A 122,105-nucleotide genomic window follows, 5' to 3' on the forward strand; every position below is an offset into this window, starting at 1 on the left:
TTTCTAAGAAAAATATAACAGCAGTATTTAATGGTTGTATTGGACTGTCAGAAATGCAACTAAGGCCACAAATGTACTATCTAGCACAAAAAGGGTGCTTTTTCTAAGAAAAATATAACAGCAGTATTTAACAGAAATCCAGTGCAGGCCGTATTGCACCCACACAATCGCAGAGTTAACAACAAGTTCTGATATCAGATAGATTATTTCCTATTCTCTCACTCACAGCAGCAGCATCCTATCCCTATACTAGTAAGAGCTGAGTGACATGCGGCGCTACGTGACTCCGGCTTATATAGAGGTTGGGTCACATGCTGCACTCGCCAATCACAGCCATGCCATTAGTAGGCATGGCTGTGATGGCTTCTAAGGGCACACTAGTTAAACGCTTGTTGATTGGCTGCCCTGCAGCCTTTAAAAAATCGCCAATAAATCACTGAACTTCGAACTCAAACTCGAACTTTTACTGAAATGTTCGGGTTCGGGTTTGGGTCCGGGGTCAAAAAATCCTAAAGTTCGGTACAAACCCGAACTTTACAGTTCGGGTTCGCTCAACCCTACTCATGAGAGGACTTTCATCTGCAGAAAACTATGATGAAGTTAAAGCAAGAAGTAGAATGAATGAGCTTTTTATGAGAGATTATGCTAGGTCCTTAGGTGGAACCACAATCTCAAGTGTGACCTCCTTTGCTAGCAAAAGTGCCACCCATATATCAGAGTCCTCAAATACTTCAGCCAAAAGAAAGGAATTAGCTGAACAACTTGCTGTCAAGAGAGCAGAAATTGAAATGGAAGCTGCCATCAAGGCACAGCGCTGTCAAATGGAAGCACAGCACCATCAAATGGAAACTGAAATGGAGGCACAACGCTATCAAATGGAAGCTGAAATGGAAGCACAGCACCATCAAATGGAAGCTGAATTGAAAAGTCTGGAAAGGCAAAAAGAAGTTAAGATCATAGAAGCCAGACTCAGAGTACAGGAAGAGGATATGAATCAGAGTAGTCATAGGTTCAAATCTGTACCAAGTGAAGAGGCAGACTTCTACTTCCCTACATATTCCCAGGAGAATGGAAAGAAATCTCCAGCACTTAGTGAGGAAATAAGTCATTATCATTCCATCCCTGTTCAGAAAGACAAAGAGAGGCCTAGTCCACTGTTAGGAAAAAGGTATGTAGATTTACCCTCTATCTCTACCGGAAAAGAAGAAGAAAGAGACTCACCTAATTCACTAAGTGAGAAAATAGAAACGGATGATTCTATTCCTAGATGCCACGGCAATGCTCAGGAGAATGTTACAACCATTATCCCAGCAAGACCACAGAGAACAGTCCTAGCTAGACCTCCCGTTCCGGAACCTACTGTATTTTCAGGAGACGTACTGAAGTTCATAGGGTGGAAGGCAAGTTTTGAAATGATCATTGAGCATCATTGCTTCAGTCCAGTCGATAAGTTATTCTACCTTCAGAGATATGTTGGTGGGGAAGCGAAGAAAGTTCTTGAAGGTAACTTCTATAGAAAAGACGAAGAAGCCTACAATCAAGCTTAGGAAAAATTAAATGCAACATATGGTCATCCTTTCTTAGTACAAAGAGCTTTTAGAAAGAAATTGAATAACTGGCCTAAAATAGGCCCTAAAGAACACTTCAGACTCCAAGAGTATGGTGACTTCCTGCAAGCATGCAGCAATGCCATCCCACATGTTCAAGGTCTAGAAGTACTGAACGACTATCTAGAAAACCACAGGATGCTAGCCAAGCTATCTGAAGAAGTGCCTTCTAGATGGAATTGCTATGGAATCGTCCTTCACTCACGGCGACGGCGCAGGCGCAGGATTTGCAGGGCACGGAGGAGACCGAGGATGTCAATCACCTTTACAAGGGCGTGCCAAACGGTGAGAGAACGGAGCCTCTATGTGCTGCAGCAACGCCTTGCTAGCACCTAGAGGCTTATTTGCATATTATAAAAGTCATTATTTAGCGCGAACGGCGGCAGGCAGGGAGATATAAGTCATACAGTTATGTTCTGCTGACATTAGCAAATCACTAATGTCAGCCAGCTACATAACGATTTTTCTGATGACAGAAACCCTTTAAGTAATTTTTATTAAACAAATTATCATCACGGCCTTTAACATCCATATAAATATAATTAATTTAGCTGGACTTTGTCTTATTTATCTGGAACCTTTGCCCATCATGTGCTCTCCCCAGCAGACTGGTGCGATCCAGAGATGTCATTGTGCCTGTTGCACACAGCACATGATGTGCTTTGTTCATTGGGAGAAGGGGACTAGGTGAATAGTGCTTTTTTTATTTTATCTAAACTATAGGGGCAACACTTTTGTAGAGGGAGCTTTAGAGGGGCATCAATGCTGTGAAGGGGCAGGGGGGCAGCTCTTACGTAAGGAGGTAGCATTACTGTGAGCGGGCACTAAGGGGGCAGCATTACTGTGAAGGGGTACTAAGGGGCAGAATTATTGTGAAGATGCAGTAAGGGGACATCACTATTGTGAGGGGGCACTAAGGGGCATAACTACTGTGAAGGGACACTGAAGGGGCAGCACTTATGTAAGGTGGCAGCACTATTGAAGTGCTTATTGTGAAGATGCACTTAGGGGATAGCAGTATTTTGAGGGGGACACTAAGGGGGCTTAACTGTGAAGAGGCACTAAGGGGGCAGCACTATTGTGAGGGGCATTAAAATTATATAACTACTACGAAGGTGCACTATGAGGGCTTTCTACTGTGTGGGGGCACCAAGAGGTAACAACTATTGTGTGAAGGCACTAAGAGGGGCATAAATACTGTGAGTTGGGACAAAAAGGACTGGGCAGAATTGGATGTATATAGATAGTCATTCTGTGGGGTTAGAGGCATGACTTTGCTTATCCGCCACAAAAAACAATCTGAATAAAAAGTGATCAAAGATGATGATTCTCGCTGTAGGATCCATTCTTTCTAAAATCAGCTGCATGTCTGGAGTGAAGCTGACATTTGTACAAAAAGAGGACCAGTTCACAAGGACCAGAACAGACATGATATGTAGGAAGGATGTGATGGATGTGTCACAAACCACGGCTTTACACCTTCACCATCAAAAGAAGGTCACACTTATTATCTGATTGGGCATGTTATACAGTCAGGTCCATAAATATTGGGACACTGACACAATTCTAACATTTATGGCTCTATACACCACCACAATAGATTTGAAATAAAACAAACAAGAAGTGCTCTAACTGCAGACTGTCAACTTTAATTTGAGGTTATTTACATCCAAATCAGGTGAACAGTGTAGGAATCACAACAGTTTGCATATGTGCCTCCCACTTGTTAAGGGACCAAAAGTAATGGGCCAACTGGCTTCTCATCTGTTCCATGGCCAGGTGTGTGTTATTCCCTCATTATCACAATTACAATGAGCAGATAAAAGGTCCAGAGTTTATTTCAAGTGTGCTATTTGCATTTGGAATCTGTTGCTGTCAACTCTCAAGATGAGATCCAAAGAGCTGTCACTATCAGTGAAGCAAGCCATTATTAGGCTGAAAAAAACACAACAAACCCATCAAAAAGATAGCAAAAACATTAGGCGTGGCCAAAACAACTGTTTGGAACATTCTTAAAAAGAAGGAACGCACCGGTGTGCTCAGCAACACCAAAAGACCTGGAAGACCACGGAAAACAACTGTGGTGGATGACCGAAGAATTATTTCCCTGGTGAAGAAGACACCCTTCACAACAGTTGGCCAGATCATGAATAGGGATGAGCGAACCCGAACTGTATAGTTCAGGTTCGTACCGAATTTTGGGGTGTCCGTGACATGGACCCGAACCCGAACATTTTCATAAAAGTCCAGGTTCGGGTTCGGTGTTCGTCGCTTTCTTGGCGCTTTTTGAAAGGCTGCGTCATACTACTTGCCCCAAGAGGCCATCACAGCCATGCCTACTATTGGCATGGCTGTGATTGGCCAGTGCAGCATGTGACCCAGCCTCTATTTAAGCTGGAGTCACGTAGCGCCGCACGTCACTCTGCTCTGATCAGTGTAGGGAGAGGTTGCAGCTGCGACGTTAGGGCGAGATTAGGCAGTGATTAACTCCTCCAAAAGACTTCATTCAGTGATCGATCTGCAGCTGTGGATCATTGCACTGCTGCTATTCAATTGCTCACTGTTTTTAGGCTGCCCAGAGCGTTTTTCATTCACTTTTTTCTGGGGTTATCGGCGGCCACTTTGTGTCTTGTGGTGCACCAGCACAAGCTGCCACCAAGTGCATTTAACCATCAATAGTGTGGTTATTTTTTGGCCATATACTACATCAGGGGCAAGCTGAGCCTGTCACCAAGTGCATTTAACCCTCAATAGTGTGGTTATTTTTTGGCTATATCCTACATCAGGGTGAAGCTGTCACACCAAGTGTATTTAGCCATCAATAGTGTGGTTATTTTTTGGCCATATACTACATCAGGGGCAAGCTGAGCCTGTCACCAAGTGCATTTAACCCTCAATAGTGTGGTTGTTTTTTGGCTATATCCAACATCAGGGTCAAGCTGTCACACCAAGTGCATTTAACCATCAATAGTGTGTTTTTTTTTGGCCATATCCCAGTCTAATTCTGTCCATAAACGTATACCTGTCACCCAGCGCCTACCTAGATAATAGGCCTCAAATTTATATTCATCCAAATCTGTCATTATTGCTGTAGCTGGTCAAGTAATTTAGTGTCCGTCAAAGCACAGTTTTTGTTCTGGGTTGAAATACAATTCCCAATTTTGCAATTTCCTAATTTAGTGGTTTCTGCTGTATCAGACCTACTTTAAATCTATCCCTAAAAGGGTATATAAGATTCAAGGTGCACATAGGGTCAATCTCAATAACTTCACACACACACTACTGTGCATTTCCAAGTCTAATTCTGTCTGTAAACATATACCTTTCACCCAGCGCCTAAATACTAGGCCTCAAATTTACATCCATCTAAATCTGTGGTTATTGCTGTGGCTGGTCAAGTTATTTAGTGTCCGTCAAAGCACAGTTTTTGTTCTGGGTTGAAATACAATTCCCAATTTTGCAATTTCCTAATTTAGTGGTTTCTGCTGTATCAGACCTACTTTAAATCTATCCCTAAAAGGGTATATAAGATTCAAGGTGCACATAGGGTCATTCTCAATAACTTCACAAACACGCTACTGTGCATATCCCAGTCTAATTCTGTCCGTAAACGTATACCTGTCACCCAGCGCCTAAATAATAGGCCTCAAATTTATAGTCAGCTAAATCTGTGGTTATTGCTGTGGCTGGTCAAGTTATTTAGTGTCCGTCAAAGCACAGTTTTTGTTCTGGGTTGAAATACAATTCCCAATTTTGCAATTTCCTAATTTAGTGGTTTCTGCTGTATCAGACCTACTTTAAATCTATCCCTAAAAGGGTATATATGATTCAAGGTGCACATAGGGTCATTCTCAATAACTTCACACACACGCTACTGTGCATTTCCAAGTCTAATTCTGTCTGTAAACATATACCTTTCACCCAGCGCCTAAATACTAGGCCTCAAATTTGTATTTAGCTAAATCTGTCGTTACTGCTGTGCCTTTATTAGTGTAATACGATACCTAAATAGATAGCCAGATAGTGTTAGGTGTCTCTAAAAAAAAGCCTGAATTTGAATTCAATACATTGGGCCAAATAATATTTTTCTTATTGTGGTGAACGGTAACAATGAGGAAAACATCTAGTAAGGGACGCGGACGCGGATATGGTCGTGGTGGTGTTAGTGGACCCTCTGGTGCTGGGAGAGGACGTGGCCGTTCTGCCACAGCCACACGTCCTAGTGTACCAACTACCTCAGGTCCCAGTAGCCGCCATAATTTACAGCGATATTTGGTGGGGCCCAATGCCATTCTAAGGATGGTAAGGCCTGAGCAGGTACAGGCATTAGTCAATTGGGTGGCTGACAGTGGATCCAGCACGTTCACATTATCTCCCACCCAGTCTTCTGCAGAAAGCGCACAGATGGCGCCTGAAAACCAAGCCCATCAATCTGTCACATCACCCCCATGCATACCAGGGAAACTGTCTGAGCCTCAAGTTATGCAGCAGTCTCTTATGCTGTTTGTAGACTCCGCTGGCAGGGTTTCCCAAGGGCATCCACCTAGCCCTTCCCCAGCGGTGGAAGACATAGAATGCACTGACGCACAACCACTTATGTTTCCTGATGATGAGGACATGGGAATACCACCTCAGCACGTCTCTGATGATGATGAAACACAGGTGCCAACTGCTGCGTCTTTCTGCAGTGTGCAGACTGAACAGGAGGTCAGGGATCAAGACTGGGTGGAAGACGATGCAGGGGACGATGAGGTCCTAGACCCCACATGGAATGAAGGTCGTGCCACTGACTTTCACAGTTCGGAGGAAGAGGCAGTGGTGAGACTGAGCCAACAGCGTAGCAAAAGAGGGAGCAGTGGGCAAAAGCAGAACACCCGCCGCCAAGAGACTCCACCTGCTACTGACCGCCGCCATCTGGGACCGAGCACCCCAAAGGCAGCTTCAAGGAGTTCCCTGGCATGGCACTTCTTCAAACAATGTGCTGACGACAAGACCCGAGTGGTTTGCACGCTGTGCCATCAGAGCCTGAAGCGAGGCATTAACGTTCTGAACCTGAGCACAACCTGCATGACCAGGCACCTGCATGCAAAGCATGAACTGCAGTGGAGTAAACACCTTAAAAACAAGGAAGTCACTCAGGCTCCCCCTGCTACCTCTTCTGCTGCTGCCGCCTCGGCCTCTTCTGCTGCTGCCGCCTCGGCCTCTTCCTCCGCCTCTGGAGGAACGTTGGCACCTGCCGCCCAGCAAACAGGGAATGTACCACTAACACCACCGCCACCTCCGTCACCAAGCATCTCAACCATGTCACACGGCAGCGTTCAGCTCTCCATCTCACAAACATTTGAGAGAAAGCGTAAATTCCCACCTAAACTAAACTACTGGCGCACCCTCTTGCTCCGAAAATTCAACAAACAATTAGAAAACAATGGTCTATTCTGTCCCAAGCATACCCAGAGATTCCAGAGTTTCAGTCTCCCCCTCTCACTTGCTACAAAAGATCAAAAAACATTAGGGACCACCTCATCCGCGCAGACATTGGACCTTTAAATAAAATACCCAAACAACGGTTTTTACAGAATCCTAAATACGGCACCTTTCCGTGCCTACATTGTGCTCAATGTTCGAGTGTGATTAAGGGTACCTTTATCACACATCCACACACTGGCAAAAGGTTCCCAATCAAAGGATATTATACTTGTGACTCGACATTTGTCGTATATCTAATTAAATGCCCGTGTGGACTTTGCTATGTGGGCGAAACCACGCAACAAATAAGGAATCGCATTTCTAAACACAAATCCACTATTAGGACCGAACAATTGTTGTTACCAATCCCAGCACATTTGAAGGAACATAACCACCAGATCTCATCCTTGCGCTATCAAGTCTTGGAACAAGTTAATACCCCACGGAGAGGCGGCAACAGGATTAAACTATTGAAACAAAGAGAAAGTTTCTGGATACACCGACTGGACACTTTATCCCCCAGAGGCCTTAACCGTGAATGTGACTTTTACTGTGATCTCTAAATATTCATCTTTGTTTTACAGCATTTTGGATTGATATGGTGTCATAATGTTAATTCATTGATATTGATTTGTATATACTTTTCCTTTATTTCAGGCTCCCTAGTCGGATTATTATCATAGTCAATATACAAGTTGGTGAGATAACATTAACCCCAACCCAACCCTCCCCCCCCCCCCTCCTTTCCCTTCCACTCCTTTTTCCCTCCTCCCTCCCCTCCTTCCCCCCCCCCTTTTTTCCTTCCCCTTTTTCCCTCTCCCCCCTTCCTCCCTACCCTCTCCCTCTCATCATTGATTAGAATATAATATAAGAATATAGTATATTTAGATACTTATATGCACATATACTTATCCACATAATTCAGAACTATTTAAAATGTCATTTTTTCGCCAATTGTTTCTTTACTCCTTATATTCCAGCATGACGAAAATTTATGGGGTTGTCAATTTTTCCATATATATACATATGTGGCCGCCGTTATTGTATTTTGATATATAGTTCTTTCTATTCTCTCTTATCTATCATTAGCATAGAACTATATATACCCCGGGTCTCAAATATTCTTAATATCATTGATATATCCCTTTGTTTCACAAAATCAACCAGTGGACTGATCCCTATTTAGTATTTCCGTTTGAAAGGTATAAACACTGTAGACAAGTGGCAACACATCGCTTCCTTGTCTCAGCTTCTAGTGCGCATGCGCATACTGGGTTCTGCGATCGCACGGCTCACATGACGTCCCTGGCGATCATGTGACCCACCGAACCCAGGCATAGGCCATAGCGCTCATATGACTTCCGGCCTCACGGCTTAAATTGCAGAGAGGCAGACACAAGTACAGCGCCTGCATTACGCCGATTACAGCCTGGCCACGGTAAGCTCATGCACTATATACTCACAATATACCCTTATTTCATTCCGCTGATTGATTCACTTTAATTGATCTTCATTCCTATACTTACCTTACTACTCAAGTTTATCCTTGGTAATGATTTTTGACTCAAATCCATGATTAATTGATGAAGTAATAGAAATAGTTCATGCTATAATCTTGTTCTGACTACTATGTCCCCTTTCTATTATAGATGGTATCTGCTTAACCAGTCTCACATCCTCCTTACTTTACCTACCCTTTACTCTCCTTATACTAAAGTCATCTACCTGAGACTCGTTATATATATATGTAATTCCTTCTCCTTTATTTTCTTCCTTATTATGTGTCAATAACATACTACGGTCGCTGCATTCATAGGCTAGTGACATAAATATTTTACATTTAAACTCTTTCACAGATCCCTTGAGAAAGGTCTTGAGGACCAAAACGTCGGGACACACTATGGCCTACGAATATATGTTATATATGCTTATATTATGATTATGGCGCGACTAGTCATATATTGACAACTTTTTTGAATCTTCTGTACTTACAATAAATTTGCAAAGTAAAAAGAACATTTGGAGTGCGGTGGATTATCTCTATATATCCTGCGACTGAAGTCCTCTGCGAGCACCCTCCACCATAACAGGTGTGCGGACTCCACAATTTCCTCTAATTGAAGTCTCTTCGAAGTGACTCAGAGGGAGTTTTTTTGCAACAGCAGAGGCCAGGTACAAATGTGGCCAGCCAGGACCCACTACTGAAGGACGAGGAGGATGAGGAGGAGGTGGAGGAGGATCAGGATGAAGCATGGTCACAGCGGGGTGGCACCCAACGCAGCTCGGACCCATCACTGGTGCGTGGCAGGGGGGAAACGCAGGACGATGACGATACGCCTCCCACAGAGGACAGCTTGTCCTTACCCCTGGGCAGCCTGGCACACATGAGCGACTACATGCTGCAGTGACTGCGCAACGACAGCAGAGTTGCCCACATTTTAACGTGTGCGGACTACTGGGTTGCCACCCTGCTGGATCCACGGTACAAAGACAATGTGCCCACCTTACTTCCTGCACTGGAGCGTGATGGGAAGATGCGCGAGTACAAGTGCACGTTGGTAGACGCGCTACTGAGAGCATTCCCAAATGTCACAGGGGAACAAGTGGAAGCCCAAGGCCAAGGCAGAGGAGGAGCAAGAGGTCGCCAAGGCAGCTGTGTCACGGCCAGCTCCTCTGAGGGCAGGGTTAGCATGGCAGAGATGTGGAAAAGTTTTGTCAACACGCCACAGCTAACTGCACCACCACCTGATACGCAACGTGTTAGCAGGAGGCAACATTTCACTAACATGGTGGAAAAGTACGTGTGCACACCCCTCCTCGTACTGACTGATGGTTCGGCCCCATTCAACTTCTGGGTCTCTAAATTGTCCACGTGGCCAGAGCTAGCCTTTTATGCCTTAGAGGTGCTGGCCTGCCCGGCGGCAAGCGTTTTGTCTGAACGTGTATTCAGCACGGCAGCCGCCTGTCTACAGCCAATGTGGACAAGCTGACGTTCATAAAAATGAATCAGGCATGGATCCCACAGGACCTGTCCATCCCTTGTGCAGATTAGACATTAACTACCTCCCCTTAACCATATATTATTGTACTCCAGGGCACTTCCTCATTCAATCCTATTTTTATTTTCATTTTACCATTATATTGCGGGGCAACCCAAAGTTGAATGAACCTCTCTTCTGTCTGGGTGCCGGGGCCTAAATATCGGACAATGGACTGTACCAGTGTTGGGTGACGTGAAGCATGATTCTCTGCTATGACATTCAGACTGATTCTCTGCTGACATGAAGCCAGATTCTCTGTTACGGGACCTCTCTCCTCTGCCTGGGTGCCTGGGCCTAAATTTATGACAATGGACTGTTACAGTGGTTGCTGTCGTGAAGCATGATTCTCTGCTATGACATGCAGACTGATTCTCTGCTGACATTAAGCCAGATTGTCTGTTACGGGACCTCTCTCCTCTGCCTGGGTCTAAATATCTGACAATGGACTGTTACAGTGTTGGGTGATGTGAAGCATGATTCTCTACTATGATATGAAGACTGATTCTCTGCTGACATGAAGCCAGATTCTCTGTTACGGGACCTCTCTCCTCTGCCTGGGTGCTGGGGCCTAAATTTATGACAATGGACTGTTACAGTGGTGGGTGACGTGAATCGTGATTCTCTGCTATGATATGAAGACTGATTCTCTGCTGACATGAAGCCAGATTCTCTGTTACAGGACCTCTCTCCTCTGCCTGGGCCTAAATATCTGACAATGGACTGTTCCAGTGGTGGGTGACGTGAAGCCTGATTCTCTGCTATGACATGCAGACTGATTCTCTGCTGACATGAAGCCAGATTCTCTGTCACGTGACCTCTCTCCTCGGCCTGGGTCTAAATATCTGACAATGGACTGTTCCAGTGTTGGGTGACGTGAAGCCTGATTCTCTGCTATGACATTCAGACTGATTCTCTGCTGACATGAAGCCAGATTCTCTGTTACGGGACCTCTCTCCTCTGCCTGGTTGCCGGGGCCTAAATTTATGACAATGGACTGTTACAGTAGTGGGTGACGTGAAGCATGATTCTCTGCTATGATATGAAGACTGATTCTCTGCTGACATGAAGCCAGATTCTCTGTTACGGGACCTCTCTCCTCTGCCTGGGCCTAAATATCTGACAATGGACTGTTACAGTGGTGGGTGACGTGAAGCCTGATTCTCTGCTATGACATGGAGACTGATTCTCTGCTGACATGAAGCCAGATTCTCTGTTATGGGACCTCTCTCCTCTGTCTGGGTGCCGGGGCCTAAATATCTGACAATGGACTGTACCAGTGTTGGGTGACGTGAAGCATGATTCTCTGCTATGATATGAAGACTGATTCTCTGCTGACATGAAGCCAGATTCTCTGTTACGGGACCTCTCTCCTCTGCCTGGGTGCCTGGGCCTAAATATCTGACAATGGACTGTTCCAGTGTTGGGTGACGTGAAGCAAGATTCTCTGCTATGATATGAAGACTGATTCTCTGCTGACATGAAGCCAGATTCTCTGTTACGGGACCTCTCTCCTCTGCCTGGGCCTAAATATCTAACAATGGACTGTTCCAGTGTTGGGTGACGTGAAGCATGATTCTCTGCTATGATATGAAGACTGATTCTCTGCTGACATGAAGCCAGATTCTCTGTTACGGGACCTCTCTCCTCTGCCTGGGTGCCGGGGCCTAAATATATGACAATGGACTGTTACAGTGGTGGGTGACGTGAAGCCAGATTCTCTGCTATGGGACCTCTCTCCAATTGATATTAGTTAATTTTTATTTATTTTATTTTTATTTTTATTCATTCCCCTATCCACATTTGTTTGCAGGGGATTTACCTACATGTTGCTGCCTTTTGCAGCCCTCTAGCCCTTTCCTGGGCTGTTTTACAGCCTTTTTAGTGCCGAAAAGTTCGGGTCCCCATTGACTTCAATAGGGTTCGGGTTCGGGACGAAGTTCGGGTCGGGTCCGAACATCCAGGTGTTCACTCAACTCTAATCATGAACACTCTCTAGGAGGTAGGTGTATGTGTGTCAAAGTCAGCAATCAAGAGAAGACTTTACCAGAGTGAATACAGAGGGTTCACCACAAGATGTAAACCATTGGTGAGCCTCAAAAACAGGAAGGCCAGATTAGAGTTTGCCAAACAACATCTAAAAAAGCCTTCACAGTTCTGGAACAACATCCTATGGACAGATGAGACCAAGATCAACTTGTACCAGAGTGATGGGAAGAGAAGAGTATGGAGAAGGAAAGGAACTTCTCATGATCCTAAGCATACCACCTCATCAGGTGTCATGGCGTGGGCATGTATGGCTGTCAATGGAACTGGTTCTCTTGTATTTATTGATGATGTGACTGCTGACAAAAGCATCAGGATGAATTCTGAAGTGTTTCGGGCAATATTATCTGCTCATATTCAGCCAAATGCTTCAGAACTCATTGGACAGTGCTTCACAGTGCAGATGGACAATGACCCAAAGCATACTGCAAAAGCAACCAAAGAGTTTTTTAAGGGAAAGAAGTGGAATGTTATGCAATGGCCAAGTCAATCACCGGACCTGAATCGGATTGAGCATGCATTTCACTTGCTGAAGACAAAACTGAAAGGAAAATGACCCAAGAACAAGCAGGAACTGAAAACAGTTGCAGTAGAGGCCTGGCAGAGCATCACCAGGGATGAAACCCAGTGTCTAGTGATGTCTATGCATTCCAGACTTCAGGCTGTAATTGACTGCAAAGGATTTGCAACCAAGTATTAAAAATTGAAAGTTTGATTTATGATTATTATTATGTCCCATTACTTTTGGTCCCTTAACAAGTGGGAGGCACATATGCAAACTGTTATAATTCCTACACCGTTCACCTGATTTGGATGTAAATACCCTCAAATTAAAGCTGACAGTCTGCAGTTTAAGCACATCTTGTTTGTTTCATTTCAAATCTATTGTGGTGGTGTATAGAGCCAAAAATGTTAGAATTGTGTCCATGTCCCAATATTTATGGACCTGACTATATATCTAATAAACTTGGTTATATCCTCTGTACAGTTCTAATGTTTTGTACCAGTGAACTTAGTTAGTACACATCACAAGCCAACACCAGATAATAAATTATACCTAAAGTGACATCTGTAGGCACTTTCATTAAACGGGATGTCTGGTCTGGAAATACTCTATTAAAGAACTGTGTTAATAGAGGAGAGCACCCCAATCATCTATTAGTGAGGGAACAACCCCTCTGGTTTTGGAGGACCCATTATGTCCATGTATTACAGCTAATCATCGGTAGTCTTACAGTGGGACACCTGTCATCAGCTCCTTGTTAGGGACAATTTAAATAAAATGCGATTTCCTAAAGTAGGTGGACAGCATATAAACTGCCAAGCATGGGATCAGGCAGCCATTTTCTTGTGATACTCCCAGGGCAGGATGTACTATTAGGGCTCATGCACACGAACATATTTTCTTTCTGTGTCCGTTCCGTTTTTTAGCGAAAGGGTAAGGCCTCTTGCAGACTACCATGTGTCACCCGTGGCCGTATTGCGGCCCGCACACGGCGGTTCCGCAATACACGGGGCACCGGCCATATGCATTCCGCATGACGGATTGAATGGGTCCGCAAATCCAGAGGTGCGGAGCGGAAGCACGGAACGGAACTCCACGGTTCCGCTCCGTGCTTCTGTTCCGCAAAAAATAGAACTTGTTCTATCTTTTTGCGGAACGGACGGGTCACGGACCCATTCAAGTTGAACGGAACCACAACGGCCATGTGAAAGAGGCCTAACTGATGGTAATAACTGATCAAAAAACTGACGTGTGAACAAGGCCTAACTGTGAATTTAAGGTACTAGAGACAGGCTTTCATGTAGAGACAGTCTAGGGTCAGTATTGGCAATACTAATAGATAGATTATGAATAAGTTAGCCTTGAAAACACACATTAAGGCCTTATCCACACAACAGTATATATTTTGCAGATACCATCCATGTGTATCCCCCAATTTCTGCAAACCCCATTGTCAAAATGTCTATTCTTGTCTGCAAACAAGGACAAGAATAGGGCCGTTCTATTTTTTGTTGGACAGACATGTGGATATATGAATGCGGACAGCACCCGGTGTGCTGTCTAAGTTTTTTGTGGTCCCATTGAAATTAAAGGGTCCACACATCCAATCTGCAAAAACTGTGAATCGGATGCTGGAAAAAATGATGGTTGTGTGCATGAAGTCTAAAATGAATAACACATTACAAATTGTGGCCAATGTAGGATACAGAAAATGTCATGGTGATCAAACACCACCACCGCAATCTGCATTGATGGCAACACTCTAGTCTTAACCACTGAGCTATAGAGTAGTGTTGATCGCGAATATTCTAATTGCTAATTTTTATCGCAAATATCGGCACTTCGAGAATTCACGAAGATCTAAAATATAGTGCTATATATTCGTAATCGCGAATATTCAAGTATTTTTTTTTCATCAGTACTACTGCTTCTTGCTTGTGGGCCAATGAGAAGCCTGCAATATATTTGTCTGAGCTTAGCAACATCCCTAGCAACCAATAGGAAAGTTGCCTACTCCTTACTATATAGCAGTGATGGCTAACCGTGGCACTCCAGCTGTGGTGAAACTACGACTCCCAGCATGCTCCATTTATTTCTATAGAGTTCTGAGAGCAGCCAAGCAAAGGGGGCATCTTGGGAGTTGTCGTTTTACCACAGCTGAAGTGCCAAGGTTAGCCATTACTGCTATATAGGAAACTGCCCAGCAGCCATTTTATGCAGTTCTGAGAGAGAGCAGTGTCATTGCTGTGCTCTGTGCTTTGCAGACTCATCTGGATCCTTATTTAATTACATTAGATAGTTACTTAGCTCATATATATAATACAGATAGTTAGTGGGAGATAGTCAGTGTAGGTTAGATAGTGATATAGTGTAGCTCAGGGATGCTCAACCTGTGGCCCTCCAGTTGTTGTAAAACTACAACTCCCACAATGCTCTGCTGTAGGTTGATCGCTATAGGCTGTCTGAGAATGCTGGGAGTTGTAGTTTTGCAACAGCTGGAGGGCCGCAGATTGAGCATGGCTGGTGTAGCTGATAGGTTCCAGTGCAGGGTGTTAGGTAGTGTGATAGGCATTACTGTGCTGTGATATGGATTAGTGTGCTGTGAAAGGAATTACTGTGCTGTGATAGGGATTAGTGTCTTTGTCTTTGAAAAAAATGTAATTTGCTGTCTGTTTTTTTGTGCTGTGGTAGGGATTACTGTGCTGTGATAGGGATTAGTGTGCTGTGATAGGGATTAGTGTCTTTGTCTTTGAAAAAAAAGTAATTTGCTGTCTGTTTTTTTGTGCTGTGGTAGGGATTACTGTGCTGTGATAGGGATTAGTGTGCTGTGATAGGAAATACTGTACTGTGATAGGGAATAGAGCTCAAATCTGCCTTCAATACAGATGGTGGTGGGTTCAAAATGTGGTACAGAGACTTTTAAAATAAGAGGCTAAATAAAACTTAAAAGGTTTGTCCAATTATTTTTATTGATGAACTATCTTTAGGATAGGTAATCAATATCAGATTGGCAGGGGTCCGACTCCCGACACCCTCGTGCCAGTGCTGCCTTCTCTTCATTGTTTACCTGCTCGCCATCGTAACAGAGGTGGTGAGCAGGTGTAATTACAAGAAACCGTCCCATTCACTTCTATGGGATGGCTCGTTCAAGTGTATGGGAAAGAGCTGTCCCATAGAAGTGAGCTATCTCATAGAAGGGGTTATCCTATGATTAATGTAAAAAATTAAAATCAGACATCATATAGTACATGACGACCTCTCTCTAAGGTCTAGAACCAGTCCTGTACCTTACATAGATCCAGAGATCTCATTGCTCTGAAAGATTTATATCAAGCTGACAGGCCAGTGTGTCTTCTCTGCTGGAGCTCTCCCCCTATCACAGCTCAGGAGGCAGCTGAAGCATGAAACTGAGCATGTGCGGCCATCGCAGTGAGCCAGAGAAAGAAATAAGAAGAAAAAAACAGCAAGTGGCGCTGTACAGATACATTTTATTGAATAACTGTGTACCTCAGATACAGGTGCTGGTTTGAAACCTGTAGAATATTTTTTGCAGGACAACCCCTTTAAATACACAGGGGTGTCCCCAAGCATACTGACATTGCTTGGGTATACCTCTTCATAGCACTTACAAAGCCCTATACGGAGTCAGATAAGGGACTACCAGAAGCATTGACTCCATACAGTATATGGACAAAGAACAAGGACTCCTAAGCCAGATATGGAGTCAGAGCAGGGACTCCTAAGCAACTACAGATCCAGGCACTTCAATCCATGCCGGTCCTTTCTCAGTGACCTGCTTCTAAACCTTGAAATACCGGCTTGGCCGGTGGAATACTGCCCAGGTGGCAACTCCAGGCATATTAGTCAATGGGCTCTTGTGGGGAAAGGCAGTGTACGGCTTTGCTGGATACGATGAACTCTGGCTGGCTGTTCCTCTGCTGAAACAGCCTTTTGGACGATTGTAATACCAGTGTGAAACTAGCCCTAGGCTACTTTCACATGAGCGAGTTTTCCGCGCGGTGCAATGTGTGACGTGAACGCATAGCACCCGCACTGAATCCTGACCCATTCATTTCAATGGGTCTGTGTACATGAGTGTTTATTTTCACGCATCAGTTATACATTGTGTGAAAAACACAGCATGTTCTATATTCCGCGTTTTTCACGCAGCCCTGGCCCCATAAAAGTGAAGGGGGCTTCAGTGAAAAACGCATTACATCCGGAAGCAAGTGCGGATGCAATGCGTTTTTCACTGATGGTTGCTAAGAGATGTTGTTTGTAAAACTTCAGTTTTTTATCACTCGCGTGAAAAACGCATTAAAACGCATTGCACTCGAGCGGGAAAAACTGAACGCAATTGCAGACAAAACTGACTGAACTTGCTTGCAAAATGGTGCGAATTTCACTGAATGCATCCTGAACACATCCGGACCTAATCCGTCACGCTCGTGTGATAGAGACCTTAGGCCTCGTTCACACTTCAGTGTTTGGTCAGTGATTTCCATCAGTGATTTGTGAGCCAAAACCAGAAGTGGAGCCTCCACAGACATGAGGTAGAAGGGAAAGATCTGCTCCTGTTCTGTGTTTAGAGTTGCACCTGGTTTTGGCTCACAAATCACTGATGGAAATCACTGACTAAACACTGAAGTGTGAACGAGGCCTTAGACTCTCACCAAAAAAGCAGCCTCTAATGGTCAGTGACAGGAAAACAATAAAATAGCTTGGCAAAACGCAAAAGTCATAAAAATGTAAATTTGCACCAGAGTAATATACTATTCTTATTTACGCACATAAATAAGCAATTACCCATAAACCAGTGCAACAGGGGTCTGATGGCAGCTAACATCCTTTAACCAGGAAGTGGTGAGCACAGGAATCATTTGCACTTGGCTCTCATAGACGTGAATGGGGCATGCTGGGAGTTGTAGTTGCACCAAGGCTGAGTTAGTACATGCTTGGTTTTCCTATTAGGAAGCAGCAGTAGCCTGCTGTATAGCCGTTTACAATTGACATAATTAGGCAATATGGTAAATATTCCAATAGATATTCCGTATCCCTATAATTTATTTGTAACCAGTCTTATCTAATGATCTCTATGTGAGCGCCTCTCAGTGTCAGTGGTCAGGGTGGTTAACAGGGCTGCGCATTGCTAGTAACAGGAAGACTATGGTACAAACCAGAAAGTTTCCACACACAAACTCATCTTCCTGTGAGAGTCTTACATACTCTGCAGCCTCATCAGCTCCTCTGAGAACTACAAGACAACATGGCTGCTCCCTGGAGCCCTGTGATCCTCCTATTCCTAGCAGCCACAGGTTCACCTGGGACCTTCAGCGGTGAGTATACGTCCACAGGGCTTACGATAGTCACCTCTGTAGCACTTTACCACATCCACTCGTATGAGCATTACCGTCAGTAGAAAAAGCTTCATGTTCTTTGTGAAGGTTTATCTTGGTCTCTGTTCTTTTGTTAGTGTAATGTAGCTAGCATTACTTGACGTCATTTTATATTCAATTTTAGTCTGACGATATGTGGTTACAATACAGCTACTTGCAGATGTAGCAGAGCTTAAAATGTTATTTCTCTGCGTTAGTGATCATGCACACTGATATGGAGTCTGTCTAGCAGTGCGAGGACTCCACAGGGCACGTTTACTAAGACCTGCCATCTTGTATACCAGTAAAATGTCCACCAGAGTAAAGCCAGATGCGAACCCATTCATTTTAATTGGGCAGCAAAGACAGCATACCGTGTGCTGTCCGCATCCATACGTCCATTCCGCGACCCCGCATAAAAAGATTGAACGTGTCTTATTCTTTTGCATTTTACGGACAAGGAGAGGACATTGCCGTGATTTGCAGACTGCAAAACCTATACAGTCGTGTGCATGAGGCCTAAGATACGACAACTTTATTGCATCTGTCGCTGTTCGCCCGCCCACTGAAATCCATGGCAGCTATACTTTTCCACCAGTTTTCTGCCATAAATTATTGTCAATGTGTTGGGGCCTCTACTTAGCAGTGAGTGTCCTTGTGCATGCAAGTGGATGAGGTAGACCTTTTTTTTTAACCCTTGAATGACCTTTTTATTTTTTACAGTGTACCCATTTGTAATAGCCATTACAAATGTGCACACCTGTCTAAACGGCCATGAAAAACGGGCAGTTGGGGGTCCATCAATCAGGTCCACCTGGCTGTGAAAACAGCCCAAAAAAATACATCCAGTTTTTTGCGTCCACGGGCCATTATAAAATGCCCATGTGAATAACATCATAGACTTTCATTGGCTCTGAAAAAGGCCGTGTGACAGCTGTTCAAAAATGGGTGTTTTTCACTGTCGTAAAAATGTAGCCTTACAGCTTTGTATGAAATTGTGTGCATGAGTCCTATGTCATACCTCCCAACTTTTGAAAAGAAGGAAAAGGGACTCCACGTATGCCGCGGCAAATTTTTCCCCTTGCTAGGACACACCTTTAACTCTGCCCAAAACATAACTAAACACCTAATCCCAGCCAGTCCCCTAGACCCCCCCCACATAGCAATTATTCCTCCTTTATGCCACTGCACAGTATTTATGCCCACACTGTGCCCCCTTCACAGGTTATGTCCAGATATGTGCCCCCTTCGCAGGTTATGTCCGGGCAACATCTGCATGGAGTTTGTATGTTCTCCCTGTGTTTGCGTGGGTTTCCTCCGGATACTCCGGTTGCCTCCCACACTCCGAAAACATACCGATAGGGACCTTAGATTGTGAGCCCCATTGGAGACAGTTGGATGATACTGTCTGTAAAGCGCTGCGGAATTAGTAGCGCTATATAAGTGTGTATAATAAATATGTGCCCCCTTCGCAGGTTATGTCCGGATATGTGCCCCCTTCACAGGTTATGTCCGGGTATGTGCCCCCTTCGCAGGTTATGCCCGGATATGTGGCCCCTTCGCAGGTTATGTCCGGATATGTGCCCCCTTCGCAGGTTATGTCCGGGTATGTGCCCCCTTCACAGGTTATGCCCAGCTGTGCCCCCTCACAGAATCAAGCCCAGCATTGTGACCCCTTCACAGGAAGGTAAAAAATAGATGGATTTTGTGTCACAGGTCACAAGTCGCACACACATTTTTACTCCACTGACTTTAATGCAGGTCACATGCGAATCGGCAGTGACTTTTCTGCGATCTGACTGTGTTTTTACCTCCAAATCACAGCGTGTGACAGCAAGTCGCCAGCAAGACGCATGTCACTCGTGACTTACATTACAGTCAGTGGAGAAAAAGCCACATGCGATCTGCGATACAACATCCATCTGGATTTGTGTGGCTGTCGGGTCGCAGTATGTCACATGTCGCATTGTGACACTATTGACATTCATTAGGTGCGATGTTGCATGACTTTTATGTCACGCTACACGTGTCCGAGTCTTATAGTCGCATGCAGTTTCACCCATTCAAACAAAATGCTGCCGTTATTCTGCTTAAAAAATTGGTGTGCCGTACCAGGCAAGACCCTATCACAGGAAAGGAAACATGGTGCCGCCCAACAGCTGTGTCATACTTAAAGGGAACCTGTCACGTTGAACATGGTGTCTGAGCTTCAGGCAGCGTGCTGTAGAGCAGAAAGAGCTGAGCAGATATATACAGATATATAGTTTTGTCAGAAAAGATTCAGTAAAACTTGTATTTGATTAATTTAAATTCCTTCTCATTCTGGGTTTTGAAGTCAAGGAGGTGGTCGGTCCGATCAGTGATTGACAGTCTTCCCTCTATGACTGTGTATGGAGAGATGGCTGTCAATCACTGATAGGACCGACCACCTCCTCTTGCACTTCAAAGACCCGAAAGAGCAGGAACTTCAATGAATGAAATGCAAGTTTTACTGAATATTTTCCCACAAAACTATACATCAATCTACTCAGCTCCTCCTGACTACTAAAAAAAGGCTGTAAAAAAGACGCAGCATGCCCTATCTTGGGGCAGAATCAATGCTGATTTTCTCATTATAATAATTAATGGGAAAAAGAAAAATACACATTAAAAAAACACACCTAATTTTGAGTCAGAAAAATCTGCTTGGATTCAGCGCAGATTTTTTTACACGTTTATTCTAGAAATCAGAGGAGTGAACTGACCCTTTGACTAAATCAGCAGACTAAGGCCCCATGCACACGGCCGTTGTTCACAGCCGTGTGCGGGCCGTGGAACCGCGGCCTGGATCCCTCCTGAGAGCAGGAGCGCACGGCGTCACTGGTTGCTATGACGCCGTGCGCCCCCTGCTGCCGGCACAGTACAGTAATACACTGGTATAGATCGTACCAGTGTATTACTGTACTGTGCCGGCAGCAGGGAGCGCACGGCGTCATAGCAACCAGTGACGCCGTGCGCTCCTGCTCTCAGGAGGGATCCAGGCCGCGGTTCCACGGCCCGCACACGGCTGTGAACAACGGCCGTGTGCATGGGGCCTATAGGGGCTATGGCAGTCGAACAAGCACTGCTGACTGTTTATTGTATTCCAAGCACAGTGCTGTACATTGGATAGTCATCGGCTGTGCTTGGTATTGCAGCTCAGCCCCACTCACTTGAGCTGCAGTAACCCAGCACGGCCACTACACCTTGAAACGGCGCTGTGCCTTCAGCTCCACTCTAAGGCCTCTTTCACATGGGCATCCTGGATTTGCTCTCGATGTGTCGCGTGTGCATTGCGGGAAACCCACGCGAGTGCGCACGCAATTTTAGTCAGTTTTGACTGCGATTGCGTGTTCAGTTTTTACTCAAAAAGTCCATGAAGAAAATACATAGCCGGCACTGCTACATGTGTATAGCGTCCAAGATGACCCTCCAACACACAGAACAAATAGCGGTGAAAGGTGGTGCTCTCCAAAACCAATGATATAAGAAAACAAAGTTGCGACACTCATCATTAAATCTTTCAGTTCAGTTTTTATCGCGCGGGTGCAATGTGTTTTGCACGTGCGTGATAAAATACTGAATTTTGTACCCAGACTTCTTCACTGAAGTTCGGGTGTGGATTAGGTGGTCTGTAGATTTTATTATTTTCCCTTTATAACATGTTTTTTTCATGTGGCATCAGTTTTGATGCGTTTTTTACGCATAAAAAAATAAAATAAAAAATTTACAAACAACATCTCCTAGCATTTTTCACTAAGGCCCCATTCACTTCTATGTGGCCAGAGCTGTGTGAAAAACGCAGAATATAGAATAAGCTGTGATTCTCACGCAACGCAGAAATGTTGCGTGAAAAAAAAAACGCTCATGTGCTCAGACCCATTGAAATTAATGGGTCAGGATTCAGTGCGGGTGCTATGCGTTCACTTCACACATTGCACCCACGAGGACAGAAAACTCGCTCCTGTGAAAGGGGCCTAAGGGTCAGGTCTGGGATCAGAGGCTGCAGGGAACAGCAGATCGGATATTGATGACCTATTTTGAAGATAAAATGTTCCTTCTTCCCTTCCAGTTTGTGATCTGTAGATATGAGACTGGATTTCCTGAGTAGAGATGGCCTTGCGGTTCGCCCGGCGGTCGTTTCGCGGCGAACTTTGCGCATTCACGATTCGCCCAACATGCAATATCTGCCGATGCCATATTCTTTTGCATTGCGCCAAACTTTGACCCATGACACATCCATCAGGTGGGACAGGACAGATGATTGAGAAGTTTCAGCACATGGACACACCCCCACCCTATCAAAGAACCCGATCTGGCAGCCATTTTACATTCTGTGTTTTGTCAGTGTAGGGAGACCTTGCTTTGTGGAGCAGGGACGGGCTGTTAGGGACACCAAACGCTAGCTAATAGGGTCACAAAAGTCCTTTTAAGGACTGGTATAGGTGTGCTATCGATAGGTGTGATATACTAAGGGGTCTGATATATCTATAATATACTTTCTAACATAGAAATTATATAGTGCATTTGTATTGTGCAGCAGTTGTGTGCGCTTCTGCTGCGATACCGCAGCTATATAGAGGGACAAGCGCTATTGGAACAACTATTTGCAACGGGTGTGATATACTCGTTGCCCCCAAAAAACTGATTGAGGGATACCTTCTTCCACAAAATACTGATTAAGGGGTTCGATATCCCTGAATCCACAAAATTGTGATTGGGGACCGCGATATACCTGCTTCCACAAAATACTGATTGAGGGCTGCGATATACCTGCTTCCACAAATACTCTAGGGACTTAGGCAAAGGGTAATTTTGAAAATGACAGGCAGAGGAAGAGGCAGGCCGTTTCAAAGGGGTTGTAGGGGTCGAGTAGGTGCACCAAGCCGGAGCCTAAATTGGGGAAGGCGCGTGCGAGTACTTCAAAAGGCGTACCAGAGTTAGTTGAGTGGCTCACTCACCCTTCCGATTCTGCACCCTCCTCATCCTCTGTATCTGCACCCTCCTCACTCTCTGCTGTGTGCAACCCAAATACACCACCACCATAGCCCCTCCACTCGAGTCACTCGAGTCAGAGGAATTATTTCCCCATCCATTCCCAGACCATACCGATGCGCAGCCATTCTTGACATCGGATGAGGAAGAGGCGGTAGTAACGGCTGCCACCCAGCGGTCTGACAACAGTACCCAGATCAGACCAAGGTGGGAGGTCCATGCTTTTGCTGCCTACTCTGAGATCTCTAAAGTCAGTGTTGGTGAAGGTGACAATGATGACGTGTCGATGGACGTCACATGGGTGCCCACAAAAGAGGAGGGGAGTTCAGAGGCAGAGACCGAGCAGCAGAGAGGGAGGAGAAGGAGAAGCAGGCAGAGCTCGCTTTCAGCTCTGCGGTCACAGGCCGATCAGTGGCTAACCCTGCTCAATTTGACAGTTGGTAAAGTGGTGTGCGACAATCTGCTGAGCGTGCTGAAACAGGGCATGGCACGCGTCCTGAACTTAGTTGTGCAGCGTTTCGTTGACAAATACCCTGGGGTCCAGAATGTCTTGTGGCAGGCCAGGAAAATCTCTGGCCATTTTAGAAGATCTTACGCGGCGATGGCTCGCCTTGCTGACATTCACCAGCGACACTACTTGCCCGTCAGACGTCTGATTTGTGACAGCCCGACGCGCTGAAACTCCACCTTGTATATGCTTGAAAGGCTGCTCCAGCAGCAACATGCCGTTAATGACTACCTGTACGAACTCTGCATCAGGACAGGTTCTGAGGAGCTTGGTTTATTTTCACCACGCCATTGGCTGCTCATGCGCGATGCATGCAGACTTCTGCGGCCATTTGATGAGATCACCAAACTGGTCAGTCGCAGCCAGGGCGCCATCAGTGACATTGTACCTTCCACCTTCTTTTTGGAGCATGCATTGTGTCGTGTCATTGATCAGGCCGTCGAGGAGCAGGAAGATGAGGAAGTCGCAATGCTGAATGAATTCCCAGGGGGGGCTACTCCATCTGAGACAAGTCAACAGGCGTGTGAAGAGGAGTCAGAGGAGGATGGTGGCTGGGGGGAGAAGGAGGAGGAGCAAGAAGAGCAGGCTTCAAGGGGGACTTTAAACTTTTCGGGTATCCCTGGTGTTGTCAGTGGAGACCGAGGACGACATTCTCCTGGGCGATGAGCAGGAGCCAGGGCGCTCCACCACTTCCAATTTAGTGAAAATTGGGGCCTTCATGCTCCAGTATTTGAAGAGGGACCCTTGTATTAAAAGCATAAAGGGCAAGGACCAGTACTGGGTGGCAACGTACTTAGACACCCGGTACAAACACAAAATGGCAGACATGTTACCAGCATCACAGAGGGCTGTCAGAATGCAGCATTTCCAGGCCTTGCTGCGAGAGATGCTGCATTCTGCTGTTGCGGGCACTGGCAGAGGAATTTCCACCCACAGCGAAACAGTACCAATCCTACAGCGCCTGCAAGAAGAGGGCGGTTTGAAGATGTATTGGTCACTTTGGATATAAGACCATTCTTGCAGCCTACCCAGTGTCTGACTACATTGGGTTAACGGCCGATGTGGACACTCTGAAAAGCGAGGAACCCCTGGACTACTGGGTGTGCAGGCTTGACCTGTGGCCAGAGCTAACACAATTTGCCATGGAACTCTTGGCTTGCCCCTCGTCGAGTGTCCTGTCCGAAAGGACGTTCAGTGCAGCAGGGGGGATCGTTACCGATAAGCGTACTCGCCTAGCTTACGACAGTGTGGACTACCTCACAGTTCTGAAAATGAATGAGGCATGGATCTCGGAGGAATTCAACACCTGTGACGACCACATGTAATTGAATTTCCTCATGCCAGCCCACACATATCCGCCACCACCCATAACAATTCATGGTCCTTGTCTTAAGTATATAAAGCGGCATAAAAGACCTTTTTTGTCAGGTGAATGCCTAATTTTGGGGGCCTGTACTGGCCGACATTAAAATTTGTATCCAGTGACCGCATAATGTACCTCCAGCCACATAATCACAAGTTCTTTTCTGTCAAATGCATGCCTAATTTTTAGGGCCTGTACTCCCGTGGCCGAAAATAAATTTTCTCTATGCTCCAGCAGGGCACATTTTTGAGAGTTTCCCTTTGACGCATAAAAATGACCCCTGATTAAAATACATTTTTTGGGGGGGAATTTTTGCTAATGATCCCCTCTGGTATGTCACTGTCCATGTTGTGGGACTATTTGTGCTCTTCTAGTAAGTATTTGGTGGCTGCAAATATGACCTGAAGGTTTTTCAGGTTTACCTGCCATTAAAGTCATTGGGGCCCGCCCTGAATGAGTGGTTCGCTAACATTTGATTGCGAACGCGCATTTGCGAACTGACCCGGACGATGTTCGTCCATCAATATTCCTCAGTACTACTGATCATCATTCACCAAGTGGATGTCTAGGGGGTTGTGTTAATCAGATAGTGATGGGATGGGCAGTGTAAGCGTAGAGATGAACATATAAGATAAATCAGCTAAAATATCTCAGAAATGAAAGTAAGCCACAGGATGCAAGATTTTTTTTTTTTTACTTGTTTTTTTGGGCTCTGTTTACGTCATGTTCTCCTTTTACATCTGGTATATATGATGGGTGAAAATTTCTGACATATTCACTGGCCTTAACAGTCAAGTATGGCTTGGGGACCTGTCAGTTCTGAGGCCAGTAAATGGTTGCAGTAGTGCATGTAACTAAGGACAGGACGTCACACTCCTTTCATTTATTTTGAGTTAGGAGTTGGACAACGCCTATAATGGTGCAATTATGTGAGATACAGTGGGTATCAACAACAGACAGTGAGGCTTGATTGGCACACCAAAAGATCCTTCAGTGAGCCTGGACTTACTGAAGAAAGGGATGCAAATGAGCTCTTAGCAAGCTCTGCCTCTAATGCCACCAGATGTAAGGTAGCTATCTTATAAGTCAATGTTCGACCCTTTAAATAGGCCTAGAGAAATGACTCAGATATTAAATAAGCCAGCATCTCATCTGCAGACAGCTGTTTCTGGGTGATTGCCCCTCATCAGTGCAGAGCAGAGAGTACTGGCTTTACTGGGCGAGAGGCCTAAGTCAGGATTTGGGGGGCAAATCTCCTTGGAGGCAGGGAGCACCTTAATCAGCGTGAGGAGACTTATATGAAAAACAGAACTCATGGTGTCCTGCAGAGGATCTCATTTGATGCTGACATTGATAGTCTAATTCAGAACCACAAGAAAACATGTACTTTACAGACCTGTTTTTATTAATGTTTGGTTTTTTTCTTATTATGGCATGGTCATATGGGTATGTATACAGGACGTCTGAATTTATAACACAGTTGGACCCATATGAAATAAAAAAAAGTGTATACTAGTGCTAAATCTGGCCATACACATTAATGTCAGCCAAACCCACTAATTTCCTCTACTGTAGTTCTCCTAACTATCTCCAACAGATGAAGTCTGGGTAGATAAGGATCTGGCAGATGGATTTCAACATGGTCAATCTTAATGTTCTCAGGGAGATAAGCAACTGGCTAAAATGTCTGGCAGCAGCTTACCCCCTCTCCTGCTTCAAAACACATGGATGATTGACTGAGCGTGCACGTGGATGGTGGTCAGCAGACAGAGACGTCAGTCAAATGCTCGCTTAGCTCAAAGCTGTTTTTGGCTAGCATGAGTTACGTCCATCTTTTCATTTAGAAATTGGGGAAATTGTATCTACCAGTCATTTGCAGTTTGGTATGCAATCACATAAGTAGAGAAGCTTACTTTCATGGTGGCGATCAAAACTTACGCACTAGTGGATTCTCTGGGACTCCTGCAAGTAAAATATGCTGCAGCAACAGGAGGTTAGAGCTCTGGACTCCTAAAGAGCTATTTCTAAAATTAAAAGGGCTAACGCTCTGTCCTTGTCTGGAGGATGTGTACATTGTACTATATTTATTTAATACTTTATATTTTTTGCTGTTCTTTGGCTGTATTGTTTGGCCTGTGGTATACAGCATTAGGGCTCATGCACATTTTGGGTCCGCATCCGATCCACATTTTTTGCGGGAATGGATGCAGACCATTTCACTTCGATGGTGCCGCAAAAGATGCGGAAAGCACACTGTGCTGGCCGCATCCATCTGTCCATTCCGCAGCCCCACAAAAAAATAGAACATGTCCTATTCTTGTCTGTTTTACAGACAAGGATAAGACCATTCTATACAGGCCAAGATGTTCCGTTCCGCAAAATGCGGAACACACACTGCCAGTATCCGTGTTTTCCGGCAACGGCCATGTGCATGAGTCCTGATTTGAACATTGTATGATTGTATCTAGGCTTGAGTGAATCGAGCTTCGGATCAGAGATGATTCGTTCAAACTTTGTTTTACCCAAAGCCGTGCAAGACATTGGTGAATTAATTTGATATTAATTTCTTAATCCTTAAAAACATAAAAAAATTTAGGAATCCAAAGTCGGGTTTGGTACCGAGATACCAGCCATTACCAAACCCAACTTCGGATTCCTAATTTTTAAAGTCTTGCGTGACTTCAGGTGAAACAAAGTTTGCCTACACGCAGGCAATACATTTTAAGGCCTCTTTCACACTACCGTATGGCTATTTCAGTTTTTTGCGGTCTGTTTTTCATGGATCCGTTGTTCCGTTTTTTGTTTCCGTTGTGTTTCCGTTCCATTTCCATTCTGTTTTTCCGTATGGCATGTATAGTATACAGTAATTACATATAAAAAATTGGGCTGGGCATAACATTTTCAATAGATGGTTCAGAAAAAAACGGAACGGATACGGAAGACATACGGATGCATTTCCGTATGTGTTCAGTTTTTTTTGCGGACCCATTGACTTGAATGGAGCCACGGAACGTGATTTGCGGGCAATAATAGGACATGTTCTATCTTTCAACGGAAAAAGGAAATACGGAAATGGAATGCATACGGAGTACATTCCGTTTTTTTGCGGAACCATTGAAATGAATGGTTCCGTATACGGAATACAAAAATCGGCCCGCAAAACAGAAAAAAAAAACGGTAGTGTGAAAGAGGCCTAATGCTGTATGGAGATATCAGGTTGATTATGGAGGTGAATATAGAAGTGAATGGGGCTGAGCTGTGATACCAAGAACAACCTCCATGCAATGTATGGTGCTGTGTTTGATTAGCAGGGAGAAGGCAGAGGTGCTACTGTGAGGGCCTGTGCCTTCCCAAACCTGGGTGTTGGATCCCCATCGATCAGATAAAAACTATTATAAAAAAAAACTCTTTCTTATTATTTCCGGTCGGATTCCTTACACATATGGATCTTGCTTCTTCTAAGTTTTTTTCCAGTAGTTTACCCTTTTCTTTGGTGTTTTTTTTAAAAGTAATTCACCTTTTTAAACAGACATCCTCTCAAATATGCCTTCGCCGTGTCCCACACTATAGATCTTTTAGCAGAACCATTATTTAAAAAAAAAAAAATGTATTTAATTCCAGCCCTACACTCTCTACATCTGGGATATACAATAACCAATGTGGATTGAACTTGAACAATGGCAAATTTTTCCTCTTGTCCAAATCCAAATCCATTACAATGGCACTGTGATCGGATAAAGCCATAGGCAAATACTTTTATCTTTATCCCAGTTTGGGTCATTAAAATTTTATTTCCTAGAACCATGTCTATTCTTGACCACGTTTGGTGTGTTTTAGAGTAACAGGAATACATTTTTTCCTCTGGATTTAAGTGACGCCAGACATCAATCCAGTTGAACTCCAAGACCGTTTTGCAAAAATCTACATTTTGTATTCTTCCCCCTCCGCCAGACACTCTTTTTAAATGACTCTAGTCATTAAAAAAAACTCTTTAAATGACTACTACTAAATGACAAAAAGCCTTGTGCTTCCAGCTCCATCTACTGTATAGTTTCCAGTGAGAGACGCTTACCAAACCAGCTAAGGGGTGCTGGGTGTCAGACCCCCACGGATCAGGTATTGATGAACTAAGAATCAAAAAGCCCGTTTAGGCACAGTATAGTAGTATTATTTTGACACTGTATTAGAATGTTATTGGGACATTGTTTAACAGTATTAGGGCTCATGGACACTAACGTATTTTGTTTCCGTGTCCGTTCTATTTTTTTGCGGCCCTTATGTGAAACCAGCACACATCATTTCAATTTTTTGCGGTCCAATTGAAGTGAATTCAATGGGACTCCAGAAAACTCTAATAATGAGTGCATTCCATATTTACGTTCCACAATAAAATAGAACATGTCGCATTATTGTCCGCATTATAGATGAGGATAGGACTTTTCTGTTAGGGGCCAGCTGTTGCGTTCTGCAAAATACGGAATGCACACGGGCGGTATCCGTGTTTTGTGGATCCACAAAACATCCAATGGTCGTGTGCATGAGCCCTTAGCCTTAGGAGATCGCAAATCCCTCAACATGTTCAGCTCAGGGGCATCTCCAACCCTTATGGTTGACTTTTTATACCGTACTTGAGTCTGCAGAGTGTTACACAGACCTGGTGTCATATTCTGACAGTCTTCCAGTTAGTGGTAATGTTTTTTTAACACTGTGTGGTTTCCTCTGTTGCAAGGGGTCTTATATTACAAAGTGTGAATGATAAAATGAGTGGTATTTCCATATATTGCTAGTTTGTTTGTAAAACTGATAGCAGGGAGATTCTTATGGCTATCATTAGAAATGGTCTTTATTAAATGACATGCATGTGTAAAAGTATGGTACAATGATAATAAGTTGTGTGTGTAAAATAAAATGATATATATATATATTCCACCTTTCCAGTTTGATAAATGACCACCATAGTATTTTATTGTTACTAAGCTTGATCTAAACCTTTGTCAAATGTCTTTATTTTGTATACTGGTGCTCCTTATGAGAGAGGCCAGTCTTATCTGTCTGTTAGGAAGCACTCAGGGCTTGGAGTGGCAGGAGATATCTACACAGACAGTTTTTCTGGTGCAGAGATAGGATTAGGACATACTGACTGCCGCTGTGTACACCGCTCTGCCGGAAATGCCCGAACATTATCTCTCTTTTCATAGTTTTGCAAAGAACATGAAGCTTTTGCTTTCGCTTATTGCATGTCATACAACAGATAAACCTCGAACTGAATGTCCTTTTGATATTTTGCATTTTTCCAGCCACTCCCTGATCTGGACAAGGAAATAATCAGCATATGTTGTATGGTGTGAGAGCCCTTCAATTATCAGGAACAAAAGTACTTAAGAACACTCATTCCCGATAATGTGCTGCCGATCACATGACAAACACTCAGACGGCACCAAAAATCCTTGTTTGTTGGCAGCACCCTGTGTAAACAGGAGTGTCTTCATGGGTGGACTGGAAACTTAAAGTGGCCCTGGAAAAAAAACTAAAAGTGGCTTCAATGTTGTAAGTGGATCCAGATTGACAGATGGGACCAATACAAGTTGTCAGGGTCAGCAATACCACAGTGCAGCACAGAATACCTCCCCGGAAGATGTCCCTTTGGGGTGGCCATCAATAGCTGCCACGTTCTGCCAGTTGCCTTTACTATGGATATGGAGCAGGGGGCTTAGGAGGTGAGATGTGGGCCTCAACACCAAGCCAGCCCTACCTTCAGCATGCTGCCTGGACTTCCGCTAATAATGACCCCTATAGTTGCCAACAGTTGTGAGGAGGACTCAGGTGATCCTATGGGCATCGGCCCACCTGGAAAATTCCCTGTAGGGTCTATGGCCAGTCCGCCCCCGATTGTGCTGCTGACAAAAAGTGTATCTGTATTGGCAGCATGGTGGCTCAGTGGTCAGCACTAGTGCCTTGCAGCCCTGGAGTCCTAGGTTTCAACCTGACCAATGAAAACATGGAGTTTATATGTTCTCCCTGTGTTTGCGTCGGTTTCCCCCGGGGTACTCCGGTTTCCTCCCACACGCCAAAGACATACTGATAAGGAACTTAGATTGTGATCTCTGCTGGGGGCAAAGTGATGGCAAAGGGGGTTGATTTATCAAATCTGATGTAAAGGAAAACTGGCTGTCCATAACAACCAATCAGATTCCACCTTTTTATTTTTCAGAGCTCTTATAGAAAATGAAAGGTGGAATCTGATTAGTTGCTATCGAGAACTAAACCAGATTAATGCTGCATTTAAATGGGGCAATGATTGGAATGAACATCCTCATTCCTGACCACTGCGCTTTCTATTGGTCTGTGTAAAGGCCGCTAATGTTCATTACAATACACATGTAAACTGTGTGTTCCACTTGTCCACTACTTGTTACTATGCAGTTTATCAGCAAATTTGGCTTTTTATTGGTACAAATACAAGCCCAAAATATGATACAACATATCCAAAACCTAACACAAATTACATTTAAGAAGAATGTACATATACAGTAGTTGACAACCTTCCCAAACCAATACCTATATCATTCAAAGGCATGTTTTAGCTTCAGAGGCATAGCTATATACGAGATTCAGAAGTAGCTGTTGCACCTAGAGCCTGGTGCATGAGGGGCCCATAGACCGTTTGCATTATAATTGCCACATGGTTGTTGGGTGGCGTTATTACAGATTTTTGCATTGAAGTACAGAACCTTTGAGTTATACCTCTGTTTTGTCTTATGTTGGGCCAAATACACCGTATCAAAACCATAATAATAGTCTGTATTAGTGTTGGACGGGCATGCTTGGCCGAATACCATTTTGACTTGAGCATCGCGATGCTCAGCACATCAGTGTTGGGCCGAACACAGAGTGTGCTCGAGCGCGATGCTTGAGTCCCCTCCCCGAACGATTGTTGGCTGCTACGCAGCTAATAAACCTGCAGAGAAGTACTGGCACTCACTGTAATGCATTACAGTGATTGGCTGGCCAGAACGCGTCATCGGGTGTAGGGACAGGTATTGTGTTTTTTTTTTTGTTTTTTTTTTTCAGGCAGGGTTTACTGTTGAAAGGTGTTAGAGACACAAAAGTCCTTTTAAGGGCTATTGTTTTATCTGGCTGCAATATATTATTATTATTTATTTTCCTTGATTGGTTATATTTTATATCTTATATTATGTACATCACTTGTAAACATTTGGTGGGAGGCGTGGTCTGGGTGTGTTTGTGGCATTGCAGTCATGTGTGAATGTTCGTCACAACCGCTCTGCCCCTGGTGCTTCCTTGTGTGCTGCTGACTGATCGCTTGTTGCCGTTATGTGCGTCTGGTGCTGCGGTCATGTGCTCTGTCACGTGACCGCCGCATCATACTTGTTCCCCCCTTGGTGTTCTTACATGGCCTGTAGTGAGGTGTGGCCTTTTCAGGTTGGGATGCTATGGTCATGTGGTTCGTCATATGACATCTGCATCACTCTGGCTCCTCCCTTGGCATGCCCTTACAGACTGCAGACTGGCTATTCCTCCGTAGCAGGGGCGGTGATAGTGATGCCTCTCTGATGCTGTGGTCATGTGTCGGGTCACGTGACCGCCGCATCATTCCAGGCCCGCCTCCGCCCTGTGCATGTGATGCTGCTGATTGGTCCACAATACTTGAAGCTCCATATCCATTGGTGGAGGTGTTATTTAGGTTTTTAATTATCTCTCTACACACCTGTGTGAGAACTATAATAGGGGAGGGTTGGTCCATTGTTCCATATTCCCGGAAGGAGCCAGTTTACTGGCGAAACGGCGTTGGGTCAGGAGGTGGCTGAGAGATCGACACACCATTCAGGGTATGCTTATTATCTTTTTTAATCACCAAGTCTTTTTATCCTCATATTTGCCTCCATTGTAGCATTGTTTGGGGCTTATTATTCTGAGGTGTCTTGGTGTTTACCATCTTGTATTCTTTTCCCTGCTTGTTGGTGTGCTGACCTTTCGGCCTCCCTTGGGTCCTGTTCCTCATCTTTGTGTTCCACCTTTTGTGCTGCCTTTTACCATCATGTATGTAATTATGTGTTATCAATAAAGCTTATCGATTTTCACTTTGTGAAGATTATGGTTAGATTTTTTTTTTTGGGGCGACATCTCCTGTATAATGTTTACGCATCCTAAATATCAGTGATATACAGTGTAATTTATTTGCGCATACACTTACAAAACCTGCGCTACTGTATGTGTGACCTACTTGCAAGCCTATATATAATTTAATATGCTCAAGGCTAGCAGTAAGGGACAGGGAAGTGGCCATTCTGCTGATTGTGCACGCAGAGGCCGTGGCCCCAGGCGCGGTGAAACTGTTGCTGCTGCCAGAGCACAAGAAACATACTCATCCACGATACCTAGCTTCATGTCCCAGTTTGCAGGGTGGTGAAGGACACCACTCTCGAAGTCACACCAGTGCGACCAGGTGGTCAGTTGGATTGCAGTAGATAATGCTTCGGTTAAGCACCACCCTGTCTTCCCCAAAGTCCAGTCTCAGTAGCCAATAGTCTGGTCAACAGAATCCTCACCCTGATCCTCCTTCCTCCCACCATGGAGAGTCTTGGCAAACAAGTGATTCCACGCTCGGATATTCCGAGGAGCTCTTTTCAGCACCATTCCTTGATTTGGGCCCTCGCCAAGCCTGCTTGAAGAGGGACATGAGAAGATCTTGTGTATTAATTTCCAAACTCTTGAGCCTCCACAGTCATAAGAAGATGACTGTGGGGAACAGCAATTTGTGTTTCACAATGTGGATGATGATGATGAGACACAGTTGCCAATAAGTCAACGGCAATTAGTGTCTCAAGAGGTTGATGATGAGGATGAGACACAGGTGTCAATAAGTGAGGTTTTTTTTAGGTCAAAAAGTCAGGAGTATGACCAGAGTGAGGAAGTGGAAGAGGAGCATGTGGTGGACGATGAAATCACTGACCCCTACCTGGGAAGGTCGCAAGCCGAGCGAGGACAGCAGCATAGAGGAGGGATCCGCAGCACCGCAACAGGCTGGAAGAGGCAGTGGGGTGGCAAAAGAGAGGATGCGGGCCACAGCAGACAGGCCCGCAACTGTTCCCTGAAGAACCCCCTAGCGGCAATCTCCCTTGCCAAGGGGTAGGTGTTCCACAATCTGGCGCTTTTTTGAGAAAAGTGCGGACGATAAAAGAATTTGTCATTTGCAACCTGTGCCGTACCAAAATGAGCAGGGGTGTGAACACTAGCAACCTCACCACCACCAGCATGATCCGCCACATGGCATCAAAGCACCCTAATAGGTGGGCTGAATGCCTGGGTCCACAATCGGTGTCTGCGGGTCACACCACTGCCTTCTCTTCCCCTGTGTTACGTGCTGGCCAATCCCCTGTACAAGACGCAGACGCGGATGCCTCCCGCCCTGCACCTGGACCTTTGCAAGCACCATCGGCTAGCATATCCACTTCTGTGTCCCAGCGCAGCGTACAGATGCCCATACCCCAGGCCTTTGAACGAAAGCGCAAATACCCAGCCACCCACAGGCCATAGCACTAAATGCGCACCTTTCCAAATTGCTGGCCCTGGAAATGTTGCCATTTAGGCTTGTGGACACTGAGGCTTTCCACAGCCTGATGGCGGCGGCCGTCCCTTGTTACTCAGTCCCCAGCCGCCACTATTTTTCCTAGTGTGCCGTCCCCACCTTACACCAGCATGTGTCCCGTAACATCACCTGTGCCCTCACCAACGCAGTTATTGAGAAGGTCCACTTGTCCATGTGCCAGTTGTTAAGTGCTTTTGGCCAGGGATGCTACATTTTCCTGACAGCACATTGGGTGAACGTTGTGGAGGCTGGGAGTGAGTCGTACCCTGGGATGGCACAGGTGCTACCGACGCCAAGGATTGTGGGCACTATTTCTATCAGGATTTCCGCCACCACCTACATTAGTGGCTGCAACCCCCCCCCCACCCTTCTCCTCCTCCACTTCCACCACTGAATTCTCATCTTGCAGCACCAGTCAGTAGCTGGAAGCAGTGTAGCACTGCAGTGGGGAAGCGGCAACAGGCTGTGCTGAAACTAATTTGCTTAGGTGACAAACAGCACACCGCCGCAGAGCTGTGGCAGGGTATAAGGGACCAGATTGAGCTGTGACTCTCGCCAATCAACTTACAAATAGGCATGGTGGTGGCTTTGGAGCTTGGCAGGCTCACACACATACCATGTCTAGCCCACGTGTTCAACTTAGTGGTTCAGTGGTTTCTCAAAATCTACCCCAATTTGACTGAGCTACTGGTGAAGGTGTGCCGCGTGTGTGCCCATTTCTGAAAGTCATCTCCAGCTGCTGCCAGTCTGGCAATGCTGCAGCAGCGCTTGCAATTGCCAGCTCACCAACTGTTGTGCGACGTGAGCACATTCTGAAACTCCATGTTCCACATGTTGGCCAGGCTTTGTGAGCAGCAGAGGGCAGTAGTGGCATACCAGCTACAACATGGTCGTCGCCTTTCCAGTCAACTTACGCTCTTTACAAGCAACGGGTGGGCATGGATGTCTGACCTCCTGTGAGGTTTTACGCAACTTTGAGGAATCAACACCGATGGTGAGCAGCGATGCCACTATCATTAGCGTAACCATTGCACTTCTGTGTCTACTGAAACGCTTGCTGCTCACAATGAAGGCGGACGCTTTGCATGTGGAAGAGGTGGAAATGGGGGAAGACAGTACACAGGGTGATGGCCAGACCACACTCCGTTCGTCTTCTCAGCGCGAACTGGATGATGAGGAGGAGCAGGAGACAGTTGCCACCGCTATAGAGGGTAGTACCCATAGCGGGTTTATTCCATCTGTTCAGCGTGGATGGGCCAAAGAGGATGAGGAGATTGAGAGTCATCCTCCTTATGAGGACAGTAAAGTCTTGTCTGTTGGGACTCTAGCACTAGAGAGGGCCTTGCGGTTTGCCCAGCGGTCGTTTCGTGGCGAACTTTGCGCAGTCGCGATTCGCCGAACATGAGAACATATGGCGATGTCCGCCAGCGCCATGTTCTTTTGCATTGCGCCGAACTTTGACCCATGACATGCATCAGGTGGGACAGGACAGCCAATTGAGACATAACAGAACCCGATCTAGCAGACATTTTACATTCTGTTTTTTGCCAGCATAGGGAGAGGTTGCTTTTTGGAGCAGGGACAGACTGTTAGGGATACCAAATGCTAGCTAATAGTCCTTTCAAGGACTGGTTTATGTGTAATATACTTTCTAACATAGAAAGTATATTATAGTGCATTTGTATTGTGCAGCAGTTGTGTGCGCGGTTCTACTGCGATACCGCAGCTATATAGAGGGACAAGCGCTATTGCAACAACTATTGGCAATGGGTGTGATATACCTGCTGCCTGATATAACAGGGGCACATGTTCACTAGCGGCAGGACGGATCTGACAGGCTGTTCACCCGACGGAACAGCCTCCCGGAGGTCCATGCTGCTAGTGTGCCTTAGCCTTAACCACTTCAGCCCCGCTAGCTGAAACCCCCTTCATGACCAGAGCACTTTTTACACTTCTGCACTACACTACTTTCACCGTTTATCGCTCGGTCATGCAACTTACCACCCAAATGAATTTTACCTCCTTTTCTTCTCACTAATAGAGCTTTCATTTGGTGGTATTTTATTGCTGCTGACATTTTTACTTTTTTTGTTATTAATCAAAATGTAACGATTTTTTTGCAAAAAAATGACATTTTTCACTTTCAGCTGTAAAACTTTGCAAAAAAAAATAATCCATATATACATTTTTCACTAAATTTATAGTTCTACATGTCTTTGATAAAAAAAAAATGTTTGGGCAAAAAAAAATTGTTTGGGTAAAAGTTATAGCGTTTACAAACTATGGTACAAAAATGTGAATTTCCGCTTTTTGAAGCAGCTCTGACTTTCTGAGCACCTGTCATGATTCCTGAGGTTCTACAATGCCCAGACAGTAGAAAAACCCCACAAATGACCCCATTTCGGAAAGTAGACACCCTAAGGTATTCACTGATGGGCATAGTGAGTTCATAGAACTTTTTATTTTTTGTCACAAGTTAGCGGAAAATGATGATTTTTATTTTATTTTATTTTTTTCTTACAAAGTCTCATATTCCACTAACTTGCGACAAAAAATAAAAAATTCTAGGAACTCGCCATGCCCCTCACAGAATACCTTGGGGTGTCTTCTTTCCAAAATGGGGTCACTTGTGGGGTAGTTATACTGCCCTGGCAATTTAGGGGCCCAAATGTGTGAGGAGTAGTTTGCAATCAAAATGTGTAAAAAATGGCCTGCGAAATCCGAAAGGTGCACTTTGAAATATGTGCCCCTTTGCCCACCTTGGCTGCAAAAAAGTGTCACACATCTGGTATCGCCGTACTCAGGAGAAGTTGGGGAATGTGTTTTGTGGTGTCATTTTACATATACCCATGCTGGGTGAGAGAAATATCTTGGCAAAAGACAACTTTTCCCATTTTTTTTATACAAAGTTGACATTTGACCAAGATATTTTTCTCACCCAGCATGGGTATATGTAAAATGACACCCCAAAACACATTCCCCAACTTCTCCCGAGTACGGCGATACCAGATGTGTGACACTTTTTTGCAGCCAAGGTGGGCAAAGGGGCACATATTCCAAAGTGCACCTTTCGGATTTCGCAGGCCATTTTTTACACATTTTGATTGCAAGGTACTTCTCACACATTTGGGCCCCTAAATTGCCAGGGCAGTATAACTACGCCACAAGTGACCCCATTTTGGAAAGAAGACACCCCAAGGTATTCCGTGAGGGGCATGGCGAGTTCCTAGAATTTTTTATTTTTTGTCGCAAGTTAGTGGAATATGAGACTTTGTAAGGAAAAAAAAGAAAAATCATCATTTTCCGCTAACTTGTGACAAAAAATTAAAAATTCTAGGAACTCGCCGTGCCCTCACGGAATACCTTGGGGTGTCTTCTTTCCAAAATGGGGTCACTTGTGGGGTAGTTATACTGCCCTGGCAATTTAGGGGCCCAAATGTGTGAGAAGTACTTTGCAATCAAAATGTGTAAAAAATGGCCTATGAAATCCAAAAGGTGCACTTTGGAATGTGTGCCCCTTTGCCCACCTTGGCAGCAAAAAAGTGTCACACATCTGGTATCGCCGTACTCAGGAGAAGTTGGGGAATGTGTTTTGGGGTGTCATTTTACATATACCCATGCTGGGTGAGAGAAATATCTTGGCAAAAGACAACTTTCCCCATTTTTTTTATACAAAGTTGGCATTTGACCAAGATATTTCTCTCACCCAGCATGGGTATATGTAAAATGACACCCCAAAACACATTCCCCAACTTCTCCTGAGTACGGCGATACCACACGTGTGACACTTTTTTGCAGCCTAGATGCGCAAAGGTGCCCAAATTCCTTTTGGGAGGGCATTTTTAGACATTTGGATCCCAGACTTCTTCTCACACTTTCGGGCCCCTAAAAAGCCAGGGCAGTATAAATACCCCACATGTGACCCCACTTTGGAAAGAAGATACCCCGAGGTATTCAATGAGGGGCATGGCGAGTTCCTAGAATTTTTTTTTTTTGCATAAGTTAGCGGAAATTGATTTTTGTTTTTGTTTTTTTCTCACAAAGTCTCACTTTCCGCTAACTTAGGACAAAAATTTCAATCTTTCATGGACTCAATATGCCCCTCACGGAATACCTTGGGGTGTCTTCTTTCCGAAATGGGGTCACATGTGGGGTATTTATACTGCCCTGGCTTTTTAGGGGCCCGAAAGTGTGAGAAGAAGTCTGGAATATAAATGTCTAAAAATGTTTACGCATTTGGATTCCGTGAGGGGTATGGTGAGTTCATGTGAGATTTTATTTTTTGACACAAGTTAGTGGAATATGAGACTTTGTAAGAAAAAACAAACAAAAAAATATATATATTTCCGCTAACTTGGGCCAAAAAAATGTCTGAATGGAGCCTTACAGGGGGGTTGATCAATGACAGGGGGGTGATCAATGACAGGGGGGTGATCACCCATATAGACTCCCGGATCACCCCCCTGTCATTGATAACCCCCCTGGTAAGGCTCCATTCAGACGTCCGTATGATTTTTATGGATCCATGGATACATGGATCGGATCCGCAAAACACATGCGGACGTCTGAATGGAGCCTTACAGGGGGGTGATCAATGACAGGGGGTGATCAGGGAGTGTATATGGGCGATCACCCTCCTGTAAGGCTCCATTCAGATGTCCGCATGTGTTTTGCGGATCCGATCCATGTATCCATGGATCCGTAAAAATCATACGGACGTCTGAATGGAGCCTGACAGGGGGGTGATCAATGACAGGGGGTGATCAGGGAATCTATATGGGTGATCACCTGCCTGTCATTGATCACCCTCCTGTAAGGCTCCATTCAGACGTCCGCATGTGTTTTGCGGATCCGATCCATGTATCCATGGATCCGTAAAAATCATACGGACGTCTGAATGGAGCCTGACAGGGGGGTGATCAATGACAGGGGGGTGATCAATGACAGGGGGGTGATCAATGACAGGGGGGTGATCAATGACAGGGGGTGATCAGGGAATCTATATGGGTGATCACCTGCCTGTCATTGATCACCCCCCTGTAAGGCTCCATTCAGACGTCCGTATGTGTTTTGCGGATCCGATCCATGTATCTGTGGATCCGTAAAAATCATACGGACGTCTGAACGGAGCCTGACAGGGGGGTGATCAATGACAGGGGGGGTGATCAGGGAGTTTATTTGGGGTGATCAGGGGTTTATAAGGGGTTAATAAGTGACAGGGGGGGTGTAGTGTAGTGTAGTGTGGTGTTTGGTGTGACTTTACTGACCTACCTGTGTCCTCTGGTGGTCGATCCTAACAAAAGGGACCACCAGAGGACCAGGTAGTAGGTATATTAGACGCTGTTATCAAAACAGCGTCTAATATACCTGTTAGGGGTTAAAAAAAATCACATCTCCAGCCTGCCAGCGAGCGATCGCCGCTGGCAGGCTGGAGATCCACTCGCTTACCTTCTGTTCCTGTGTGTTCACAGGAAATCTCGGGTATCGCGAGATGACGCGCCGATGCGTCCAGGAGGAACAAATCAACCACCTCCCGGACGCATCGGCGCGTTAGGCGGTTGGGAGGTGGTTAATATAGAGAAAAAATAAAAGAATCAGCACAAAAGTATCAAATAAAATGGCTGTATCATTATTCTAAAAATTCAAAAAGCACAACTTCTGACATAAATATATAGTATTTAGCAGATTACTATTTTTTTCATTTTATTTTTACAATGTGCAGATAGTACTGTAGTACTAACTCCTCCATCGACTCCTACATACAGGGTAATACAGTGCCACATACCTCTTACATCCAGTGACGTCTCATTGATGTAGATGTTCTCTTTCCTCATCTTCTCCTTTTAGACCTTCAGACCAGACCACAATTCTTTCTCGTCTCTGCAGTTTGACAAAAATCGTTATTTACTACTTTTCCATCATCCTCCCATCTTCTGGACAAATCATCCTGCTACCCCCAATACTGTGCCGCTGTGCTCCCCTCTGTGTACTATACTGCAGAAACAGATAAACCCCCTGATAATAGTAGTACCATGCAGATAGTGCCCTTAAATAATTATTAGCACACAGTGCCCCAAAATAACTGTGCCCAGCAAATAGTGCCATTGCACTAATAGTGTAAACATATTGTCCCCCAAAAATAATTGTGGTAAACTGATACTGTGCCAAGGTGCCCCCACACTAATAGTGCTCCCAAAAGTCCCACCAATAGGAATAATTCTCTGCTAGAGCACACATAGTAGTAATAGTGCTTCTACAGTGCCCCCAACATGTCCCCACTGTGCCCCAGAAGTAATAATGCTCCTATAGTGCCCATAATAGTAATAATGTTCCCCATAGACCCCCAGTAGTAATAAAACCCATCATAATGCCCCCAAGTAGTAATTATTTTCCTTATAATGTGCTAGTGCAAAAAATACCCCATTTTAATGCCCCCAGTTGAGCTAATGTCCCCATAATTTGCCAGTATAAAATACCCCTATATAGTGCCCCAGTAAATGCCCCCATAGTGCTCCTCTCCCCCTTTATTCCTATTGCCCTCCATAATGTACCAGTATAAAATGCCCCATATATAGTGCCCCAGTAGATGCCCTCAATGTCCCCTATAATTTCCCCTTCTTAGTGCCCCCATAGATGAGCCCAAAGTACTTCTCTCACCCCTTCCCCATAGTACCCACTATAATGTCCCACAGTATAAAATACCCACATACAAAGCCCCCCCATATAAAATACCCCTTCTTTGTGGCCTCAGTAGAAGCCCCATAGTGTTCCTCTCCCTCTTTCCCCCATATAAAATACCCTTTCTTTGTGGCCTCTGTAGATGCCCACAATAATGTGCCAGTAAGATGTGCCCCTATAGATTCCCACAATCATGTGCCAGTAACAAGTTCCCCTATAGATGCCCCCAATCATGTGCCAATAACAAGTGTCCCCGTAGATGCCCCCCAATCATGCGCCAGTAAGTAGTACCATATTAAAAATAAAAAATAAAACACGAATACTTGCCTCCATCAGGCTGGCAACAATGCGATGCAGGCCTCTCCCGGCCTGGATCCCGCGCTGTACGACTCAGTCGGCGTGGTGACATCATCGCAACACCAGCACCGGCCTCTGGGGGCACCAGGCCTGCAACCTATCAGAGGAACGGGGAAGGGAGACTCCTCTTGCTCCCCTGCCCCGCCACAGCACATCTATATATCGTGAGGATGGCGATACAGAGGACTATGGAGATAAGCGCTTCTGTAATGGAAGCCACCCCTTTGTTCTCCACTTCACCTTCCACCGTGCCGTTGTCACGTTCATCTGACAGAAGGCAGGCTTCCGTGGCCCAAATGTTCGAGCGTAAAAAGTTGATGACGACGGATAACCCTCTTCCCCAACGGCTGACCGCTGACTTGTCGGTACTGCTAGCCCTCCAACTACTGCCATATAAACTGGTGGACTTGGAGGCCTTTAGAAAATTTGTGGCCATTGGCACACCACAATGGAAGGTACCCGGAATGAAATATTTCTCCAAGAAGGGCATCCCCGAGCTATATGGCCACGTTCAGCGGCAAGTGAATATATCTGTGGCACACAGTGTCGGTGCCAAAATACATCTGACCATAGACACGTGGTCTAGCAAACACTGGCAGGAAGGGAACATAACTTTTACTGCCCACTGGGTGAACCTTCTGACGGCCGTCAAGCATGTAACCCGTGTCTCCCGTGTGGATTTGGTGTTACCGCCAAGGACTGCATGCAGTCCTCCTCCTCCCTCCCTTGTCGAGTGTCCTGTCCAAAAGGACATTCAGCGCAGCAGGGGGATCCATGAATGAGGCATGGATCTCGGAGGAATGCAACACCTGTGACGACCACGTGTAATTGAATTTCCTCATGCCAGCCCACACATATCCGCCACCACCCAGAACAAAGAATGGTCCTTGTCTTATGCATATACAGCGGCATAAAAGGCCTTTTCTGGCATCTGAATACCTAGTGTTTGGGGCCTGTACTGGCCTACAGTAAAATTTGTATCCAGTGACCGCCTAATGTACCTCCAGCCACATAATTACTTGTTCTTTTCTGACAGGTGAATGCCTAATTTTTGGGGCCTGTACTCCTGTGGCCTAAAATAAAAATGTTCTATGCTCCAGTAGGGCACATTTTTGAGCGTTTCCCTTTAAGACGCATAAAAATGGCCCCTGATTAAAATTTTGCCAATGATCCCCCTCTGATATGTCGCTGTCCATGTTGTGGGACTATTTGTGCACTTCTAGTAAGTATTTTGTGGCTGCATATATGACCTGAAAGTTTTTTCAGGTTCACCTGCAATTAAAGTCAATGGGGCCTGCCGCAAAAGCGCAGTTCGCGAACATTTGATCGTGAAATCACTTTCGCGAACCATCCTGGCCGATGTTCATCCATAACTATCTGGCACACATGGCTGACTTAATGTTATGCTCCCTTTTCTGTGACCCTCGCTTTATACACATTTTGGCCAACACCGATTACTGGTTGTTCACTCTTCTAAACCCCTGCTACAAAGAGAACTTCTCATCTCTCATTCCGGTGGTGGAGAGGACTAGCAAAATGGTGCAATACCAGAAGGTCCTTGTGGAAAAATTGCTCCAAAAATTTACAGCTGACAATGCTAGCGGCAGAGTACGTAGTTCCTTGGGCAACCGAGGAGGGGAGACGAGGGGAACACATAGCAGTTCCAACAGAGGCAGGGCAACACTCTCCAAGGCCTGGGACAGTTCCATGACACCCTGCGCTGCCAGCACCCTCACCCTGATGCGCGGCCTAGTGTCACAAGGAGGGAAAAGTTTTGGTAGATGGTGAAGGAGTACGTAGCAGACCGTGTCAGCGTCCTCAGTGATCCCTCTGTGCCTTACAACTATTGGGTCTCCAAGCTGGACATGTGGCACAAACTGGCACTCAACGCCTTGGAGGTGCTGGCCTGCCCTGCTGCCAGCATTTTGTCAGAGTGGGTATTTAGTGCTGCTGAGCGCATAATAACTGATAAGCGCATCCGCCTGTCAACTAAAAATGCTGACAGGTTGACTCTTATTAAAATGAACAAGGCCTGGATTGCCCCTGACGTCTCTACTCCACCAGAAAGTGGCTGAACTTAAAGGCACTTTAAATGTGGCTTTTATCGTGTACTGAATACACTGTATTCCCATGCACCCCTTCCACCACAAAAAAGGGTATATGGTTCAATCTTCCTTTTGTCGCCGTCCTCCTATCAACATGCTTATTAGGCTGCCCTCACCCTAAATGTTTTAGAGGGTCAGCTCAGCAGCAGACCCTCACCCCTAATGTTTTAGATGGTCAGATCAGCAGCAGGCCCTCGCCCCTAATGTTTTTGAGGGTCACCAGCAGGCCATCAATCATAATTTTTCAAGGGTGTGTATAATGCCCTCCTTTATGTGTAATAAAGGGTGTAATGGAGTGCCGGTTCCTTGTAATTTTTGGCAGCCCTTTTACTTAGTGCATAGGCTTTATGAGTGTAGAAGTCCCACTACATGAACAATTGTACCACAATGTGAATAAGGCCCTCCTTTATGTGATATACAGGTTGTATCGGAGTGCCTCTTCCTTGTAATTTTTGGCAGGACTTGCACTTTATATACAAGTAAATATACAGGAAAGAATATTTCCTAACAATTTTTCTTCCTAAAATCGATATTGTCTTCAGTTTTGTGCATATTATTATCAGTCTGTAAAAGTTGAGTACTACTCGGACAACATCGTTCCCAGCAGTGGCCTGGGAGTCCAAGATGCATCCAGACATCCTCCCCATGCTGTTCCTGAACCATTTCAGTTGTGTTTCCATCAATTTCTGACCTTTTCCTGTGAACCAGACCCGCTCCCCTCTTCAGAGAAGGGGGTGCCTGGTTTAATGCTCTGGTTCTCCCATTGACGTCCATTGTGCTCGGGTACTCTGTAGAGAACCCGAGCATTCCAAAGTGTTCTATTCGAGCACCAGAGTACCCGAGCACTTTGGTGCTCGATCAACACTAGTTTGCATCTAAATCTTACAGAGATATGTAACAACTATAAAATCCACCAAACCTAAAGCAGCATAGTGTGCTGAAACACGTCTAGTTCTCTGGTGTCTAGATACTGTTTTCTGGTGCGAGTGGTGATGTCTACTGGAGTTGTGTGATGGGTTAAGCCTCAGTCACATGTCTGTGTTCGATCAGTGATTGTGAGCCAAAACCAGGATTGGAGCCTCCACAGACACAAGGTATAAGGGAAAGATCTGCACCTGCTCTATGTTTAGAGCTGCACCTGATTTTGGCTCACAATCACTGATTGAAATCTATCTTGTACAAGTACCAATTGACGATATAACATGTCAATTGGTACTTGTTTAAAGGGCTTTTTACACGAGTCGATGCAAATGGTACGGGGAATAAATAATTGTTTAGACCCCATACAGTTTGCATTTTGTTGGCAACACATCCCCTGCCAACATCCATGATTTTTAGGCCCATAATCAGCCAAGTATTTTTGTTTGTCAGCTGACTGTTACCATGTTCGCACAAAAGCCAATCGGAAATAGACATTCTTATGAAGTGTATTTAAAGAAAACCCTTCTGCAGCATACAACAGACCAGTGAGACAGAAGATAGTAAAACCCGAAAATAAAACATTTTGAACATATTGATGGCCTATCAGAGGCTAAGCTATAGGGCAATGGTGGCAAACCTATGACTCTCTGTGGGCACCCGCACCCTGGAAAAAGTATATGGTGTACCAATATGCCTTTGACTTTTCCTGCCATTCATCAGCGCAGGGTGCACGATGAACAACACAGGCAGCTCTCTGAATGTAGGCAGGCAATCATAGCTACATGATAAAGTACATGAAAGATATACTATATTGGACTGTAGTATTCAGGGTAAATTGGCGTTTTGCCACTTTTCGATAGATAAGTTGGTTTTGGGATGCAGTTTGGGCACTCTGTCTCTAAAAGGGAAGCAGCTGTTTTAGGGACTGAACTCGGAAGGGTTCCAGCCAGGAGGAGGACTAAAAGATTTCATTGTCAGGGTCCCACTAACAGTATTATACAATGACATGACATACAGTATATTCAGTCAGGTCCATAAATATTGGGACATCAACACAATTCTAACATTTTTGGGCTCTATACACCACCACAATGTATTTGAAATGAAACAAACAAGATGTGCTTTAACTGCAGACTGTCAACTTTAATTTGAGGGTATTTACATCCAAGCAGGTGAACGGTGTAGGAATTACAACAGTTTGCATATGTGCCTCCCACTTGTTAAGGAACCAAAAGTAATGGGACAATTGGCTTATCAGCTGTTCCATGGCCAGGTGTGTGTTATTCCCTCATTATCACAATTACAATGAGCAGATAAAAGGTCCAGAGTTAATTTCAAGTGTGCTATTTGCATTTGGAATCTGTTGTTCTCAACTCTCAAGATGAGATCCAAAGAGCTGTCACTATCAGTGAAGCAAGCCATCATTATGCTGAAAAAACTAAACAAACCCATCAGAGAGTTAGAAAAAACATTAGGCATGGCCAAAACAACTGTTTGGAACATTCTTAAAAAGAAGGAGCGCATCGGTGGGCTCAGCAACACCAAAACACCCGGAAGACCACGGAAAACAACTGTGGTGGATGACCGAATAATTCTTTCCCTGGTGAAGAAAACACCCTTCACAACAGTTGGCCAGATCAAGAACACTCTCCAGGAGGTAGGTGTATGTGTGTCAAAGTCAACAATCAAGAGAAGACTTCACCATAGTGAATACAGAGGGTTCACCACAAGATGTAAACCATTGGTGAGCCTCAAAAACAGGAAGGCCAGATTAGAGTTTGCCAAACGACATCTAAAAAAGCCTTCACAGTTCTGGAACAACATCCTATGGACAGATGAGACCAAGGTCAACTTGTACCAGAGTGATGAGAAGAGAAGAGTAAGGAGAAGGAAAAGAACTGCTCATGATCCTAAGCATACCACCTCATCAGTGAAGGACCCATTTATTTCAGTGGGGCTGCAAAAGATGTTCCATTCCATGGCCCCGCAAGAAAGATAGAGCATCTCCTACTCTCCATAAATTGCGGAACGCACATGTGCCGGTATCTGTGGACAGCAAAACGCTATGGTCATCTGAATGAGCCCTTACTAAAACAAATTATCAGTTTCTATACATTTTTATTTATTTATTTTCAAGCAAGCTAATGGCATGGATTAGCAGTGCTTCTTATGTTTAATAATGTATTTTTTTTGTCTTTCAGACACCCGCTCAACCACTGTAGACCCTGGTTTTCCTAGAAATGCCAGCACTAATGACCCTGAAGTTAAGAAAGCAATGAGGCTAACTGTTTATGCCTTTAATAACATGTCCAATGATGTCTATCTCTCTAAAGAGTTAGAGATACAGAAAGCCATGATACAGGTGAGAACTTTTACACTGCTGGTCATAGCACGTTTTTTTTCTCCACTTTTTGCTCTGACTTTTCAGCACCACAATTTTGCCAAAATCTGCAAAAACTGCAATTTGACCACAATGTGTGTGTATATACTGTATACACTTACATTACTGCTGAACAGATGCATACCCTGTCCATTTTGATCAAGACTTAGACACCTTTATCTAAGGCCTCATGCACACAGCAATGTAACCTCTATATTTTTTTTTATAGGTTGTTAAAGGAATTAAATATATGTTACTGGCAAAATTGGCAAGAACAGTTTGTAAAAAGAACACGGAATATATTTTGGATCAGTGTGAATTTCAAAAAGAGCCTTTGAAAAAAGTAAGATGAGTCTTCAGATAATATTTATTATTATTATTAAATGTTTGTATGTGTGTATGTACAGACATGAGAAAAACAAGTACACCCTCTTTAAATTCTATGATTTATGTATCGGGACACAATAAGAAAAATCTTGTCCTTAGAAGGTCCTGAAATTAGGCTACTACAACCTCAGATGAACAGCACACAATAGATTCCACAGTTTCATTATATTTTCAACAGAAATGAAGCCAAAATGGAAAAAACATTTGTGAAAAACGAAGTCCATCCCATGAATCAGTAGCTTGTAGAACCACCTTTAGCAGCAATAACTAGCAATTAGTAATTATTTTCTTTATAACTATATCAGTCTCTCACATCAGTCTGGAGGAATTTTCGCTTACCCTTTTTTTACAATGTTGCTTCAGTTCATTGAGATTTGTAGACACACATTTATGCACAGCTCTCATGAAGGGCATCTGTCAGTAGCCTTGTACCTATGACACTGGCTGACCTGTTACATGTGCACTTGGCAGCTGAAAGCATCTGTGTTGGTCTCATGTTCATATGTGTCCGCATTGCTGAGAAAAAGAATATTTTAATACATGCAAATGAGCCTCTAGGAGCAATGGGGGCGTTACCGTTACACTTAGAGGCTCTGCTTTCTACAACTTCCACGCTCTCTGCACTTTTGACAGGACCAGGCGTGATCATGTTTACACCACCTGGCCCAGTCAATCAAAGTGGAGAGGGCGTAGCAGTTGCAGAGAGAGCTGAGCTTCTAAGTGTAATAGCAATACCCTCATCGGTCCTACAGGCTCATTTGCATATATTAAAACATAATTTTTCTCAGCAATGTGGGTACACCTGAACATTGGACCAACACAGATCCCTCCAGCTGCTAGGCACACATGTAACAGCTCAGCCAGCTTCATAGGTACAAAGCTGCGAACTAATGCCCTTTTTAAGGTCCTACCACAGCATTTCAATATTTCAGTTGGTTTGAGTTCTGGACTTTGGACAATTGCAACGCCTTGATTCTTCTCTTTTTCAGTCATTCTGTATTAGATTTGCTGATGTGCTTGGGATCATAGTTTCGGCCAAGCTTTACCCGTTAGGATAGGAGCTGCGACCAAACAAAGAAGGGAGGATCAAAGCAGCAGCATAGGAAGCAGTGAGGGAAGGGGGTAAAAAAACTGAGTATATATTAAGGGGGGTTCACATCACATTTTTCACATCCTTTTAACGTATATGTTAAATAGATGCCTCAGTCTGATGCTATACAGTGGCATCAGTTCACCATAGAGTTCTATTGTAAAAAAAAAGGTAAAGGATACAAGAACGTGGTGTGCTGCGTTTTTGTACCCTTTTTTGTAACGTATACATCAAGCAGAGGCAAACATTTCTAGGGAAACTTTTTTTTATTTTTATTTTTTTATTCTTAAAGAAACACTTCTTGGAAATATTTCCAGACCTTTATCGATACAAAACATGTCATGTGATCACATGGCGGGGATGTAACAAGATTGAACATACCTGTGAGCGGGAAGTCGTAGCTTGGTTTTCTTTCACCAGGGGTAAAAGGTCCTGTTTTCTGTCCTAACCCTATATCTAAATAACCTGGCCAAGGTACAGTAGCTTTTAGGCACTTTCCCCTGGCACTCAGCACAAAGTCGATTCCCCAACTGCCCCCCCCCCCCCTCTTCCTAACTGCACCCCTGTATGCGTGTACTATTTACAACAGGCTTTTGAATTTTGTACTGATTTTAATAGGGGGCAGAATATGTATTGTTTTATATAGTCTTCAATTCAAAGTTAGCCTATTTCTCCAAAAACCATTGACTTCCCTTGACTATTACAACATCTAAAATCCTGTTATATTGTGATGACTGTATTTCTTCTGTTTAGGTGTTCACATGCTATTCCGAGGTATGGAAGATCAGCTGGTTGCACTTCGAAAAAGTGTCTGTCCTAGAGTGCAGTCAGGCTCCAGCTAGACCAAGAACTCAAGACCACAGACAGCTGCTTTAGCAACTTCTAGCTGCTGTTTGAAGACCAGCTTGGTTGAAGAAAAAAAACATAAATACTATCTAAAAAATATATGTCTACATATCCACATGAGCTTAGGGTACTTTCACACTTGCGGCAGAGGATTCCGGCAGGCAGTACCATCGCCGTATATGCCTGCCTGCATGCAAACTGATGGCATTTGTCAGACGGATCTGGATCCTGATCCGTATGACAAATGCATTGAAATGCCGGATCCGTCTCTCCGGTGTCATCGGAGTCATAAAGACTGAACTGAAGACATCCTGATGCATCCTGAACGGATTGCCGGCCATTCAGAATGCAAAGGGATATGCCTGATCAGTTATTTTCCGGTATAGAGCCCCTAGTGAGAAAGTCGCTTTAGAAGATATATGCACATGAACCTATACTTTATGCCAACAGCGTTCCAGCTTTCAAGAAAACTCCTCTTGGGATGCGGTGGATTTATACCTGCATTTCTCAGTTGGAGATTTGCTGACAATGATACCTAATATCACAGACTATTCATGTACTTGTCTATAATAAAACAAATACATGTTTTATGGTGATTAAATACTAAATGTGTATTTGAATATAAATGTGTATTTGAATATAAAAATATATATTTTTTAAATGTGAGTTTTCCTATGGCGAACAACTGAAATTGTGTTGGGACTTTGACGTCTTTAGGCATCCTTCACACAACATTTTTGCTTTTTTGTTTTTGAGTTAAAAAAAAGTATTTAGAAATGTTTTTTTTTTGGTTTTTTTTGTGTTTTTATACATGCGTTTGTGGCATTTTTGTTTCTAAAGGGGTTGCACAATCTGGACATTTATGGCAGATCGTGCGAATATGCCATAAATGCCCAGATGGGAATGGGAAAGTATGTCAGTGATGTAAATTTCTCTGTATATGTGTATTAAAAATCTACTGTAAGAGCATGCTGTGATTTAAAAAAAAAAAAAACACCATGAACCAAAAATAAATATACACTAGAAAAAAAAATTGCATGTTTCCTATAAGGGCTGCGCTGGGAACTGATGCCAACACATTGCAAACCCTGCTCTCTTAATCATGTCAATAAGGTTTCATTTTTGATTATCATCAAGGTGTGGATTTTGTGCCTGGAAGACATTTAGATATTTCCTTTGTCATCTGCCACATCTCATATTATTTAGATGTTCATGCAATACTGTATATATTAGGGCTGATTTAGACGACCGTATGAATAAGTCCGCATCCATTCCTCAATTTTGCAGAACAGGTGTGGGCCCATTCATTTCAATGGGACCGCAAAAGATGTGGACAGCACACCGTGTGCTATCCACGTCCGTACTTCCGTTCTGCAGCCCCGCAAAAAAGATGTCCTATTCTTGTCTGCAATTACGGACAAGAATAGGCATTTCTATAATGGCCGGCCCATTCCATTCTGCAACACGTGTAGTCGGCTGAATGCGCTCTTAACCACATCCCCATTTTTGTAAAGGAACCTGGGAAATTTCTCAGTCACAAACTTCACACTTTTCTCTTTTTTAGGGCTCATGTACATGGCCATGTTTTTTGTCTACATCTGATCCAAATTTTTTGCGGGTCGGATGCGGACCCATTCACTTCAATGGTGCCGCAAAAGATGTGGACAGAACACCGCCTGTAGCTGTATGTTCGTTTTGCGGCAACCGCAAATAAATAGAACATGTCCTGTTTTTGTCCGTATTACATTGTAACAGTGCCTGATTTAACCGGAACCTGTCACCAAGAATAAAATCTGCAGGCAGAACGTTATAGAGCAGGAGGAGCTGAGCAGAGTGACATATAGTTTTGTGGGAAAAGATTCAGTTTAACTTATATTTTATACATTTACTGTATATCTCTGCTGCTGCTGGATGATAAGTCTGGTGTACCTTTAGACTGCCTAGTCTAATCTAGTCATCACGAACTCCACCCTCACTTATTGGTTGGTTTAAGTAGTGGACAGAATCTTGGTGCAAAATGGCACGTCTTAAGCCAAGGCCTCTCAGTTGACGAGGCACAGTGCATTATGTCAGTATAATTCAGTAGATGCAAGGTTGGCCAGAGAAACACAGCATTATAAATTATTATTGGGGATGAGCGAAGCGAACTTCGGATCTAAGATCTGCAGTTCCTTCGCACCAAACTTCGTTTTAACGCTGTACGGAGATCCGTCTCAGTACAGCATTAAAATGTATGGGCTCCGACGAGGCAAATTAGTTATCACCAAAGTCTAAGATAAGATGCCTTTATTGTCACTGTACAATACAATGAAATGTTGTTTGGAGCAATCCTAGATGCCATGGATAGAGGAACAAAGAACTGACATTTAAATTAAAGTATTACAATAGAAAAATAAATAAACACATTGCACTAGAAAGCATTACTATTCACAGTTCACAGTATATATACAGTGGATATAAAAAATGTAAAATGTCAGGTTTCTGTGATGTAAAAAAAAAATGAGACAAAGAAAAATCATTTCAGAACTTTTTCCACCTTTTTAATGTGACCTATAAACTGTACAACAACTCAATTGAAAAACAAACTGAAATCTTTTAGGTAGAAGGAACAAAAAAATATAAAAATAAAATAATATGGTTGCATAAGTGTGCACACCCTTAGGCCTCTTTCACACGGGCGTCATGTTTTTTGCCCGGATAAGAGGCAGGTGCGTTGCGGGAAAATGTGTCATGCGTTTTGCACTCGCGTGAGAAAAATTGCGCATGTTTGGTACCCAGACCCGAACTTCTTCACAGAAGTTCGGGCTTGGGATTGATGTTCTGAAGATTGTATTATTTTCCCTTATAACATGGTTATAAGGGAAAATAATAGCATTCTGAATACAGAATGCTTAGTATAATAGTGCTGGAAGGGTTAAAAATAATAAAAAAGTTAACTCACCTTCTCCTCTTGTTCGCGTAGATGCCGGTCTGTTCTTTAGCTGTGGGCTGAATGACCTGAGGTGATGTCATATCACATGCTCCAATCACATGGTCCATCACCATGGTGATGGAGCATGTGATCTGACATCACCACAGGTCCTTTAGCCCACAGATAAAGAACAGACCGGCATCTACGCAAACAAGAGGAGAAGGTGAGTTAACTTTTTTATTATTTTTAACCCTTCCAGCACTATTATACTAAGCATTCTGTATTCAGAATGCTATTATTTTCCCTTATAACCATGTTATAAGGGAAAATAATACAGTGAATAGACTGTCACCTAGAACCCATGCGTGAAAATCGCACCGCATCCGCACTTGCTTGCGGATGCATGCGATTTTCACGCAACCCCATTCATTTCTATAGGGCCTGCGTTACGTGTAAAAAACGCACAAAGAGGAGCATGCTGCGATTTTCACGCAACGCACAAGTGATGCGTAAAAAATCACCGCTCGTGTGCACAGCCCCATAGAAATGAATGGGTCAGGATTCAGTGCGGGTGCAGTGCGTTCACCGCACGCATCGCACCCGCACGGAAAACTCGCCCGTGTGAAAGGGGCCTTAAACTTAGAACCTCAGGAAACATGACAGGTGCTCAGAAAGTCAGAGCTGCTTCAAAATGTGGAAATTCACATTTTTGTACCATAGTTTGTAAACGCTATAACTTTTGCGCAAACCAAGAAATATACACTTATTGCATTTTTTTTAATCAAACATGTAGAACACTAAATTTAGAGAAAAATTGATTTATAGAAATGTAGTTTTATTAGAAAAATGTTACAACTGAAAGTGAAAAATGTCATTTCTTTGCAAAAATGTCGGTCAATTTCGATTAATAACAAGAAAATAAAAAATGTCAGCAGCAATGACATACCACCAAATAAAATCTCTATTAGTGAGAAGAAAAGGAGGTAAAATTCATTTGGGTGGTAAGTTGTATGACCGAGCAAAAAAAAAGTGAAAGTAGTGTAGTGCAGAAGTGTAAAAAGTGGCCTGGTCATTAAGGGGGTTTCAGCTAGGGGGGGTTGAAGTGGTTAAGGATGAAGAGAAGTGCTTGCCCATGCATACGATTTGTGGTCTTTTGGTAAGAAAATCCAGTATCCAGTTGCACAGGTGTGAGCTGAGACCCAAGTTGTTCAGTTTCGTTGCCAACTTGTTTGGAGGGATGGTGTTAAAGGCGGAGCTGTAATCAATGAACAGCATCCGCACATAGCTGTCTCTCTGCTCCAGGTGTGACAGCGCAGTGTGAAGGGCAAGTGAAACGGCATCCTCAGTTGACCTATGTGCTCTGTAAGCAAACTGGTATTGGTCCATTGAGGTGCAGATCTTGCTCTTCATGTGCCTGAGGACAAGTTGTTCTAAGCACTTCGAAACAATAGGCGTGAGAGTGAAAACACCAAGTTGGAGCTCACCTCACCATACACCACTGAGGAGCACGGACACAGACCCGGAACCAAGGCTGGGAAGTAGCAAAAAAAAAGTTGATTGTCCAGCTTCACCTCGTAGTGCGTATTTTATTAGGAAAAGTGCTTAAAACCAAACATCAGGATATTTCATCTACGCGTTTCGGATCAATATAAATTACAGATCCTTCCTCATGACACAGAAGGTAAGACTGACAAATCTTATATTCAGAGTAAAAGCAGTGATTCAGCTGTGGATTATTAATTGGCAATTAAACCGCTTTCACCCCACCCACAGCATATACCACTGAGACACAGTAACAAAACTGCATAAGAAAAAAAAAAATTATGCAAGAACTGTTCCTAAAGGATAAGAGAAGAGGATACATCTAATAATGCAATATTAAATCTTGCCTTTGATTAAGGCCCAAAGGTATACAGGACTGAAATCTAAAAATCCAATAAGCTTCTCTATTAAGAAGAGCTTTCCTATGGTCTCCGCCCCGTTTAGGAAAATTAACTCGTTCAATGCCCTGAAATTGGAGTGAGAGCCACCGGACAATAATCACTTAAGGTCTTCACCCCTGCCTGTTTTGGAATTGGAACAATTGTGGAGGACTTCGTGCAAGTGTGGACAATGGCCTGCTCTAGTGAGCTGTTAAATATACTGGTAAACACTGTATTCAGCTGTTTAGCACAGTTTTTTTAGGACTTTTCCAGGAACTTCATCAGGGCCAGCTGCTTTGTGGGGATTTATGTGGCTTCAGGCCCATTCTACCTCATGTGCTCTCTGCATCAGGGAACATGATAGAGCCACTTGCTGGGCTAATTTGATGATAGACAGCTCATTATTTAGGTCATCAAGAGAAAAAGTATTTCCAGTGTTGATAGAACAGGTGTTGCTCTTATAATTCGTAATCGACTTGATACCCTACCACATGTATCGGGAATCAGAGCTTGTAAAATGACGTTCTATTTTTGTTTTGTAGCAGTGCTTTGCCTCTTTAATGCCCCTCTTCAGATTGGACCTGGCTGTTTTGTACTCCTCTGGGTCTCCCTTACGGAAAGTCTGGCGGGTCTTCGGTGAATAACTTTGGGATTAGATTTTTTTCAACTTGAAAACCATTTTAAAACTTGGCTCCGAAGTCGGCTACGGAACCAAGGTACCTTTTTAAAAATGATTTTCCAGTTGAAAAATCAAATCCGGTAGGTTTTCAACGTAGTCTCGCAATCTAAAAGTAAGTGGTTGCCGAGAACCAGCATCATAATCATTGCAGCCTAGGCCTTCAAAAGAGTCAAATCTACATGAGAAGAGTCAGATATTCATAAGCTCCTGCTCTATGCACCCATCTGCTGATGATTGGCAGTTCTCTACTAGGGAGAAAAGTAAGGAGTCAGTCATCAGCAGATGGGTGAGAGAGCAAGAGATTATGAATAACCATGACTCTTCTCAGGTAGATCTGACTCTTTTCAAGGCCTGGGCTGCAATGATTATGATGCTGGTTCTTGGCAACCACTTAATTTTAGCTCATGAGTGACACACCGCTGAAATCAGTACGTTTGTCAATACTTTATCCTGTCCTAGGTGAGTTCAGTATAAAATTGATGACAGGTGTTGATGACAGGATTAGGACAATGTAGCTTCTTACTTCCAAAAACAGTGCTACATATCTCTACAGGCTGTGTGTGATACTGCAGCTCAGCGCCCCTCACTTTAAGGGCTCTTTCACACGAGGGGATGCGGTGTGGAATCCGCTGCGTGAAAGAGAGCCAAGCCCCGTTCCGGACAGCAGACACACAGAACATTAACCTGACTGATAATGCCCTTTGCCTCTCTGTGATCTTTTTACTACAAAATCACAGTGAGATAAAGTTGTCAACGTGATTTTGTAGCAAAAAGATCAGAGAGGCAAGGAGCATTATCAATCATGTTAATGCTCAGTGTCTCTGCTGTTCGGAGCAGGGTTTGGCATTCTTTCACGCAGTGGATTCCACACACGGGATCTGCTCCTGTGAAAGAGCCCTAATAGAGTCAAGCTGCAATTCCAGACACAACCCATGAAAGCTGTGGTGCCGTTTCTGGAAGGAAACAACTAGAGATGAGCAAGGCTAGTTTCGGATGCTACATCAGAAACCGCTTCGCCAAAAAATGCATTATAATACTGTACAGAGATTCGTCTCCGTACAGGATTAGAATGTATGGGCACCGATGAGCCTCAGTAAGTCGCGTGAGACTTCATTGAATAACTTTGGTAATTGATTATGACAGTTAAAAACCACTTCAAAACTTGGAACCGACCTCGGCTTTGGTCCCGATTTGTTCTGCTTCGGTTCCAAGGTTTTTCACTGTAATAATCAATTACCGAAGTTATTCAACAAAGTCGTGTGCAACTTCGTGAATAACAGAGTTCAGCTCATCTGAGCCCATACATTCTAATACAGTACGGAGATGAATCTCTGTACTGTATTATAACGAATTTTTTAGCGAAGCAACTTCGGATGTAGCATCAGTCGCTTTGTTCATCTCTAGACACAACCATATTTTTCTGATCCTGGACAACTTTAACCCCTTCCCAACACATGACGTGCTATTACGTCATGGAAGCCACTGCGATCCCACAATTTGACGTAATAGTGATCAGGTGGGCACCGTAGAGGTGCGATCACTGCAGGCGCCCGGCAGTCCCTAGTAGCCGGGCCCCTGCTGTGTCCGCCGGCATCACTGTAAAAGCCGATGCCGGCGGATTAAACCCTTCTATGCCGCAGTCCGCGCTGACCGTGACATAGAAGGGGTTTGTGTCGGGTGAGGGAGCGCATCGAATGTCCTCGCTGCTGTGGCGGGGACTCGATGTGTCAGAAGGCAGCCCGATGCCGTGCAGAGGCTGCCCAATGCCTTGCACGGCGTCGGGACCTGCCTTCTACGGGTAACAGTAAATAAGGCCAAAAAAAGACATTTGTCCATCCAGGTCAGCCTGTCATCCTGCAAGTTGGTCCAGAGGAAGGACAAAAAAAATAAAACTGTGAGGTAGAAGCCACAGAGGTTTTTCCCACTTTAGGGAATAAAAAATTCCTTCCCGACCCCAATCAGAATGACTCCCTGGATCAACGACCCCTCTCTAGTAGCTATAGCCTGTAATATTATTACACTCCAGAAATACATCCAGGCCCCTCTTGAATTCCTTTATTGTACTCACCTCCTCAGGCAGAGAGTTCCATAGTCTCACTGCTCTTACCGTAAAGAATCCTCTTCTATGTTTGTGTACAAACCTTCTTTCCTCCAGACGCAGAGGATGTCCCCTCGTCAGTCACAGTCCTGGGGATAAATAGATGATGGGATAGATCTCTGTACTGACCCTTGATATATTTATACATAGTAATTAGATCTCCTCTCAGTCTTTTTTTCTAAAGTGAATAACCCTAATTTGAACCATAATCTTTCAGGGTACTGTAGTTGCCCTCCTCTGGACACTCTCCAGCTCTGCTTTGTCTGCCTTGTTCACAGGAGCCCAGAACTGTACACAGTACTCCATGTGTGGTCTGACTAGCGATTTGTAAAGTGGTAGGACTATGTTCTTATCACAGGCATCTATGCCCCTTTTGATGCAACCCATTATATTATTGGCCTTGGCAGCAGCTGCCTGACACTGGTTTTCGCAGCTTAGTTTGCTGTTTATTAAAATTCCTAGATCCTTTTCTATGTCAGTGTTACCATTTAGTATGTATGGGTGACTTGCATTATTCCTTCCTATGTACATACTTTATATTTGTCAGTGTTAAACCTTATCTGCCCAAGCCTCCAATCTATCCAGATCCCTCTGTAGCAGTATACTATCCTCTTCAGTGTTATTTACTTTACACAGTTTAGTGTCATCTGCAAAAATTTATATTTTACTATGCAAACCTTCTACAAGATCATTAATACATATATTATAGGGCCCAATACTGACCCCTGAGGTACCCCACTAGTGACAGTGACCCAATCTGAGTTTGTACCGTTAATAAACACCCTCTGTTTTCTATCACTCAGCCAGTTATTTACCTACATACAGACATTTTCCCCCAGTCCAAGCATTCTTATTTTATATACTAACCTTTTATGTGGTACAGTGTCAAATGCTTTGGAGAAGTCCAGATCTACGACATCGATTGATACGCCACTGTCAAGTCTAGAACTCACCTCCTCATAGAAACTGATTAAATTAGTTTGGCATGACCGATCCCTCATGAAGCCATGCTGATATGGCGTTATTTCCATTGAGATGCTCTAAGATAGCATCTCTTAGAAAACCTTTAAACAGTTTACCCATAACAGATGTTAAACTTACCGGCCTATAGTTTCCAGGCTCTGTTTTTGGACCCTTTTTGAACACCAGGTGCCAAGGAGATCACTGTAGTACACGAACAGGCAATGCATTACAATACAGATGTATTGTAATGCATTGCAGAGGGGATCAGACCTCCAAAAGTGATCAGAAATGAAGTAAAGAAAAAAAAAATGTATTTTTAATAAAATTATTAAAGTAATAAAATTAATAAAGAAAAAACAACACTCCTTTCCCCGTATTTTATAATAAAAAAAAAAAACTGAAAAAAAAAAACCACATATTAGGTATCACCGCGTCCATAATGACTAGCTCTATAAATATATCACATGATCCACCCTGTCCGATAAACACCATAAAAAAACTGTAAAAATAAAATAAAAAATTTGTCACCTTAAATCACAAAAAGTGCAACATCAAGCGATCAAAAAGGCATATGTCCCACAAAAAGGAATCCATAAAACCATTACCTCATCCTGCAAAAAATGAGCCCCTACCTAAGACAATTGCCCAAAAAATAAAAAACTATAGCTCTCAGAACATGGAGACACTAAAACATAATTTTTTTGCTTCAAAACTGCTATTATTGTGCTAAAGTGAAATACATAAAAAATATATACATATTAGGTATCGCCACGTCCATAACAACCAGCTCTATAAAAATATCACATGACCTAACCACTCAGGTAAACACCGTAATAAAAATAAAATAAAAACAGTGTAAAAAAAAAAAGCAATTTTTGTCACATTACATCACAAAAATTGCAACAGCAAGTGATTGAAAAGGCATATGCCCCCCAAAATAGTGCCAGTCACCTCATCCCGCAAAAAATGAGACCCTACCTAAGAGAATTGGTCAAAAAAATAATAAAGCGCTCACTCTCTGACAATGGAGACACTAAAATATGAATAGTTTTTGCTTCAAAACTGCTATTATTGTGCTAAAGTGAAATAAATTTAAAAAAGTAGACATTTTAGGTATCGCCATGTCCGTAACAATCAGCTCTATAAAAATATCACATGATCTAACCCCTCAGGTGAACACTGGAAAAAAATATATATATAAAAAACAAAAACAAATCATTTGTCACCTTACATCACAAAAATTGCAACACCAAGCGATCAAAAAGGCACATACCCCCCCAAAATAGTACCAGTCACCTCATCCCGCAAAAAACGAGTCCTTACCTAAGACAATTGGTCAAAAATTAAAAAGCTGTGGCTCTATTTATACACTAAAATATCATTATTTCTGTTTCAAAAATGATATTATTGTGTAAAAAATAAATAAGAAAAAGTAGACATATTACGTATTGCCACATCCGTAACGATCTGCTCTATAAAAAAAGTCACATGACCTAATTCCTCAGGTAAACGCTGTAATAATAAATAAAAACTGCGCCAAAACAACCAATTTCTTTTTCTCACCTTGCCCCATAAAGTGTAATAATGATCAAAAAATCATATTTACCAAAAATGGTACCAATAAAAACGTCAACTCTAACTGCAAAAAACGAGCCCCTGCACAAGACGATCGGCAGAAAAATAAAAAAAATAGGGTGTTTAGAAAATGGAGATACAAAAATGCTTTATTATGCAAAATTAAAACAAACATCATAGAAAGTAGACATATTTGATATTGTTGCGTCCGTAACAACCTGCTCTATAAAAATAGCGCATGATCTAACCTGTCAGATGAATGTTGTTAAAAATAAACAGTGCCAAAACATCCACATTTTTTGGTCACCTTGCCTCACAAAAAAAACTTTATAGAGCAATTAAAAATCATATGTACCCCAAAATAGTACCAATAAAAACTGGCACCTTATCCCGTAGTTTGCAAAATGTGGTCCCTTTTATGAGTTTCTACTGTAGGGGTGCATCAGGGGGGCTTCAAATGGGACATGGCATCCTTTCCTACTACGCCCTGCCGTGTGCCTGTACAGCAGAATCAGGGTAATAAATATTGAGTTTTGTTTGGCTGTTAACCCTTGCTTTGCTACTGGAAAAAATTGAATAAAATGTAAAATCTGCCAAAAAAGTGAAATTCAGAAATTTCATCTACATTTTCCATTAATTCTTGTGGAACACCTAAAGGGTTAACAAAGTTTGTAAAATCAGTTTTGTATAACCTGACAGGTGTAGTTTCTAAAATGGGGTAATTTTTGGGTGGTTTCTATTATGCAAGCCTCACAAAGTGACTTCAGACCTGGACTGGTCCTTTAAAAAGTGGGTTTTGGAAATTTTCTGAAAACTTTCAAGATTTGCTTCCAAACTTCTAAGCCTTGTAACGTCTCCAAAAAATAAAATGTAATTTTCAAAATGATCCAAACATGAAGTAGACATATAGGAAATGTAAAGTAATAACTATTATATGAGGTATCACCATCTATTATAAAAAGTTGAGAAATTGAAATGTGAAAATTTGGGAATTTTTCAAAATTTGGGGTAAATTTGTGATTTTTTTCACAATTAAAAGGGGATATATATTGACTAAAATTTATGACTATCATGAAGTACAATGTGTCACGAGAAAACAATCTCAGAATGGCGTGGATAAGTAAAAGTGTTCCAAAGCTATTACATGTCGAATGGCCTGGGCTGGAAGGTGAAAACTGGCTCGGGGTAGAAGGGGTTAAAGGTGTTGTCTGAGACTATAAACAAATGTCCATGGGGCCAGGCATGGTGCAAAATTAAGAAACGCTGCAACGACACATGACAATTGAGGCTCACCTATCGCATGCCATTCCTGATGCATCAACATTAAGGCCAAATAATTGGCCATCATTGGTGACGTGCATGTAGATACACATTACATTTTCAGTCCAGTGAGGACTGGAAGTGGCAGAGACAAGAACTTGGCAATGGACTGGAAGTTTTTGTTGATCATTTTACCCATGGACACTAGTTTCCATTCTTGGACTACCCCTTTAACATATTCCCTGTCACCAGGATAGGGGATAAGTATCTGATTGATGGGCATACGACCACTGAGACGCCCAATAATCAAGAGAAAAGGGGTCTGCTCCACTCACTCTGAGTACAGCACTTGGCTATTCCTGGCTGTCTCAGAGAATGAAGTGGAGCCACACAAGTGCGATCTGCAACTCCATTTAGGTCCCTTTCACACGAGCGAGTTTTCCGCGCGAATGCAGTGCGAGACTTAAATACATAGCACCCGCACTGAATCCTGACCCATTCATTTAAATGGGTCTGTGTACATGAGCGTTGTTTTTCACGCATTGTTCTATTTTCTGCGTTTTTCACGCAGCCCTGGCTCTATAGAAATGAATGGGGCTGCATTAATAACGTATTGTATCTGCAAGAAAGTGCGGCTGCAATGCATTTTTCACTGACGATTGCTAAGAGATGTTGTTTGTGAACCTTAAGTTTTTATCACCCGCGTGAAAAACGCATTGTTCCCACGCAGACAAAACTGACTGAACTTCCTTGCAAAATGGTGCGAGTTTCACTGAAAGTGTCCGGACCTAATCAGTCAAGCTCGTGCAAAAGAGGCCTTATACAGGGGAATGGGACCCCATGCTTACTGGGGGTCCCATGAGTTGGACGTCCACCTATCAGATACCTATCCAGGAGTTTTGCCATAAAAGCTTGGCACAACCACTTTAAGAGAATGCTCACAACTTTCAGTGACGTGTTGTGCACCTTGTACTGATGAACTCTATGTATAGTAACTACTCAAAATGTACACCAGCCTTTGGAATTGAATACAAAAAAAAATAAAAATCTGCCTTCAATAATCTATCATTAGATCCAAAGAATTTTGTGACAAGCACTTAAAAAATAACATTTTATTGGATTAACACAGTAGAGATGCAGCCGTAACAGCAATGCAGTTTTCTTCTTCATTGTTTCAATTTGCCTCTGTAAATAAGGATGATCACAAGAAAATATAATTCTATTAATGACCAAAAATTGCCAGCGAGTACAGTAGGTTAGTTCCAAGTTACGTAATGGTAAATTAACAGTCTTGTGTAGGAATGCATGGCTACATTGATTGAGGAGCATCATGGCAAAGCCCATGACCTCTGTCATATGTATTAATAGTATATGAGAGATGGAAACGATTTTAGCAGCATGACAATAAACGGTATTCATTTAAAGGATCTATCTCCACCCTGGAAATCAGATAATTGCTGCACATATTTTCCCTCCCAGCAGTCAGCAAGGAAAATGTAGTATTCCCTGACCCCCTACTGAAATAAATGGGTGACCAGGGCTCTGTCTGCCAGAGTGAGAGCAGCTCTGTCTCCATCCTGGCTAATTGAGGGATTCCGACAGAGGACAACCCCTTAAATTATGTCATTTAGGTGGGATCCTAGGAGCTTCTGTTCCCCCCACATGTACCGAAATCAGTGCAGGACTTACTAAAACTTTCATTTACTTCCATCACAGCTCCTGAACCCTATCAATGTGATCCTACCCAATGTAAATGTCAATCATTTCAAGAATGGGAGAAAATTCCTCACTTAAAAAAAAAAAAAAGATTATAATATTATTATTATTATATATATATATATATATATATATATATATATATATATATATATATATATACACACACACACACACACACACACACACATTTTTTTTTCAGTTGCATTCCCCATGAGTGATATAAACTATATTCTAGCATAGTTAAGTTTTGACTAGACATGTGTAACATGTACAGAAAAGGGTGTATTTTCCTATCTGATTAGTAACACGGTTAGACAATTAAAAATGCATTTTCATGCCGGTATAAATCAGTGGTCTCAGAACATTTGAACATGTTTGCCAAGGATAATCTACCAGATGTCCGGTGTACCTTTCCATTGCCTGGAGAGATAAACTTTTACCTATATACTTGTCCGAATTACTTATCTAATTATATGACTATAAGATAATGCCAAATGTATCACGTGTAACTATGTCACCTGCAAAGGTCCAATCGTATGTGCTGTAACCGCCTTGAGACCCCCCCAGTTACTCCTACTATAATAAGGATATAAAATAAAGCTCTTTTGAGGCGGACCTCAGATCTCCACAGATACAGCCCCTTTGTGGTTGTGTCTGTTATTTGGCCGATTGACCTAAAATTTGATTGTTGATTGCTTTATACCTGAAAAATTCATAACTCTAACAGTATCTAGTTTGTGCTATCATGACTGGCTTTATGCCATTTTGCATACATATTTTTTTTTATTGTTCAAATTTAAGGGTACTTTCACACTAGTCGTTTTCTTTTCCGGCGCTGAGTTCCATCACAGGGGCTCTATACCGGAAAAGAACTGATCAGGCATATCCCCATGCATTCTGAATGGAGAGTAATCCGTTCAGGATGCATCAGGATGTCTTCAGTTCAGTCATTTTGACACCATGCATCTTTTCCCATAGGAATGTATTAGTGCCGGATCCGGCATTCAAAATACCGGAATGCCGAATCCGTCCTTTGTATGCGCAGACCGGTAAAAATGTGAAAAAAAGATACACGACGGATCCGTCTGTCCGCATGAGAAGCGGAGAGACAGATCCGTTCTTGCAATGCATTTGTGAGACGGATCCACATCCGGATCAGTCTCACAAATGCTTTCAGTCAGCGGCAGATCGGCGGGCAGTTCCGATGTTGAATAACCCCCCCATAGTCTTTAAAGTATACCGCATACCTAACCTTTCAACAAACTTTGCATTAATCAACAGTACATTGTGTGTGCATGAGGTATAACACTAATCATTTTTCTGGCCATTATATGACTTGTATCTGCCATTTTTAGCAGTTTTCCCTGTGCGTAGTGAAGGTCTAGTTTGCATATCTCCCAGAGACGGTGGGTGGAGACCAGATTCCATCCACTACACAAAGAAAGTAGAGGAGAATTTGCTTCCCAACTTTCTCTCACTCACAAGCAGCCCCAGGATAATGGAGGACATTAAACAGAAGTACTGACCTGTATGGTTGGGAATAAAGTACTTGTGCTGAGGTATAAACCTCCTATTTAGCTGTGCAGTCTCTTTGTCTGTGTGTCTCCATAGCTTTGCATTGACATATGTAATATGTTCCCTCTGTGAGATAAGATCTTTTTAAAAGTAAAAAGCATTTCATTTTGGGGGGGGGGGGGGGGGGTAGACATTTCTCTCTGATGAGGCATTACAAAGTTTCTTGTGGTTGCCTGGACTACTGATTTATGCAAAATAATATGAAAACCTAGTGCCTAATTAATTTTGTGCTACAGCTTGCTGTCACCCATGGAATAGAAGGCAAATAACCACACCTTGTTATCCTGGCAGGAAAACTGGTAAGTTTGCATTCAACTACTCCTTGCCCACATTAAACTCCTGGGCTGGGATTACTGAGTTAGTACCATGGAAAGTAGCATGTACTTTTTTTGGCAGTACTTTACTTCCTACACGAACCATATAAATGCATGCAATGAACCATGCATATAAAAAAAATGCAGTAGTTATACAAGAATATTTTCCAATAAAATAAAATCTGGACCACATGCTTTCAGGTGCCTGCCATTCCCTTTGAGGCTATAATGGGCTAAAAATGTCATTATAAATTGATTAGCACTAGAAAAAACCCTAGAAAAAAAAATAATAATAATAATCTACCACTTCTAGGCTTAAATTATTCATATTTTAGGGTTATACTGGCAGCAACATATGCCACAGGATCCATCTATCAATCACAATAATCAAACCCTGAAACTCTCATTATTATTGGACACATTGGATTTTTGATGGCATGCACTGGATCACAACCTAAAAAACCAAACAATGCACTGTGTCATTTATGTTTCTAATACATGAACTATCCGACCTCCGCTGTACACATATCTATACTATTGGTAGGTAACCTGTCAACAGAAAAAAACTTGTATACATTCTCTATAACGTAAAGCAAGGCAAGATGTTCTTCACAGATTAGCTTAAAAAAAAAAAAAAAAGTGAGATTTCTCTGAAAACCAAATATTCTACATGCTACTCTGCGAATACACCCAACTGGATCACAAAATCAGCGTGTGCCTCAATGATTCTACACTACCAAATCACATAGACCACACATGTAATATAACAATACATAACATTATTGAAACACAATGTAACGTGGCATTGGTTCTTGCCATTTTGCACTGGTCACTGTATCTAACATTGGATGCACTTTACTGGCCAAGGGGGGGTCTCTATCACAGTTATGTTTTGTTATATTACATGTGTGGTCTATGTGACTTGGTAGAGTGGCTTTTATGTGTCCACACATGAGTGATAGGGTTATGCTCCTGTTGGCGAGATTTTGTGTCTCTATGATGCAGAGTACGGTCCAAGGCAGCAGACATGGTGACAGCTCCGAGGTCCTGGAAGATCGGTCCAGTGTACGTCCTTCAATTACACACACGAGAAAAATCAAACATCTTTCAGGTTCAATTTACAGATAAATGGTGACCGGAAAGATCCTAAATACAAGTATCCATCATGCTCATGAGCTTCGCTTATGTACGTTGCCACCTCTCCATTAGGATCATGGAAACTTCTCTTGTAAGATCCCTTCTCTCCTAGCTCTAAGACAAGGCTGTATCTGGGGACAAACTTCATCACGGTGTCTTGACTGAAGATCTACAGATGAAGAAAACAGAAGAAGAAAATATTTTCAGAAAGTAATTTAAAAGGGTTGTCCCACTACCATTACAATAACTTATCCCCTATGAACAGGACAGGGGATAAGTGTCTGATCGGTGTGTGTGACTGCTCTGGCCCTCACAGGTCACAAGAAAGGGCACAGGGGAACAGGTAGATCCCCTAGTAGGCTCCTGAGCAAGCTGGGCCTTAGTCCCCCAGCACAAGTGGCACAGTAGACTGACTGCACTGCATACAGATAACAGCCTATGCTGGTATAAAAACTGGGCAGTTTGTAAAATAATATACCCAGTTTATTATTTTACACACATCAGATGGTGGAGAAGGCTTTTTTTTTTTAGCTCAGATTGTTTTTATTGAAAGTTTTTTCAACAACATAAAGAAGACAAAACATTACCCCCCCCCCTACCCCCCCGTCCCACCCCCCTCCCTTCCAACCCCGGTCCCAGAAGTCCCACAACACATCGGAGAAACTCCAAAAGTCTCTTAGGTGAAAAGTCTGTGCAAGAAGAGCAGAAACAAAAAAATTGATTTTTTGTACTCACCGTAAAATCCTTTTCTCGTAGTAGGCATTGGGGGACACAGCACCATGGGTATATGCCCAGCTGCCACTAGGAGGCTGACACTAGAAACAAAAAAAGTTTCGGCTCCACCCAGGTGGGCTATACCCTTCTGCTAGAGCCAGAATAACTCAGTCAGTACAAAAGCAGTAGGAACGCCACACCTGAACTAAAAAGAAACGGAGTGCCAACAAGTCTTAAACTGGGGAACCCGACAACCACAAGCAAACGCCGGAACCACAAACAAGAATAAATGCTCCAAAGGAAAGGGTGGGATCTGTGTCCCCCAATGCCTACTACGAGAAAAGGATTTTACGGTGAGTACAAAAAATCAATTTTTCTTGTGCGTGGCAGTGGGGGACACAGCACCATGGGACGTCCCAAAGCAGTCCCTGAGGGAGGGAAGAAGAATGCCAAGACGGCAACCTAAAGCACCGCTGCCTGCAGAACCTTACGCCCCAGGCTGGCGTCAGCAGAAGCCAGGGAATGAATATGGTAAAATTTAGAGAAAGTGTGAACTGACGCCCAGGTGGCGGCCCGGCAAAGCTGGGCAGCCGAAGCCTGATGACGCACCGCCCAGGAAGCCCCAACTGCCCTAGTCGAATGAGCAGTCAACCTGGAAGGGGGAGCACGGCCCTTCGCGGCGTACGCCTCCTTGACAGCCGACCGAACCCAGCAAGAGATGTGGCCTTGGAGGCAGGCAAACCTTTACGAGGACCCGCCGGAACCAGGAAAAGAGTCCGAACGACGGAAGGGTTCCGTGAGGCGAAGGTACCAGCGGAGAGCCCGAACAACATCCAGGCAATGGAGAGACTTCTCCCGCGGGTGAGAAGGATTAGGGCAGAAGGAAGGAAGGACAATCTCCTCATTGATATGAAACGAGGAGACAACCTTAGGAAGAAAGGAAGGAACGGGACGCAAAACCACCTTGTCCTGATGGAACACCAGGAAAGGCGACCGGCAGGAAAGCGCCGCCAGTTCGGAAACCCAGCGGATAGAGGAAGGCAACCTTAAACGATACAAACGACAGAGAGATGTCTGCCAAGGGCTCAAAGGGAGAGGCCTGAAGAGCATCGAGGACGAGATTCAGGTCCCATGGCTCCACCGGAAGGCGAAAAGGAGGGGCTCGGCGAGCGACACCCTGCAGGAAGGTCCTAACCTGCGCGGCCACAGGGCGCTGAAAAAGGACCGAAAGGGCAGAAATCTGCCCCCTGAGAGAAGCCAGGCGAAGCCCCTTTTCAAAGCCAGCCTGAAGGAAGGCCAGAATATTAGGGACCGAAAAAAGGAGGGGACGAAAACGTCCGGACTCGCACCTCCAGGTCCGGTAGTAAATACGGGCCGATTGGGGCTTCCGAGCGCGAAGCATCGTCTGAATGACAGAGTCCGAGAGACCACGGGCCTTCAGGACCGCGGTCTCAACAGCCACGCCGTCAAACTAAGCTGCGGTAAATTCGGGTGGAACAGAGGGCCCTGCGAAAGGAGATCGCGGCGCAGGGGAAGACGCCACGGAACGTCGGCGAGCAGGAACACAAGATCTGCGTACCACGCCCTGCGGGGCCAATCCGGAGCCACCAGATTCGCCGGCACCCGGGCTGCCTTGAGACGCTTGAGCACTCGAGGCAGAAGAGGGATGGGCGGAAAGAGATACAGAAGGTCGAATTGATACCAAGTCAGAACTAGGGCATCGCCCGCTAGAGCTTGCGGATCCCTGGACCGCGCGGCATAGCGCGGAAGCCTGTGATTCAGGCGAGACGCGAAAAGATCCACGTCCGGAGTTCCCCACCGGAGACACAGTTGATGAAACACCTCCGGGTGGAGGGACTATTCGCCCGGGTCGACAAGCTGACGACTGAGAAAGTCTGCCGCCCAATTGTCGACCCCGGGAATGTGGACGGCGGAGAGAACGGGAACGTGGTCCTCCGCCCATCGCAGGATCTGAGAGGCCTCTTGCAGGGCCATCACGCTCCTGGTGCCCCCCTGATGATTCAGATTAGCCACGGCGGTGGAATTGTCCGTCTGAATCCGGATCGGGAGGCCGCGCAGACGAGAGGTCCAGTGCGACAGCGCTAAGAAAATTGCCCTGAGTTCGAGAACGTTGATCTGCAGGGAGGACTCCTGAACAGACCACAGACCCTGAATCGTGAGGGACTCGAACACCGCTCCCCATCCCGAGAGACTGGCATCGGTCGTGATCACCCGCCAACTGGGAGGGAGGAAGGACCGGCCCAGGGACACCGTCCGGGGAAGCAACCACCAGGAGAGATCCAGGCGAATCTGAGGGGGGAGACGGACAAGGCGATCGAGACCCTCCGGGGACTTGTCCCACCTGGATAGGATGAACAGCTGAAGGTCCCGGGAGTGGAATTGGGAATAGGGAATGGCTTCGAATGAGGCCACCATCCTCCCCAGGACGCGCATACACGTCCTGATGGTCAGAGAGGACGGCCCGCGGAGAAGATGCACCCCCGCCTGAAGAGAAGAGATCTTCTCTGGGGGAAGGAACACCCGCCCGAGGAGAGTGTCGAAAAGCATGCCCAGAAAAAGCATCCTCTGGCGTGGGATAAGGGAGGACTTGGAGTGGTTGACAAGCCACCCGAACTGAGCAAGAGCCGCGACGGTGACGCTCAGACTGGACAGACCGGAGACGGGGCCCGAATCAGAAGGTCGTCCAGGTAAGGCACCAAGGCGACCCCCCTGGCACGAAGAAGGGCCACGAGGGGAGCTAACACCTTGGTGAAAACCCTCGGCGCGGAGGCCAGACCGAAGGGAAGGGCTACAAATTGGAAATTAAGAGAACCCACCGCGAAGCGAAGGAACTTTTGGTGGGAGAGGGCGATGGGAACGTGGAGATAGGCATCTCGCCCAACTCCAGAGAGGCGATCACAGACCGGAGGGACTCCATGCGGAAATGACAGACCCGGACGAAGTGATTGAGCGCCTTTAGATCCAGGATAGGACGGAGCAAACCGTCCTTTTTGGGAACAGTGAATAGGTTTGAGTAGAAACCCCGAAAACGTTCTGACTCTGGAACCGGAACGATGACCCCCAGAGCATGCAGGGAATGAATGGCCTGAAAAAACCCATCTGCCCGGGCGGGAGACATGGGGGGGGCAACTAAGGTGGAACACGATGGAGCCACCCCTGCCACCTGTAAAGAAAAAAAAAAAATTAGCAGGATGACCTGCTAGCAGGTCATGTCTGCCTCCTACGGACACTAGAACTAGACTGAGTTATTCTGGCTCTAGCAGAAGGGTATAGCCCACCTGGGTGGAGCCAACACTTTTTTTGTTTCTAGTGTCAGCCTCCTAGTGGCAGCTGGGCATATACCCATGGTGCCGTGTCCCCCAATGCCACGCACGAGAAAAACTATTTTAAGTCGTTATCTTTCAGATACATATTCTGCAATGGTATAGTATAGACATCAAATCACCCGGTCGACTCTCATGCCAGCATATCACAAGAATAGGTACTGAAGCACATGTACCACAGCAACCTCTCCTGGGTGTTGTGATCCGGAAATCCTACTCCAATACAACTACAACCTCCAGATTAATCTTCAAAGTTACAGTGCTGTTTCCATCTGCAGATCTTTTCAAACTTTTTAAGGTTATTCCTCTTTTGATATACAAATCTCTCCAGTTGCAGCAGGGTATGAACCTTGTTAACTAGCTCTTGAACCTTAGGAGGGTCATGATCCACCCAATGATACGCGATCACCTTTCTTGCCTGATACATTGGCGATTATTCGTATACTGTATGTTCAGAAGATATTGAATAACTGTCAACACAGCCAAGTACACACACCCTGGCGGTAACCGCAATTTGAGTCTTAAACACTTTTTGTATTATATCCATCACATCCCTCCAGCATCTTCTCAGCCTGGGGCAGTTCCACATAAGGCCCCTTTCACACGGGCGAGTATTACGCGCGGATGCGATGCGCGAGTTGAACGTATTGCACCCGCACTGAATCCGGACCCATTCATTTCTATGGGGCTGTTCACATGAGTGGCATTCCATGAAAATCGCAGCATGCTCTATATTCTGTAACGCAGGCCCCATAAAAGTGAATGGAGCTGCGTGAAAAATCGCAAGCATCCGCAAGCAAGTGCGGATGCTGTGCGATTTTCATGCACGGTTGCTAGGAGACGATCGGGATGGAGACCCGATCATTATCATTTTCCCTTATAACATAGTTATAAGGGAAAATAATAGCATTCTGAATACAGAATGCATAGTAAAATAGCGCTGGAGGGGTTAAAAATAAAAAAATTATAATTTAACTCATCTTAATCCACTTGATCGCGCAGCCGCATCTCCTTCTGTCTTCATCTTAGCTGTGTGCAGTAACAGGACCTGTGGTGACATCACTCCGCTCATCACATGGTCCATCACCATGGTAAAAGATCATGTGATGGACCAGAGTGACGTCACCACAGGTCCTTTTCCTGCACACAGCACAGAAGACAGACAGAAGAGCAGATGGCTGCGCGAGCAAGTGGATTAAGGAGAGTTAAATTATTTATTTATTTATTTTAACCCCTCCAGCGCTATTGTACTATGCATTCTGTATTCAGAATGCTATTATTTTCCCTTATAACCATGTTATAAGGGAAAATAATACAATCTACAGAACACCGATCCCAAGCCCGAACTTCTGTGAAGAGGTTTGGGTACCAAACATGCGTGATTTTTCTCACGTGCGTGCAAAAGTGCATTACAACGTTTTGCACTCGTGTGGAAAAATGGAGCGTGCACCGCAACGCACCCGCACATTTTCCTGCAATGGCCGTGTGAAACCAGCCTAAGGTGTATCAACGCAGCATTGGGTGCACCACATCTGGGACATAGGTCATCCAATCTATACCCCATTTTCCTTAAGAGGGCAGGTGTCCTATAGACCCTATGTAGCAATAGCAGCTGTGACATTCTTTGTGCTTCACCCACCGCTATATCCGTAAATCCTTCTAGCACTTTGTGCCACTGGTCTTCCGTTTAAATCAGTTATATCATCCCGCCATTTGTCATACAATCAGAGAGGCTGCTTTTTAAATTGCGTTTGCATAAAGACTGCTATAATGCAACGATGTAACCCAGCTAGTGGTACCCTTAGAACTTGCCAAATCTATGATCGCATGTTTACAGGACGGTTTAATCCTTTCCACTTTACCCTGCGAATGCATAGCATGTACCGACGTGGACAAAATTGTTGGTACCCTTTGGTCAATGAAAGAAAAAAAGTCACAATGGTCACAGAAATAACTTTAATCTGACAAAAGTAATAATAAATTAAAATTCTATAAATGTTAACCAATGAAAGTCAGACATTGTTTTTCAACCATGCTTCAACAGAATTATGTAAAAAAATAAACTCATGAAACAGGCATGGACAAAAATGATGGTACCCCTAGAAAACACAGAACATAATGTGACCAAAGGGACATGTTAATTCAAGGTGTGTCCACTAATTAGCATCACAGGTGTCTACAACCTTGTAATCAGCCATTGGGCCTATATATGGCTCCAGGTAATCACTGTGTTGTTTGGTGATATGGTGTGTACCACACTCGACATGGACCAGAGGAAGCAAAGGAAAGAGCTGTCTCAAGAGATCAGAAAGAAAATTATAGACAAGCATGTTAAAGGTAAAGGCTATAAGACCATCTCCAAGCAACTAGATGTTCCTGTGAGTACAGTTGCACATATTATTCATAAGTTTAAGATCCATGGGACTGTAGCCAACCTCCCTGGACGTGGCCGCAGGAGGAAAATTGATGACAAATCTAAGAGACGGATAATCCGAATGGTAACAAAAGAGCCTAGAAAGACTTCTAAAGAGATTCAAGGTGAACTTCATGCTCAAGGAACATCAGTGTCAGATCGCACCATCCGTCGTTGTTTGAGCCAAAGTGGACTACATGGGAGACGACCAAGGAGGACACCATTGTTGAAAACGAATCATAAAAAAGCAAGACTGGAATATGCCAAACTACATGTTGACAAGCCACAAAGCTTCTGGGAGAATGTCCTGTGGACAGATGAGACAAAAATCGAAGTTTTTGCCAAGGCACATCAGCTGTATGTTCACAGACGAAAAAATGAAGCATATCAAGAAAAGAACACTGTCCCTACTGTGAAACATGGAGGAGGCTCTGTTATGTTCTGGGGCTGCTTTGCTGCGTCTGGCACAGGGTGTCTTGAATCTGTGCAGGGTACAATGAAATCTCAAGACTATCAAGGAATTCTAGAGAGAAATGTACTAGCCAGTGTCAGAAAGCTTGGTCTCAGTCGCAGGTCATGGGTCTTGCAACAGGACAATGACCCAAAACACACCGCTAAAAACACCCAAGAATGGCTAAGAGGAAAAAATTGGACTATTCTAAAGTGGCCTTCTATGAGCCCTGACCTCAATCCTATTGAGCATCTTTGGAAGGAGCTGAAACATGCAGTCTGGAAAAGGCACCCTTCAAACCGGACACAACTGGAGCAGTTTGCTCATGAGGAGTGGGCCAAAATACCTGCTGAGAGGTGCAGATGTCTCATTGACAGTTACAGGAAGCGTTTGATTGCAGTGATTGCCTCAAAAGGTTGCGCAACAAAATATTAAGTTAGGGGTACCATCATTTTTGTCCATGCCTGTTTCATGAGTTTATTTTTTTACATAATTCTGTTGAAGCATGGTTGAAAAACAATGTCTGACTTTCATTGGTTAACATTTATAGAATTTTAATTTATTATTACTTTTGTCAGATTAAAGTTATTTCTGTGACCATTGTGACTTTTTCTTTCATTGACCAAAGGGTACCAACAATTTTGTCCACGTCTGTATAAGCTGTAAATACATGTAAAATTGGGAGTGCGGAAGCTGAAACTCACGTTGTAGTTGGGCATATTCTTTTAAAGTCTCCCCATCATAAAGTTGATGCATGTGGGTAAGTCTGTATCGTCCCCACGTCTGAATAGCAGATATTTTATGGAGTTCTGCATACATGTAATTGGGCCATATTAAGTACCAGAAGGTCATTCCCTGCTTTATCCAGGGATCCATCCTCTAACGCTGTTATTAAGTTCCCCCCCACTAGAATTTGCGCAATTCGCCCCATCTTATTAATGTCCTCCTCCATCCCCCACCCGCGTAAATGCTGTAGTTGGGCAGCTAAGTAATAAATCTATGGGTTGTGGAGAAGGCTTCTAGTCTTCTCTCAGTCACTACCGGGACCCCCATAATCCATCATCTTGTAGTGTCTTGCTACTGCTGCCGCTGTGTGAGCAGGAAATATTTACATGTAGGTTTACAGTGGGCCCCCAAAAATAATTTTACTGGTGGGTCCTAGGAAACCAAGTCTGACACTGCCTGTGTTCCCCTGATTGAATGAAGCGGCAGACATACATGCATGTCCACTGCTCCATTCAACGACATGGGACTGCCAGAGATAGCGTTACATGGAGTGACAGTGTGCATGTGTACTGCCCCATTCATGTGTTCAGGATTTTGCATTATTGCCCTGCAGCACGAGGGGCCCCAGAGCTTGAGCCTGTACAGCGCTAAGGGTACTTTCACACTAGCGTTAGTGTGATCCGGCAGGCAGTTTCGTCGTCGGAGCTGCCTGCCGGATCCGCCGATCAGTGTGACAACTGACAGCATTTGTAGACGGATCCGGGTGCGGATCCATCTACAAATGCATTGCAAGAAGGGATCCGTCTCTCCGCTTGTCATGCGGATAGACGGATCCGTCTTGCAGTCTTTCTCACAGTTTTCCCAGTCTGCGCATCCGTCCTTCAGTTGTTTCGCAATGCCGGATCCGGCACTAATGCAAGTCAATGGGAATTAATGCCCAGAGACTGATCAGCATGCTGCGGTATTATGTCCGCCCAAAACGCCTGACAGTGACTGAACGGAAGGCATGCTGATGCAAACTGAACGGATTTCTGTCCATTTAGAATGCATTGGGATATGCCTGATTAGTTATTTTCCGGCATAGAGCCCTTTTGACGGAACTCTATGCCAGAAAAGACTAACGCAAGTGTGAAAGTACCCTAACTCTGCATTTAGTTTATATGTTCACAATCTACTTGCGAGGGTTGCCTCCAGCTCTCCTGGATTTCATCCCAGAATCCTAAAATTTACCGATAAGCTACCCAGCCTTTGGCTTGATATAGTTAATGCCACTTGCCTAAGTAGAGATTTTTTCTACATACCTTAAAAATTATTTTCTTAATCCATGGTTTGTCCGCTAAGAAATCCATCATGGAAAATCCAGGGTTAAGTCTCACAGCAGACATGGCCACCCAGTATCCCCCTGAACTGCTAAGACGGATGTTGTCAGGAAATCCAGGCAAGTTGTCAGCAAACATGTCTATCCCACCTTTTGTGAGGCCAGACACATAATACCTAGACGGAACAACAAGAATGCACATCAATGAAGTATAGAAAAAAAATTATTAGACTTGATGAATGCCAATTCAATTTGGAGACCAGCAGAAATAGATCCAACATGATTTTTTGTGGACTTTCATACCCTCGCTGCCCACAGGCTTATGATTCTAGGACCTGGCTCCTTCTGGCCTCAGATGAAGGGCACACACACAGGTAAGTTTGCTGATGCTAGCCTGGTGACCCCATTGGTTACAATATACCTGTACAGATTCCGACAGCTTATATTGCACTATATTGACAGAATATATTCTGCACTTAAAGGGGTTGTCTCACTTGAGACACTGGTGGCATATTCTAGTAATACGCCACCAATGTTAGATAGGTGCTGTTCCCAGAAGTTGGACCTAAACCCTTCTCTAGAATGGACCCCCAAATGAGCGGAGGGCTGCTGCGCACACGCAGCCACCCTCCATTTATTTCTATGGTACTTCCAAAAATAGTCTGTGTGCTTGGTTGGCACTTTTCGGAAATCCAATAGAAGTGAATAGAGAGCAGGCCACGCATGCACAGTGTGCTCTCTTTCGCTTTGGGGCCCTATTCTAGAGATAGGTGCGGGTCCCAGAGGCTAGACCCGCGCCTATTCGACTTATCCACTTTGCTGGTACTGTACAACGCTGCGGATTTCTACACGAAAATATTCAGACGACAAATCGGCAGAATTAAATCACGTGTAGACACAGCCTCAACTTCCCACAAACGTGCGATTATTGACCAGCTAGCTCTCATTTATTTTGATAAGTAAGAATTAAAAGGGCTGCACCACTAAGACCCCTACTGGTCATCACAAAGGGGGTTCCTAAGTCCCAAGTTCCTGCTCACTGCACATACACAGTAAGGTGGAGTTTAATGGAGCGCTGGTTGTGCATGTGCCCCGCCGCTCTATACAATGTCTAACCCTGGGTTCACACCTGAGCGTTCTATACACCTGTATACGTGATTGTACGGGCGTTTGCAATCGCGCATACAGAGACAAGCGAACGCCCATTGTCGCGCGTTCCTGAAAGTCTATGTACGGGAACGCGCGACAAAACGCCCCAAAGAAGCTCAAGAACTTGTTTATGCGTCGGGCGTTTTTCAGCGCGTTCAAACGCGCTGTAAAACGTGAAAATGTGAACCAGTCCCATAGGGAAGCATTGGTTTGCATCGGTTATGCGTTTTACAGTGCGTTGTACAGAGCTCTGCAGTGGTTGGACAAAAAAAATAAAAAATTAAAAATAGCTATTTTGGGCAAAAAATGCATTGGAGCCAGATGGTATTAAGAAATAAAGTGACATCTGCTAATAGAATATATATATATATTCTATCTCTCTCTAAAATCTCTATCTCTGTCACAGACCACTCCTGCCAGACAGAGAAAACACAGTGGCTGTTCTGGTTATCTTCTGCATTGCAGAGAAATGAGTAAAGCTACATAGAGCAGCCAGCAGCGGGGGGGTGGCCCCTGCTGTGATCACTAACAAAGAATTGGGATGGGGGGGGGGGGTTCTCTAACGTGCCGAGTCATGCTCATTGGTGCACAAAGCTCTAAGCAATGAACTTAAAGGGATTCTCTCACTGCAGCAAACAGCATTTATTATGTAGAGGAAGTTAATACAAAGCCACTTACTAATGTTTTGTTATTATCCATATTGCCTCCTTTGCTAGCTGGATTCATTTTCCACATTATGCACTGCTCATAGCCATGGTTATCACCACCCTGCAATCCAGCAGTGGTGGTTGTGCTTGCACACTACAGGCTAGTGCTTTTTCCTATAGTGTGCAAGCACGGCCAACACAGATGGATTGCAGGGTGGCCGTAACCATGTAAATAAACAGTGTATAATGTGATGGAAAAATGAATCCAGCCAACAAAGGAAGAAATATGGACAATCACAATACATTAGTAAGTGACTCCTCTACATAATAAATGCTATTTGCTGAAGTGATAAAACCCCTTTAAAGATAGAATATGCAGCGTGAAAAATTGGCTGCCAGGCGGGAAATGGATTTTGTTTAGGTTTGAAGAAGGGGGGGGGGGGGTATTTTTCTACTACTCCAATGTAAAAAAGTGAAAAGATCACCATTAACAATGAGCTGGATTACAACTTTTAATCCCCTATTAGGTTGCTTTGGGCAATCCCCCCCTCATATTCTGGAATTAATTTTACAAAAGTAACCAATGCACAATACTTCCATTAAGGCCTCATGTACGCGACCGTATTTTTCATCCATGTGCTGGCTGTATTTCTGAGGATAGCACAATGACCTATTTATTTCTATGGGGCCACCCACACATCTATATTTCTTGCGGATCTGTGCGGCTGTTCTGCAATTTTTTTTTAGAGCATGTCCTGTTCTGGTCCATATTTCAGACAAGAAAAAGTCATTTCTGTTGTATGGGAGCGAGATGTAAAGAGTTATGTCCCAAGGAAAGTTAACCATCTCGCCAGCGCCACCTTGTGGTTGTGGCTCCCTGTGAATCAAAATCTGACTTTTTAACAAGCCTTGGGACATGACAGCTGTTTCGGGAGCTTGCCCCTCGTGGCTGGCTAAGTGCGATGCCTTGGATACAGCTCAGGCAGCGTGCTAGGTCTTCTTAAGGAGACCAGCGGTGTATGGATGAACAGTTGTCAGATATTTGGATTGGCTATTTTTCCTTATGTCTCAAGGCTTGTTAAAGTCGGATTTTGACTCATAGGGAGCCATTTCCACAAGGTGGCACTAGCGAGAGGGTTCGCTTTCCTACCTCTTTGAATATTATTTTTCCATAGTGCACTGCCAAAAAGTCTCTATACACTGTTGGACTCTTTAAGCAGACCAAAATACAGACACGGCCGTGCGGATGAGGCCTTAGGAAGTGGAAGACTATGGGTCTTTCTTTGAGGTTCCATGCTTGATGTACAAACAAAGTTTCCTCACAGCAAGTCATTGACTTTACATAGCGAATACGGTTGAAAAAAGACATAAGTCCATCAAGTTCAACCAAGGGATAGGTAGGGACGCAAATCCTAGAAGTACGTGAGACTCCGATTTCTACACATTTTTATAAGCATTAATGTTTACTTTACATTTACTTTTCAGAATTCATCTAAACCCTTTATAAAACTGTCCACTGTTCCTGCTGTGACCACGTCCTGAGGAAGTCTATTCCACAGATTCACAGCTCTTATAGTAAAGAAGCTTTGACGCTTCTAGAGACTGAACTTTTTATTCTCCAGTCGGAGGCAGTGCCCCCTTGTCTTTTGAGGGCATTTTACATGGAACAGTTTTTCACCTTATTTTTTTGTATGGTCCATTTATATATTTGTATAGGTTAATCATGTCCCCCCTAAGAAGTCTCTTCTCAAGACTAAATAAAATGTAAGTCTTTTAATCTTTCGTCATAGCCAAGACCCTCCATGCCCCTCATCAGTTTGGGTGATGCAGGAGGGAGTGCAGTACACACCGCCAGCACTTACCTCCTCACACGCGCCATTGTGGTTTCAGCTACAAGCACAAAATCTTCAGCAGGAGATAGCTGCACACCATTGGCAAATCGTAATCCTCCCATCAAAACCTTCACCTCCTTTGTCAATGTGTCATACTCCAGCAAGCTACAAAGCAACATAATTGAAGGATTAGGGTAATCATATGACATGTCAGGTAGATGAATGGACAGGGATTCATCGGTGTCAGAAAACACCCTACTTTACAGGTTTCCTTACGGCAAACACAATTGAGCATAATCCCGATATATCTTGTCAAAACTTTTAAATAACTCTTGACAGTCGGTACAAGTTGTCACAGGTCGGAGCTGCTTACTATCTCTACCTGTCCCTCCATGCCTCTAGTCCTAGCAATGTAGCAGCAGCTGTAATCTAGGACAACGCCAGGAATACAATCTGAACAGCGCTGTACAAGAGGTAACATGGCTCACACCGTACACAGATCCCTACATTTTCTTGTGCATAAAACTTTCAAATATTTTCCGCATATGCAAGAAAATCCAGGTCTGTATTTTATACCTGAAAACGGGTAATACCTGTATTGTATGAACGTAGAGGTAGATATATTTATATAGGTCACCAGGAGGAACATGGAAGTCTCATTTACATAGCTGGGAGATGCATCGCCTATTGCAAGACCCCTATGAACAACGGCGCGTTCTTCTGATGGCACAGTTCTCTCCATGACAGAAGGTTGACCACATCTTCTGCTGCTCTGCATTGTTCATGGTTGGGTAGGGGGAAGGAAGTATTTTGCAGCTGAACAGTTGTGTCAGTGATCAGGCAGAGTGCTTTATGAGCGCTCTGTTCAATCAGGGGAATTCCCAGAATGATAACTTCTCCACAGGATAGGGGATACCTGTGTGATCAGTGGGGATCTAACTGCTGGGATCTTCAACGGTCACAAGAATGGGTGTCCAGTGTGCATGGTTTGAATGCAATAGCAATCGGGCATACGCACTGCTGCTCCAGTCATACTCTTTGGGACTGCTGGACATGACTGAGCACTTTCGAGCCCCCCCAACTGACGATTATAAGATGCAAACACTTTTTAGGGCAGGTGCACACTTCCGTTCAACTGATCCGGCAGGCTATTCCAGCAGAGAACAGCTTGCTGTCGTTCACAGTTTCCAGATGCAGCTAATCACCGTCGGACCCCATTGACTATAATGGGATCAGACAAGGATCTGACTGCTTTCAAAATGGCCGGACAAAAACAAAGGCTTTTACCAAAAAGCAGTCAGATCCTCACCTGATTCCATTATAGTCAATGGGGTCCAGTGGTGAATGGCAGTATCTAGAAAGGCTGTATCTCCTCTGCCACGTCAGAGGTGTGACCTTACCCTTAGAAAGATTTTCCTATGCATCTTAGAAACCCCAAAATAGATTTTCTACTGGAAAACCCCCTAAAGGAGTGTATGTGCCACATTGTGAGGCTGCTTTAAGTTAGGACACTAGAATGGAGTCATAAAACCTGGCAAGTTATGCTTTTCAGCCACATGAGAAGACATTGAGCCACAAAACCAGATCTTCAGGAGGGTTGTGCAGCGACTGTAATCACTAGGACTGCTCACATATAATATAGCTGCTGTAATTCTAAAGGATAGATTTCTTGTCCGTGAACACAATCTGGCCATTGGAAGGCCCTTGAGATAAGAGCAAGAAAACACATTTATTCACTGGTAGGGTTCTGGATGGTTTCCGGACACCTCACATTTGTCTCACAGATCTATTATCACATTCATGCAATACTTGCCGGCCATCATCTGTGCCTTCCATGACTAGATAAGGGAAATCCCGTCTCTGCCATTTACTGCTGGAATCCGTGAAGTAGATCTTCCTGCCATCACTAGTCACTGCAAGATCATTGACAAAGGACATTTTCTTGCCCTGAACTAGATTCTGGGAAGACACGAGCTGCTCCACCGCACCTACACAAGACACAAGGTTACTATGAGAATGTATTAATTCCCCCACCACCACAGGTACCAATGTCCTCCAGCGTCACAAACCTGTGGCAGGATTCACTTCAAATATTCCTTGGTAAGCATCCGCAACAAAAAGTGTCCCATTAGGGCCAACCCGGAGTCCAAGGGGTCTTCCACAGTTTGGTTCATTGTCTCGGGTTCCTGTTGTTAAAAAGTACAAATAAGCAAAAAGTGAGCACCTAATAAATAAAAAAAAGACTCGTCCAGAACACAAAAGTTCAAACTGTTTTGACTGATATAAAAATTAATTTTATTTTAGATAATAATCTGATGAATAATAAAAGCTGAGAAGACAGGCATGGTTGGCACGGCGCTAATACAGCTCTGAATAAGGTCGTGTGCTGACCGCAATGCACGGGCACCGACCGTGGGGCAGCCACATGCGGATCGAGGACCCATTTACTTGAATGGGGTCCGCAATCCGTCCGTTCCACAAAAAGATAGTTCTATTTTTTAGTGGAACGGAAGCACGGAACGGAACCAAGCCACTTCCTGTCATGTGGAGAGCAGAAGAGGCCGGGAGCAGGGCAGCGGTGCGGATACAGCAGGACCACGGACAGGTTAGAGTGGGGGCTTATAGGCAAGACAAACCCATGTTATGGCAGAATAAAGCCATGACATGCCTTTGTATCACCTTAGGAAGTCCCCCGGCTGCTGGTCCATTGCTTATATAAACTTTGCAGCACAGTGGCATCCTTGGCAGGAAAAGTGGCGGCGGTCAAGTGGTTTTCTCACATGACCACTTACTTTGCTGTCCAAGGCTCCTGCCTCCTTTTCTAAAGAGGCGCTGTATCAGTTGCTGTCCAGAGCAGAAACTGATGCATCAGGTCACATGAATAGGCTACGTGAATGGAAAGTGCTTTTCCTTACCAGGGACACGGAGGCCATGACACTGTGATAGGCAACAGACTGGCAGCGGAGGTGACATCAAAGAATGCTGTGGATTCATTCTGCCACAGCATACACCTTATGGCCATTTCCGAAATATTCTGCTCAAGTGGCCAACCCCTTTAAAGGGAATCTGTCACCAGCGACCTCACTATCAAACGGTGTGTATAGACACATAGCTGTGGTTCACCTGATAAAAACGCAGTTTTTCTTTTGTTGCACCGAGGCTGCGTTCCTGAGTTAGGACACTTTTCCCTAATATGCACATTAGGCCTTTGGTGCAATGAGGGCGTCAATATTGCTCTTGTTGCACTCAAGAATCACTCCTTTCTGTGTCACTGCTTTGATCGAGAGAGGCAGACAATGCCAAAACAGACAGGAAGGGGCTGCCAACATATTGTGTGCAACAAGAGCAATGGTGATGCCCTCTTTGCACCAAAGGTCTAATTTGCATATTTTAAAAAAGTCATTACTCAGGAACGGAGCCTCAGATCAACAAGAGAAAAACGAGATTTTTGTATAACTTACCAGTAAAATCTCTTTCTCGCTCTTTCCTTGGGGGACACAGAAGACCTTGGGTATAGCTCATCTCCATAGGAGGCGTGACACTAAGTGAAAACTGTTAAGCCCCTCCTCCACAGCTATACCCTCAGCCTGGAGAGAGAGACTGCCAGTTGCGTGTCCAAGCAGTGAGAAAAGGCAAAGTCCAACAAGGAACCAACAAGCCAACTACCCAACGGGTAACAAAAACTTGGAAAACGTACAGAGAAAAAACAATGAATGGGTGGGTGCTGTGTCCCCCAAGGAAAGAGCGAGAAAGAGATTTTACTGGTAAGTTATACAAAAATCTCGTTTTCTCGCCCAGTTTCCTTGGGGGACACAGAAGACCTTGGGACGTTCAAAAGCAGTCCAAAAGGGGGAGGGACCACAGCACCAAGGTGAAGCACCCGAAAGGCATCAATGAACCGCCGCCTGTAAACCCAGGCGGGGTAAGGCAGCATCTGCCAAAGTCAGAGTATGCACCCTGTAGAACTCAGTAAGGCGTGCAAGGCAGACCTGTGGCCGCCGTGCCCAAATGCACGGCCGAAGCCCAATGCCTCCGGCCCAGGAGGCACCGACCGCTCTGGTGAAAGGAACGGTGACACCAAAGACAGAATCCTGCCCTTGGTGCGGTAACCTCAGCAATAGCCAATCTGATCAAGCGGAGGAAAACCACCCTGGAGTCTGTCAACCCTATGCACAGCCCTCCTGGAAACCCAAGAGGCCGAACGACTGCAAGAGTCGGAGATCCCCAAGTAAAAACGGCAAGGCCCAAACAACGTCCAAATAGGTGAGGTGTTGAAGCGAAAGGCAAACACCACCTTCAGAAGGAAGGAAGGAAGGAAGAAACGGGATGCAGAACAGCCCTGTCCTGGAAAAGACAAAGCTCGTAACAAAAAAAGGGGCCATTCCGGCACCCGTCAGAGACACGACTGATACGGAACACAACCGTACAGGACAGAAGGGGTAGAGAGAACTCCTGTAACGGCTCCAAGGACAAGATTGGAGCGCCGAGAGTACAGTACAGAGGAACCAAAGAGCCACTCCGAGGAAGAAGGTCTGGACATGCCCCGAGGGCCGGGGAACGCTGGAAGAGGAAGGACAGCGCCGACACTTGACACTTCAAGCAAAGGAGTCCCAGTCCCAGGTCCAGGCCGGACTGGAGAAAGACAGAACCATGGGGGGGAGAAGGGCAGAGTGGGGAATGCCCAGCTACCCACCGACACCCAGACAAAAAACCCTAAGTCCAACGACAGATCCTGGACGAAACACAGCCAGGAGCGAACAGTAGCGAGCCCGCTGGAGTCACCTGGGCAAGCGGATAAAAACCCAATGTGACCAGGCGCAGACCAGTAACACGGGCAGAAGGGTCGGCAAAAACTGGTCCCGTCGGCCTCCGAGCAACGTTGTCCCGTATCCACCCGGAGTGGGGGAGCAGAAGGACAGACGGAAGGGAACCGAAGGGTCCGCCCAGCATCCGCCAGATGCCAGGACAAGACAGGACAATCTGGACCGAAGGGCAGTCCCCCCAAGTTACCAAGAAGGTAAGTCTACAGCAGGACCATAGCCTAGAATGGAAAACGCAATCTGCACCCAGCGGGAGGACAGAACGCGGTAGACCCAGCAAGAGGCACACAGCAAATACAGCCAGTGTGAACAAGGGAGACAGTACGAGACCAAAGGAACACCGGAACCATCCACATGAACAACCATGCTCCCCCCAGAGGGGAGGACAGTGAAGGAACAGCCTCTGAAGCCTGGCCGGGCAGAAGCCACATCGGCGTGATCTGTACCGAACGGGGAGCCAAACAGAGCCGGCGAGACAAGGTAGTCGAGACAGAGGCCGGCATCACACCCCCCAACCGAAAGGAGGAGTGGGCAGCAGGGAAGTCATAGGACAGCCCAAAAGCAGAACCCTGCTACACTGTGAGACGCCAGGTTCACCGCCTCGCAGAAGGCAAATACCCTGAAGAACCCAAGGTGGAAGTCCTCCGGACCTGGGTAATAGAGCATCCAAGAGAAGTTGGGTGATCTACCCGAGAAGAGTGGCCCGAACCTGGTAGCAGATCAGACCGAAGCGTAGAGGGCGCCAAGAGGAAGGACTCATACCACACTGCATCCGAAGAGGAGGAAATGGTAATAGGCGAAGGAACCACAGTCCCGCCAGAGCCAACGAAGAATCCGAGGGGCGCTGCAGACAACAGCACGCATCTAGGAACCACGAACACTTCCCGGGAGGAAGGGCCAACGAAATGAATGAGTACCACCCAGCTCGGTGCAGTAGAGAGCACAGAGCCCTCCGGGTCAGGTGGACAGAACGATCTCTGTAGAGACGAGTGCAAGGCTTGCGGCAAGTAACCCAAGAGAACAAAGGGATGTCGCAGGAAGGAGGGGAAGCATACGTACGAGCAGCCCCGTAAGCAGTGCGAAGGCCAACCCACCTACGGGAGGAGAAGGCAGAAACGGCCCAAACAACGCACAAGAACGGCCGCTCCCTGCAAAAAAGACACTCAGAGAAGAGGGCCAGCCACAGAGTGCCCCAGCATCTATGGAAGTGCAAAGTGCAACCTGAAAGGGAGTTATGCATAAGCCTAGCATGGCACGCGATGGAACGTAAGCAGTCCGCCCCGAAAGAGGGGAAATGTACCTGGCAAACTGCAGTCGGCAAGAGTGCAAAGGCCCACCCCAAAAGGGGGTGACGCCTAAGGCCGTACCTACTCCAGAGACATAGGACATACCATACAATCCTGCAGGAGCGCAGGAGGTCCACCTAGTGAAAGGGGGACATGCACAGGGTTATCCTAGCATTAAGAGAGCGTGCAATAATTCCCCCAACACCGAACTTTGTGAGAGTGCAACCACTCCGCCAATGAAGGGGACATGTACAAGTCCAGCACAGCACGTACAAGGACAGCCGTGAATCTCATGAGCGTGCAAAGGTCCGCCCATGGAATGAGGGGTGGTCACACACAAGGCCAGCACCGAATCCAATGGGAGTGCAAGCGTTCCACCCATGTACGGCGCTGGTGCGATGTGTAAACATGACGCCCGCTTGCACGTGCAGCGGGCGTCATGCACATGGCCAGCATCTCATCCAGGGAGAGTGAGAGCACCCTGCCATGTACGGGAGTCATGCACATAACCAGCAACGTACTGGCGAGAGACAAACACAGTCAGTGAGAATGTGTGTATGTCGCCTGAGGAAGGGAGGCATGCCCATGGCCGGCAGCGAATGCGAATCCAGTGAGAGTGCGTACACCGCCCACGGAAGAGGGGCCATGCACATGGCTGACAGCGGATCCAGCGAGAGTGCAAGCACCCCGCCATGGAAGGGGTTCATGCACATGGCCAGCAACGCACCGGCGAGAGAACAACCACAGACAGAGGGAGTGTATGCATGCCGCCTGAGGGAAGGAGGCGTGCCCAAGGCCGGCAGCGAATCCAATGAGAGTGCAGCATACCACCTATGGAAGGGGGTCATGCCTATGGCCAGCCGCAAATCCAGTGAAAGTGCAGCGTTCCGCCTATGGAAGCGTGTCGTGCACCTGGCCAGTACCGCATCCGGTGAGAGTGCAGATTTCCGCCTAATAAAAGGGGGACATGCACATGATCGGCAACAAATCCAGTGAGAGTATAGCGTTCCGCCAATGGAAGGGGGTCACGCACATGGTCGACCGCGAATCCAGCGAGAGTGCTGCGTTCCGCCAATGGAAGGGGGACGTGCACATGGCCAGTACCGTATCCGGTGAGGGTGCAGTATTCCGCCTATGGAAGTTGGTCACGCACACGGCCGGCAGCGAATCCAGTGAGAGTGCTGCGTTCCGCCTATGGAAGGGGGACGTGCACATGGCCAGCACCGTATCCGGTGAGAGTGCAGTATTCCGCCTATGGAAGGGGGTCACGCACACGGCTGGCAGCGAATCCAGTGAGAGTGCAGCGTTCCGCCTATGGAAGGGGGACGTGCACATGGCCAGCACCGTATCCGGTGAGAGTGCAGTATTCCGCCTATGGAAGGGGGTCACGCACACGGCTGGCAGCGAATCCAGTGAGAGTGCAGCGTTCCGCCTATGGAAGGGGGTCGTGCACATGGCCAGCACCGCGCCTAAGAAGGTCATACACAGGGCCAGCCCGCAGCCAGGGAGAGTGCAGTATCCCGCCTGGGAGGGGGGGGGTCATGCCCATGGCAGGCACCATACCTGGAGAGGGTGACGAATGCTGCCTACAGAACTGACCGCATGCACTTGGCCCGCGCTGCATCCCGGGAGAGGGCAAGAAACCGCCTAAAAGGGGAAATGCACCTGGCAGCGACGCAGGCTGGGAGCGCGAAACCATGCTGCCTATGGAAGGGGCTGCAGCGTCCTGCGCAGCCCACAAGAATCTGTTAGACATCTGTTTATTCATTATTATTTCATATTTTTTTTTTTTTTTTTTTTTTTTTTTAAAACAGCCTCTCTGAGGCTAAAGGGGAACCACCATATAGGGCACAGATTCTCTTGATGCAAGAGAAAAAAGGGGTGGCCAACCATACAGGCCCATTGGGAGCCGGCCTGCACCCAAAGGGTTAACAGGGAGCCGGCCTGGGGGCCGGCGCTGCGATCCACTGGGGGCGGAGGAAGCCCCAGGCGGGAAGAATTTGCGCCTGGAGAAGTACCCGCCCCCTCCAACAAAGGCCAGACTTTCGCGGCCTAGTAGGCCGTAAAGCCGGGGCCTAAATTTGTGCGGCGCCCGGCCGACCGGGGCCGCATAGTATTATATACCGCCGGGACTGAGGCCGAGCGGCGCATTAAACCGGCCGCGGGAGCCCACCCCGCAGGCCGGAAGAGTCGGGCCCAAATGGAGTGCCGGAATTGCGGCCCCGCAGGCCCGATGGCGGCCCAGCAGGTCATTGCGGCGCCCGGCCGCACCGGAATGTCCATGCCGGCCGGAGGCGAGGTCTGTCAGGAGCGGGCCCCAGGCCCTGAGCAACGCTCCGGTAAGGAGATGGGGGGACCCCGAGATCGGGTGCCCGCGTAGTATCATATACCGGCGGGACATCAAAAGATAAAGGGGGACAGCAGCTGCATGTCCTATGGGGCCAGGAGGGGGAGGGGGGGAGCAGGGAGCAGATTGCCGCCCTGCGGCACCCCAGGGGCCAGCCTAGATCCAGCAGTGGAAGGGTTAAGGTTTGTCCAGGGATTCGAACTCATGACCTCTGCCATCAGAGGCAAGGCATTCACCATCACAGCTATGAAAGCTGTTCAGAGAGGCACAGTATGGGCCATGGGGGGGGGGGGGGGGGGGGGTTAGGCCCGCAGGAGACCGGGTGGTGTGGGTGGTGGTGGAAAGGGGGGGGTCGTAGGGCTGGAGAAGCCAATCTCTCACCATAGCCGTCTTCACCCTCGGTCCATTCCAGCAGGGTCGCCCCTTCAGCTACTGGCACCGTAGTGGCAGGACGCTGGAAGAGGGGCTTGGCGTGCGGGCGACCCTTGCGCTGGCGGGATACAGGGGAGCTGGGCTGCCCTGGTCCACCTTGCCTTCTGTGGGGGAGGCAGCAGTGCGGATGACCGGCACTGGCGCAGCTCGACCCCGGGAGAAACAGAGAGGTCTAGTGCGACTCTGTTGTCCCTGATGATCTGGAACAAAAAGAAAAGAAAAAAGTAAAAATCAAAATTTAAACAAGGAGAATCAGCCCTGCAGTAGCAGGGAGTGTCTTGCCTCCTTGGACACTAAGCAAAAACTGGCAGTCTCTCTCCAGGCTGAGGGTATAGCTGTGGAGGAGGGGCTTAACAGTTTTCACTTAGTGTCACGCCTCCTATGGAGATGAGCTATACCCAAGGTCTTCTGTGTCCCCCAAGGAAACTGGGCGAGAAAGCAGCATTTTAATAAATATTACAGGCTATAGCTACTAGAGAGGGGTCGTTGATCCAGGGAGTTATTCTGATTGCCTTATTGGAGTCGGGAAGGAATTTTTTATTCCCCTAAAGTGAGGAAAATTTGCTTCTACCTCAGTTTCTTTTGCCTTCCTCTGGATCAACTTGCAGGATGACAGGCCGAACTGGATGGACAAATGTCTTTTTTTCAGCCTTATGTACTATGTTACTATGAACCCCAGCTATGTGTCTATTCAGACAGTGACGGGTTCCTTTAATTCTAGTCATACCAAATGGTGACATCTACTTTATATTACAGTCTTATTCTAAAATAGATTTCTTTTCAATTATAATGAAACATCAAGATTGAAGAATTTTGGGCAAATGTATTAAAAATAAACTAAAATATTCCAGAAGTATTTAAAGCCTTTGCTATGACCCTCAGAGCTGAGCCGCTTCCCTTGGACATGACGTAGAAAGGCACACACCTATACAAGTCCCACAGCTGACGTGTATGTCATGTAGGCCAAGTCTATAGGTTTTATTTTTACCACTTTACACCGCCGCATAGCATACGTGCCAGTCAGCATTAGTTACTTCCAGGATTACAGGAACATAACAATAGGGATAAACCCAGCATTTCCTGAAGCCTTTAATTATATCAATGGGATCATTTAACAAATGCAAAGTAATTGGTCGAACTTATGTATTTTTGCACAATGAGCCCCTGCTGTCAATCATCCCAACCCTGCGAGAGCGCAGGAGAATAACCCCCGGCAATGTCTTGCTTGGACCTGTCTGAGGCACAAACTGGGGAAAAAGAAAAGATCCTTAAAATCATTTCCTTCTATAGCATCTAAGTAGGCTGCTGCGCCTTCAAACAGCCGATCAGTGGGGCTGCCGAGGGACGGACCCCCACCGATGTGATACTGATAACCTATCCTTCTATCCTGAAGACAAGACCATCAAAGTTCTGACCCCAGAACACACCTTTAGGGTTCCTAGACATACACACTGTTCATAGCGTTTTTTTGGGGCCAATAAAAAAATAAAAATAAATGTTCGAGTTGATCATAGGTTTTTGTAGATTTTTGAGGCGTTTAAGCAGCTGGTGATTTTTAATGTTTTTCTTTGATGACACTATGTGCCCCCCACACCCCATGGTGTCACTTTTTATCAGTACTGCTTCAGCTCTACATAGAAAAACAAAACAAACAAAAACACACAATGCAAAAAATACCAAAAAAAAAAACACACACACACACACACACACACACACAACACCAGACATTGCACATGTGCTTTAAGTAGCATGTTGCAATTAAAAAATAAATAAATAAATGACTCCAAAACACTAAGGGTGGAAAGACATCACTACAAAAATGTGTTTAATATTCCGCTAGCATATGCCACCTAACTAAGCTGCGTTACAAAATATGCCGTTATTAAATTATATTTCTCACCACAAGGAGGTTTCCCGAGTCTTGCTATGGTGTGGATTTTGTCATCTTCAATCTTCAGAATCTGCCCATCAGCCGTGCCAGTAAACAGGACATCTAGGGAAAAACCTCATTATAAATAAATCTTACAAATGCATATATCACACAGTTCTTGCTTTTTAAAAAGTAAAAAAAAAAAAAAAAAAAAAAAAAAAAAACTATGGTAGTTTAAAGGTGCAGTCCAAGGAAAATATTCTATATTTTTCAAGCCAGTACCTTGATCTGAATGCTTAAAGGGGTTCTCTGGCTTTTTGTGAAAACTTTACGGTGTGCCGAGCTACAGAAGACAGACATTCTGCTCAATACTTACCCCTCTATTGTGCCAAACCAGATGTGCTCTTAAAAAGGGGTTGTCTCACTTCAGCAAGTGACATTTATTATGTACAGAAAGTTAATACAAGCCACTTACTAATGTATTGTGATTGTCCATATTGCCTACTTTGCTGGCTCGATTCATTTTTCCATCACATTATACACTGCCCGTTTCCATGGTTACGACCACCCTTCAATCCGTCCACAATGGCCTTGCTTGCACACCATAGGAAAAAGCGGCAGCCTCTCTGGTGGCCGGGACCGAAAGATCACACTATAGTGTGCAAGCACAGCCATGCTAATGGATTGCAGAGTGGTCGTAACCATGGAAACGACCAGTGTATAATGTGGTGGAAAAATGAATCCAGCCAGCAATGGAAGCAATATGGACAATCACAATACATTAGTAAGTGGCTTGTACATAATAAATGCTATTTGCTGAAGTGAGACAACCCCTTTAAGGCTTCCTGTCCGGCTGCATATACCGTATGTTTGGATGCCAAGTTGTGGTTGTTTGTATACGGCACAAGACCACTGAAGACAGGGACTGGCTACAGCTGTCAAGTGCTATATACCTGCAAATCCCTGCTGCAGCCCAAAAACTGACCTGAACGGCAGCGTAGAGAACAGCACAGGAGAAAGAGGAGAGTATATCTTTTTTTTTTATTTTACAACTGCCGCAACCGCTCCACTTTGATTGAGAGGGTACAAAAGTTGCAGAGAGAGCAGAGCCTCTCGGTGTAAGGGCAAGGCCCAGTTGCTCCTAGAGGCTCATTTCCATATATTAACCCCTTAAGGACACAGCCCTATTTCACCTTAAGGACCAGGCCATTTTTTGCAAATCTGACCACTGTCACTTTAAGTGCTGATAACTTTAAAACGCTTTGACTTACCCAGGCCGTTCTGAGATTGTTTTTTCGTCGCATATTGTACTTCATGACACGGCTAAAATTGGGTCAAAAAAGTTAATTTTTTTGCATAAAAAAATACCATATTTACCAAAAATTTTGAAAAATTTGCAAATTTCAAAGTTTCAGTTTCTCTACTTCTGTAATACATAGTAATACCCCCAAAAATTGTGATGACTTTACATTCCCCATATGTCTACTTCATGTTTGTAGCATTTTGGGAATGATATTTTATTTTCTGGGGATGTTACAAGGCTTAGAAGTTTAGAAGCAAATTTTGAAATTTTCAGAAATCTTCAAAATCCCACTTTTTATGGACCAGTTCAGGTTTGAAGTCACTTTGTGAGGCTTACATAATAGAAACCACCCAAAAATGACCCCATTCTAGAAACTACACCCCTCAAGGTATTCAAAACTGTTTTTACAAACTTTGTTAACCCTTTAGGTCTTCCACAACACTTCATGGCAAATGGACATACATTTTTAGAATTTAGATTTTTTGGAAAATTTTCCAATATAATCAATTTTTTCCAGGAAAAAAAACAAGGGTTAACTGCCAAACAAAACTCAAAATGGGTTGCCCTGATTCTGTAGTTTGCAGAAACACCCCATATGTGGTCGTAAACTACTGTTTGGCCAAACGGGAGCACGTAGAAAGAGGGGAACACCATATGGGTTTTGGAAGGCAGATTTTGCAGGACTGGTTTTGTTTATACCATGTCCCATTTGAAGCCCCCTGTTGCACCCCTAGAATAGAAATTTCAAAAAAGTGACTCCATCTAAGAAAGTACACCCCTCAAGGTATTCAAAACTGGGTTTACAAACTTTGTTAACCCTTTAGGTGTTCCACAAGAGTTAATGGCAGATGGAGAAACAATTTAGAAATTTCTATTTTTTGGAAAATTTTCCATTTTAACCCTTACTTTATTACTGAAAAAAATGGGTTAACAGCCAAACAAAACTCAAAATGGGTTGCCCTGATTCTGTAGTTTGCAGAAACACCCCAAATGTGGTCGTAAACTACTATTTGGCTAAACGGCAGGACATAGAAGAAGGGGAACGCCATACGGTTTTTAGAAGGCAGATTTTGCTGGACTGGTTTATTTACACCATGTACCCTTTCAAGCCCCCTGATGCACCCCTAGAGTAGAAACTCCATAAAAGTGACCCCATCTAGGAAACTATGGGATAAGGTGGTTGTTGTTTTGGTACTATTTTAGGGGTAAATATGATTTTTGGTTGCTCTATATTACACTTTTTTGAGGCAAGGTAACAAAAAAATAAAATTCTAAAATTTTTCTACATTTGCTATTTAGTTTTGTGGAACACCTAAAGGGTTAACAAAGTTTATAAAGTAACTTTTGAATACCTTGAGGGGTGTAGTTTCTTAGATGGGGTCACTTTTTTGGAGTTTCTAGTCTAGGCTACATCAGGGGGGGCTTCTAATGGGACATGGTGTCAAAAAAAAAAAAAACTGTCCATCAAAATCTGCCTTCCAGAAACCATATGGAGTTCCCTTCGTTCTATGCCCTGCCGTGCGGCTATATAGCCATTTACGACCACATATGGGGTGTTTCTGCAAACTACAGAATCAGGGCCATAAATATTGAGTTTTTTTTGGCTGTTAACCCTTGCTTTATTACTGGAAAAAAAGGATTCAAATGGAAATTTTGCCCAAAAATGGGTGTTTTGGCACCGTTTTTATTTTATATTTTTAACACCGTTCATCCGAGGGGTTTGGTCAAACGTTATTTTTATAGCGACGACTTACGCACGCGACGATGCCCAATATGTATGGCTCTCAGACTTTGGAGACACTAAGCAGGCATCCTAAAACTGCGGCCCTCCAGATGTTGTAAAACTACAATTCCCACCATGCCCTGCTGATGGCTGTAGGTTGTCTGGGCATGCTGGGAGTTATAGTTTTACAACATCTGGAGGGCCGCAGTTTGAGGATGCCTGCACTAAAACTAATATTTTTTTGGGGAAAAAAAAATTGTTTCTGTGTCTCCAAAGTCTGAGAGCCATAGTGTTTTATGTTCTCTAGTGGACTGTTGGAGATTATAAAAATTTAGTACTCCATGGAAGTGTGATACTCCCTGAAGCAATCGATAATGCAGAGGCCCGGATGATCGGGGCACGTGTCACATTGAGTTGTGGTGTCCTTCCGTATCCCCCTCTTGTGACACACTCTGCATCTTTTTTGGGTTCGTCCCTTCTTTCCAGTATGGGGGACCACACCTGGAAAGTGTTGGCCAGGGACGATCCGGGCGCCTCCAGTTCCCGAGGTACTCCGGCCTGCTCTTTCCCGGTCCGAAAAGATCAGGTCCTTGAGGACTGCCTCATAGAATTGGAGGAATGTCCCTGTGCTGCCAGCGCTTCGGGATAGTACAAAAGAGTTGTACATGGCAACCTGTACCAAGTAGACCGCAACTTTTTTGTACCATGCCCGGGTTTTGCGCATGGCATTATATGGCTTGAGGACTTGATCAGAGAGATCAACTCCTCCCATATACCGATTGTAGTCGACGATACAATCGGGCTTGAGGACCGTTGCCGTGGTACCTCGCACAGAGACTGGGGTGGTGCTGTTACCGTGGATTGTGGACAGCATAAGGACATCCCTCTTGTCCTTATACCTGACCAGCAACAGGCTTCCACTGGTAAGGGCACGGGTCTCACCCCTGGGGATAGGTACCTGGAGGGGGTGGGCAGGGAGGCCGCGTTGATTTTTCCGCACGGTCCCACAAGCGAACGTGGATCTGGCGGCAAGAGACCTGAACAAGGGAATGCTGGTATAAAAGTTGTCCACGTACAAGTGGTAACCCTTATCCAGCAGTGGGTACATAAGGTCCCACACGAGTTTCCCGGTAACACCCAGAGTGGGGGGACATTCTGGTGGTTGAATCCGGGAATCTCGCCCCTCGTACACACGAAATTTGTAAGTGTACCCTGAGGTACTCTCACAAATTTTGTATAGCTTCACGCCAAACCTCGCCCGCTTTGTGGGAATGTATTGGCGGAAACTGAGTCTCCCCTTGAACGCAACGAGAGACTCATCAACCGCGACCTCCCTTCCAGGTACGTAGGCCTGCTGAAATGTGGCCCCAAAGTGATCGATGACCGGCCGTATCTTGTACAGCCGGTCATAGGCAGGATCACTTCGGGGGGGGACATGCTGCATTATCGGAATAATGCAGACATTTCCGGATGGCCTCAAACCGGGAGCGTGTCATGGCCGTACTGTACAGTGGGGTCTGGTATAGGACGTCCCCACTCCAGTACAGCCTGACACTGGGTTTTTGCACTAGACCCATATGCAGCACGAGGCCCCAAAATGTCCTCATCTCGGCTGCACTGACCGGCATCCAGCCACCGGGTCTAGCCAAAAATGAGCCCGGGTTTTGAGCGACGAACTGTTGGGCATACAGATTCGTCTGCTCCACCATCAGATTCACCAGTGGGTTACTGAAAAAAAAACTAAAAAAGTATATTTCAGTAAACCCCACTGTGGGAATCTGGATTCCAGGATTGCCAGCGAAATCCGGAATCTCAGGCTCAAAGTCCACTGGGGGACACCAGCTAAGTTCATCGGCAGGGGGCTCCGGTGAACTTATTTGGTGGGCCGGGAAACCAGTACGAACCCCAGGGCGGCTCGTACTAGGGTGGGCCACAGGATCCCTAGCATGTGTGGCCCCTGGCTCCGCCTGGCGGCGTCTCCGCTGCCTTGGTGGCTCATCGTCATCCGATGATGATGAGGAGGATGCGGATGACAAAAGGAACGTGGGGTCATCCTCATCCTCACTGGGGCTCTCAGAGTCGGAGGCAATCTGGGCATATGCCTCCTCGGCCGAGAACAGCCGGCGGGCCATGGGTGTGTGTGCGCGTGTGTATGTGCGTGCGTGCGTGTAAACCTTTATTCTATGTGCGTGTGTGTGGGGGCACGGGTGTTCACGTACTAAAAAGTCCAGGCAAAAAAAATGGGCAAGTGAAAATGGGCAAAAAAAAAAAAAAAAAAGTTCAAACTTGCTGATCAGCGGTTCAACGCTGATCAGCGGTCGGTGGGGTGGTGGGGCGGGCGATGCGCTAACAGTGGACGGACGCTAAAAAGTGCCGGCCAGTCAGCGCACGCAGAGAAAAAAAAAGTGGTCGTGGGGGAAGGGTCTGGGGGGGGGGGCAAGTGGCAAGGGGGGTCTGGGGTCTGGTAGCTGAAAAAAAAAAAGTTTGGAATAAATGTGCTTTTTTTTTCTAACTTTTCCCTTCTATCCCTGCCTAAAGGTGCCTCTCCCTCACTGACCCTAACCTACCTGGGTGGCGATGGGTGCAGGAGGGTGATGGATGCCGATTAGGGGGACACAGGAGCTGGTGCTGGACGATGCTGCACGGTCAGGGTGCTGGACAGGAAGAGGAGGGGAGAGAGGAGCGCAGGAAGTTTGAATCTCGCGCCTCTCTCCCCTGCACCAATCAGCACCCTGGACAGCGGCGTTCAGCACCAGGGCCAGCTCCGCCTCTGCAAATCCTCGGACTGCGATTGGTGGTGTAAAATTACGCCACCGATCGCAGTCTTTTTCCGGTTCATCGGGTCACAGGACACCCGAATGGACCGGAAACGCAGAAAACCGCAGGTCTGAATTGACCTGCGGTTTTCTGCGATCGTCGATGCGGGGGGGTCAAATGACCCCCCCCTGCATTGTTACAGGATGCCGGCTGAATGATTTCAGCCGGCATCCCGTTCCGATTAACCCCCGCGGCGCCGGCATCGCTATTTAAAGCCATGACGTACCGGTACGTCATGTGTCCTTAAGGACTCGGGAAACATGCCGTACCGGTACGTCATGTGTCCTTAAGGGGTTAAAACATCATGTTTCTCAGCAATGCGGGCACATATGAACATGGGACCAACACAGATGCCTTCACCTGCCAGGCACACATGCAACAGGTCAGCCAGTATCATAGGTACAAAACTGCTGACAGATGCCCTTTAATACAAATCTGCAAATCCTTAAGATTTTCTTCACACGCTCAAAGAAAATAAATATTTTTTTTTTTTTTTTATAAATAACCTACCTCCGATGTTCACTATCGATTCTGGACCCACTAGTTGGCCCTCGTACAATCGCTCAGCTTTTCTCAGTTTCACATTTGGCTCCAGGACACCAGTCATCAGAGGTGGAGCTTGAAAGCTAAAACATACAACACAAATATATAGTACAAATCAATACTAATGTCAGTGGTATAACACTACTAAACAATCGGTTACCAGCGATCGCTGACAGACTCCCATGGTCCCTTATATAAGCATTTGCATGCGTGGCTATTAATCCGACGAGAGGTTTACACTGCCTCCATTCTGACCTACAACACTAAACAATCTAGTTGTACTTACCGGTTCAAGAGTCCCACTGGCCGCTGTAACAGGACTCTTAGTCCTGACTCTGGAACCCAACTATGTAGCCTTACATGCTTAATAATAGTAAAGAAAGGTCCAGGGGGCCAATAGGAGAAGTGGAGTCACTGGGTTGGTAATGGATATGGCTTGAGGCTAAACCAGGAAAAGGAGCCTAAGGGATTGGGCATTCTTCATCCTAAGAGAGAACCTGTCACCTCTCCTGAGATGCCTGTTTTAATAGCTACATGCCTTCCCCATGTAATAACAATTCCGGAGCATCTATTCTTTTTGCTCTATGATGTGCCATTCCTTTGTTATTTCTACTAGAAGTTATGAATGAATTCCTAGCAGTCTGCAGTAAGGGTACAGAGGGGAGGTAACCAGTTGGGGGCGTGTACCTGCACAGACTCACTCTATCCAATCAGTGCTGCCAATTTCAGATTGTGCAGGGACACCCCCCCCCAACTGGTTACCGCCCCTCTGTACCCTTACTGCAGACTGCTAGCAATTATTCATAACTTCTAGTAGAAATAATAAAGGAATGGCACAACATAGAGCCATAAGAATAGATGCTCCAGAACTGTTATTACATGGGGAATGCATGGAGCTATTAAAGCAGGCGTGTCAGGAGAGGTGACAGGTCCTCTTTAAAGGGGTATTAATAATGATGGCCTGTCCATGCCATTATAAGCCACTTCTCTCTGCCATAAAACAGCATTAAAGGAGTAATATAAAGTATCTTCTTGGACTTTGTTGGCATATCCTACCTGTAATACCCACACCTATCTCTAATACAGGCCCTCGAAAGAGTGCACCGTGCATGCGCAGCCTGCTTTCCATTCAATTCTATGGAAGTTCTGAAAAAAGCACAGTGAGCGCGCTCAGCTGTTTTCGGATGTCTTATAGAAATAAGTGGAGAGTGCACCTCCCAAGTGAGGCCACCGCTCCATTCACTTCTATAGCACTGTTGAAAATAGAAAATAAATAGAAGGAGGCTGCGCATGCACAGCTGCTCTCCGCTCACTTTGGGGATCTCGTTATGGAAGTAGGTGCGGGTCCAAGAGGGTCCTGTGCCCTTCTAAGGTTAGTAACTGATTTTGACAAGTAGGCAAAACATCACAATTGTGTCAGATTAGCCGTACCTTAGATACTGTGGCTCTATTGGGCTTTCGAGAAAACATAATGCTGCCAGCGACGGTATGAAGAGTGCCAGCGCCAGGCATGTAAAGGTGGCACGGAATACTTTTCCACTGTACGTACTGTGAAAAAGAAAAGAGATTATCGTTTAGAATACATTTTATTGTGTGTAAAGTCACCCTGCGGTAATTTTACTTTTTTTTTTTTTTTTTTTTTTAACAGAAGTAACTAAGCAAAACCGAAACAGACTGCAGCCAAGCGGAGGAGCGAGACCCTGTCAAGTAAAGCAGCCAGGGAGGGGCTGGCCACAGAAAGGAGTGGAGCTTTGGTGCAACAAGAGCAATGGTGACGCCCTCATTGCACCAAAGGCCTAAGTTGCATACTAATAAAAAGTATCATAACGCAGGAACAGTTGGATAGGGAGGTCACTGGTTACAGATTCCCTCTATGAAATATTCACACGTCCGATAAGTGTGGGTCCTTCTGGGACTCACGCCTATCTTAAAAAGAGGCCTTGTGGCATGCCGCCATGAGCCGAGAGGAGCTGCACATGCGCAGTTTTATCCAATCACTGCTATGGGACTACTAGAAACAGCTGAACGCTCTTACCTATTTTCGGAAGTCCCACAGCAGGGAATGGAGAGAGCCCCCAGCCATGGCTACTTTCCATTCCCAGCAGTGCACAACGAGGCCCCATGGGACCGGCACCTATCCACATATCCTGAAGATGCTCCAGGAGTAATACCTACATGAGGAAGTGAGGGCACAGCGGCGTACCTATGATTCAGAAGAAGTCACTGCCCTCTTTATTGCTAAATCCTCCTCTCCAGCACCAGTTCTAGCTGCACACATTATACTAGATTACGACATTACAGATTGTGTCGGGTACAACATTATTACACAACAGCCCTATGATCTGTCCCCCTGCACTATACGCTCTAAGGAAGAGGAACATTAGACACAGAAAATGCACTTCCTCCTGTGCCATTTGTCTCCTAATAAAATAAAAACTGAGAAAAACACAAGAAGTCTTTTCTGTGTATCGTGGCGATCAGTCGTGTCCCCTCCTCCTCCCCACTGTCCTGTGTCTGTAGCAGGAGCCTCCCCCCCTCCGACCACAAAACTGACAACCCTCGCCCCTTTGTTTGCCTCCAGATGGAAATGAAAGGAATCAGCAAGAAATGACCACTTGGGCTCCAGGTACAGAGATTGCGGTCACCTCAGTCCCTGCTGCCCCCGGGGACTCACAATCAAATTCGCTGAAAGGATCTGTGCTTCTCCTGACAGAAGGCATCGAAAACTATTGAAAAAGACAATTACCATTTTCTTGCCACTGTTTACTTAAAGGGATTGTCTCGTCACAGACAATGGGGGTATGTCGCTAGGATACGCCCCCATTGCCTTATAGGTGCGGGTCACACCGCTGGGACCTGCACCTATATCGGGAACTCAGCCCCGCAAGGTGGTAGCTGGATGACTCCTGTCCGTCCACTACCAAGCCGGCTGCCCATAGAAGTGAATAGGAGCACACCGCGCATGATTGGCCATTGCTCCCATTCACTTCTATGCGCCCGAAGGAAATAGCCGAGCAAGTGCTCGGCTATTTTTGGTGGCCCCATAGAAAATGAATGGAGGGCAGCTGCGCATGCGCAGTGCGTCCTCCAACACTGTCGGGGCTCCGTTCTGGATATAGGTGCGGGTCCCAGCGGTGGGACCCGCACCTATAAGACAATGGGGGCATATCATTGTCTGAGATGAGACAACCCTTAAAGGGACACTGACAGGCCCAAAAAGCATATTTAGGGGTATATATGACAGTATAGGTCTTATAAAGGGTATTAGAATCATCTAAGTATCCCCCCTGTCCGCCTCATAAATACAGTAAAAAGAAGTTTTATAACCTGCTTTCCTGGTGTTCAATCTGCCCAAGGGGTGGTGCTTCATATCAATTTGCGCCCAGCCAGCCTCGCCACAACTGACTGCCGTTTGAAGCGCCGCCCAGCTCATCAATATTCACTGAGCTGGGCGGCTACTCTGAAGCGCTGTACTAGTGTCCCCGGCCATCTTCAGCGCATGCGCCCGGCACCCTCACTGGCCGGGATCGCATCGCGCGTCTGCTTTATGCGCATGCGCTGTGCCCGGCGCATGCTCATAAAAGCAGACGCGCGATGCAATCCCGGCCAGTGAGGGTGCCGGGCGCATGCGCTGAAGATGGCCGGGGACACTGGTACAGCGCTTCAGAGTAGCCGCCCAGCTCAGTGAATATTGATGAGCTGGGCGGCGCTTCAAACGACAGTTGTGGCGAGGCTGGCTGGGCGCAAATTGATATGAAGCTCCGCCCCTTGGGCAGATTGAACGCCAGGAAAGCAGGTTATAAAACTTCTTTTTACTGTATTTACGAGGCGGACAGGGGGGATACTTAGATGATTCTAATACCCTTTATAAGACCTATACTGTCATATATACCCCTAAATATGCTTTTTGGGCCTGTCAGTGTCCCTTTAACCATTCCTTTTAGCTCTGCTACATCTGTATGTTTTGGAATACAACATGTAAGCCATGGGAACACGGGGAGAACACAACGTCCATGCAGATATTATTCAGGCTTTGAATCAAGGCCCCCGGTGCTGCAGGCAACGGCGCCAACCACTGAGCCCCTGTGCTGCCCCTCCTCCTCCCCACTGTCTGGCTTTAACACAACAGACTGCAGCAGGAGCCTCCCCCCCCCTGCAAAAAAATAAATAAATTGTTAAACATTTGGTCGTCCCACAGCAGATGATAATGGAAGCGATGAGCAAGACTCTACGTACGGGGATTATCCCCGCTGGGGTTCACAATCACTGACCAAACACTGTGTGAACTCAGCCTTACTGTCAGTAAGCTAAAGGTGTGGGTGTAATTAGGACGGCAGGTTACACGTATGACTGGCGCACACCCTGCATGTGTCAGCATTTAATGACAGGCGCTTCTGCTTAAAATCTAAGGAGGAGACACATGTCAATCCATCCTCGTACAGCAAGAAGCCGCAGTGAATGGAAACAAGAGCAGAACTGCAATCCTGAATAAGTGGCCAAACTGTGACAACTGGAACCCGAGAAGAAAAACCACAGGGAGGCGCATTCAGGCCCCTTTCACACGAGCGAGTTTTCCGCACGGGTGCAATGTGAACGCATTCCGGTCGCACTGAATCCAGACCAATTCATTCCAATGGGTCTGCATACATGAACATTGTTTTTCACACATCACTTGTGCGTTGACGTGAAAAATCACAGCATGTTCTATATTCTGCGTTTTCCACGCAGCCCTGGCCCCATAGAAGTAAATGGGACTTCAGTATAAAAATGCATTGCATCCGGAAGCGAGTGCGATGCGTTTTTCACTGATGGTTGCTAGGAGATGTTGCTTGTAAACCTTCAGGTTTTTTTATCACGCGCGTGAAAAACGCATGAAAACGGATTGCACACGTGCAGAAAAAACTGAACGTATACCCAGACAATTGCTAAATGGTGAGAGCTTTCCTGAACACATCCGGACCTAATCCGTATCGTTCGTGTGCCAGAGGCGTTCCAGGGGTACTAACCAGGTTATTAATCAGACAGCACATAAACCCTTCATATCCTAATACAAAACTACTAGGGTCCCGGAGGCCACATTTACTATTTGCTCATTCATGCAGCCTGCCCAGCTTAAAGGGGAGCTCCTCTTCCAATGTAATATAAACAAGGTACGATCTGTGAGCCACTAGTCATGGCTGCAGATTCCAGTGCCAAAGAACCTCCAGCAAAGGGTTAATTTCAATGCTGTCTTATTGCATATGGAGAATCCCACAGATAATACATATGAAGATTATAACCCCCACCATTGTGCACTGTGCCCACCTGGTGCTCTGCGTCTCATGGACGGGGGTCTCGTCGGTGATGATATGCGGTCGGATAGGCCTCCTCTGACGCAGCCCGTCTGCCTCCTCCATGGTCATCGGCCGCCCGTATATCGCAGTCGCACCGCACACGGGCGCTGTCACACTGAGCAAGGATGAGGGATGTCTTTCTGCGCCAGCCAATGGGCAGCGACCTGTCAACATGGCCATCCAATACGAATCGACTTCTACTGTCACAGCAACCTGACCAATAGGGAGGCAGGGGGCGTGGCGAATTCACGGCCACTGTGACCCCTGGTTAACCTTACGTCGTGTGTGGCGCGAGGGGGCATGCTGGGAGTTGTGGTTCCACAGGGCGGATGGTTCATGCTGTGTACACTCTTTACATACAGTTGTAGTATACATAGTGTAATCCCTGCTGCCCCCATGTTACAGACTGCCTCCTATAGTGAAAGTGTGTTACAGTGCCCCAGTAATATTGACAGCCATGATGTCCTCAAAACACTGGTAGTTACAGTGTCCCCATAACAGTGCTGGTCTTAGTCCCCCCCAAAAAGTGAAAGCACTGATGCCCCCCTATGTAGCTAAAGCTGCAGTGCCACCAAAATAATGAAAGTCCTGGTGGCACGCCCCCCTAAATAGTCACAGCTGCATTGCCCCCATCACTGGTGATGAGTGAAGCCAGCTTTGGATGCTTCATCAGAAGTCGCTTCGTTTAAAACTTAGGAATAATACTGTACAGAGATCTGTCTGTGTACAGCATAAGGCCTCATGCACATGGCCGTGTTCTGCGGCCGAGAGCGATCCGTGGTAACACAGCCTGGATTCCTGTTGAGAGCAGGAGCGCACGGCGTCATTGGTTGCTATGACGCCGTGCGCTTCATGTCGCCGCTGCTGTACAGTAATACACTAATAATACAGAGGGGGCCATTATATATTATAATAATACAGGTGGGGGTCATTATATATAGTAATTATACAGAGGGGTCATTATATATAATAATAATACAGAGGGGTCATTATATATAATAATTATACAGAGGGGCCTATATATATATATTAATAATACAGAGGGGGCCAGGGGCGTACACAGAAATCATTGGGCCCCATAGCAAGAATTTAGATTGGGCCCCCATGCCCGTTCCTAGTCCCTCCTACTATGCACCCTGGCTCCTCTCACTACCCTCCCTAACTTCTCCCCTGCCCCACCTCATGCAGAAGTATTTTGTTCTACAAAATGGCAGTACTCATGCTGGAACACAACAGACCCATTAGGGTACTTTCACACTTGCGGCAGGACGGATCCGACAGGCTGTTCACCATGTCGGATCCATCCTGTGGCTATTTCGCCGTGCCGCCGGACCGCCGCTCCATCCCCGTTGACTATATGGTGCACGGCGAAAGTCGCCGGACTAAAAAGTCAGACATGCAGTACCTTTTAGTCCGGCGGCTTTCGCCGTGCACCGCCATGCTGCGCCAGAGCTCCGCCCCGTTATAGTCAATGGGGACGGAGCGGCGGTCGCGCTAAATAGCCGCAGGACGGATCCGACATGGTGAACAGCCTGTCGGATCCGTCCTGCCACAAGTGTGAAAGTAGCCTTATAGAGAATGGGATCTGATAGGTCCCGGCGGTGTTCAGCATATTTTGACAAGAATCTGGGGCGTTACATGATGTAATACCACCCAACTTTCCTGCTGTCCAGCATGGCATATGCACATGCGCATAGACATGAGAAAAGTTTGAGGAAGCGAGTGCCCTCCTTCCCCCATCCTCTGTGTCATGCAGGACAGCTGGGAGACACTGTCATTACTCGCTATCCTGCATGACACGTGCAGAGACAGGAGTCTCTGGGAAAGCTGGGTGAACCCCTCCCCCTGCCTTTCCATGTTCTTATTATCTGCATTTATGCCTTGCAGGATAGCAGGAAATCTGAGTGACATCACATGATGTAACAGCACCCAGCTTTTCTGCTGTCCTGCATGGCACATGTGGAGAGACATGAGAAAGCTGAGTGACACAGCTCCCACCTTCCCTCATATCTTCTCCTGCCTCTGCACTTGTGCCATGCAGGACATCAGGAAAGCTGAGTCACATTACATAATAGCACCCAGCTTTCCTCCTGTTCTGAATGGCATATGTGCAGAGGAATAGCCTGGGAAAGCTGAGTGACCACCCCCTGCACTGTCCTCACCTACAAGTGGTCACTTACTTAATTACTGGTGGGGTAGTGGCAATCCAGAGGAAATAGGAATCAGGCATAATGGAGCTAACAGGCGGGAGGCGGAGCTAGCCGACAGGAGGCGGGGCTAGCAGACGGGAGACAGTTAGGAAGATAGACGGGGGCGGGGATTCTCCTCCACTGCGGGCCCCTCTTCCTCACGGGCCCCATAGCAGCTGCGTGGTCTGCCTATATGGTAGGTACGCCACTGGAGGGGGCCATTATATATTATAATAATACAGGGGGGTCATTATATATAGTAATTATACAGAGGGTCCTTTATATATCCTAATATTACAGAGGCGTCACTATATATAATATACAGGGGGGACATTATATATAGTAATTATACAGAGGGCCCATTATATATCCTAATATTACAGAGGCGTCACTATATAATATACAGGGGGGGCATTATATATTATAGTTATACAGAGGGGCCATAATATATAATAATTATACAAGGAGGCCATTATATATTACAATTATACAGAGAGGCTATTAATAATGGGCCCTCTGTATAATTCTAATATATAATGGCCCCCTGTATAATTATTATATATAATGGCCCCCCTGTATGATTATTATATATTATGGCCCACCTGTATCACTATAAATTATATTTATACAGTGGGGACAGTATACTACTACAGATGGATCTGGATAGACTGGAGGCTTGGGCAGATAAGTGTCAAATGAGGTTTAACACTGACAAATGTAAAGTTATGCACATGGGAAGGAATAATGCAAATCACCCGTACATACTAAATGGTAAAACACTCGGTAACACTGACATGGAAAAGGATCTAGGAATTTTAATAAACAGTAAACTAAGCTGCAAAAACCAGTGTCAGGCAGCTGCTGCCAAGGCCAATAAGATAATGGGTTGCATCAAAAGGGGCATAGATGCCCATGACGAGAACATAGTCCTGCTACTTTACAAATCACTAGTCAGACCACACATGGAGTACTGTGTACAGTTCGGGGCTCCTGTAAACAAGGCATAGCAGAGCTGGAGAGGGTCCAGAGGAGGGCAACTAAAGTAATAACTGGAGTGGGGGGGGGGGGGGAATTACAGTACCCTGAAAGATCAAAATTAGGGTTATTCACTTTAGAAAAAAGACGACTGAGGGGAGATCTAATTAGTCAGTACAGGGATCTCTCCCATCATCTGTTTATCCCCAGGACTGTGACTGTGATGAGGGGACATCCTCTGCGTCTGGAGGAAAGAAGGTTTGTACACAAACATAGAAGAGGATTCTTTACGGTAAGAGCAGTGAGACTATGGAACTCTCTGCCTGAGGAGGTGGTGATGGTGAGTACAATAAAGGAATTCAAGAGGGGCCTGGATGTATTTCTGGAGTGTAATAATATTACAGGCTATAGCTACTAGCAGGGGCGTAGCTAACGGCTCATGGGCCCTGGTGCAAGAGTTCAGCTTGGGCCCCCCTTCCCTCAGTGCATTTTGTGTCTTCCTATGTTGCACAAGGGTCTTTGGGCCCCCTCAGGCTCCTGGGCCCGGTAGCGACTGCTACCTCTGCACCCCCTATAGCTACGCCCATGGCTACTAGAGAGAGATCGTTGATCCAGGGAGTTATTCTGATTGCCTGATTGGAGTCGGGAAGGAATTTTTTTATTCCCCTAAAGTGGGGAAAATTGGCTTCTACCTCACAGGTTTTTTTTTTGCCTTCCTCTGGATCAACTTGCAGGATGACAGGCCGAACTGGATGGGCAGATGTCTTTTTTCAGCCTTATGTACTATGTTACTAATTATACAGGGGGGCCATTATATATTAGAATTATACAGAGACAGAGGTCCCATTATTAATAGCCTCTGTATAATTATAATATATAATGGCCCCTATGTATAATATATGATGGCCCCCTTGTATAATTATTATATATTATGTCCCCACTGTATAACTATAATATATAATGTCCCCTCTGTATAATATAAAACGGTGCCCATTCTTTCTAAATATACTGGCCTTTTTTGTATCTCTTTTGCCCATCTCCATAGTGCCCCCAGTACTTACATAAAAAAAAAATAATAATACTTACCTCTCTTCATCGCCTCTTGTAATCTTTGCTTGGGCGTCCCGGCGCAGGCGGTCAGGAACACCTCACCCTTCCCTCCTGCGCCGCGTCATCACGTCATCTCGCGAGACCCGGCGCAGGAGATCTCGGTGATATAATCGTGATCTCCTGCACCGCTCTGCTGCTTCTTAAAGCTTCAGGCCAGGTGGAACGGAGGGGATGGGAGCCATAGGCTTCCATCACCCTCATTTTACTGCCTTCTGCCTGGCGCCCCCTACAATTTGACGCCCGGGCAACGGCTCCCCTGGCCCCCCCCCCCCCACGCTACGCTTTACAAGCGGCAGGAGCATCCCAGAGTGTCCGCGATGTCCGAAAAGCAGTCTGTGCGGCGATCCCTAATATGACCCCCTCGGACGACGTCGAGACCTATCTGGCGGTGTTCGAAAAGTTGGCCGTGAGGGAGAGACAACCACAAGATCAGTGGGCTGAGGTTGTTGCTCCGTTCCTGTCATCCAGACCCCAGCAGGTGTTTTTCGATTTACCAGATGATCAAGCGGCCGATTACACGACAGTAAAGGGTGAGATTCTGGCAAGACTGAGGGTGAATGTGTTGGTCCTGGCCCAACGGGTGCATCAGTGGGAGTTTAACCCGTCTGAACCCGCGAGACATCAGTATTATGATCTGTTATACCGGTTGTAAAAAAAATGGCTGCAGCCTGACATGCTGAGTTCCACTGCTATGCTGGACTGTCTGTTGGCTGATGTATTCTGGAGGGCTTTGCCGTACCCTTTCCAGCACTGGATCGGCCAGGTGTCTCCTGGTAATGCCCTTGAGATGGTCGACCTGGTGAAACGCTATGAGGCTATCAGGACTCTACAGGGGGGTTCTTTTGGAAGGGGGGCAGGCAAACCCTGGACTGGTGCCAGCAAAACCCGCCCGGGATATGCCCCTTACAGACCTAGCTCCGATAGTCTGCTGGCTGTGTCAGGAGCCTGGCCACATTAGGGCCGACTGTCCCCATCGGGGCGAACCCATGGATACTAACTATGGCTACCGCCACTCATTGTACGCCAGCAAGCTGTGTGCAACAGGCGCCCAGAGACTATAGACAATAGCCACCTGTGCCAGGTGGAAGTGGGAGACACTCTGGCGGTAGCTCTGCTGGACTTAGAGAGTCTAGTGTCCCTGGTGCAGCCCGCCGAGTATACTGGCCGAAAAGTTGGTGTCGTGTGCATCCATGGAGACTTAAAGGACTATCCCACAGTGGACGGCAGGTAGACCCATGAGGTGGCTGTCGCCACCAATTTACATTATGAACTTATAATTGGGAGACACTTCCCGGGTTTCCTGGCACTGTGGCCTGATACGAAAGTTACCGATACCCTTGAGAGTGGCGTAACCCCAGTAGAGAGCCTTTTCTCAGGGGGGAGGCCAGAACCCTGGGAACCTGACGCCAACGGTAGGGGTGGCCGCCACTTCGGTGGAAGAGGGGGAGACAACCCTGCTGAGTGTAATAGTAGGAGATGTGGAGGATTTGCCACCGGGTCCTGAGTTGGCAGACCTCAGCGTCTCCGGGGAAAATTTCGGTACAGCATCGGGACCCAACACTATCTTAGGCCTGGGAAAATGTTGCACAGAAGATGCTGTATATCGGGTAAACCAATTACGGGGTGAGCATGTTAAACAGTAGTGTTGAGCGCGAATAATTGCGAATTTTAATCTCGAATATCGGCACCGAGTATTCACGAATATTTAGACTATATTGCTGAATATTCGTCTTTTTTTTTCCATATGAACATGATTCCCCCCTGCTTCTTGCTTGTGAGCCAATGACTCATTGCAAGAAGCTGGGAGGAATCATTCATGTTCAGATGGAAAAAAAATTACGACTATTCTAAAAAACGAATATAGCACTATATTAGCATATTAACTATATTGCTTAATATTAGTTTTTTTAGAATATTTGCTATATTGGTATATATTCTTATTTTTAGAATATTACGAATATTCTAAAAAACAAATATATCGTAATATAGCACCGCATCCATCCCTACTTTTAGCTTGTGGGCAAATACAGTTGCAAGAAAAAGTATTTGAACCCTTTGGAATGATATGGATTTCTGCACAAATTGGTCATAAAATGTGATCTGATCTTCATCTAAGTCACAACAATAGACAATTACAGTCTGCATTAAACTAATAACACACAAAGAATTAAATGTTACCATGTTTTTATTGAACACACCATGTAAACATTCACAGTGCAGGTGGAAAAAGTATGTGAACCCTTGGATTTAATAACTGGTTAAACCTCCTTTGGCAGAAATAACTTCAACCAAACGTTTCCTGTAGTTGCAGATCAGACGTGCACAACGGTCAGGAGTAATTCTTGACCATTCCTCTTTACAGAACTGTTTCAGTTCAGCAATATTCATGGGATGTCTGGTGTGAATCGCTTTCTTGAGGTCATGCCACAGCATCTCAATCGGGTTGAGGTCAGAACTCTGACCCGGCCTCTCCAGAAGGCGTATTTCCTTCTGTTTAAGCCATTCTGTTGTTGATTTACTTCTATGCTTTGGGTCGTTGTCCTGTTGCAACACCCATCTTCTGTTGAGCTTCAGCTGGTGGACAGATGGCCTTAAGTTCTCCTGCAAAATGTCTTGATAAACTTGGGAATTCATTTTTCCTTTGATGATAGCAATCCGTCCAGGCCCTGACACAGCTAAGCAGCCCCAAACCATGATGCCCCCACCACCATACTTCACAGTTGGGATTAGGTTTTGATGTTGGTGTGCTGTGCCTCTTTTTCTCCATACATAGTGTTGTGTGTTTCTTCCAAACAACTCAACTTTGGTTTCATCGGTCCACAGAATATTTTGCCAGTACTGCTGTGGAACCTCCAGGTGCTCTTGTGCAAACTGTAAACATGCAGCAATATTTTTTTGGGGGACAGCAGTGGCTTCCTCTGTGGTATCCTCCCTTGAAATCTATTCTTGTTTAGTGTTTTACGTATCTTAGATTCGCTAACAGGGATGTTAGCATATGTCAGAGACTTTTGTAAGTCTTTAGCTGACACTCTAGGATTCTTCTTCACCTCACTGAGCAGTCTGCGCTGTGCTCTTGCAGTCATCTTTACAGGACGGCCACTCCTAGGGAGAGTAGCAGCAGTGCTGAACTTTCTCCATTTATAGACAATTTGTCTTACCGTGGACTGATGAACAGCAAGGCTTTTGGAGATACTTTTATAACCCTTCCCAGCTTTATGCAAGTCAACAATTCTTAATCGTAGGTCTTCTGAGAGCTCTTTTGTGTGAGGCATCATTCAGATCAGGCAATGCTTCTTGTGAAAAGCAAACCCTGAACTGGTGTGTGTTTTTGTCACGAGGGTATCGAGAACCACGCCTGACTCCGTTATACCCAGGGTCAGGAAGTCGCAGCGGTTGGCTGCACACTCTATTTAAGATAGGGCTGTTTTCCTTATGGTAGCTTTCTGGGTTTGCTTTGCAAACCCCTTTGTCTCACTCAGGGATCCGTAGCTCCTTCTCCTCAGCTGTTCCTTGTCCAGCACTCCCAAACCTCCTTATATTCCTCTCTCACACTTCTCTGGTTGCCAGAGATAGAGCTTCCTGCCTTGACATCTATTCTGACCCACTGGAGCTGTGTTGCTGCGTTCTCGGATGGTTGTTTCAGAACGCTACCCTCCAGATCCCTGTTGGACCTTTGTGGACTGCTGTGGTCGCCCACCTGGGTGTTTGTGTTCGTTTGTATTTGTCTGTCCTCTCCCTGGTGTTTCCCTCTTAGTGCAGTGGTGCGGACTAGCGATCCCACCGGCCCGTTCACTATCTAGGGCTCATTTCAGGGAAAGCCAGGGTTTAGGCATGTGATCGCCGCACGGGTGAGGAACCCGTCTAGGGACGTCAGGGCAGTCAGGTGCCAGCCGCAAGGTGAGTTAGGGGTCACCACCTTTCCCTCTCCCTTGGGCAGGGCTTTCCCTGTTTTCCTCCCTGTGTGTGACGCCGGTCATTACAGTTTTTTATAGGGCAGGGCAGCTGTAACCAACACCTCCAATCTCATCTCATTGATTGGACTCCAGTTGGCTGACACCTCACTCCAATTAGCTCTTGGAGATGTCATTAGTCAAGGGGTTCACATACTTTTTCCACCTGCACTGTGAATGTTTACATGGTGTGTTCAATAAAAACATGGTAACATTTAATTCTTTGTGTGGTATTAGTTTAAGCAGACTGTGATTGTCTATTGTTGTGACTTAGATGAAGATCAGATCACATTTTATGACCAATTTGTGCAGAAATCCATATCATTCTAGAGGGTTCATATATCTTTTCTTGCAACTGTATATAGAATATACTATCTTCTACATATTCGCCCACAAGCTAAAACTCTTATAGTTTGAAAAATACAGTATGACTATATATATATACACACACACATATATATATATATATATATATATATATATATATAATGCTATCTCTATATTATTCTGGAAAGAAGAAAGGATAAAGTATTAAAGGGGTTGTTCTGGGGAAATACATATTTTTTAATTGTCAGGATGAGTTAAAAATACAATTATAAGTGTTACTCACCTCATAGTTCCCCCCTCCGCTGCCATACTGATATTCTTCTGCTCCTTAATGCTCTGCAGTCATGGTCCTGGCTTGAAACACAGGAAAAAAATATATACTAGTTCAGCTAATCACAGGCTAAAGCAAGGTCAAGCCTCCCTCCTCCCCCAGTTGCACAATGAAGATAAACAACCACAGATCAACCATAATGACCATTTCAGGAGGGAGGGATCAGGGTCCGCCTGTGTACTGTAAAAAAAAAAAAAAAGGAATATTCGTCATTACGAATATATAGCACTATATTCATTGAATATAGTGCCATATATTCGTAATGACGAGAAGGATATTCTTTATTAATTTTTTTACACAGTAATAACAATGATGTGTACTTTGTAAAAATTTAAAAATATAAATATTAATTAAAAAATTATTCATTCTATTTCAAGTCAACCAAAATGAAGCATAGCTGCATTCGTTATGTGGGGACATTTTACCGGCAGTTCTATGTAACCAGAACACATGGTGCCTTCAGAACATCAGAATATACTCCAAACTCTGCTCTGCAGAATGACAGTGTAGGTGCTCCACTTTGCCTGTCAGTCCCTTCCTTGTGTAGACAAGCCTCGCATTTAAAGGCTTATTCTGCAATATGACCTGCGATCGATGATCCGGGCTGCGCACTGGAGGCAGCCGCCGAGGACCCCGCTAGCAGGCCGGGGACCGCGGCTGAGTCTTTAATGATGGAAAGGTGAACTAATCCCGATGGCTGAGCAGGGGACACTTTCACACCCTGGCCGAGGCAAGCTGGCTCATTACTGCCTTCTGTGCTCAGACGGGCACAGGACAGATGGGTCCTGCCGTTGGCTGGAGCACAGTGTGTGTGTGGTGCTGATCGTGTATGGGTGCGGAGAGCGGCGGTACCTATTCCTCCTCACAGACAAAAGGTGGATGAGAGAGCTGCTGCAAAACACTGCCTCTCCTACTGCCCTCTGGCTTGGAGGAATCAGCACACGGTGAGGCTGTCGGCCCTACCGTAGAGTTCTTCCACAGACTCGATGTGCCCGATATGGAAACTGATAGCAGACCGATGTAGGCGGCGTGTCTAGTTAATTTAGTACAAGTTTTTTGTGTGGTTTCAATAAGTAAAAATAATGTAACATTTTTTTTTACAATGTTAAATAGTGCTTTTTTGGGGCATGTTAACACATTCCTGCTGCACACTTACAACATGCTGCTGTCAAAGGTGTTTTAGTTTATTTATGGTTTTGCCCTGGTCTGATGGGGGCCCATTCCTGGGAACACATTCCTGCTGCACAGTGTACACTTAGAACCTGCTGCTGCTTGCCTGCCCTGCTGAGTTATGCCAAGCTATGTGTAGGCCTTGTACTCGACCGTTACCATCTAGCTGCTGCTGCTATCTGTCCTGACCCTGATGAATTATGTGTGGGCTTTATACTTCACCATTACAAATACCTGCGGCTGTATGTCATGACACTGCTGAGTTATGTGTGGGCCTTATACGACAATGTTACCATGTACCTACTGCTGTCTGTCCTGATCCAGATGAGTTTGGACTAAAGGGGCGTTACAACTAAGTAAAATTGCACCATGACATTATAAAAAAAACTGAAAGCACTCGTTATAACACTTCAAAAACTATTTATTAACATAATTTTAAAAAGGCCTCTACAACAACTTTTTAAGTTTGGCAAGTAGCTCCCCCATTTCCTTCATCCCTTGAAGGTGCATTTTATTCAGGTGGTTAACCTTCCTGGTAACCCTCATTAAGCAGCTTGTCAACTTCCTTCATGTTTTTAAGGTGGTCACGCTGCATCTGGGCCATGCATTTGATGCATTTCTATTGCGATTCATGTTACAAGACAATTAGTGCATTGTGTGGAGTATGTGTTTAAAAACTGCCGATTTACATCTAAATTAAGTAGTTATGGATCTTTATGTTAATTATAGTATTGTTTGCTTAGTAATAGGTTGGATAGAGTATAAGGTTATTTCTTCGGTTAATTCATATTTTTTCGGTAGTTTACATAGTTTATAGGGTGCAGTTTTCTAGTACTGTAGTTTCTGTTGGCCCCTCATTGTTGGCACTTTTAAACAATTCACAACTGCCCGACGCACAGGGACGTACTATTACGGACCAACAAACACCTGGCCCCCAGGCATAGGCTACTTTCACACTTGCGTTCAGAGCGGATCAGACGGATCCGCTCATATAATGCAGACGGTGGCTCCGTTCAGAACGGATCCGTCTGCATTATATTGTTAAAATATTTCTAAGGGTGAAAATAGCCTCAGACGGATCCGTCCAGACTTTCAATGTAAAGTCAATGGGGGACGGATCCATTTGAAGATTGAGCCATAGTGTGTCATCTTCAAACGGATCCGTCCCCATTGACTTACATTGTAAGTCTGGACGGATCCGCACGCCTCCACACGGCCAGGCGGACCCCCGAACGCTGCAAGCAGCGTTCAAGTGTCCGCCTGCTGAGCGGAGCGGAGGCTGAACGCTGCCAGACTGATGCATTCTGAGCGGATCCACGTCCACTCAGAATGCATTAGTGCTGGACGGAAGCGTTCGGGTCCGCTTGTGAGCCCCTTCAAACGGAGCTCACAAGCGGACACCCGAACGCTAGTGTGAAAGTAGCCTAAATCGCTTGGGAACCGGGGTGCAAAGGCTGCTCAGCTAAACAGGCAGACATGTTAACTAAGGGCTGCTATTGTTAGGACTCCTTACACATGTGCATTGCAGCTCCGGAGATGCAGGGTGGTGGGGGATCGTGGGATGTTTGTGAATATGTTATGTATACCAAATTATATTGATGTGTGCACATATTTACCCTCCTGGTGAGGGGTGTAGACATCCTCCTCCTTTTCTGGAGGTGGGGGAAGGGAATTCCGTGGCTTGGAGGGTCTGGGTTTCTCAGACTCTACCTCCGACATTTCGCCCACATCAGGTGGGGGAGGGGCCGTTACATTATCGGAGGGTCCTGGCTGCTCTGCCTCTACCTCCGACATTTCGCCCACATCAGGTGGGGGAGGGGCCGCTACATTATCGGAGGGTCCTGGCTGCTCTGCCTCCAACATTTCGCCCACATCAGGTGGGGGGAGGGGCCGCTACAATATTGGAGGGTCCGGGCTGCTCTCCCTCCGCCTGCTCCTTCGACTCCTCCTCATCCGTGGAGACCTCCACCACGTTAAGATCCGTTCGGGGTCTGACCGATGGAACGGGAACCCCTGTAATCACAGAATGTTAAGAATTTAGGCAAACAACTCATAAATCATAACAAAGGTAAAGATCAAGAAATTCCTATATGGAGGGATCTGCATGGGATTATGATTATCCACATGGTGTATTTGCCTCATTTTTGTGTTAAATAACATGCCAAAACCAGTGTTACAGATGGGTAAAACTAGCCTAAGTTACAAGGTAGGATAAGGTGACAGAGGATTTGTTAGGAAGGTGCCCTATAGGGTATTGTGACTGGGTTTTTGACGTTTAGGGAAACCAAGCAAAAGTTCGGAAATTAGATAAGGGGTTATTGGATGGTGTTATGTTGGGTATATAAGCCCGACCTCCCTCCCTGTTGATTTAGTTGTCACGGTCACTTTTTTACTAGGAGAAGGGGGAAAAGTCACTTGCTGATAGGTGGCGGGCTGACTAGATTTTTATATGCTATTTAGGCAGATTTTATCACTGGTCTATTCAGTAGTTAAAGGGAGTCTTTCACGTAAAATAATTATTTTACACCACTAACATCATGATCTCCCTTACCTTCCCCCTATTACAATCTTACCTTTCATATTGCATTTAATTTGTGGTTTATGTGTGTATATACACTCACCTAAAGAATTATTAGGAACACCTGTTCTATTTCTCATTAATGCGATTATCTAGTCAACCAACCACATGGCAGTTGCTTCAATGCATGTAGGGTGGTGGTCCTGGTCAAGACAATCTCCTGAACTCCAAACTGAATGTCAGATTGGGAAAGAAAGGTGGGCTACAACAGCAGAAGACCCCACCGGGTACCACTCATCTCCCCTACAAATTGTCACAACCAGACAGCTGAGAAGCTCTGACAGAGGCCTTTCAGAACCTCCTCCTTGAGTTTTCTTTGTTGTGGTATTCAGTTCCTCATCTCGTTAGCCTCTCTCAGCTGTCATGTAGTTGGACTGATTGCTTCCCTTTAAATTCCTCCCCATAATGCTTTACTGGGCGGCTTATACTTCTTCCTGGAGTGTGTGTGCATGCTGATCCTGTTTCCCAGTCTGCTACAAATCTAAGTGCTGTACATTTATCTGTTATTTTCTGTTTGCTGGATCCCAGGTGACCCTGCCTCCCTCCGTGTCTGCTGTAGGGAGCTGGTGGTCGTGTCCCCTCACTATTGTAGGGTGTTCAGGGGTTATATAGTCGAGGTACGTGGATATGCAAACATCCACCTTTGGGATCTTTGCATAGGCTGAGCAGCCAGGGAAAGTGCTAGGTCTTGTGCAGGGGTCTCCCTTTTGGTTCCTTAGCTTTGGATCCAGTGAGTCATATATGCATGTTGCTTTGTCTTGTTTCCTGTACACCGTCCGTGACACAAATAGGAAAAAGAGGCTACAATTTGCACAAGCTCACCAAAATTGGACTGTTGAAGACTGGAAAAATGTTGCCTGGTATGATGAGTCTCGATTTCTGTTGAGACATTCAAATGGTAGAGTCCGAATTTGGCGTAAACAGAATGAGAACATGTATCCATCATGCCTTGTTACCACTGTGCAGGCTTGTGGTGGTGGTGTAATGGTGTGGGGGATGTTTTCTGGGCACACTTTAGGCCCCTTAGTGCCAATTGGCCATCGTTTAAATGCCACGGGCTACCTGAGCATTGTTTCTGACCATGTCCATCCCTTCATGACCACCATGTACCCATCCTCTGATGGCTACTTCCAGCAGGATAATGCACCATGTCACAAAGCTTGAATCATTTCAAATTGGTTTCTTGAACATGACAATGAGTTCACTGTACTAAAATGGCCCCCACAGTCACCAGATCTCAACCCAATAGAGCATCTTTGGGATGTGGTGGAACGGGAGCTTTGTGCCCTGGATGTGCAACCCTCAAATCTCCATCAACTGCAAGATGCTATCCTATCAATATGGGCCAACATTTCTAAAGAATGCTATCAGCACCTTGTTGAATCAATGCCACGTAGAATGAAGGCAGTCCTGAAGGCAAAAGGGGGTCCAACACCGTATTAGTATGGTGTTCCTAATAATTATTTAGGTGAGTGTGTGTATATATATATATATATATATATATATATATATACACAGTACAGACCAAAAGTTTGGACACACCTTCTCATTCCAAGAGTTTTCTTTATTTTCATGTCTATGAAAATTGTAGATTCACACCAAAGGCATCAAAACTATGAATTAACACATGTGGAATTATATACATAACAAAAAACTGTGAAACAACTGAAAATATGTCATATTCTAGGTTCTTCAAAGTAGCCACCTTTTGCTTTGATTACTGCTTTGCACACTCTTGGCATTCTCTTGATGAGCTTCAAGAGGTAGTCACCTGAAATGGTTTTCACTTCATAGGTGTTCCCTGTGTCACAAGGGTGTCAAGAGCCACGCCTGACTCCGTTGTACCCGGGGTTCAGGAGGTCTCAGCGGTTGGCTGCACGCTCTATGTAAGATAGGGTTGTTTCCTTATTGCAGCTTTCTGGGTTTGCTTTGCAAACCCTTTTGGCTCACCCAGGGATCCGTAGCTCCTTCTCTCAGCTGTTCCTTGTCCAGCACTCCCAATCCTCCTTATATTACCCTCTCACACTTCTCTGGTTGCCAGATATAGAGCTTCCTGCCTGGACATCTATTCTGACCCACTGGAGCTGTGTTGCTGCGTTCTTTGGTAGTTGATCCAGAACGCTACCCTCCGGATCCCTGTTGGACCTTTGTGGACAGTTGTTGTCGTCCACCTGGGTGTTTGTGTTTGTCTGTGTTTGTCTGTCCTCTCCCTGGTGTTTCCCTCTTAGTGCAGTGGTGCGGACTAGCGATCCCACCGGCCCGTTCATTATCTAGGGTTTTCATTTCAGGGAAAGCCAGGGTTTAGGCACGTGATCGCCGCACGGGTGAGGAACCCGTCTAGGGATGTCAGGGCAGTCAGGTGCCAGCCGCAAGGTGAGTTAGGGGTCACCACCTTTCCCTCTCCCTTGGGCAGGACTTTCCCTTTTTCCTCCCTGTGCGTGTTGCCGGTCATTACATTATATCTGGCCCTTATTTTTGTGTAGGTAAAAAAAAAAAAAAATTTTTTTTACCTACTTAGAATCCAGTATGGATCTAATTGCTGCTCTGTCCGAACAATCCCATGGCCTGTCTTTGGAGGTGGCAGGATTGAAGGCGTCGGTCCTCCAGCAACAGCAGCAATTACAACAGACCGCAAGCCCAGCGATTGCTACTGGTAACCAGGTTGTTGCGGAACCCAAGGTCCCTCTCCCTGACAGATTTTCTGGGGGAAGGGACAAGTTTTTGATTTTCCGTGAGGCCTGTAAATTATACTTTAAACTGCGCCCTTACTCCTCTGGTAATGAAGAACAGCGGGTGGGTGTGGTTATTTCCCTGCTGCAGGGGGACCCGCAGTCCTGGGCGTTCTCTTTACCTACTGATTCTCAGGCGCTTCGGTCAGTGGATGAGTTTTTCGGGGGCCTTGGGTCTCATATATGACGACCCTGACCGAGTCGCACTGGCTGAATCAAAATTACGGAGACTCCTACAAGGAGAGCGGCCGGTAGAGGAGTATTGCTCTGACTTCCGTAGATGGGCTACGGATACCCAATGGAACGACCCGGCTCTCAGGAGTCAGTTCTGCTCTGGGTTATCCGAAAGGGTTAAGGATGCGCTTGCATTGTATGAGACCCCCTTTTCCCTTGATGCAGTTATGTCCCTTTCTATCCGTATAGATAGACGCCTTAGGGACAGGTTGAAAAAAACGGAGCCATTAGTGTAGTGTACGGGAGCTGTAATGCCCGTCACTACAGAAGGGTCACTTGTGTGCTGTCGTTTCCCTTTATTTATGGGGAGGTTGGTATAAGTCATCTTCATAATGTAATGCTATGTACTTCCCTGTTACTGTGAAATGTGCATGTGCAGGCCTGCTAGGGGTGTTATTCCAGCTCTGAGTCACTAGAGGGAGCTAGGGAGCCCTAGGTTATATAAGGCCCAGTCAGGGAGAAGAATAGCAGAGAGGGAGAGGGAGAGGGAGAAGGAGATTAGACTGTGTCCGAGTTAAGGCCAGGCCATGGGCCTGTGAGAGCAGAGCAGGCCTGGAGCCTGCAGACTAGGAGAGGGTATTGTAATCCCTGTAACTGGGTTCCAGATCCAAGGAGAAGGTTCCCCCCCTGAGTCCTTATTTGCTAAGGCAGGAACGCCACAGTTAACCAGCCTGAGGAACAGAAAGAAGCAGAGGCAAGTCTAATAAAGCGAGAGGTACTCGAAGTAGCAGAGGAGGTACTTGATAAATACAGACCCAATGATATACGCCAGAGCTAGGGCATCAGGCCTTGGAGAATAATTTCCATGTTTCAGGATCAGTCAGGAATAGAGTGCAAGCCGCCTGTACTGCAAGTCCTGTGTTTAACCCTCTGAAGTCACCTTGCTACATAACGCCTATCTTCAATGTACAGAAACTAACTGTCTTCAAAGGAACTGCGCTTCCAACCATGTCCATGTATGATGACTCCTAAAGAACAAGTAAAGTTCAAGTTCTGTTTTATTATTACGTGGTCCCTCAGTTATTCCTGCTATTAGCAAACGGCGTGCCACCGTTACTTGGCACTGGCGTCACGAACATTACCTACCACTACACCCCCTTTTCAGAGAGTCAGTTGCCCTAGGTTAGTGGTCGAGATTGCACTACAAAGCCCAGCATACCTAAAGCTACACTATTGACCCCCTGGGACACTGCATTAGTAACCCCTCCCAAGCAGCAGTTAGTCTGTACGGACTTAGACGAGCCTATGCAGCTAGGAGGAACTACTCGTCAGGACCGTCCTCCTGTGGTTCGCCGTAGGCGTGTTTTTTTTTTTTTTTGTGGGGAGAGGGGTCATTTCATTAATGTCTGTCCTTCTTTCCTCAGAAACAAAAAAACCATCGGAAAACTACTAACCTCAGGCTGTGTGGAGGATGTCAGCCGGGGGGTATACGTTTCCTCCATACGTACATCACAATTTGTGTTGCCAGCGGTTATTGTTTTTGGTGATAAGACAGAGACTATTTCTTTCTTTCTAGACAGTGGAGCAGGGGTAAATTTGATAGATGCCCATTTTGCCCGCACTATGGGTTTGTCTCTCTGTACACTACAGAGACCTATTCCCATATTTGCTATTGATTCTGCTCCTCTGTCTCAGAGAAATCTCACCCACATTGTTCATAACTTACAACTTCGGGTAGGGGACCACCATAACGAGATGCTCTCATGTTATGTTCTGGAGGGGCTTCCCGCTCTGGTAGTGCTGGGTCTTCCCTGGTTGGTAGCGCACAATCCAGTGGTGGATTGGCAGGCCAGGGAGATATTGGAGTGGAGTGAGCCGTGCAGAGAAAATTGCTTAAATAGCAATTGCTTAGTCGCCTCCATAGCTACCCTACCTACTTTTGTTTCGGACTTTGAGGACGTTTTTTCTGAAAAGGGTTGTCAGAAGTTACCACCTCATCGTCCTTATGATTGCCCGGTTAACCTTATTCCTGGCGCAAAATTACCCAAGACCAGGTTATATAATCTTTCAGGTCCAGAGAGACAAGCCATGAAGGATTATATCTCCGAGAGTTTGGCTAAGGGACACATCAGACCCTCTTCTTCACCCGTGGCTGCAGGGTTTTTCTTCGTTAAAAAGAAAGATGGGGGCCTGCGTCCTTGCCTAGATTTTCGTGAATTAAATCGGATAACCATCCGAGACCCATACCCTCTTCCTCTCATTCCTGACCTGTTTAACCAGATTGCGGGTGCTAGGTGGTTCTCCAAACTCGATCTTAGGGGGGCCTACAATCTGATTCGTATTAAAGAGGGGGATGAGTGGAAAACAGCTTTTAACACCCCTGAGGGGCATTATGAAAATCTAGTTATGCCTTTCGGCCTGACCAATGCTCCTGCCGTCTTTCAACATTTCGTTAATGACATTTTTAGTCATCTAATCGGCAGGTTTATGGTAATATACCTAGATGATATCTTAATTTATTCGTCTGATCTGAGAACACATGAGGAGCATGTCAGACAAGTACTACAGGTCCTACGGACGAATGAATTATATGCTAAAATTGAAAAATGTGTTTTTGCCGTTCAGGAGATACAATTCCTAGGTTATTATTTATCTGCGTCAGGTTTCCGTATGGATCCTAGGAAGGTCCAGGCAATTTTAGATTGGGATCTTCCTGAAAACCTCAAAGCATTACAACGGTTCTTGGGCTTCGCGAATTTCTATAGGAAATTCATTAAAAATTATTCGGTGATTGTAAAACCCCTTACTGACATGACTAGGAAGGGGACTGATTTTTCTAAATGGTCTGACGCCGCTAAAGTTGCTTTTTCCTCTCTAAAAGAGAGGTTTACCTCAGCACCTGTACTAGTCCAACCTGATGTCTCTCAGCCTTTTATTGTTGAAGTCGATGCATCAGAGGTGGGAGTGGGGGCTGTACTGTCTCAGGGTCTGTCTCCTGGCAAATGGCGTCCTTGTGCTTTCTTTTCTAAAAAACTATCTGCAGCAGAACAGAACTACGATATTGGCAATAGGGAACTGTTAGCTATTAAACTTGCGTTTGAGGAGTGGCGTCACTTCTTAGAGGGGGCAGTCCACCCCGTCACTGTGTTTACGGACCACAAAAATCTGCTGTACCTCGAATCAGCTAAGCGTCTCACCCCTAGACAGGCTAGGTGGTCGCTAATTTTTACCAGGTTTAACTTTGTGATTACCTATCGTCCTGGGGCAAAGAATACCAAGGCTGATGCACTATCTCGTTGTTTCCCTGGAGGGGGTAATGTGAGTGATCCGGTGCCCATTCTTCAGAGTGGTTGTCTCTGCGGTACACGGTACACTCTGCTTTGGAGGGGAAGGTGTTAGAGGCCCAGGGGGACGCCCCGGTCTCTTGCCTCTCAGAGAAATTGTTTGTACCGTTGAACCTACGTCTCGAATTATTAAAGGAACATCATAATTCGGCACTTGCTGGGCACCCGGGTGGTAAAGCAACCTTGGAGCTATTGTCTCGTCGTTTTTGGTGGCCAAGGTTGCGTCAGGATGTATTGGATTTTGTGTCTTCTTGTTCTACCTGTGCGCGCGCAAAAGTTTCACATACACGTCCTGCAGGGTCTCTATTACCACTCGTCATTCCCAATAGACCATGGACACATCTGTCTATGGATTTTATCACTGACTTACCTTTGTCTGCGGGTAAAACTGTTATTTTGGTAGTAGTGGACAGGTTTAGCAAAATGGCACACTTCATTGCGTTACCCACACTACCTAATGCTAAAACTCTTGCTCAGGTATTCGTCAGTGAGATCGTGAAGCTTCACGGGGTCCCCTCCGATGTTGTTTCGGATCGGGGAACCCAGTTTATTTCTAAATTTTGGAAAGCTTTTTGTTCCCGTTTGGGGGTTCACTTGTCCTTTTCCTCAGCTTTCCATCCTCAGTCGAATGGACAGACTGAGCGTACCAACCAAAACCTTGAGACATATCTAAGATGTTTTGTGTCTGAAAACCAAGAGTTGTGGTCATCATATTTACCCTTAGCTGAGTTTGCCATAAATAATCGCCGTCAGGAATCCACTGGCAAGTCACCATTTCTTGGTGCATATGGTTTTCATCCCCAATTTTGTACTTTCAAAGAGGGGGGGTCTTCTGGGGTTCCCGAAGAGGAACGGTTTTCGTCATCTCTTTCATCGGTATGGCAGAAGGTGCAAGCTAACTTGAAAAATATGGGAGGTAGATACAAATGCATGGCTGATAAGAGACGGTCGCCAGGTCCGGACCTAGGAGTGAATGACTATGTGTGGTTATCTACTAGGAATATCAAATTGAAGGTTCCCTCTTGGAAACTGGGTCCTAGGTTTATTGGTCCGTACAAGATTGTAGCCATCATCAACCCCGTGGCTTTTCGCCTGGAGTTGCCTCAGACTTTTAAAATCCATAATGTCTTTCATAAGTCGTTACTCAAAAAATATGTTCCACCTCTAGAACCGTCACCGCTGCCACCCCCTCCTGTTGTCGTGGATGGTAATTTAGAATTTCAGATATCCAAAATTATTAATTCTCGTCGGGTCCGCCGCTCTCTCCAATATCTGGTGCACTGGAGAGGTTACGGTCCCGAGGAAAGAATGTGGGTTCCTGCGTCTGAGGTAAACGCCGACAGGCTAGTTCGGATTTTTCATGCCTCTCATCCTGAGAGACCTGGTCCTGAGTGTCCAGAGGCCCCTCGTAGAGAGGGGGGTACTGTCACAAGGGTGTCAAGAGCCACGCCTGACTCCGTTGTACCCGGGGTCAGGAGGTCGCAGCGGTTGTCTGCACGCTCTATGTAAGATAGGGATGTTTCCTTATTGTAGCTTTCTGGGTTTGCTTTGCAAACCCTTTTGGCTCACCCAGGGATCCGTAGCTCCTTCTCTCAGCTGTTCCTTGTCCAGCACTCCCAATCCTCCTTATATTCCCCTCTCAGACTTCTCTGGTTGCCAGATATAGAGCTTCCTGCCTGGACATCTATTCTGACCCACTGGAGCTGTGTTGCTGCGTTCTTTGGTAGTTGATCCAGAACGCTACCCTCCAGATCCCTGTTGGACCTTTGTGGACAGTTGTTGCCGTCCACCTGGGTGTTTGTGTTTGTCTGTGTTTGTCTGTCCTCTCCCTGGTGTTTCCCTCTTAGTGCAGTGGTGCGGACTAGCGATCCCACCGGCCCGTTCATTATCTAGGGTTCATTTCAGGGAAAGCCAGGGTTTAGGCACGTGATCGCCGCACGGGTGAGGAACCCGTCTAGGGACGTCAGGGCAGTCAGGTGCCAGCCGCAAGGTGAGTTAGGGGTCACCACCTTTCCCTCTCCCTTGGGCAGGACTTTCCCTTTTTCCTCCCTGTGCGTGTTGCCGGTCATTACACCCTGTCAGGTTTAATAAGTGGGATTTCTTGCCTTATAAATGGGGTTGGGACCATCAGTTGCGTTGTGGAGAAGTCAGGTGGATATACAGCTGATAGTCCTACTGAATAGACTGCTAGAATTTGTATTAGGGCAAGAAATAAGCAGCTAAGTAAAGAAAAACGAGTGGCCATCATTACTTTAAGAAATGAAGGTCAGTCAGTCCGAAAAATTGGGAAAACTTTGAAAGTGTCCCCAAGTGCAGTCACAAAAACCATCAAGCGCTACAAAGAAACTGTCTCACATGCGGACCGCCACAGGAAAGGAAGACCAAGAGTCACCTCTGCTGCGGAGGATAAGTTCATCCGAGTCACCAGCCTCAGAAATCGCAGGTTAACAGCAGCTCAGATTAGACACCAGGTCAATGCCACACAGAGTTCTAGCAGCAGACACATCTCTAGAACAACTGTTAAGAGGAGACTGTGTGAATCAGGCCTTCATGGTAGAATATCTGCTAGGAAACCACTGCTAAGGACAGGCAACAAGCAGAAGAGACTTGTTTGGGCTAAAGAACAAAAGGAATGGACATTAGACCAGTGGAAATCTGTGCTTTGGTCTGATGAGTCCAAATTTGAGATCTTTGATTCCAACCACCGTGTCT

The 122,105-nt window shown here is 45.4% G+C and overlaps 2 protein-coding genes across 3 annotated transcripts; one reads left to right on the plus strand and one right to left on the minus strand.

The window, feature by feature from the left end:
• Nucleotides 1–17,671: 17,671 nt before the first annotated feature.
• On the plus strand, nucleotides 17,672–50,312 carry LOC122935888 (cystatin-F-like). Its single transcript, XM_044291812.1, has 4 exons — nucleotides 17,672–17,998; nucleotides 46,794–46,954; nucleotides 47,202–47,315; nucleotides 49,203–50,312. The coding sequence occupies exons 1-4, from the start codon at nucleotides 17,929–17,931 to the stop codon at nucleotides 49,323–49,325; spliced, it is 468 nt and encodes a 155-aa protein (XP_044147747.1). The 5' UTR covers nucleotides 17,672–17,928; the 3' UTR covers nucleotides 49,326–50,312.
• Nucleotides 50,313–64,378: 14,066 nt separating this feature from the next.
• Nucleotides 64,379–109,484, minus strand: LOC122934710 (adipocyte plasma membrane associated protein). Of its 2 annotated transcripts, none has more exons than XM_044290367.1 (9): nucleotides 109,351–109,484; nucleotides 96,615–96,731; nucleotides 95,151–95,266; nucleotides 88,828–88,920; nucleotides 80,112–80,228; nucleotides 79,856–80,030; nucleotides 78,073–78,207; nucleotides 74,398–74,590; nucleotides 64,379–65,617 (listed from the first exon to the last, which is right to left on the minus strand). In XM_044290367.1, exons 1-9 carry the CDS (start codon nucleotides 109,374–109,376, stop codon nucleotides 65,408–65,410), a joined length of 1,182 nt encoding a protein of 393 aa, XP_044146302.1. In that variant the 5' UTR covers nucleotides 109,377–109,484; the 3' UTR covers nucleotides 64,379–65,407. The 2 variants fall into 2 exon arrangements, with proteins under 2 accessions (XP_044146302.1, XP_044146301.1); XM_044290366.1 differs by lacking the exon at nucleotides 109,351–109,484 and adding an exon at nucleotides 100,488–100,645.
• Nucleotides 109,485–122,105: the final 12,621 nt, after the last annotated feature.

Source organism: Bufo gargarizans, chromosome 4, assembly GCF_014858855.1.
Source record: "Bufo gargarizans isolate SCDJY-AF-19 chromosome 4, ASM1485885v1, whole genome shotgun sequence".
In the NCBI taxonomy this organism is placed as follows: Eukaryota; Metazoa; Chordata; class Amphibia; order Anura; family Bufonidae; genus Bufo; species Bufo gargarizans.

Excerpts from the sequence above, each read along its gene's own strand:
- LOC122934710 (XM_044290366.1), bottom strand. The coding sequence starts at position 100,585 with ATGACCATGGAGGAGGCAGACGGGCTGCGTCAGAGGAGGCCTATCCGA. Across the intron at positions 88,921-95,150 it reads ATCGATAGTGAACATCGGAG|ATGTCCTGTTTACTGGCACG; the intron begins GTAGGTTATTTA and ends GTTTTTCCCTAG. Across the intron at positions 78,208-79,855 it reads GAAGGCACAGATGATGGCCG|CTTGCTGGAGTATGACACAT; the intron begins GCAAGTATTGCA and ends GTTGCTTTGTAG.
- LOC122935888 (XM_044291812.1), top strand. The coding sequence starts at position 17,929 with ATGGCTGCTCCCTGGAGCCCTGTGATCCTCCTATTCCTAGCAGCCACA. Across the intron at positions 46,955-47,201 it reads TACAGAAAGCCATGATACAG|GTTGTTAAAGGAATTAAATA; the intron begins GTGAGAACTTTT and ends TTTTTTTTATAG. Across the intron at positions 47,316-49,202 it reads AAAAAGAGCCTTTGAAAAAA|GTGTTCACATGCTATTCCGA; the intron begins GTAAGATGAGTC and ends TCTTCTGTTTAG.